This window comes from Coccinella septempunctata, chromosome 8, assembly GCF_907165205.1.
Source record: "Coccinella septempunctata chromosome 8, icCocSept1.1, whole genome shotgun sequence".
Lineage (NCBI taxonomy): Eukaryota > Metazoa > Arthropoda > Insecta > Coleoptera > Coccinellidae > Coccinella > Coccinella septempunctata.
In genome coordinates, this window is record NC_058196.1 from 13409415 (window position 1) to 13553593 (window position 144179).

The 144179-nt window shown below is 36.4% G+C and overlaps 2 protein-coding genes across 2 annotated transcripts; one reads left to right on the top strand and one right to left on the bottom strand.

Annotated features, from left to right (window-relative positions):
• Nucleotides 1-17775: 17775 nt before the first annotated feature.
• LOC123319214 lies at nt 17776-104588 on the bottom strand. The gene is made up of 4 exons (XM_044906079.1): nt 104358-104588; nt 21766-23300; nt 18227-18441; nt 17776-18088 (listed from the first exon to the last, which is right to left on the bottom strand). The coding sequence occupies exons 1-4, from the start codon at nt 104437-104439 to the stop codon at nt 17950-17952; spliced, it is 1971 nt and encodes a 656-aa protein (XP_044762014.1). The 5' UTR covers nt 104440-104588; the 3' UTR covers nt 17776-17949.
• A 36286-nt stretch (nt 104589-140874) lies between these two features.
• On the top strand, nt 140875-141549 carry LOC123318327 (craniofacial development protein 2-like). Its single transcript, XM_044904938.1, has one exon. The coding sequence runs from the start codon at nt 140875-140877 to the stop codon at nt 141547-141549; it is 675 nt and encodes a 224-aa protein (XP_044760873.1).
• The last annotated feature ends 2630 nt before the right edge of the window (nt 141550-144179 follow it).

Consider the following 144179-nt stretch of genomic DNA (forward strand, 5'->3'; position numbering starts at 1 on the left):
ACGTCGTAGTTAGAGGCCATTACACTGGTTTTGAAATCATGTAATTTGGTCCGGAGACCTCTGACATTCTTGTAGTATACTGAGAGAGCCATCTAATGAGAAAAAAACCAGTCGATGGAAAACAGGAACACAGATGTGGGCGAGAAACTTATAACTTCTTGAGGTCATCCTGGCTATTGATTTGTATTATTTTGGACGTATCATCTTTACAAACCAGAATATTAGCATTCTGAATCCACACAAATTTATATTGCTTTTCTTTGGCACGAATGCGGACTTCCTTATAGAGTAACTTCTTTGTAAATGTGAGATGTTCACACACGTTCAATCGCGGCGATACCCCATCAACGCTCAAACCAGGCTTTGTCTCCTTATTCTTATATGCCGCCAGAAAGTCATTTCTGCCAGCTTTCGACACAAATCTAACAACGATGTTTCTAGGTTTATCAGTTCGAGCAGTGGGAACTCTAGTAACATAATCCAGAGCAGTCCCACCTACATCCCAACGGAAACCCCAATCCTGGATATAACCTCTAGCAGATTCTCACTTTGTTTCTCAGGAACATTCTGTATTTCGATATTATTGTTCCTTGCAAACTGCTCCATGTTCTCGATCCTGGAATTCAGCACCCAAACCTCCTTCCGTAGAGCTGCATTCTCGGTCTCAAGCCTGGCAACTTTCGCCACAATCTCGCTAAACTTCTTCAGCTTGTTATCAAAATCGGTAACCATATCGCAGCAAAAGTTTACGGATCCACGCAATGCCTTTATCTCCTTAGTTAGTGCGGCCAAAGGTGAGGGCCCATCATTCAATTTTGAAACTCCTGCCAAACCGCTCTCCAAGTCATCCTCAGAGTCTTCATGCTCACCACTAGCTGCATTTAGCGGGCTGATCCTATCCAAAGACTGGCGTACAGAGAAAGAGCGGTCAGGGTTCCGATCATTGACGGATGAAATAGCTGTCAGACCTGGAGACCGAGAACGACAATTCGTGCACCTCCAGCCCGTCCCTGGTAGGCTCTTGATAACAGCGAGCTGTGATTCAGATATTTCGCAACATTTTGCGTTAGCGTGATAATAATCACCACAAAAACTACATATGAGACCGGGTGATTTCCTTGTGATTCTATTGTTGCACCTCTTGCACTGGGACATTTTCAAAGATAGTATTTGTAGCACTTTTCACTAGTAATGAGAGAGCGATCGACAAACACGTCAGTCGTTCAAGACGATCGCACAAGTTATTTCGTATTGTATTGTGTGGGTTCGCTAATGATAATCTCTATCATGTCTTGATCTACACTGTCCTTTATTAGTTCATTTCATTCTACATATGACATCCCCACTTATCATGAGGATGTGCAATGACACAAGTATATTACAGAAAGTACCACAGACAAAGACAAAATTTATTTCTGTAACCTGTGAAAGTAATTAATTTACAAAAACATTATAACAATATATGTATAATAAGAGAATAGTGTGCCAATGTTCAACTACAGTCTTCAGCACAGAACACAAATAATAGAACACAACAACTAACAACAGAACAAAAATAATAAGAAGTATTAACTCCCTACTATCCATTGACAACAGAATTGGCCGCCATTATAGGTGTCTGAGAAGTGGGAGAAGGCGGGAAAATTCAAATCTGATTTAAATCTGTCTTGCTTATATAGATTTGAATAAGAGGTCGCGCACAAGGGCAATTTCTCAGTTTTGATGTTTTTGAACATTAACCACTTTTTCGAAATCTGGCAACTGATTGATCACCTGTGTGTGGGTTCTCATAATAAGTAAAGTGTTCTATTATTTGTGTTTTAAAAAGTGGAAAATCATAAAAACCAGAATGTTGATAATTCATTTATTGAATAAATGATATCATTATAAATACACATAAATTATTGTGAAAATACTTGAAAGATACAATTATGTATCTAATATTACTAATATAAATTAGTGAAATTATGTTCAAATGGCGGACTTTTTGAAATCCTTCATAATTTGTCTCACATGTAAGTGAACTTTATGTTAGCTTCCTGGTGTATTTTCCTTTCGAATTTTAAAACTGCGAACTATTTAATGAATCGAATAAATTATTATCAATCTGATGACAGAACTCAGCGGTATGTAACGCGTTTGTCTCCAAACAGAAAGTTTCAATAGCTGATGCTACAGTGTGACTCAGTTGTGGGGCTCCACATTCACCTTCATCTTCATATAGGAATCTGAAAAATTTAAATTATTTTCAGTTAATTTACTGCAGCCTCTATATGTTCTTCAAGAATTATCAAAATGGAAAGCTCCCTTTATATGGTCTATACAAGCAAACTTCCCTGTCTCAAATTCTATTCCTTCGATATTCATCGATTGGTGAGTTGGATAAAGAATTTTCAATGGAAGATACATCGAATATGAATGAAATATTAGTATTTGAATAATCAGATGTGAAAATTTGATGATATAAGGTGGGGTTTAGGAATTGACAGATATTTGAGGTACTTCGGTTCCCTAGGATTATTGAAGTTAGAAAATCTGAAACGATCCTGACATATTCGGAAATAAGAAAGATTGATTTTTGAATCTGAAATACAAGTTTTCATCCAAGTTTCTCTTCTTGAGGGATCTTGGGGAAATAAAAGAAATTTTGATGTTTTTCACCAGGCAAATTTCTTCTGAAGACTCTACTGCAGGAAGGATATTTACAAGAGTAAATAATCTTACAAGAAGGCTTTATTATAGTACCAGACATATTCAAAGAATTAGTAACATAAAAGGAAAATATTAAAACAGTTGTGAAAATATAATATAAAATTAACAACGATACATTAACCAAGAACATTAAACTACTTCTTACTACTTACCTGCATAAATCGACCATCAAGATAAAGGCTAACTCCATTCAAACATTCTTTCAATCACTATTCGAATTGGATGATTCAAGAGGTCTGAAATACATGAATTGGAATTTTTTTTAAACCTGTATCATGTACGTGATCAGAAAATACTTATGTCGTACTATCACGTCAAGGTTATTGAACAATAATGTTTATGCACTTATATAAAAACCTTTGTAAACGATCACAACACGCACACTAGCTCAAAGATGGATGATAATTGAGCGAAACGGAAACGTCAAAATACGGTACCAGCCACCGGCCGGCACTTCGAAGTTTTGCGCATGCTTGGCGGCAATTGAAGGTGGAATCCAATCAGAAGCTGCTTCTCAATTTCTTACTTCAGTTTCATACCGCTAATGAATTATACAACAAAACAATCAAAACATCATGTCTTTGGGGATACTCGATGCTGGATGTATTCAATTGAATGACAAAAATGAGGACTGCCACATGCACACATTCTCATCTGGTTAGTAGAGAGAATTCGACCAGTTTTTTCTGCCGAGATTCCTGATCATATGAATGATCCTGAAATGCATCATATTGTAGTTACCAACATTATTCATGGACCATGTGGCATCATCAATTCCCAATCACCATGCATGGTTAATGCAAAATGTTCAAAGCGTTATCCACGAGATTCCACTCTGGACTCTATCACTGGCAACAGTGGTTATCCACTGTATCGCCGTCGATCACCTGAAGATAACGGCAGAACCACCATGAGGTTGTGTGAGAGTTAATGGGAATTATGTTATAGTCGATAATATTTGGATTATTCCTTATTCTCCACTTCTTTTCAAAACATTCAAGACCCATTGCAATGCGGAGTACTGCAATTCAGTAGAGTCAATCAAATATATCTGTAAATATATGTTTAAAAACGTAGTGATATGGTGGTTTTTGGCGTACAAAATACCAATACCAATGGTGAGATCACGAAGTGTCAAATTGGTCGATATGTCAGCTGCAATGAGGCAATTTGGTGGATAGTTTCATTTCCGAACGTTATCCATCCGACTATTGTACACCTGGCAGTTCATCTGGAAAATGGACAAAGAGTGTGTTTCAATTCTACAAATATGGCTTAATGAGCTGAAACATCTCCAGCGACAACAGTTTTTTTTCCATATGCCAAAGTGATCCATTTGCACGAACTTTACTTTACTCTGAGATGCCACGCTATTATACTTGGAATGTTTTTTCAAAGAAATTTCAACGTCGACGACAAGGTAATGTGGTGCTCAACCATCCAGATGTGCGTTCAACTCATGCTCTTGGTCGCATTTACACAGTTCATCCGAAAAATGACGAATGTTTCTACTTGCGATTATTGCTGGTGGGTCGACATCTTTCGAGTCTCTTCTAACTGTCGATGGTGTTGTGTATCCAACATTTCGTGCTGTATGTCAAGAGCTCAACCTGCTTGAAAGCGATACTCACTGGGATATAACAATCGCTGAAGCAATTGTTTATGGCATCTGGAAGCCAGATTCGCACATTATTTGCCATCTTTATTTCGGCATGCTTTCCAACGAATCTATGTGAACTGTGGAATAAGTACAAAGATGACCTGTCAGAAGACATATTATATCGTATTCGTGTCACATCAGGCAATCCTAATCTAGAGGTGAATGCGGAGATCCATAACCAGGCTTTGATTTTGATCGAAGACCTGTGTGTTATCTCATGTCTGGCAGTTTGTTGGTTAAGTTAGAAATTCCATCGCCCCATTATGGAACTAATGACGTTTTCAATAGAGAATTGGAACGCGAACAAGAGTATGATCGAGATGCCTCAAACCACTTAGTACAAACAAGTGCACCACTATTGAATTCACAACAAAAAGGAGTTTATGATAGGTTAATGAAGACAATTGAAGAAGGGAATAGGGGCTTATTTTTCCTTGATGCCGCCGGTGGAACTGGTAAAACTTTACTAATCTCAATAGTTTTAGCTACTATTCGTGCAAAATCAGAAATTGCAGTAGCAGTCGCTTCTACTGGGATAGCAGCCACGTTGCTAGAGGGATGCAGAACAGCTCATTTTGCGTTTAATTTACCGTTTAACCTGCAGACAGTTGAGTACTCAACATGCAATATTGCAAAGCGCTCAGTAGTGGTAAAGGTTCTGACTACAAGTTAAATAATTATCTAGGGTGAATGCACAATGGCCCACAAACGAGCTTTGGAAGCACTCGATCGGACTTGCGTTATGAGTCAAGATCAAGTTTTGGGGGCACATTGATTCTATTGTCTGGTGACTTCCGACAGACATTAACGGTCATTCCAAAATCGATGGCTGCCGATGAAATGAATGCTTGCCTAAACTCATCAACTTTGTGGCGCTATGTGCAAAAACTATGATTAACTACAAACATGCGAGTTGCATTGTTGAGTGATCCATATCCAAGAATATTCTCTGAACAATTGCTGAATATAGGTAATGGCTGTGTTCCGGTCGATCAATCAACAGATTTTATTTCATTTCCTCCAAATTTCTGCACTTTTGTATCAATAAAGGATGAGCAAATAAGCAAAGTATTTCGAAATATAATTGCCAACCAAAAACCTGAATTGATTGAGTGAACGAGCCATTCTTGCGGCAAAGAACAAAGATGTTGATTAGTTAAATTTGATCATTCAAAGTGAAATTATTGGTCCACTGCTTTGTTATAAATCTATAGATCTATAGATAGTGCAACAAACGAGAATGAAACTATAAATTATTCTACTGAGTTTTTGAACTCTTTGTATTTACCATGTTTCCCACCACACAATTTACAACTTAAGGTTGTCATTATGTTGAGAAATCTTAACAAGCCAAAATTATGCAACGGAACACGTTTGGTGGTGGAACACCTTAAACTTAAAAGTAACGTGATTCATTGCACAATACTCAAAGGAAAGTATAAACTATAAAAGTGAGGAACTTCTTATTCCTAGAATTTCGATGATCCCAACAGATATGCCATTTGAGTTTAAGAGAATTCAATTTCCCATTCGTCTTGATGCATTTGCTATGATAATTAACAAATCGCAAGGCCAGTCCTTGGGTGTGTGTGGCTCAAATCAAGAAAATAGTCGTTTTTCTCATGACCAGTTGTATGTTGCGTTTTCACGAGTCGGCAAACCTTCTGCCCTATTTATTCTCGCACCCGGGAAAAAAAACTAAAAATGTCCTTCATCACAAGGTACCTACTACAATGAAGGAATTGTAAAATATTGAAAAAAAATTATAATATGTACAACAATTCGATACCTACCTCTTAAATAAAGAGAATTTTTCTAAAGTAAATAACAATGTACATACCTACTTCAATGTAATTGAATTTTTTGTATATTTTCTACTTTGATTTCACCTAATATATCTTCTGCTTGAAAAAATACCAATGGTTAGTACAACTTTATGTATCTCTAAGGCGAAACAAAGTTCGCCGGGTCAGCTAGTTGGTACATAAAACATCAATTTTATTTTTTCTGACACAACACAACACAAAATCATGACGCAGGCCGGCTGCGTCATGATTTTCAATTAATCGCCCAATGTCACTTGAATTTTTTATTTACGTGAAACGTCTAGACCTCTAGAAATAAGAAAACGCGAACATAAGAATAACTTTAAAAGTAGAGAAATTAATAGATAACATATTTCAAATCATATTTATGTGTTCTAATACAGGAGACCACATGATTGATTGGAATAATTACTATACTTCATTCAATTTTATTTTAGCAGTCGGTTGGCCATGGAAATTTGACACATTTCACTCTGTATAGTACGAAAATGTGGGGTTATGAAACTTATCAAAACATTTTTGGGTTTTAAATCAACGCTATGTTGCCCGTTCTACGTAAAAGTTTCTGTTATTAAGTATTTTATCACAATGTCGAATCTCTTCGGAAAATATGTGACGAACATAATTGAAGTTTATAGAAACTGTTTGAAGGCATACCAAATCCAGTTATTTGCATGGAAAATACACAAGATCAGTATAATATCATAATATGCACTAGCTTGAGGAGAGTTAATGTTCGTTATCTTCTTTGGCATACATCATTTGTAGATTTCAAAAATATTAACCCGAAGATGAAATGCATATGATGCAGTGGTTGGGAATGGGTATCTCCCGAAGGAATTCACAGATAATTACAAGAATGTTAAATTCTTCAACAAAAATCATCTTGCATCAATATAAGTAAAAAGAATTTAAGGAAGTTTCAAGTTAAGATGCAACTTCACCGTTGAACAAAAATTTCACATGAATAAACAAGTAACTGGGCAACTTGCGCGAATTTGTGGCTATTCATCTTAATACATTGATGTAATAACAATAATTAGGTATTTATTAGTACATTTACATTGTATAGGACAAGTCAAATGAAAAATAGAAAAATCCATTTTAGGGAACTTATCCTCCGATGACATTTATCGAAAATCCTGTAGTAAACTTTTCGCATTAATTCGATCAAATATAAAATTCTCAAATGCCGCCACTTTTTTGGTTCTTCCAATAAAAGGAAATTCTTTGTCATCATTCACAATCTTTCTGATTGTGGAAATATTCAGCTGAAATATAAGTCGTTTAGATTCAGATGAAACATTATATAAATTCTCTTACATTTTGAATATATTCGCTACCGTCTGACGTATTGCGGATTTTAGAATATCAGGGTATAACTATTTGAATGAGCGGACCTGAATTCTAGCACTTTCTGAAACCCTGTCTCTTTTTTCAATCACTTTCGGCATTTTCGTAATATTAATTGATATAAGTTGTGGCAACGGCGTTATGACATTAACGACATTTCATGAGTGCCAACCTAACTTAATAATAATAATAATAATAATAATAATAAAGGTCTTTATTTCCAACAAATAGAAATCCCAAGGGGAAGTTCACCCAGAGGTGTTCTACCACTTATCCCTTGTTACAGTTGAGCAATTTGGGCATAAACCATTTATAAAGATATAATAAAAAACAAAAATGAAAAATACATTTCTGAGCATACTCGATAGTTCTACACTTATCCTCGGAGACTAATTTTTTAAAAACAATTCAGAGACGGCCAAGGAAGTAATTTTTTATGTCAATCCGGAATCGATTTGTGGTGAGCTGTTTCAGGTGTTCAGGTATATTGTTGTACAGTCTATAAATATTATATCTGAAACTTCTTTGAAAGGTAGATGTTCTGTGCTGGGGACATGACAGTAAATTCCTATATCTTATATTGACATTATGAACATCAGCTCTATACCTTAACTTACTAAAGAGATAGGGTGGACATCTCTTGACTACTATTTTGTGATAAGTACAGACAGCATAACATTCGAAACGAAACTTCATTGGCAGCCAACCCAATTCCTTCAGCTTGTGAGATACGTGATCAAACTTTCTGATACCAAAGATGAACCTCACGCAACTGTTCTGAACACGTTGAATCCTGCTGAGAGTCTCCTGGTCCAGGCAAAAAGCATAGACAGTAGAGCAGTAGTTAAACTTTGACAGAACCAAAGACTCACAAAGCAGTTTTTTTGTGTCGACCGGTAAGTAGGATCTATGAGGGAACATCATTCTTAGAGCCCCATAAGCACCACAAATTACCTTCTCAATATGTTCCCGGAACCGCAGTGACTCGTCCAAAATCAAACCTAAGTCCCGCGCACTTTCAACGAAGTCGATAACACAACCAGAAATAGAGGGCTTGAGCTTATTCTTGACAAGCTGTTTATCGTTTCTGGAGCCAAAAGCAAGTGCATATGATTTCCGCGCATTCAAAATCAGACCATGCTTCCTCGCCACGTCACACAAACTACCCAAATCCTCATTAAGCATAATTTCCGCAGCTGTCAACTCATCAATGTAGAAATCCAAGAAGAGTTGGAAGTCATCGGCATACATGTGAACCTTGCAGTGATGAATAAACTTTATGAATCGGCATGTGTAAACTATGAACAGTAAAGGCCCAAGAATTGAACCTTGCGGGACTCCACTGGTTACGAGCCTGGACCCAGACAGTCTACCACCCAGCTTCACAAATTGTGAGCGCCCACCGAGATAAGACTCGAAAAGAGCTAGAGCCGGCCCAACCACTCCACAAGACTTCAACAAGGCCAGGAGAATGTCATGCCTCACAGTATGAAAAGCTCTACTGAAATCGAGCAAAATTAAAGCTGCACACTTGGAGTCATCGAGAGCCTGCAGGATGTCATCGGTAACATCAAGAAGAGGGCCAGTTGTGCTATAGCCTGGTCGAAAACCAGACTGAACATCGGGAATTATATTATTACTTTCAAGATAATCCTGAAACTGATCCGACATTATCTTCTCCATTAATTTGGACAATCCTGGCAGAATACTTATAGGCCTAAGATCAGACAATACCATAGGTTTTTTATTCTTTGGAATAGGTGTAACAAGAGCACACTTCCAAGCGGTGGGGAATTTGGAATTCAACAGGATGCTGTTGAAAATGTTGACAATGTATGGGAGGATATATGGGCAACAAATCTTAATAAAAGAGATAGAAATGTTATCACAACCTGGCGCACCATTTTTAGATCTTTTTAGATAGTTAAATACTGTTTCTTCATCCACCAGCCGAAAGTTGAACCACCCTGTACATATAGGATTATTTTTATAATCATCAATAACCGAAGGGTCACTAATGCCAGCTGAGAAATTCAGGAAGTGATCATTTACTACATCTGGATCAGGAAACTTGCCTTCAATACCAACATGCGAGTTATCCGATATCCCCAAAGACCTAAGTTCCCTCCACTGATTTTTACTCGAAGTATTCATTGCAACATGCCGAAAATATTCACGCTTCTTTTGCGTTATTGTTCTGTTCACCGCATTCCTCAAACGTTTATACTCGTTCCACGACTCTTCCGTCCTGACTCTCCTATACGTGCCCCACGCCCTATCCCTACTCCTCATCATCCCTCCAATCTCGTCAGTCAACCACGGCGCGCGCCTCTTCGAAATTCGAATCGTTCTCAAAGGAAAATGTTTATGAAACAATTCTGACAAAGTCTTCGAAAAAAGATCAACCTTCGCATCTACATCGTCAGTATAAAGTATTCTCCATAGATCAGAATTAATCAAATCATCGAACAATAATTGTTCGTTAAAATATCGAACATCCCTTATCTGGAAAGTACGCGGCTCAACTCGAGGCTTCACAACCCCCAACCTACAACCGATGCACAAATGAAAAGAAAAATCTGAAGGACAAGTAAAAGTGGAATCAATGGCAGCCCCATCACTGCACAGAATGACGTCAATAAGAGTTTTAGAGGAAGCTGTTATATGAGTGGGTTCCCGAATTAGTTGTTTGATACCTATGGAAGAAAGCATAGTGCTGAAATACTTCACAGAAGGTGAATTTTTCTCAAGGAAATTAATGTTCATATCACCAACACAGATAACAATTGGACAAAGTAATAAACAGTAATTTAAACTAATCTCAAGGGCATCAACAAAAGACCTGTATGGTATTTGTGGCGGATTGTATACAACACCGACAATAAAATATTTACCCTTATGCCTAATTTTTATGAATAGTTGTTCAACATTAGAAGTATTGGGCACATCAATAATTTCGAACTGAAGTTTACTATTTATATACATCAAAACCCCACCACCCCTAGCCCCTGTATTTCTGTCTCGTCTAACTACATCATAATTGGATAACCTTAAATTACAAGAATCTACAGAACTATTCAACCATGTCTCCGAAAGGCCTAAAACATCAAATTTATTCTGCTCGTTGAAAAGTTTTAATTCGCCCAATTTAGGCAGTAAAGACTGCACATTCACATGACCCAAAGTAAACATAATCCCACAAATTCGCTAAAAAGCAATAGGTGCTCTAAGATACGGCCCGAGAAACAAACTAAAAAAATAAAATACAGAAACAAATCAAACACCAGGAATAAGTTTTTCAATATTCGATCCAGACCTGATGAAAACTGCGCCACTGGAGGTCCACACATTGTTGAAACCATATCTTTCCGAAGATTCCCGGACTAATTTCGATCTTAAATGGGTCAGGTCCTCTTTCATTACAATTCGTGTTCCCTTCAAAAACTTCTTTCTTCCATAAACGACATTTTTGAAATTAACGTCCCTGAAAGTAACGACGATATGTCGAGATTTTTCTTTATCCTTTCTTCCAATTCGGTAAGCACTGGTAATCTCATCAACAGTCGAAATATTTAATTTATCAGTGAAAATATTCTTGACCTGGGTCAACACATCCTCATGTTGTGTTTCCTTAACACCGATAAGACGTATGTTGTTATTTTTCAACTTCTGTTCGAGAACGTCGACTTTTTTTTCCATTTCCTCTCGGAATGTATCATCACAAATATTATTCGCCTTTCCAGCACTGGTTTTCAGTAGTTCGATTTCAGCCTCCAAAGTTATTATTTTGGTCTCGAAAGCATTGAATTTCTCTGCGAAACATCTTGATATCGAGTTAATTATGGCATTAGATATCTCCTTTACTACATTGTCAGACTTCAGAGCCTCAAGCAGCGATTTCTCGAATTCGGTTTTTTGCCTGGTCGACATCACGTGAAATTATTTGAACTATTTATGATTATTATTCGACACTATAAAATATTTATTATTACGGTGCTATCACAGAAGAATTGATGTTCCAAGACGTATCAGTCAGAGCACATTCAAGCGCGTCTTAACACACCAGCGATCATGTGTTTCTTCGTTCTAGTTACAAAAACTTGGGAAAATTATTTCATGGCCAACCGACTGCTAAAATAAATCTGAATGAAGTATAGATATTCCTATAAACTTATCACTCATACAGTGAAACGGATATCGATCTCTAATAAATTGTTGAAGCCTAGCATAATGAGCTTATTCAGCTTCTTCTCAGTTTTTTACTACCCTTACGAAAAGTAAACTAAACTTATTTGGGCTTGTGGCGCTTATACATATTACCAATTTCATGTTTTAGGTTACGGAATTCGTATGTGAATTTATAATTCACATGCACTTTACCGTGACGAATCTATTTATACTCCATTCACATTTATTTTAGCAGTCGGTTGGCCATGGAAACTAGACACATTTCACACTGTATAGTACGAAAATATGGAATTATGAAGCTTGTCAAAACATTGTTGGGTTTTAAATCAACACTATGTTGCCCGTTCTACGTGGAAGTTTCTATTATAACGTATTTTATCACAATGTCGAATCTCTGCGGAAAATATGTGACGAACATAATTGAAGTTTATACAAACTGATTGAAGGCATACCAAATCCAGTTATTTGCATGGAAAATACAAGAGTTCAGTATAATATCATAATATGCACTAGCTTGAGGAGAGTTAATATTCGTTATCTTCTTTGGCTAAAGTTTGAATACGGTACATCAGTTGTAGATTTTGAAAATATTAACCCGAAGATGAAATGCATATGATGCAGTGGTTGGGAATGGGTATCTCCCGAAGGAATTAACAGATAATTGCAAGAATGTTAAATTCTCCAACAAAAATCATCATGCCTCAATACAGGGTCTTTCACGAGGAACCTCACCCATATTTATACGGGAAACTACTGAACGTGTTTTCATGAAATTCAGCACTTATAAGTATTTCACGATGCTGATGAAATCTAAAATATTTTCAAGGCATGAGCACCTCCGGTTTTTCCGGAAATGACGTCAACTTCCGTTTTTCAAATTAGAACACAATTTTTTTATTGCAGAAATAGATTCCTTAGAAAATTTCGAGTTATTTTGATGTAACATTTTTCAGTTTTGGTTAGATAATTCTCTCTGAGCGGGAAAATTCGAAAAAAAAATCGAAATTAGAGCTCCGCTGAAACAAGAATAACTTCGAGGTTTTTGGATGGAAAATTTTCATTTTTGGGATTTTTCAAGGTGTAAGATTGATGTATCCACTTTAAAAATCGAAATCGCGATTCATGATACAGGGGGTGAAAAAATCGCTTTCAAAGTTAGGGATGACAAAATCGTGAAAAATCAATTTTTTCAAATTAGAACCCCATTTTTTTATGGCAGATATTAAATGTACGTTAAAAAATAATGTGAGTGTATGCATCACACCCTTGCCCTAAAATGGATATTTTCTGAGTTATTCACAAAAAACTGTTTTTCGTCTTGAATTTTCAGCTATTTCTTTTCCCTTCACGCCAAAAAGATGAAATTTTCAGGAACTGTTATTTGAACCATGCTGTAGATTTTTCACCCCTTCTTGAAACCGACTTCAAGTTACTATTAGGAGAACCATGGCAAACTCTCGCAGTTATAACTAGAGAAGATGCTCAAAGTTTTGACCGTTAATTTCTAGACATTTATTTATACGTCTCAGGAATGCTTCGTGCGTTGCTCTTCTTATTTCATCGGGAGGAAGAGATCTGCAAAAGTGTTTAAAAACCAAATTGAGTTTCAAAACTATGAATCTAAAAATCTAAACAAACCTGAACGCATTTCTGACTCATTCTATGCAGTCCTCTTTATCAGTCAGGGGAGTTGAGTAGACAATATTTTTTATCCTACTCCAAACATTATAGTCTAAAGGAGTTAAATCGGGAGAACGTGGTGGCCAAAGATGTGGACCATTGTTCGCAACCATCGATCTTCAAATAGCCTGTAGAGGATATTTGACACATTGAGTGAATTGTGTGGAGGCGCGCCATCTTGTTGATACCATAAGTCATTATGGTTCTGTACTAGCGGCTCAATTATTTGAGTCAATATGTCAGAATATCTATCTCCTAAGGAAGAACATTCTTTAAATAATGCAAACATGTGTAGTGTTCTATCTTACCAGTTAAAGTCCCATCATAAATGTGAACATCGAGAATTCCATTATTTTTGATGGCGCAAAAAACATTGAAACTCCAGGTCTCTTGAAAGTTCCATTGTCTGAAGTGGTGGTTGTTCTCTTCATCCCAATAATGACTGTTATGCCTATTGAAAGAACCATTCTTTGTGAATTTAGATTCATCTGTCCAAATTATACAGTCCAAAAAGTTTTCATTCTCTTGAAATCGAATCATCATAGCTTCGCAAAACTCTGTTCTCCTGACGAAATCAGTTTCCTTCAAATGCTGTACCCTATTGAATTTATATGGGTGCATTTTATGTTTTTTTAATATTCTCCAAACACTCGATTGAGATAATCCCAGATCAATCTCGGCATCTTTGAGAGAATTTTGAAGATTCACACGAAAATATGCAAGAACTGTAATTTCGTTGTTCTCATCTTCTACTACACTTTTTTCTCTGTGTATAGTTTTCTTAACGAAAGATCCGACATTTCTCAAGTTTGTCATGGTTCTGTTAATGGTATCTCTCGTTGGTCTGGGTCGGTCAGGAAACCTCTCATTGAACAGTCGAATCATTCTATCTACAACTTTATTACATTCTCCATGAAGTAGAATGAGATTTAAATAATCTTCATTGTAAAATTAGGCATAGTGATCGATTTAATAACTTAATACGAATTATCACCAAATTTATAGTAAACACAAAATGCTACTGAATAAAGAGGAATTTGGCAGATGTAATTAATGATATCTATCATTAAAAAAAAAGAATGTAAAACATGATAAGTTTCTGCATATGGTTCATAAGGAATTATTTATTTATCACTGGAGAGAAAACCGATGGCCGATTAGTTGAAATAAAGAGGTTTCCGATACAAATTCGAACCAAAATTCGCCATCTATTTAGGAACAACCTGTAACTTTTTTCTCTTGCATATTAGGGTAGTAAAATCTAAAACATGGTTTAAGTAACAGTTCCTGAAAATTTCATCTTTTTGGCGTGAAGGGAAAAGAAATAGCTGAAAATTCAAGACGAAAAACAGTTTTTTAAGAATAACTCAGAAAATATCCACTTTAGGGCAAGGGTGTGATGCATACACTAACATTATTTTCTAACGTAGATTCAATATCTGCCCAAAAAAAATGGGGTTCTAATTTGAAAAAATTGATTTTTCACGATTTTGTCATCCCTAACTTTGAAAGCGATTTTTTCACCCCCTGTATCATGAATCGCGATTTCGATTTTTAAAGTGGATACATCAATCTTACATCTTGAAAAATCCCAAAAATGAAAATTTTCCATCCAAAAACCTCGAAGTTATTCTTGTTTCAGCGGAGCTCTATTTTCGATTTTTTTTTCGAATTTTCCCGCTCAGAGAGAATTTTCCAACCAAAACTGAAAAATGTTACATCAAAATAACTTGAAATTTTCTAAGGAATCTATTTCATCAGCATCGTGAAATACTTATAAGTGCTGAATTTCATGAAAATACGTTCAGTAGTTTCCCGTATAAATGAAGTATAGAAAAATCAATTTTCGGGAACTTATTCTACGATGACATTCATCGAAAATCCTGTAGTAAACTTTTTGCATTAATTCACTCAAACATAAAATTCTCAAATGCCACCACTTTTTTGGGTCTTCCAATAGAAGGAAATTCTTTGTCATCCTCTTCATTCGCAATCTTTTTGATTGTGGAAATATTCAGCTGAAATATAAATCGTTTAGATTAAGATGAAACCTGATATAAATTCTCTTACATTTAATATGTTCGCTACCGTCTGACGTATTGTGGATTTTAGAATATCAGGGTATAACTATTTGAATGAGCGGATCTGAATTCTAAATAGTACTTCCTGAAACCATGTCTTTTTTTTCAATCACTTCCGGCATTTTTTTAATAACAATTGATATTAGTTGTGGCAACGGCGTTATGACATTAACGTCATTTCATGAGTGCCAACCTTACTACGTTCTAGTTACAAAAACTTGAGAAAATTATTTCATGGCCAACCGTCTGCTAAAATAAATCTGAATGGAGTATACATAAAAATTTGTGAAAATGAAAATATTCTTCTGTAAGTGTTCAAAAATATGACTTTTTGCCATGTGAAAATCACGTCACTTTCAAATAGGAATCATTTCACACATTCCCAAAAATCGACCGCCAGATGTGGGTGAATGCTTATTGCTTATCTATCCCAAGGGGCCTGTTCCGATATTGCTGGTTTTACTGGCCCGCAATCGAATAACAATAGAACTCGAACGACTCGGCCAATAGGCATCGTCTCTGAAATACTGACAGTACTGTTCAGGAATATCGGAACAGACGGAAGAACATATCGAGAGGTTTGAAAGTAGTTCGTCTGGTTTGCCTCTCTTCAATAATGGTTTTATCAATGCTTTTTTAAGATCAGGAAATTACCATATTTTAAGGGCATATTTAGTTAGGGGTTACACTACCTGTTCTGCTGAGTCTGAGATGAATTCTTCAGAATAGTAGTTTGTCTATTTACATTTGTCTCCGTGTGGTGACAAACTACAATTCTGAAGATTTTTAAGAATTCGTCTGATGAAGGAGTCTGATATAGTTTCACCAAAAAGTTTCAATTTTTCCTTCATTGTCAGGCAACAAGTTTTTTCATCTGATTTGCTCCTGACAAATTAGTGCAAGAATTTACGCAGGAGTTAATCGATTTCTTATTCCAATTTATTTAATTGATTTAGTTTCAGAGACTGGGAGTGAATACCCTAAAGAATTTCGGAAGATTATTTTCATGATTTCTTTTTCAGATATTTGGTGTAGGTCGAAGGTATAGCTGTCATTCCTCTTATATTCTAGATGCTAGGTATTTACTTTTTCTTTACTGATGAGTGATGAGTAATGGATGCATGGTTATTGAAGCCTCTTTTTTGGATTTCCTGGTATTTCAGCGTTTCGATCTGTATTTGGCCAACACCTGATTTCTTTACGTCAATTCAACGCGATTTTCTTATTATGTGCAAGCTCTGTGAAGCTCTCACTGCCAACGCAAATTTTGTGTCCAAAACTTTAGGGCCTTTCAAGGGATATGGAAAAAGAAGTCTTTCCCATGCATTTTCTTAGCAGCACCTTCAATTTGCTAAAACATTTTGTTGATGGTATAGATCGTTTGTTCAACGTACGTTTGTACCTACACACTTGTTCACCCATTTATTCCATTTGTTCGCCAACAGAACTAAAGTAAATCATTCCTGAAAAATGTTAGAAACTATGAAGTTGGCACTCCCAAATGCGAATTTCGAAACCAAAAATTCAGCGTTTGTCAACCCTTGTGTTTTCATTTGTTTAGGTGTGATCTGAGATATATGGAAAGGGAGATTTTCTCGTGCATTTTCTGAGCAGAAAACTGTTTTTGAGCTGAAGATTTATTCATCATCTATACTGAAAATTTATGTTATATAAAAGTGCCTACTTCTTAATTGGACTTCCGTTCAACTGCCTAAATATCCGTAACTCATATTTGTCACTGAATAATATCTAGACTTCTCAAGGGTAGGTACCATGTTTCATAGCATAGGCCCTTACTACGTATTACGTCTAAATCCGGTAACGGGTTGCAGCAATGAATGAATGAATGAATACCAGTATATCATCACCCCAAGAAAATAATCAGACTAATCAATGCTAAATTTTAGTTTTCCTTAACGTGTGAAGAAGTCAATTAAATAACCTATCTCCCAGTTTCCTTATTATTTCTTTTCTGTTCGGTACAGAAATTGGTTTTTATTTATAAAAGTAACGTTACAGCATCCATTTTTGTTTGGATGTTCGAATAGCGATATATTGATGATATTTTTTTTTGATACAGTTTAGAACCTTACTTTCAATACATCGTTTGTGCAACAATTTTTTGATGTGACGACTGTGGTGTTTTGTTAATAAACTGTGATGATGATGAATTCAGAAGCACATTACAGATAATTCAATATTTTTCCACAAAAGGATTTTGACATAGTGTTGAATTTATTGGGACAGAGGATACATACGGGTTAATGAAAACCAATTTTTATCAACATAATATATGTACACATTAGACTCACTATCACATTCGAAACTATACATTTCCACATCATTGAAAAATTCAAAATATAAATAAATAGTAACAAAAATATACTGTACGGGTAGTTCAACTCGATCACAATGCAAGTTTCTTCATTTATTCACTTGAGAGACTGTTTCAAACTGCTTTTTCTGTAGTTGCTGTCACTGTTTCGTTCGTCGTTTCCTCCGAAGAAGAATCTTCTTCGTTTTTATCTTTTCCTTTGCGTTCTTTTTTCATTTTCTCCTCCATTTCCATGAATTTGATTGCCAAGTATCTGATAAAATGATTGAGTAATGAAATTTATAGTTCGCATATGAATTGTAATATGTAGAAGTGAGAAATATAGAGGACGAAAAGAGAATGGATGTGGTTGTGGTAAAAATGAGGTTTAGGTATAATTTGTGTTACTCACTTATCAACCAATGGGCCACTATAGTCCTCCGGGAATTTGGGGACGAAAGGAAGGATGTATTTATACAGTCTTTCATTTAGAACATACAGTTGCGGTGTTGAGGAACATTTGACGTTGTACCACCAATCGCAAGTAAGCGCTACTTGACTGAAAATGGTTCCATTTGGACACAAGAAAGATGCTTGACCACCATTTAAGTCACAGTAATGCCAAACCTAAAAAATATTACACGGTTTTGTTGAATTATTAATTTTCATCATTTAACGTTTATGTGTTTGAGGAAGTGACTGAAGAGGAAAAACCTACTCCTTAAAAGGCGTTTGGACCGTTAGTGCCCCTTTAGCCGCAAAAAATTTGGTAGCGGCCAATGAAATGTATTTTTCGTTTTTTTTTTGGATAAGCTCAATTGTCCGATATCGCCAGCGTGTATCTTTCGTGTTCATCCCATGTTTTCTATAGGGCGTTGTCCCACCAAAGCTACACAACAGCGACGCTACAGCGACCCAATTTGAACGCGTTGAAATCGTGTCGCTGTTGCGTAGCTTTGGTGGGACAACACCCTTAGGCTTTGTATTTTATTTCACCTTAAAGAAAGAGGACTCCACTAAGGTCTACAAGAAATTGCAAACTTGCAAGGAGGACCTGACCTATTTTATGTTCTACGAGAAACCACATTGCAAACACCGTTGAAAATGTTTTCTTTTAGGTACCCACATAAAAGAGTCGAGTTGTGTGTAACGTTATACTCAACTGAATTTTGAATATTACGTGGTTCGTATATTATATATTTATTCAATGAAAACGGGTAGCAGAATTTATAAAGAGTAGAAGTAAGCATCTCCGTGATAAAAGACGGAAATAATGGGAATTCACTGGCATGTTAACATTTTCAAGTAAATGAAGATAGAATATAAAATAGTTTTAAACCATTTGCACAAACCTGGATTTGAAAAGAAGTTCGATAGTTTGGGTGCCACACCAATTTACCCAAAACTTACAACGGGTCGAATTTCAATCTGCGACGCCTTGGTCAAACGGAATGAATTCGATCTCTTTCTTGGACAAATGGTAACTTGGGGATGCGAAATAGGTGATATACGACAATACTGTCCGAAAATATCGCAGTCAAAGTGAGGTGAAGCAGCTCAAACGATGGCCAAAGCAGGACTTACGACCAGGAAAGTTCTACTCTCCAAAGTGGTAGTAGAAAAAAAAATTCTTATCAGTTGCTACCATATGGCCATATTCAATACTGAAATCAGACCACTAGTGTCAATGATTTGAACGTTTGAAGCTATCGATTGACCAGAAACGGTCCAAACTGGACAGCAAGAGATTTGTTTTTTTCTCTCAAGACTACGTCAGAGCACATTTTCCAGAAACTCCTGGTGCTTGGATAAGATGATTGATGTATCCACCATACAGTCCAGATACACAAAGCGATAAGAATGTTTTTCTTGCCTTGTGGAACTTCCTCAATGATAAGAAACTATCATCAAGAAAAGATTGTGAATATTTTTTACAAGATTTTTTCGCCAATAGGGACAAAGACAACCTCTTTTTTCTCGAATTTGGCAGCAGATACCACAAAACTACAAGAAACCATAAAATTTAATATAACGACAAAGCCTCTTTTTACATTTTTTCAAACTAACAGTGGCTACTCGTGCACGTCAGATAAGAATATGTAGAATTTGGCGATGATTGTTAATCAAGCTCACGTTTATTTGAGTGGTAGTTAGGGAGCCGACGATTCTTAATCGGGATTTACTCGAGCGTCGTGAAGACTTAGTGGATTTTGAAGATTATATGGTGGAAAGAAGAACAGGTTCTATGATGTATGCGCTTTCAGCAGTGGGGAAAGCGTCTGCAGGTTCGCAAAGATTTAAAAAAAATCGTCAGGTGTACATACTCGAGCGTGTCACATTAAGATACTGGTTATGCCCTACGGGTATATAATAAATTAATGTTAATCTGACAGTTTGTGTGGTGGGGCTTACCCTACGGAAGAGTTGAAAATAGCAAAAAAAATATTTTTAAAGCGTGTCAAATTTTTAGAAAATATGTTGATTGGACCCAAAGGAAGCTACTTTTCAAGAGATTGACAATTCCGACGTGACGCAAGGTCACCGTGATCCTTTGAAAATGTAAAAAAATCGTTACTTGTATACAAGTAACGATTATGTATACATACTCGAGCGTATCAGATTTTCATACAGATGGTTAATCTCGATGTTACAGACGTGTTAACCCATTAATCTGACAATAATCACGGGGGGTTTTCTTAATCTGACATTTTGAAGATGATGACAAGGCATTTTTTTTTTAATATCTGCCTTCCTGTACCTCTGATCCTTTCTGTATTCATGATGAAAGTTGTATGTAATAAAATGGTATACAACTTTTGTCTGAATCAATTTTACATACTCTTAACCGTTTTCGAGTTAGAGGGCGATAAGGGCGAGGAGCTTAACCACACATGCGAAAAGCCAAGGTCATCGTAGAAACCCAGTCTAATGTACATTTATCGCCATATATCTCAAAGACGTTCAGATGTAGAAAAAATTGTTTCAGGCAAAATTTGTAGAAAATGCTATGCTCTACAACTTTTATACTGAATGCGAAAAAAATTTGAAGCCCAGGATATTAGATAATTAAAAAAAAAACTGTTTTTTGTGATTTTTATGGCCAATTTTTATTGTTTCGGAATGCTGAAACTGTCATATGATATGTTTCCGTTATTTTTGAATCATTAGCTTCAAAATAAAAAAAGCTATCGCACTCGAGAATGTACATATGACTTTTCTTGCAAATTTGGCGCCCTCCCACACATTTTCGTGACGCATAAATTGTCAGATTAAGAGAAAATATACTTTTGAACATGTAATCAAACACATAAGATATTATACCTTAATCTGACACGCTCGAGTATGTACAATGATCGTTTTTTTACTATTCTGACAGGCTGTCCTAGACAATTCCCCCTATATACAGGTCTAATTTTTGGTAGAGGTACTCTACAGGGTCCAAGGTATCTCCTCTTATATTGATCTGACATGCTCGAATAAATCCAGAATTTCCTTCTTGGGCTCCCCAACTATATCAAACAAATCAAGAAAGGAGATAATTTATGTAACCTCAAAGAGTAGATGGCATAAGGAAGTACTGACAGATACAGGTCGAGTCAGCCCTGCCAGTTTTCATTGTGAATGTATTATTACATTTCGATTTAGACCATCATTGTTTCTTTTTTCACTTTTTATTTATTAATTAACATCTATTTCAGATTATTTTCCATAAATCAATTTTAAAATTATGCAGCCATTTTTTTGTTTTGCGAATCATTTGGCGCCCCTTTGTGAGTAGCGCCCAGCACATGATGCCTTCCCTTACCCCCTCCCTCGCTACGCCACTGCTCGCCAAGCAACACAACTCCCACCTGGATAGAAAATGTCTCGGAATTGATGGACTCAAATCGACAATATGGAAGGAAATAACTTTTCTGCAAATGGGCCAAAGTCTAGAAGAATAAATAATACCTGACAATTCGTATCTGGATCTCCGAAGAAACCTTTGTATCTTTGCGTTTTGCAATTGAAACTTGTCGGTGGAATCGATGAAAGAGCGGGATAGTCCTTCCCTGCAGTGCCTGGAGTACCACCTTCTTCTGTATCGGGATGTGAAATGACTTCCGGATCGAGGGGTGGTTGTATCACCTCGACTACATGTGGAGACTCAGGGGTGATCTCTTCACTACTGCTCGAATACTCTTCGTTTTCCTCTGCCACAACAATTGGTTTGAATGATGTCCGGTGTTTCTTTAAGGAATTCAGGATTTTCACCAGAGTTTTGATGCTGTTATCGATGTTATCAACTGTGAAAGTATGTGGTAAGGCATTTGCATCCTGCAATTTTTTCAATAAAACACTCAGAGATCTTGGATCTTCATGGGATAAGTGATTTTGCTCGATATAAATTCCTCCAGTAGATGTTGGAAGTGGAGTAGACGTTATCGGCCGAATCGGGTACTCGGGTTCATACTGGTAGTAATCAGGTTGAAATATTTGCGGTTTGGGAGGAGCTACAGTGGTGACCTCTTCGTATTTTGGGTAATTGAGGTACTTCTGAGCTACGTAGTTTTCTTCAACAACTGGTGCAGAATATGGTTTGAAGTTCTGCCGAGGTCTTGCTTGTACGTAAATGACAGGTTTAGAGTGGGGTTTATCCTTATTTTCGTCATAGTAAATTGGAGGTTTCTGGATAACTATTATTGGTTTTCGGTAGATGTTCTGTTTTTGCTTGGGTCTTTGGATGTATGTATTTTGCGGGATATCTATCACCACTTGCTTGGGAAAGTAAGGTTTTTGTATGTGTTTCAATTCGTTTCTATATGTAGAGACGGAAATTTCTGGATTCGGATGGTTCGTATATTCTTCACTACTTGAAGGTTGTGGAATATCAATGTTCGTAGGTGTATAGGTCTGCACCACAGTATTGCTATTGTGATACTTATAACTGGTAGGTTGTGGCAGTGGTCGCGACTTATATTTCAGAGGATTTTCGTAGTTTTCCACTTGAACTGGCTGACGAAGTTGTTGCTTGCTCTTCAGCTCGTATAATTTCCCGTAAATAGAGCTGAAATCTATTGGTGGTTTTTGGGTTTGTGGCGGGGATTGCAACCTTATATAATGAATTTTGATATTCTTCTGAGGGTTTCTTGGTACCATTGGAACGAAAGGTCCTGGTAAAGCATTTGTTTCCAAGAATGGCGTATAAATGTTCTTATCTTCCGGAAAGTAGTCATTTTGTGCGTCACTTCCAGGACTATTCTGAACGTAAACATGATATCTTCGGGGTTTACCAGCGTTAGGACTATAGTAAGTTTTATTTTGGGCTACATAGTAGTTGAGATATGGTAACAGCCTTTTATGTCTTTCGGGTTGGGATAGCGTATCACTTTCGGATGAATTGCTAAGCTTCGAAACAGGAGTTGTTTCTTCTTTAGAGGCAATAGTAACAGTTTCCTTGGGCTCACTGTTGATGGTTATAGAGATGCCGTACGCTGATGATATGACTGAAACAAAGTTTGTAAGTTAGTTTTATTGATCATTGATGAGATGATGATTAGTATTTTCGGTAGGATTAAATCGTGCAGTTCACATTTCTATCTTTTTCACTAGACATTTTTTTCGAGAATTCTGAATAAAATACACTGTTGAAAAATTCAAGTGAGAAGACAATTTGCACTAAAATAAAAAATTTTATATTGCTGGACATACCATGCTCAAAGTCATATGTTTGAGTATTAAGCATATATATTGCAGCAAAATATTTTCCTCATGACACTCAAGAGCTCAATAAATAAAATTACAAAAACTGGTTTCTTCTGGGTCTATGACTTTTTTGTGGACCGTAGATATATGCCTTATTGGGCTATTACGGCACATGTCCTATGCTATTGTGTAGTATCAATTGTGGATTAATTTCCACGAGTTCAACATGCATTTGGAAGCTTTCGAACTTGAACAATTTGTTTATTGGTTAAAGAAAGGTGTCATTCAACAGGAAGTTGCTAACCGTATTCGAGTTTCACCATCTATAGTAAGTAGAGAGCGGAATCGCTTTCGTTCTAGTGGAAGTGTTGCATATACTTATAGCTACACCCGTCGCATAACCCCTTCTTCACCGCATCCCGACTTCAATATAGAATATGAGGCGTAATTTGAGGTTAATTTAATCCGCCAGTACTCTGCGCGAAGGGAGAACTGGAAAACGCATAGATGGAGATCCTGGTTGTTCATGGATGAGTCCGATGTGCAAATGTTTGTGTGGCGAGAAGTGGGTCAACGATATAAAAGGAACATTACTTGACGAAAACAATTCTTTTCGGTTGTGGCTCAGTGTGCGTTTGGGGAAGCATTTGTTTAAGTGGGCGCATAGCTACATTTTTGTGCTAGAAATGGATAGATTTTTTGACGAGAACATGCTTTATTTGTTGGGCAGTATTTGATGAGAGATGAAAGAACGTATTTATTTTTGAATATGATTGATATTTCAGATAATTCATTATCTACTACCCTACGATTAGTGCACTTTAAAAACATCATTACTCCTGAGATCCATGTCAATGATATCAAAATACATAAAGGAATATAAAGTGAATTCAATAAGTGGAAACAATTCACCTTCCTAACCAATATTGAGTTGATAAAAATTACCATCAAATATCAATTCATTCTCGGCAACATTTATTGAAATACCGAAAATATGCATTTTATATGGGTTAGGTACTTACTACTCACTCTGTGTAAAATTTCTTTTATTCAAGATTTTTCAACTTTTCTCTACTCAACTGAACTGTGTAAGATCTATGAGAAGTGTTTCAAATGATTGAGAGCTCTCAGAATATTATAATTCCGAATGATTTTTTCGACATTCTTTCGAAAACGTGTCTTCAGCACCCATCAACTTGAAATCCAAGAACACCAAATTACAGGGTAAAAAACTGGTATAAAACTGGTACAAAACTTTGGCATAAAGAGGTAGATGTGCAGAGTTCTCCAAATAAAAACCGTATCATAATAATTGGGTCTACAAAACTTTGGATCGACGGTAGGTACAAAATTAGTCCAACACTGTCGTGAAGGAACTTTGTGTATTCCCTATATTGAACAAAATACCTTTGAAACCTTGATTCTGTTGTTGGGAGAAACGCAGATCATTTGGGTACAATACTATACTGCATTCACATTTATTTTAGCAGTCGGTTGGCCATGAATTAATTTTCTCAAGTTTTTGTAACTAGAACGAAGTAAGGTTGGCACTCATGAAATGTCGTTAACGTCATAACGCCGTTGCCACAACTAATATCAATTTTTATTACGAAAATGCCGAAAGTGATTGAAAAAGAGACAGGGTTTCAGGAAGTGCTTTTTAGAATTCAGGTCCGCTCATTCAAATAGTTATACCCCGATATTCTAAAATCCACAATACGTCAGACGGTAGCGAACATATTCATTGTAAGAGAATAGAGAATTTATATTATGTTTCATCTAAATCTAAGAGACTTATATTTCAGCTGAATATTTCCACAATCAGAAAGATTGTGAATGAAGAGGATGACAAAGAATTTCCTATTATTGGGAGACCCAAAAAAGTGGTGGCATTTGAGAATTTTATGTTTGAGTGAATTAATGCGAAGAGTTTACTACAGGATTTTCGATGAATATCGTCGTAGAATAAGTTACCGAAAATTGATTTTTCTATTTTTCATTTGACTTGTCCTATACATTGTAAATGTCTTAAGGTACCAATAAAAACCTAATTCATCAATTATTATCAATGCATTAAGATGAACAGCAACAAATACGCGCCAGTTGTCCTGCTTATTGTTTTATTCATGTGAAATTTTTGTTCAAAGGTGAAGTTCATCTTGATTGAAACATCCTTTAATTCTTTTTACTTATATTGATGCAAGATGATTTTTCTTGAAGAACTTAACATTCTTGTAATTATCTGTTCATTTTTTCGGGAGATACCCATTCCCAACCACTGCAACATATATATGCATTTCATTTTCGGTTTAATATTTTTGAAATCTACAACTGATGTAACGTATTCAAACTTTAGCCAAAGAAGATAACGAACATTAACTCTCCTCAAGCTAGTGCGTATTATGATATTATACTGATCTATTGCATTTTCCATGCAAATAACTGGATTAGTTTGTATAAACTTCAATTATATTCGTAACATATTGTCCGTAAAGATTCGACATTGTGATAAAATACGTAATAACAGAAACTTTTACGTAGAACGGGAAATATAGCGTTTATCTTGCCCACTTCGGGAATTGAAATCTCATTATTTCGAAGTCGTAGGGCCTGAAGCTGTTCTTATTTGAAACCTTGTTGAGACTACCTAACTTCATGGTACAACTTCTATTTGACGCTTATGTTTTGGTACAAATCTAGCACACAACCTTGACATGAACAAATGGCAGAATTCTACAACCCCCAAACAGAAGAACATCTTCTCGTTATTTTAATTAGCAGTGCAAAATTTTATCAACGGTACAATTTCGACTCAAAAGTAGGTAGTATAAAACTTCAAAAAAGTTGAAATCAAATTTGTGGGAGCTATGATTTGGACAAAGTTCACTCTTATGATATTTACTGCTATTCATTGAGGGAATGACATCACAGATTGTCGACTAGAATCTCAATAGTGACATATATTCCACCAGTCACGAAGGGTAGAGTAAAACGAGAAATGTTTTTTTTCCAACTGATAGATTTAAGTATTCAATGAGTTCGTGATTCGAGTTCTCACGACTACCAGTTAACTACTTTATCTTGAGAAATAATCTCACAGCATTAACCTTGCTATATAAATATACAATATAAGAGCTTTTTATTACAGTCCAAGTTTATATCGGGACTAACTTTGTTAACTTAATTTGAAAGGAACCGGCATTGCATCTGATATGAATTTCAACATACTTTATGTTATTTTGCGCCATCAGATTTGCTATCTCGAGAGTTTAGTTCGACAACAATATGTGACGAGAATATTTGGTTCGAATTGAGCCGAAACTTTTTAGGTAAATTATATCATATTCTGTCGTATCGACCATTATATTTTTTTAAGTACTGAAAGTATAGATAAGAATTTATCCAGCAGCTTTTAAGAAATTGATGTCTTACTTAGTTGAATTGACCAATGGTAGTTGCATCTGTACCGGAAGTAGCGAACTGCAGTAATTCAACGCATGCCGCATGCTTTTGAAAAGTATGTGTGATTTAGAGATTTGGATCGAATTCAACAACCACTTAAATAAATTTGAGGATCATAGGCTCTTAAGTCAAAAGTATTATTTTAACGATATTAATTTTTTCTCATCCTTTTCCAGTTACATGTCATGAAAAATCAATGGTAGAGAAGCTTTCAATATCTTATTATTGAAAGCAAAGATTATTCGCGAATCCAATTACCGATGAGGGCGCTGCTAACTTTGACGTTTGTCAGTACTGTTTTCGAGATTTGTACGGCATAACAGAATTTTTCTTGTAAATCAAGATATTTATCGGACTTATCGGAAGTGAATTTATTGATTTAGTTTCGTAAAGAAATATCAACATTCTTTGGAAATACTTCATTTGAAGGGGATGAATTGTGGAATAAAATCGAGCGATGATATTGGTGATCCACTGTACCTAGACACAAATTCCTATTATTTCAAAGATTCTTTCTTGAAGTAAACCTAGTTAATAATGTTGAGGTAGAATATGCTGAGTTTGTGAAGGAGGTAGAAACTAAACATCTTGATAAGTAAAGCGTTTATGTGGAAGTTTTAAAGTTTCTATGGAAAATATTTCCATATTCCTCATACTGAAATCTCAAGAGACATAAATATGATTCAGCTCACGGAACAACTACAGATCAGAAAAGGCATTCATTTGGAAGTATGAAAATTATGAAATTGTATTTCTAAATCGTCAATTGAATTTAGCAGAAAACTCTCGCAAAGAAAAATCGTTTAACCTAACTCCTGCCAGTTGAAAGCACTGGTATAAATACCTTTTCCAATATCTTTTCGGAATCAATATTTCTATTCAGAAACCCAGACAATAATCCCAATATAACTTCTTCAAATAATAATTGTAATACTTTGTTGGACAACGTGAGATGAGAGAAAACATAAGAAACAAAACTTGTTTTGACTTTGCAGTACTGACAAAGTAGTTTCGTAATTCACTCGGCAGAGGGCGTCTAGATTTTTGGATTCGCCAATAGAGTAGAAAGATAGGAAACGCACTCATATCGCTAGTCCTACAAACCGACTACATTTTGGCCAGTGAAAACACATTTGACAATGAGATGGCGCTGAAAACGTATTGTCAATACAGTAAAACTGTTTAATTACAGTTTTCTGTTTTATAATTGAGAGGCGCGAAATTCGAATTCTATTCCTTGTATTGAATTCCAATATTGACCTTGTTGAGACCAGAAAACAAACATCCTGAGCGACAAAACAAAAGGATGGTTTTGTTTTGTGACCAGGATGTTAGTTTTCATCTGAACATTGTTTGGAATCAAAAGTGGTATCAATGAAATACGCTGTTGGATGTGATAAATTTTTATTTGCAATCTATAAAAAATTTACAAAAATTTGAAATTATGAACAACGAATAGAGCTTTGACTAGGACACAAGAGTATCAGAAATTTATATAAACTAATATTCAATTTACCGTCATAGGATACACATTTCCGTTACTTACATATTATTTACAAAATTTTCAGAACCACAATTGAAAAAAACCTTACAGAGATATACAAGACCTGTATTCAAGCCCGTCAGTATAATTTCTTCATGCTTTCTTATGATTTTTTCATGGTATTGGCGAATCCAAAAATCTAGACGCCCTCTGCCGACTAAATTACGAAACTACTTTTTCAGTACTGCAAAGTCAAAACAAGTTTAGTTCCTTATGTTTTTTTCTTATCTCACGTTGTCCAACAAAGTATTATAATAATTATTTGGAGAAGTTATATTGGGATTATTGTCTGAGTTTCTGAATAGAAATATTGATTCCGAAAAAATATTGGAAAAGGTATTTATACCAGTGCTTTCAACTGGCAGGAGTTAGGTTAAACGATTTTACTTTGCGAGAGTTTTCTGCTAAATTCAATTCACGATTTAGGCGGATCGGCCACCGAATGCGAAGTTGAGCGAAGCTGAGAGTTTTCAATGCTAAATGATGAGTTAAGTCACTCGATTCGTAGCTTGTCGATTATATTAGTACTGAAAATGCTCAGCTTCGCGCAACTTCGCATTCGGTGGCCGATCCGCCTTAGAAATTTCATAATTTTCATTCTTCCAAATGAAAGCTTTTTCTCATCTGTAGAACTTGTTCCATGAGCTGAATCATATTTATGTCTCTTGAGATTTCAGTATGAGGAATACCTATATCATAACATGGAATTGAAATACTTCAAATAGAAACTTCACAACTCAGTATATGCTGCCTCAACATTATTAGCTAGGTTTAATTCAAGAAAGAATCTGTGAAATAATAGGATTTTGTGTCTAGGTACATTGGATCACTCGATTTTATTCCACAATTCATCCTTTTCAAATGAAATATTTCCAAAGAATGTTGATCTTTCTTTACGAAACTAAATCAATCATTTCACTTCCGATAAATATCTCGAAAAGAGTACTGACAAACGTAAAAGTTTGTTTTCATTTCGCAGCGCCCTCGACGGTAATTGGATTCGCGAATGGTCTCTTTATGACACAATATACAAATTGATTAATGAATGAACAAAACACTCACAGAAGGTTTCATAAAACTTTGACTTTCCAAACAACAAATTGACAGTCACCCGATTCCCAAATCAAAATCCATAATACTTTTGCATTTCTGAATATATTGAAGGCAATTGAGAATCTTTGAAAGGACGTATAAAAGTCATAATTTCCCCTAAATGGGCCCTTCATGCAAGGTATGCTTCCTGCATAGAAGAATTTACGTTGATGAAAAGTTCTCAATCGACTTGCAGTAAAATGCTCATTGCACATGGTGTAGTCAGTAGTGTTTGCAGGCCTTTACGCTCTGAAAATTTTATCCACTTCGTAGCACTGAAAATAAAAATCAATGAATGACCGAGTCACATATTACCAGTTTTAATACTTACATTCCCATTTTGCTTAGTAAAATTCGTCTTATTTGATTCACAGTTCTTCACCATGCAATAATTTTCGAACGATATTTTGAGGTTTTCGCCAAGAAATTAGACAAAATTTCAATAATCAGCAACTAGGAACGAGCTTGATAAACAAAAGGCGATACGAGAATCAAAACATTCAAAACCTCTTTGATCAAAATGGCCATCTGCCATCTCAAAATATTTGATATGTCCCTCGAATTAATATTTTAACCGGTCTTAGGGCCTTAAAAATACATTTGATACACAGATGGCGCTCATATCATTTTAGTTGCTTCGTTTCCTATCTTTCTACTCTACTCTACAGGCTGGTCCAGATCGTAACCAAGAAAGTTCAACCACGTATTCTACATCAAAAATAAGCCCTAGTTTGACATATAAACATATGTCGAGAAATGTTTCCTCTCCGGGATAGGGGGTGTTAAAATTATAGAAAAAAAAAATTGTTTTTTATCAATAACTTTCACACTGCTTGAAATATTTTTCTGAGCACTTTTTGCTGAATATTTTCACATGAAAAAATGATACGCCACTGGTTTTTGCGACAGTAAAAATTACTATTTAAATCTTTATTTAATTTGGAGCGAATTCGTTTTCTTGACTTTTTGCTGTACGAGACACCGTTTCCGGTTAAAAAAATAAAACACATTCTCATGAATGAAGAAATCGCCACAATTGCAAAGAATTTATGGTGCATGAGTTCACGAGTAAATTCTCTAGAGAATTTTCGGCTGTTGCAAAAGGGCTTTATATCTAATTTGAATTTATTGACAGATTGAAAATACTGCAATGATTGCACTAATTTCTGGTATGTCTGGGGAATGCGAAAATCGACAACTTGGATGTTATTGAATATTTAGCATAATCGTATTTAGACGAAAAAGTTGAATATTTAGTATGGACAATAATTAGCATCTAAATACATGGATATTTATTTATATTTTATTATAAAAGGTATAGTACTTTGCATAGACATAAAAAATACCGAATTACTCGATATTTACTAATAGACAGCGCATGTTTTCAGTGAAAACTTTGTTGGTGAAATTACAAAAAAATTTGAAACTGCCTTATCCTAAGTTATAAACTGGGCATTCATATCGTCGTTCATCGGCAGAGCCTCTTGAGATAGCGGATTTCCCTTAGGGTTATCCTAATAAAAAAAATTATAATTCTAAAATTCCCAAAAGGTTTCACAAGAATAATAATAATATGTATTATTAGGTATGCATGTTAAGAAACAACCTGAACAGCAAACATTCAGTTGTATTCCATTCAAGAATTATTGACATCTCGGGTGGCTGTGAAATATCGCTTTTATGGGTAATTGGTAATAGCCCATAAGGTGCGATTTTAAGTATCAAAATTCAGGTTGGTATTGAGAGTAAGCACGCACCTATTAAAACAATTACATATAAGTCTATGCACTGAAAAGGATATTTTCATTTTTTTTACAGATTGAGAAAATAATTGTATCAATTTTGAATGCTTATCGGTCTGCTGAATTTGAATATTTCTTACTTTCCTAAGTTATATTTATATATTTCAGTTCTGTGATTGAAACTATATAAATTATTAGAGATCATGTATGACGAGATATAAAGCTGCGTTTGTACGTTCACGGCCTACTGGGATTTTAATAGTTCTTGAATCGCTATCAATGCGCTTGACCAGCTACTTGTTTGGCTCATTACTTGTACCGACTTAGCTGTTCTACGACGAAAAATAGGAACAACATTAACAAAGGTTCACAAAAATTGGCCAAAATGCTCCATAGAACAAACAGAGCTCCCACGACACCTAGGGGGAAGAGTTGTTTCAGGAAATGAGGGGACGAAAATATTTCCTCACTTAGGCCATTTCGTCCCCTGAATCGATCTCTTTGCTTAATATTCCAAAAGTTCCACCCTGTATTGGGTGATACCCCTGATGAATTCAGTAACCACATTCTTAGTGGAATTGAATTCGGAGTTAGCGATGTGGAATTGAGACTTAATTTGTTAATGACATGACCCAAGGTTACTCTGGCATTACGTACAGTCGTACAAGACCCCAAATAGTATTTCAACGGATTGTCAAAGGGTGTGCGATCATTTCTCTGATTTATTTTTCAGATGCACGACAGATTTTCATGAGACACCCTTATATGTATATAGAAAATTGTACCATAGATCGCAACGAGATTAGATAGAAGATCATTTCAAAGGCTATTATGGGTTCTGCTCCTCATGAAATCCTCCTATTTTTTTAAAAAATTGCAGAGATCAGAGTTCGCCCTTGAGGAGGAGTGTGAGTGTGAGATCGCCCTTAAACTCGTTGAGCGCCACAGCGGTCCATAGGGACCGCTGATAGTCTTACTTGTAGGGCCACGGCGGTCCGTAGGGACCGCTGTTTTGGAATTTACGACTACTTTTTAGTAGTATTTTTTTTCGAATTTTCATTCGAAAAAAATTGAACAGGTGTTGTTATGGTTATAATAAGGAGATTGGACTCGACAAAGGACCCCGCACACTTACTTAGGAAAAGCGGGTCCAGTGAATTTTCCCCATTTTTACATATTATATTTATATCAACCTTAAGAACAATATATCAGATTTTCACGAAGGTCTTACATCCGGTTTGTTCTATAGGGCGTTCCAAAATTGCAGCTACGGAAAAATGAATCTTTAAATTTTGATGATAATTCTTTTAATTTTCAGAATTTCATCATGATGCCTTGGGTTCTGAATAACAAGATATCACAGATATCCAAACACTGCCCACCACGTTGAGTTTCGTTATACAGGCTGTTCCATGAAGCTGTATAAGTAACTGGATGTAACTTTGTTAGTGACTTTGGGACCACCCTGCGTTTTTCAAAATATGATACCATGATGTATGTCCACCTCTGTAGGAAGTTTCATCAATGTACAAAGAACAGTTGCAAAATTATTCAGGTTTAAATTCGGATTTCATACAATTTTTCTTTAAAACTTATCTGTAGTTGAGATTACTGTCAATTATTTGATTTTTTATGAATTCTGTAGGCTACTCAAACGGTTGGTTGGCTTTCCTTCTGTTAAGTAGTTTTCAGTTAGTGACATAAATGATGATTCTACAGTACCAGTCAAAATAAATACTTTGCGTCAAACTCCAAGGCATGCGCCGTGCTTCATTTGCAATGAAGACGGTGGTGATCTTTGCAGGTTAACACTGAAGTGCAGATTGAAAATTTTCATAGCACATGGTATATATATTAGTGAGAATGCTAGAATTTACAGACACCACGTGAATGAGGATCTTTTTATACCTCGTCCTCTCCTTGTTGGTTTATACGATACACCAAGAAAAACATTAGAATGAACGGATTTCAAATCTCTACATTTTTACAAAAAAATGCGCAAATGCCATGGAGAAGCCCTTAAATGGAGATATCATGTCCAGAAGGATTTTACTGATGAGGAACTCGAAGCCCTTTGTCCAATTACAAAAGACGAATTTCTTGATTTGTTTAGACAGTGTTTGCCAGTTCCCGAAGATGAAACTAAATCAAGGCACATTTCTAAGAAAGATCTTCTCACTTTTCTATGCAAAATAAAACAAGGATTGTCAGATGATTTATGTAGGTAAATTGTTATTTAAAGTAATGAACTAAAACCTCCCAGGTGACCAGTAACATATCTGTTATGTTTTCTTGGGAGATCGAATGGGGAACTTTGTTATGTGTTATTTTTCTGTTTACATTACGTGTCTGATGCGATATTTGGGATGTACCTGTGCTGTATCGAAATTATATCCAAATTTTGTAAATTTCATGTTCCCGCTCCCTGATATCCACGTTACATATTTGTAACAGTGTTCTTTATTTGCCATGTATCATTTCGAGATCATGAACAGAGCATGACACCATAAGCGTTTTAACTACCGTCGAGGGCGCTGTAAAACGTAAACAAATATGGAGGATTGTGAGAAATGCTATTGATACTACTGCATAGACATAATAATATTATATTATTATATTTATTAAGTCTATGTACTACTGTCGTTTCGATATGTATTTATTATCATTTAGACGTTTTGTCAGTTGAATAGTGGATTACTGAAGGTGAATAAGTGCAGATATTGAACGTTTGATAAGTTATTTGTGTGTCATAGTGATTTTCCAGTGAAATGGTGAACTACTGAAAAGAATTAAAGTGCTATGGATATCGAACTGTAGGTCAATAAATCATTTCTCGTATTTTCATAGCAGTCCTATAACACATAATAGGCTATGTTTTTATTATATCCAGCATATAAAAATTATATTTGAATAAATAATGTCCTGTTTGGTGTATATTTCGATATAGGTTATTTCCTAACGTGTTGCATGTACCTCATATGTAGAAATAAATGAATACATCATATACTTATATTAAAAATTTTCTTCAGAAAGATATGAAATATGCATATAGTATTCTTTTCATTCTAACAACATGGACACAATTCTTCTAAAAACTTTTTGACCTAAGCCAAAAGATTAATGAACTGTTGATTATTCTCTTTATGGAATGCAGGAAAGTGCAAAGACCAAAAAAGACGCCCTAATTTTTCTTGGAGAACAATAATCAATTTTATTTTCAAAAATGATTGATAAACACACACTATTCGAAAAATCTAAATACGAGTTCAATATTGCAAAAGTTTATATTAATTTCCATAATTTTTCATCCTTTTTTTGAAAGCGTTTTCAATAACAAATGAAACATAATAAACATAGCATATGAACGTAATATATATAGATCTCCCATGAAACAAATATTTGCATGATCCATGTTTGAACTATTTATGCTCCTTTCAGAAAGGAGATGTGTTCCTTGTTTGAGGCGGACATAGGAGCATAGCTGCTACATAAGCGCTCTGTATTTGTACTCTTAGTGTGATATATCTGTTATAAAACAAGGAGCGTGGAATACATTTCTGCTTCATAACTGTTATGAGATATGGTCACCTGGGCTGAATGATTTGGCAACAATATATTAATTATATATACACAAGTGAAATTTTTCACATACTTCCATAGTAAAATATTTAAAAAAATATGCATCCTCAGAGTGCTCAAAGATACAACAACCTGGAATGATAATAGTGTTCTTTTATATAAACAGATTTTGAGATAGCGAAATGAGGAGATTAGTGACACTGAATGATGTCCATCCTGTACCATTCCTGAATAGAAACACCTTTCGACCGACAATACCTATCATAATAATTATAATGAATGAAAACCTATATTCCTTGACATCAATCTCAACTACAGATAAGTTTTAAAGAAAAATTGTATGAAATCCGAATTTAAACCTGAATAATTTTGCAACTGTTATTTGTACATTAATGAAACTTCCTACAGAGGTGGACATACATCATGGTATCATATTTTGAAAAACGCAGGGTGGTCCCAAAGTCACTAACAAAGTTACATTTAGTTACTTATACAGCTTCATGGAACAGCCTGTATAACGAAACTCAACGTGGTGGGCAGTGTTTGGATATCTGTGATATCTTGTTATTCAGAACCCAAGGCATCATGATGAAATTCTGAAAATTAGAACAATTATCATCAAAATTTAAAGATTCATTTTTCCGTAGCTGCAATTTTGGAACGCCCTATAGAACAAACCGGATGTAAGACCTTCGTGAAAATCTGATATATTGTTCTCAATGTTGATATAAATATAATATGTAAAAATGGGGAAAATTTACTGGACCCGCTTTTCCTAAGTAAGTGTGCGGGGTCCTTTCACCTGTACCGCATCTGCTGTGCGTTTCTATTTTTCTGGAGACCAGAGCGGTCCCGTGGGACCGCTCATCAATATTCTTGATATCAGGCGATATTGCGCTTTTAGGGAAAATCTGATCAAAGGGATTATCTATATGATATAAGAGCAAAACAAAATATCGACACAAAAAATTTGGCCCCACAAGAAAATATATCGATATTTTGATGGCGCTCAACGTGTTAAGTAGCTGTCGCCGTTTCAAAGAACATACACACAGAACACACCCACACACACCCACACTTGACTTACTTTATGAATATACACACTGAGTTGAGTGCGAATTCAACCGCCCTGAACTCAAGGGAAGGCGGAAGCGCTCTTGGAATGAGTGTACGATCTCATTATGACACACTTTTTTCTGTCGTTTCGGAATTTTTTGGTTATGTTGATATGTTGATTATCTTTACATAACATAATCATAACGTTTGGAGGTTTATTGTGTGAAATGGAAGAATTTGATCAAGCTTTTGAATCTGACTCCGGCATTGGAAATGGGAATGTCGTCGTGAATCGTATTCGAAAGAGACACATCCGAGATATGGAAAACCCTCTGGAAATTCAGATTCTGAATTCAAACGGAGATACAGATTAACCAAAAACTGTGTATCAAATGTTTTATATTTTTTAGTACAGAAAAATAACACAAAGACTGTAATCGGGGTTTACCAATATGAAAAACGGATGTGACCAATCAGAAACACGACCAGAAGATACCGATTTTGTAACTTCCCGTGAATGGCAGTCATGCGCATCGATGACCATGTTTATCGACGTTGCCAAACCTATTTTTAAACTCATTCACGTAAGGGAGATCGGCCACCGAATGCGAAGTTGAGCGAAGCTGAGAGTTTTCAATGCTAATATAATCGACAAGATACGAATCGAGTGACGTAGCTCATCATTTAGCATTGAAAACGCTGAGCTTCGCTCAACTTCGCATTCGGTGGCCGATCTCCCTAAGGCGGATCGGCCACCGAATGCGAAGTTGCGCGAAGCTGAGCATTTTCAGTACTAATATAATCGACAAGCTACGAATCGAGTGACGTAGCTCATCATTTAGCATTGAATACTCTCAGCTTCGCTCAACTTCACATTCGGTGGCCGATCTCCCTGAGGAAGCTTTGAGTTTGCTCTATGACATGGCCGTCAAGGATGAATGCTGACTAGCCCTTACCGAAGTAACACTCGGAACCTCATCTTGAGGGATGACTATGAATACGGCCCTAAGTTTGTGTGATTGGTGAGCTTTTCGAGGGGATTGTGACTTCTCGTTTTTTGATGTCAAGAACATCTTGAATATTGAACAGCAACGTTCAGTTGATACCAACCTGTTCACATTTGTTTAATATGTACTGGGGAGCATGGCTTTCGGATATGAGGTTGATTCTGTGAACAGGGACTCCAATAAGGCCTTCGATAAAATTGACCACTCAATTATGGTTTCCAAGTTGGCTGGGGTTGGTGTGCACGAAAGTCTAATGAGATGGTTTGAGTCCTATCTTAGGAACTGGTTTCATAGAGTGGTGTTGGGTCAATTTTGGTCTAAAAATATTTTCGTGACATCGGGTGTACCACAGGATTCACATCTTGGCCCGTTACTGTTTCTTCTTGTTGCTTTCAGTTCTGTAAATTTCTGACATATGCTGATGATCTGAAAATTTTTTACTCTATCTTTATAAAGGGTTTTTCAACAAGAACTTTGTTTTTCACTTTGGTCCCACCGGAACTACATGAGAGTTTTGACTCTTGGTTTTTGGCATATCTATGGTAGAAGTTTGGGCAATTGTTACGATGAATTCCATTTCACTCGAAAATCGTTTCAAAGATTGGTCAACATAATCGTCCTTCTGCTAACGCTTTTAAGAATTTGGTCAATAAAAATTTATTGCCTGTGCCTGTCGACACAAATGTGTCGACAGGCTCGGTTCATGTGCCAACACCAATGCGCGACCGACCGGTCGTTCAAGTGAAAACATCGCACCCTTGAGCCACAGTGTTGAAGAAGATCCGAATTTATCAATTTTTCGGAGTTCTCAACAATTAAGGTTATCCACATCAACCACAAGGCGAATTCTGCGTAAGGATTTGACTTTGAAGCCTTACAAGGTGCAACTGGTGCAACAATAGAAGACGGCCGATCATTTACATCGGAAGAAGACCATTTTCATTTGTTAGGATACGTCAACAAGCAGAATAGTGGAATTTGGGCTTCTGAAAATCCAAGACAGATTCTTGGGAAGCCTTTACATGCTGAACGTGTCATAATATGGTGCGCTATGTGGTCTGGAGGCGTGATTGGGCCGTTTTTCTTCGTAAATTTCTGCTAAAAATCCGGTAATGCTCAATGGGTTACGCTATCTAGAGGTGTTAACAACTAAATTTTGGCCTATCATTGAAGATATTGGTTTCAACAAGACGGTGCAACAAGTCACAGACCTACCGAAAAAATTGATTTATTGCAAACCAAACTTCCTGATCGCATAATTTCACGAAATTCAGCCGTGAAATGGCCAGCTCGATCATGTTATTTAAAACCGCTAGATTATTTTTTATGTTGTTATGTTAAAGACAGAGTCTATATGGAGCCAATCGAATCGATTGCAGCCTTAAAACTTAAAATTCGAAGTGACGAAATAGACCCACCATTTTTCAAAGAGTGATTGAAAACTTTGACATCTGTAACCGTGCTCATGTTGGACATTAGATATCATTTTGCATTCATAATTACCAAATTTTTTCTCTCGTTAAGGCCTGTAAGATTAATGGTAGTTCAAACCAAGAATGAGGGTATAAACATTGGATAACGATTATTTCTTAAGATCAAACATCGTTAATCCATCAAGGAAGGTTTAAGCTATCGATTAGTTTAAACCTTCGGAACGATAGATTTAAACCATCCAAAAGGGATTAAACCCTATATATTCTATGAAACTATTTTCTAGCTGCTTCTATGAATTTTTTTGATCTTTCTTGTTTGTTTTGATTCAAGAAATTGTGTTTAGGTTTGCGTTGCCGGTTAGAGGATTATTGAGTTAAATGTCTGAAAATGAACATGGAATTGGAACATGATAGTGATTCGGATTCAGATATTGAAATCTTGCACGAGTTGAATGATTTCAATAGGTATCATGATAGACCATATTATCGGTGATCGAGAAAATCATTGGAATAAATGGGATGATATCGAATTTATTCGATCTCCAAAACTTCTGCAAGAGCAATTTTGAGTGAGATTGAGAAAAAAAAAGCCACCCTACCTCAAGGTGAAATATCAACATTCAATTTCATATTTTGTCTCACTGCAATCCATCTTAGAATTGTTCAAAAGCAATTCTTATTTCCACTTCGAAACTTGGTATGTAAAGCTATGTATCAACTAAAGGTTTTGCCTCACACCTCAATAATATAACATTAATAATGCTGATACAAAGATCACAACAGAACACAATAAATAAATAAACTGATCGCTGCAGTCTGACAGAAGCACTAATCCAAAGATTAACGCAGAAAACCAAGAAATAACAACCAATCAGTCACAATTAGATCAAATAGCCAACTATTTTGGCAACTGCACAGGATAAGTTAATCTCTTCTCATTTTGTACTTGATCTTAACACGACGGTTTAAACCATAGATTAACTCTAATTGGAGATTTCTTAATCGGCAGTTTAAACTACGATTAATCTTACGGGCCTCAGGCGATTTGCACTGTCCAGCAAGATCGCCCGATTCAACCGTTCCAGACATGTTTTATGAGGTTTTTTCGAAGTCCCGTGTTTACGTGAACAAGCCCGAGACCCTGGAAGCCCTTAAGGACAACATTCCAAGCGAGTGCGAGAATCTGTCGCCCGAAGTTCTCGCCGAAGTGATGAAAAATGCCATAATTTGGCCGATATCATATTCTCAATTTGACCAATAAAATTCTAAAGGTTCAAATAAACATAATCGAAAAACAAAATCGAAGCTTTTCATTAAAAAATGAGAGCCAAACAACATCGAATGACTTCTTTTGGCCCACCTAGTATTTTGCAGCGACCTAAGGGGTACCTCAGGGGTCTCATCTATGTCTACTCTTAATATTTTATATATTGTTTTGGTCCGTTGATGCTGTCTCTTCTTTATTAATTAAAATTTTCAATTAACATCAACAGAATCACAACTTCATAAACCATTCAATTATTTCTCGTCTATATTATATTTTTGGGTTCGATTCATTCATATAAAATATGACTTTTCTCCAAATTCATTCTATCTCCTTAGCAAATATTTCAACGATACATTTAGCACTCATAGATTTTATTTACAATTTAAATTTTAAAGGAACTGGACCATATGTTTTTTTTTTTTTTTAATCACCGCGACCTACGCGGGCAGAAACGTCGTGCACACCGGGCTCAAAGCCAAGATGTGCATTGCCGCTAAGGACCTTGGAGAAATTTCCTGACAATTCTCGCCGTGCTCAAGATGATCTGCTTCTGCGAGTTAGATATCACACGCTGGTCCAGGCAAAGTCTCCGAGTGTTTTCAGGTAAGTGCCTTTCTATCAACCCATTCCCCGAGATAATCAGCGGTAGCACACTTACAGATTTCAGCCGACCAAAAAATATTTCAATATTGGTAAAATACTCATCTTGCCGAAGACCAAAAAGTTCATTTCGGAATCAACCATAATGATTGTGTAACGTTTCATGAAGAACTCTGAAAGGAATTTTGTGAAAAAAGTGGTCTCATCCTGAACCTGAGTAAGTTAGGTGTATTATAATATTATTGGTGGAGGAATTATTAATTTTATTTTTTTCTTAAGAGACTTTTGTGTTTCTTCTGATAACCACTAAAAAAAAGAAAAATTATGGGATTCCATTTTGCGTGAGCTGTCCAACGAACTCACACATAGTACATACCTATATGTTTCAGGGGTTGAAGAAAAACACTCAATTTTATTTCCAGAAAATGAGGATTGAAAAACAATTGACGGGTTTCACCGTTTTCGTTTCGAGTGATTGATTGAAGAAATATTAATATTATTTCAGACTTATGCCAACCCTGTAGTAAATTTTTTCACTGATAGCATCTCCTTAGGATAATTTTTCAATAGATTGCTTAGAGCGTGATCACCATCATTGAAAGAATTTTTGTGTTTCAAATGTTACCGAAGTGTTATTTCTTGAATATCTCGAAAATGATTGATTTTAGTCGTATGGTTGATGGAACATTTTTTATTGATACTCGGGAGTAAAAGCATATTTCAATAAGAAATATGGATTCTTCCTTGAAAAAAGGGAAGTTTTTGATAAAGACTTGAATCCAGAGTCTGCATATTTTGATTCTTTCATCAAAATCAAAATAAAAACGTAAAACATCATCTTAAGTAATAGTTCCTGGAAATTTTATCCCTCGAAATTCAAAGGGTATCTCGCTTTGACCATCTTTGTGATGATCCTGGATAGATTATATTTGTCCAATAGCTCAAATATCCCCGGAAAGCTCCGGGATAACAGTAGCGTCATGATTGGAATTATGTAAAAATTCGAGAAAATCTAAAAATGTGATGATTATTGCGTATGTCATTCAAAAAAAACTTCAGATAGGAGTTAACGGAAAATGACAGAAACTTCGTAATGGGATCCAAGATAACACTGAACATATTCTTTATATGAAATATTGGCTTTTTAATTCGAAGCAGATACCGACTTCGGACAAGGATGTTTAAATTATTTCACTGATAAATTTTCCGAAGAAATTTGAGATAATATTATGCAAATGCATCGATATTGATTAGTTTGTTTATCTAATACATGTATCGTGACCATTTGCCCTTTCATTTCCGACGAAAAAACCCAGGAAACTCACGAATTCAATTTCCACCCAGACTGCGAGACTGTGTTACGGTTTACAGCATTCTTACACAAACCTAATCAGAAAAACAAATAATGAATCAATTAGGAATACTCGCGGGCAGCTGTCCTCGCCACGCACCAGCGGCGGCGCGAGCCGGGGTTATGTAATATCCAATCAGGCCAACGTTTAATATGTGCAGTTTGAAAGTTTTTCCTACTTAAACTTAATACTGCAGAACAGTTCTTCATGTCTCATCAGGCAAATGCTGCGAATGCGTGTGTCGGTATAGAGTTTCGCAATCGGTCATCGATTTCGTTTTCAATCAACGGAAATGCACCGGCTTCTTGCCAACTGGGCTGTCTCATTTTAGAGCCGATCTAATCGGAGTAAGCGCCTAAGGACGCAGAGTTGGGAAATTTGCATGATGGGATTGCATGGTCCGGAAGAACGAGGTTTGAAATGAACGTTTCTAATTAAATCTATTTATCATCCTGAATTAAGGATGACAAACATTTTAATAATTCGAACGCTATTTAATTGATAGATATACTTAAGGGAGTAGCTCAGATGTTGTTAGATACTCTTCATCATTTATAAATATCAATCAACTTCTCAACAACATACATAACACGAGATTGTGCTTGATACCTCTTTTCTGAATATTTAAAATATTTCAGTAAGGGCCGTTTGCACTGACTTATTTAAGGCGAGATTAACGTTAATACTGGATTATTCCTCTGATTTCTATAGCAGTTACCACAGCAATCACCGAATTAACGTTAATCTTGTCTCAAATACCTTTAAAGAACCTTCATGGTTATGTTGGGAAAACAAAAATTTGAGGATATAACATTTTTTCAATGATTTCCATAGATCCATTTTTATTAGTTCTGCGGTAAAATGTGTTTGGGTGCGCATATTATAGATTCAATTAAGTTTTCTTGGATTCTAGATAATTTATGAGATTGAATGTTTTCTTGTCTATTTTACTGGCCAACTGGCCACTGCTGCATAGTGAGTTTCATCTAAGCATTAAGTTATTATTTTCGTATTTCGCGTTCTTTTGTACAACTCGCAACTGTTTGCGCAGAAATACGCTCAGTAGGAAAAACAATACTTTTCCCACTTGATTTCCTGTTTTGAAGCAACAAGGATCAAGATTCAATGAAAATTGATTTTTTGTTGCTTCGAAACAAAGAAGTCCGAAATTTTGATCCGAAATGAACAAAGCAGGAGAGTATTCATGAAAATTGCAAAGAATTTGTTATGATATACATGGCTGTATAGGGCGGTCGGAGAACTTTCGAAAGATGTAGGTAATTCTGAATAGGGTGATTTTTTTGAAGAAAAAATATCTGCAGCGGATGTCAAAATGGGTTCTGAGAACATCACAATTTTATCGGTTTACACTATTCCAGGTCAAACAAAGGAATTCATCAAGAAGTTTGAAGAAATTCTTCAGGTGATTTGCTGGACCAATAAAACTGTAATCATTGCAGGCGACTTGAATATTAACCTTTTGGATAGATCTCACAAGTACACGATCTGTTTTGTAGAATTAGTGAACTCCTATGGAATGAAAGCCAGCATAAATGAACCAACAACATTGCTTACCAAAACATGCATAGACAACATACTGATAAACCAGCCAAATTTTACATCACAAATAATAAAAACACATTTCTCAGACCATGATACAGCACAACTATTGACTCTTCAGGGGGAAATAGATCAAATAAAGGAATACCAATATAAAAAAAAATACTACCAATAATATACAAGATTTAATGAAAAGACTAAAACTTTTAAATTGGAATGCTGTTTACGAAACTCCAGAGAACGAAGTCGATCAACAATGGAGATCATTGACACATATGTTGTGTCAATTGGATTATGCTTGCCCAATAAGAAGGCATAAAACTACCGCTAGAAAACAGCAAAAGCCAATCAATGAAAATATATTTTAATGCAAGAGCAAACTTGATATACTACACACTTGTGAAACGTTTAATCCAGTTTTTATGGGGACATATAAGGAGGCAAAAAAGAATATGACAAAATGCTTAGAGATGCGGAGAAAGAAAGATACAAGCAACAAATCCTTCAGTCTGATAACAAAATGAAGACACTCTGGCAAACTGTAGAAAAAATTAAAAACTGTACCAAAATCACCAAAGAGATTCCTGGCAATCCTTTGGAAATAGCAAATAAGTGCAATCGTCACTTTGCAACAGCAGCTGAGGAAAAAATTAAACAGAACCACAACATCCCATTTCAGAATAATATTACAAGAAATATCAACAGCTTCAAATTCCGCCCAGTAAATGAAGAAGAAACACTCAAGATGATAGACAAATTAAAAAACAAAAGTAGTTCTGCAATCGATGACATTCCAATGAGCACAGTGAAAACCTGTAAAGAACTTATAGTTACTCCAATAACATGCGTTGCAAATAACTCTATGAAAAATGGTGTATTTCCAGAATTGCTCAAACAAGCACTCATAAAACCTATCTACAAAAAAGGTAAAGAGGACGAACCTGAAAGCTACAGGCCAATTAGCTTATTGACAGCATTTTCAAAAATAGAGCTGGCAATATATAACTTGTGGAATTTCTTATATGCTGGACTTATCTGAAGCCTTCGATACCTTGTTCCACAAATTGATACTGGATAAATTAGACAGCTATGGAATAAGAGGAACAGAGAAAAAGTGGTTTGGATCTTATCTATCAAATCGCACACAATGAGTAATTATTAATGGAGATGGCACAAGAACTTTATCCGAGGAGGCGTTGATTCGATTTGGAGTGCCTCAAGGAAGTATCTTGGGGCCAATTCTTTTCATCATCTTTATCAATGATCTGATAAGTATAACATAAACATGGCGCCACGAAGTAACAACTCATCAGACGTATCCTGTAGAAAATGTTCGAAGGAGGTGAAATTGTTTATTGTTTGTGGGAAATGTGATGATCATAATGCACAGATTCTTCACGTGGGCGCCTCCAGTGGGTATGATGGGAATAAATATGTATACAAGACCATTAGACCTCTTTCTAAGTTGGGTTTCAATATTATGCTTGAATAACTGCAGAGTAGCAATTGGTCTTTTGTGGATGATGAAAGGTTGAACTGTTGCGAGCGCTTCGATTTATTCCACCAGTATATAGTGGACGCGTTCGCAGCATCTTTTCCAACAAAAATGGTGAGAGTGAAAGATAGGCAACTTGGTTCTCACCTGAACATAGAAAGATGAGAGAGCGTTTGCTTCTAGTACGCGATTTGTACAAAAAATATCATACTGAGACTTTACGAACTTTGAAAAATAAGATATCTCATGACTATCGCAGAACTTTGAAACAGGCAAAGAAGGATTATTTCGATGATATTATCATGGAGTCATCAAATAAATCTTAAACTGCTTGGGGGTTGGTGAGAGACCACACACGGGCGGGTAACGGTGCCTGCTCGGCTATCGACGTTTCTCCCGATGAATTTAATTTGTATTATTCCACCATCGCAGAGAGAATCATATCTGAGATTCCTAAGATGAAAACTACCTCAGCTGATACGTTCAGGAAAACGTTGTCGCAAAAAAACTCAGTAACAGTAGGGCGACTGATAATTATGGTCTTTCCACACAAGAGATTAAGACTCGGATTAAGACGAATATAAGTTCTATAATCTCCCCTCTCACCAAGCTCATAAATCAATGTTTGGTGACGGGCCATTATCCGAAGTCCTTGAAGGTGTCTAAGGTAGTTCCAGTTTTCAAAAAAGGAGATCGAAAGGACAAAGCGAATTATAGGCCAATTTCTTTGGTACCTGTCTTTTCCAAAATCATTGAAACCATAATGACGGAGCAGATTAGAACATTTTTCGAAGCGAATGCTCTCTTTTCACCATCTCAATTCGGCTACCGAAGGGGCAAAAATACAACTGAGGCCGTTCATAATTTCAGCAACGTCATCTAAGACAGATAATGCACATCAGATGGTTCCACAAAGTTTCGAATGCAGAAGTCTTGCAGCGCGCGAGTTGTACAACAATTGAGACTCAAGTAACGAGGGCCCGACTCAGATGGAGCGGCCATATCCTGAGGATGCAAGACACAAGACTCCCCAAAATAGCTCTATACGGCGAACTCACTGAGGGAGCCCGGAAAACAGGAGGCCAGTATAAGCGTTTTAAGGATACACTACATCAATTCCTAAAATCAGTTAATGCTAATCATAACTGGGAACAACTAGCGTTAGACAGGTCACAGTGGAGGTCTTTGGTCCACAGTTATAATGGATAATCGAGAAGGATACAGCGGCGGCCAGATCTGGTTGGAGACTATCCATGCCCTGAGTGTGGAAGGATCTGCAGGTCACGGTTGGGTCTCTTTAGTCACAGGAGGGCACACAGTCGCAACTATAATAGCACTAAGAAGTTACAAGTCTGTTTTTTTTTTCTTCTTCTTTTTGTAGATTTATTCCCGGTAACGGGATACAGCAATGAATGAATGAATGAATGAAATTTAGTGATGAGTAGTTTCGAACGTGGAAGGCACTGTTATGCTTCTTTTGTTGATCTGTCTAGGGCCTTCTTTTGTGTCTCTCGGGACGAGCTCATTTTTACGTTGAAAAAATATGGGTTCGACGAATCGGCGCTGAACTTGGTCAGTTATTTTGTAAATAATCGATTCCAAACGGTCTTTGTGAATGGTGCGTGTTCCGGGATTAGGCGGATGAATGTTCGAGTGGCGCAGGGATCAAACTTGGGGCCTATACTGTTTCTCATTTTTGTCAAAGATCTACCAGATTACTTGCCAGTAAGTAAACACAAAACATGATATTCTGAGATATGGAGTATTAATCTGGGGCAACTGTGCTCAGAGGGAAACGGTATTCAGATTGCAGAGGGGTGGAGTAAGGATCTTGGGGAGTCTTGGCTACAGAGATTGCTGTAAGCAAACATTTTGTGAGCTCAAACTTTTAACATTTTCTAGCATATTCATTTTAGAAAATCTAATATATGTACACAAAAATAAAAACTTATTTCCGCTACAATCTGATGTACATTATTACGACACACGAAATAAATCTCAGATTAGAAAGGATTTTCTTAGACTAAGTAGATCCCAACGCTCTCCTGCCTTCTGTGCAACATCTATGTAGTATGTTTTACCTAGCTCTTACAAAAATTTACCAATTAAACATTTCAAAAATAATGTGAAAGAGGAATTAATTAGAAATGTGTTCTATTCAGAGAACGATTTCTCTGTCTGTGAGTTAATTTGAGGTTTTCTGAACACTACTTGTTTATTTTAAATTATTTTATTTCAAGTATACATGTCTTCATTATTATTTATTATTTAATTTTAGTGACTTTTAACTGTTCTATGTTCTCTATATATTTTATATCTATCTTATTCATATTTATTTCAACTTCTTTTTTTAAGACTTGTGAAAGCAACAACTTGTTTTGCAATATCACCAATAAAGCTAATCTAATCTAATCTAATCTAACACATTCTTAACCAAACACATCAGTGCTCAATTATGCAGATGATAAAAGTTATATATTGAAGGCAGACATCTTGCCCCAGATTGCAAGCTTGGTTCAGAAAGTTCTCCGGCGGGCTAATCAGTGGTTTCAGTCCTACAAATTATGCTTGAATGTAGACAAAACATGTGCAAATATCATCAAAACCTCGCATGCCAACTTTCAAACACCTTCTCATATTCAGCTTAATGACAGTGAACTTGATCTTCACCCCTCGGGATGATTTCTTGGATTGACTATAGATGAGAACTTGAATTGGAGTGAACATATTACAAACCTCTGTACGAAACTGGGATCCATTTGTTACTCATTTGGTGTTTTACGAAACTATCTCGACTCATCATCTATGAAAGTTATTTTGAAGCTAAGACCTCCACAGAATACGATACAAGAACAAACCAACTAAAATATCCAAAACACAAGCTTTCACTTACAGAAAAAGGACCGAAGTATAGGTGTATAAAATACTATAATAAGTTTTCAAAACAAATGAGGGAAGCAACCAATCTCAAACTATTCAAGAAGGAAGTCCACAAATTACTATTTCAGACTGAACCGCATATAGTGGAAGAATGTTTGACTGCATAATATGAGATAGAAAAGACACTCGAATCTTATTTGACACTATTTCATTTCAGGCAGAAATGATGTATTGTACATGTATCTACTTTACTTGAAATTAAGCTTATTATTAGGACTTTAGCCTTACGGCTTCCAAACTCCTCTCCAGAGGAAAATTCACTTATCCCAGATATCTCAGATATCACAAGGATTAAGCTCTGTTAGAGCCCTTTCCAGGTTTTCGGGCTCGTGGTGATGGTCGGGTCCGGGTCGCTCCTCGGCTCCCTACTGTAGGTTGGATTCCTGCGCCACCCGCACTTCCTGTCGGAGCAGACGGTGTTCCTCTGAATTTCCCATGTACTTGCGTACAGTTCTTGCCGTTCCCAGCAGTACCGCCTTTTATATGACTCTATAGATATTTTCGTCCAACTGAAGTTTCCTCAAGTTCTCTAGTAGTTTCTTCGGAATCAGGCCTCTAGATGAAAGGACAATAGGGATGGTCTTGATATCTTTCAGCTTCCACTGTCTCCTGTTTTGTTCCTCGAGATCTCTGTACTTTGAAATTATTTCAGTGTGCCTAATATTGTTATTATTTGGAATCGCCACATCGATGAATAGTGCTCTGTCCTCATCCTTATTGAGAAATATGAGGTCTGGTCTATTGTGGGTTATTTTCCGATCTGTGAGAACCGTGCGATCCCAGTAGAGCTTGTGATGTTCATTTTCCAATACAGCATCCGGATGGTAATTGTAATAAGGAACCTTTTTCGAACTTAGAAGTTGATGTTTTAGTGCCAATTCTTGATGAAGAATCATGGCAACGGCATCATATCTATATTTGAGGGGTTCAGAGCTGAAGTGAACCAAGTCCATTCAGCCTAGTTTCGAGATGAATGGCTTAGAAGTTGTTTATCACCCTTTAATTCAAAAGTGACTTCTTTAGATTTTAAAAGGTTAAAATGTAAGCATATGCTCACATAAGAATAATAATAAATAGAATAGTCACTTTTGAATTAGTTGGTGATAAACAACTTCTGAACCATTTATCTCAAAATTAGGCTAAATGGACTTGGTTCACTTCAGCTCTGAACCCCTCATTTGTACTCCGTGCCCGCGAACTTCTGACATCCCCCGGTGATGTGCTGAATAGTTTCATGTGTCGCACAGCCATAACGACAGCTATCATCCGCCACTGAGGCATCCTTGGCGATATATTTCATGTAGTTCTTTGTTGGAATCACCTTATCCTGGATGGCGAGCATGAAGCACTCTGTCTCAGGAAACAACCTTCCGGAAGTCAACCAGTAGTTCGAAGAAGATACGTCGACGTAATCATGGTTGAAATCGTTCTGGTGCCTTCCATGCAAAGGTTTGCCAATCAGTTTCTGCATTTTACTTTCTGCAGAGTGTTCGACCGTTTCCAAGTGGTCCTCCTGTAGCTTTAACGGTGTAGAACTATCAGCAACTCAAACTACTTGATGGAGTTCTGATGAAGCAGCCTTGCCCAGGAAATATTTTCGAAGTCCTTCAATTTCCTGGGACATACAGTTGGACAAATCAACAATTCCTCTACCCCCAAGATGTCGTGGCAGCTCGCTCCGTTCTATTGAGCTTTCGGGGTGATGTTTATTGTGTTTAGTCAGCATCGTCCTTATTTTTCTCTGTAAGGCTGCTAAATCGGTTATGGTCATCCAGAGATGATACCGAATGTGTAGCTCAGCGCCGAGCAAGCAAGCGTAGGTATTAATAGCTTTTATCAGATTCTTGCTGTTAAGACCAGTTCTCATTATCCTTCTCAATCTTCGGGTGAACTCCTCAGTTAGTTCTTTCTTCATCTGGCTCTGATTGATTTTTCTTGTCTCCTTCCTTTAATGCTTCAATTTCTGCACCTTCCTTTAGTTTGAAGGTACCATTTTCTATTTTCCCTCTCGTTATGTTCAGCAGTCGACATTTTTCTAGTCCAAACTTCATTTTGATGTCTTCCGAGAATCCTTCCACCATTTTCAGCATCTGTTGCATTTGTTTTTTGGTAAATGCGAAGAGTTTCAAATCGTCCATGTAAAGGAAATGATTCAGTTTCATCATTGTTCTACTGCCGTTCTTGATGGAAAATCCGTAGTCCGTAGAATTAAATCTGAGACAAGGGATTCAGGGCCATGCAGAACCACAGAGGGCTCAGCGAATCTCCTTGGAAAATTCCGCGTCTTATTGGAATAGGTCCTGTTGTGATGGAGCCATCTACTGCTTTCATTTGAAGACTAGTACGTCAGATTGACATGGCGTTTTTCAGGAACTTAACAATATTAGGATCCACCTTGTAAATGTTCAAGATAGTCAAGAGCCATTCGTTAGGTATGGAATCGAATGCTTTCTTGTAGTCTATGTACGCAGCGTAAAGATTTCTTCGCTCCGAGAACGCTTGATTGCAGATAACTGAATCAATTTATCAGCTGTTCTTTGCACCCTCGGCTGTCTTTGGTGCATCCTTTCTGTTGCATGGCGATGTTATTCCTTTCGCAATGGTTGTGAATTTGGATTGAAATGCACAATGTGATTAATTGGTACATCGTTGGAAGACATGTGATTGGTCGGTATTTGGATGGGTCTTCTGTATTCCTTTGGTCTTTAGGTAACAGGTATGTTGTGCCATGTGTAAGGAATATTGGTATTCTTCCAGGATTTTCAATGACATCATTTATTGCGGAGGTAAATTTGTCATGCATAATCCAAAGTTTCTTGATCCAGAAGTTCTGTATTATTATTATTTTGATAAACCGAAAATGGTATTTTTTCGTTTCTCCGATACCAAATGAAGAAAAACGATGAAGTTTCTAGTACTTATTGCTTCATTGTTCAAAATGAACTTCTTACGCATTCGTAACAAATCTCAACCGAACGGGTTTATCGATTGAAATGAGAGAACAGCAACTGGTTAGAAGCGTTAATTAGACCTACATGCTGGTAATGAGCTTTCATAATATTGAACTCGTTTTCGACATTCCCTGAGACAAAAACATTCCACAGAACCGTTCTGCACGACTTCACGGATGTCACAACGGTTTTTTAGCGTAGATGCAATTGAATATTCCAGACTCAATCTTTTGTGAATTTGTGAGAATAGTCCCATTATATTTTTGGATATTTTCACGTCTTTTGCACCTACTAATGGATGAATGTGAAAGCGACGCTGTTGCAATGTTTTGAATTCGGCTGGAAGCATTGAGAAGAAGCTTTTTTTATATAGGTACTAGAGAAGGCAATTGTAGTGATTTGGAGTTATAATTTTAATTCAATCGTTGGCGTCGGCGTCTTACGCTAGTAGGAGGCCTAATTTTGCTTCAGTTTTATTTAGCCGAATGGCTAAATCAGTGTTTCAAAGCAGCACACATAACTTATATATACATTCGAAACTTTAGATACCTGCTGGTTATTCTGTAAACCTTATGTTAATTTTCAACGGATAATAGTTTTCATGCATATCAACATATCAGGTTTTTCTGTAAAAATAAAAGCAGTTAGCCGAAATAATAACGCACCCCTATTTATTGAACACATCTTTAATTTTCTTATCTAATGGCAGATTCTAACATGCTGAAGTCAATATAATATAATAATATAAAATTGTATAAAACAAAATTATTGTAATTAAGTAAATTAAAATTATCACTTACATATTCTCAGAATGTAATTTACGAGGTAATTTATTATCTTCTGAATTTCAAACATTTAGTTTATTGAATTATATATTTCCTTCCAAAGTGCACAAAAAATTTGTATACGGCCTCTGTCTTATTCTGCATGGAAAGGCACTTCTTCAGTAAATGTACCTACTTAGTTTCCATAATGATTCCTTCCACCGTTTCTATAATTGATGAAAATCCATAAGTATATAATGAAACTGAATTGCATGATTTTCATTAGAATTAATTTGAGGGTTCAGTTTGAGTTTCTCTATAATTAAAGTAGTTACTGTAAATGTTCTCCCGTTTGCTCCAAATACATCTCACATCTTTTTCTGACATATTCAAAATGGTTAGTTGAAATGAAAGAATCATCGTTTATTTTATGAATTTTTTCAATGATTCTAGTCTCTTGTTGGTCCACATCAGAAATAGGTATTTAAAAAATATTATAAGTCAGCAAAAAAAAAAGTTACACAATAATAATCATAACTCCAATTACATTTAAATTATAACTGAAAATAATCAGCTACGCTATAAAAACATTGCTCAAGAAGCTTATTCTTAACTACCTTTTTAAATTCTTTCAGCTCTAGAGACTTAACGCGTTTTGAAAAGTTTGATGCACTGATATGTGGGTGCATATTCAAACCTGGTGGTATTATGCTTCGGAACATGGAACAATTCACCATTTCTGGTGTTGTAGCTATAAAAGCTTGAAAGTCTTGTAAAACCGCTCTCATTTTCCTTCACATAAACCAGACATCTGAAAATGTATATGCAAGCCACTGTGAGAATACCATTCTCTCTGAATATAGGACGACAAGAGGATCTCGGAGGAACATTGAAGATCATCCGTAAAATCCTCTTCTGAATTATAAATGGTCTTCCAGCATCAGTTGAGTTACCCCAGAGCATGATGTTGTAAGATAAGTGACTGTAGACCAGGCTGTAGTATATATATTATTATTAGGGGGAAGGGGGGGCGAGAAGCTTACCCCATCGAATGATTAGGTTAGATAAATTTTTTTAATTGGGATTGAGATTCAAAGGATAATTTTGCGCCTAGTCTCCGTGTTAATAATATTAATTTAGGAGGGGGCCCCCACCAGTATACACTTCTGCACTCAGTTATCAGGAGATGGGAGAATTTCCGATCCTACATTATTGTAACGTTTTCTTCTCTGATTAAAACGTCCAACTCATTAAAATTATTTATTTACACTTAATACACTTATAACTCACAAACTCACTATAACACTACCATTTATTTCCACTCTTGTTTATTTCCACTAGTCACTTGCACTGTAACTGTACTTTTACTTGTACTTGTACTTGTACTTCCCTACCTGCTCCTCCGCTGGGCTTATATAGGCGCCGGAAACATTCAGGTAGATTCCCGGTTATTCTGGAATCTTTCGCGACCGCTCTGGTTCTCGAAAGGTCCGACCGCAAGGGCCGGACTGGTTACACTGTCCCCTCCTTAAGCCTGTTCTGTCCCAGAACAGATTTAGTGAATTTCTCCGAGGACCGTGGCGAAACTTGCACCCATCACCATTCCTACAGTAGCCATTCTGATGGAAGTAGCACTCCACAGTTTTTCCAGACTCCCTGGCCTGCTTTGGGTTGAAACTGCACACCAGGATCCGTATACCAGTCCCCTGAAATACCACCTCCAGCATGCTTCGCACAACTCGCCAATTCAGCTGGTCCAATCCACAACCTAGCTTGGGAACAGCTAATTTCCTAACTCCGAAGCGTTGAAGGTCTTCTTTCAAGCTATGCAGTGCCGTCCATAGATTCTGATAGGTTGGCTTCTGGTAGGAATGTTGCTTGGTGACTAGGTAATAAATGAACCGACCTTCAGCCTTCAATTTCAAAACTTTTCCGATTTTTGGCTGCTGTCGCGATAGTTGTTCCTGACGTCCAAATTTATTTCTGAATACTCTTGCTATTCCTTTGCTCATACGAAGGTCCTCCGCTACGCAATGAGCGAGAGAGTATTCCTCAGACACGGTAAAGAGATCTTGATGTACTTCCTGTGTAACGCCGAACCGTGCAACGCGTGTCTCACCATAACAATCCATAAACTTCTGGTAATCGCTGCTACCTTGCATCGGGGCTTCCACAAGACGTACTTCTTCTTTGTCCTGCGCGTACGGGGCTAATCGGTTGAAATGGACAACCTTTGGTTTTCCTCTGGGGAGCTTCCTTATCCGGTAAACTACATCATTTATCCTCTTGATTACTTCATACGGTCCCTCCCACTGCCTCTGCAGCTTTGGTGAAAATCCTTTCCTCCTTTGTGGATTATGTAGCCACACCAGATCTCCAGCGGTGAATCCACCTTCAATAGCCTTGATGTCGTAGCGCATTTTCATTCGGTCACTTGCTTGCTGCATTTGATTGCGCACCTTGCCATGAATGTAATCCAGCTTGTTCCTTAATTTACTAACGTAGTCCTCCCCAGCTACGTCTTCTCCAGGCTTACATCCAAACTCTAAGTCGCAAGGCAGTCTTATTTCTCGGCCGAACATTATACTGGATGGAGTTTCCTTGGTAGATTCTTGAACCGAAGATCTATATGCCATGGTGAATAGATGTAAATATTCATCCCAATCCCGCTGATGATCAGAAACTACTTTGGCTAAATGTTTTCCCATGGTCCGATTCATTCGTTCGACCATGCCGTCTGATTGTGGATGAAGAGGTGTAGTCCTTGTTTTGTGAATTCCCAATTTGCTGCATACTTCTTGGAATAACTTCGATTCAAAATTTCGGCCTTGATCACAATGCAGCTCCAGAGGTATTCCAAATCTGCAGAAGAATTCTCTGACCAATTTATCAGCTACCGTACTTGCCTCTTGATTAGGAATACCGTAGGCTTCCACCCATTTCGTGAAATAGTCCATCGCTACCAAAATGTACTTGTTTCCATGGTCTGTTTCGGGAAAGGGGCCAGCGATGTCGATAGCTACTCGTTCCATGGGGGATCCGACGTTATATTGCCTCATTGGTGCTTTTCCTTTACCATAAGGTCCGTTAGCAGCAGCACAAACCTTGAATCTCCTACACCAATCTTTAACGTCCCTCTTACAATTTAGCCAATAAAATCGCTGCCTTACTTTTTCCAACGTCTTGGTTATCCCAAAATGTCCACCTGAAGTTCCATTATGTAGTCTGGTCAGAATGTCTGTCACACGGCTCTTTGGCACAATCAACTGAAGTCTCTGCTCAGTTCCATCTTCATTTTCCCAACAACGTTTCAGAAGACCTCCATCAATCTTCAATGTTTCCCATTGTGTCCAATACGACTTTACATTCTGGCTCAGTCTGGATACTTCTTCCCAAGTAGGTCGTCTACCGCTCTTCTTCCAACTCAGGATTACTTTCAAGTCGTTATCTTCCTCTTGTGCTCTTTGAATTTCTTCAGGTAGCCAGTCGTCTTCGATTACGGTGGTTCGTCTTAAATCGATCTTTTCTTCCAGGCGCGAACAATGGCTGGAATTCTGGGGACACTCAATGGTTTTGGTCGAACCATTGTCTACCACAGCGACTCCTTTTATTTTCCCGGCTGTAGCCCTTTCAAATTCTGGAAGATTTTGCTTGAAATGCCTTCTCTTGTTGCAGTTCCAGCACACAGCATCCTTTTTCCTAGCAAGCAATATTCTGCGGACTTTTTCTCTGACAATCTCCTCAACAGATCGATCTGTTTCTTGCTCTTGTCTTACACGAAGGTGTCCCCTATGCGACGCTTGCTTCGCTGCTTCGATTTCCAAAGCCTGGGCTAAGGCATCATCTACGGTTCTAGGGCGTGCTAGTCTCAGGGCTTGTTGTATTTCACAATCCTTTATCCCATCCACGAATGTCTGGATTGATAGCTGTTCCAGGAAGCTATCTGGAGCAGATGGATAAGCCAGCCTGACTAATCTCGCCACATCAGCTTCAAACTCCTGGAGATTTTCCCCTGTTTTCTGCACTCGGTTCTTTATTTGTGCATGGTATACTTGTTGCAGATGAGCATCGCCATATCTCATCTGAAGTTTCGATGTAAGAACTTCGTAACAGGCTTGTTGACTCTCCGGGATCGTCTGGAGAATGTTGAGTGCCTCTCCTCGTAGAGCTATAATTAATGCCGTGGCTTTTTCGTTGTCGTTCCAATTGTTTACCAGGGCAGCAGCTTCAAACTGTTTTTGATATGTCGACCAGGGTATTTTTCCATCAAAAGTTGGAGGCTTGATCTTCATTCTACTACCTTCGCCGTCATTTTCCGCTTTCGCAGTGCTGTAGGGTGTTGAAGCCAGAATATCTGTTCTGTTTGACATTCTTTTCAAGGAATCTATCAATTTGGAATGATGTTCAATTATTCCTGCCATTTCCTCCAATTTTCCATTAACGTCGTCATAAACTTTGTCAAACTTTTCGTCAACTCTTTCATAAACTTTGTCAAACTTTTCATGAACACTTTCATAAACTTCGTAAAATTTCTCGTTCACTATATCAAACTTCTCGTCTACTTTTTCGAATTTTCCATTTATGGTTTCTAGTTTCTTATCCAATTTATCTGTAAGTTGACTCACCACATCGTTACAATTTTCCCTAATCTGGTCCATTTTCTCATTCAATTTCTCGTCAATTTTCTCATTTAATTTTCGAGAATTTTCTTCCATTTGGACCATTTGTTCATTCAACTTACAAGAATTCTCGTCCATTTTCTCATTCAACTTGCAAGAGTTCTCGTCCATTTTCTCATTCAATTTTCGAGAATTTTCTTCCATTTGGACCATTTGTTCATTTAATTTTCGAGAATTTTCTTCCATTCTTTCGTTCATCTTACTCAAAAAGTCCATTACCGCTTGAGTCTCCATTGCGTTCTGTAATCTTGTGGTCACTGGCATGAACAAATAACCGAAAATATTTATTTAATTCGAGCGATGTTGAACCGCACACTTGACACCAATGTAACGTTTTCTTCTCTGATTAAAACGTCCAACTCATTAAAATTATTTATTTACACTTAATACACTTATAACTCACAAACTCACTATAACACTACCATTTATTTCCACTCTTGTTTATTTCCACTAGTCACTTGCACTGTAACTGTACTTTTACTTGTACTTGTACTTGTACTTCCCTACCTGCTCCTCCGCTGGGCTCATATAGGCGCCGGAAACATTCAGGTAGATTCCCGGTTATTCTGGAATCTTTCGCGACCGCTCTGGTTCTCGAAAGGTCCGACCGCAAGGGCCGGACTGGTTACATTATATTTCAAAACTTTGTTATGATTTCGAAGAATAGCTGCGGAATTATCATCATTTTTAAATGAGGAAATAAAAAAAGGCTCCAAAGGTTTTTGATCTGTATGATCATTTGATAAAATTCAGTAACTAAGTATCCAGTTTTTCGCAGGTCATATCATCAGCATGATTTCCTTTCTTGACCAACCTGGTAATAACGACAACAACTGAAGTAATCTTTTCGAACTTAAAATTGATCTGAAATTATTTCAGGGCCTCTATGAGATAAAAACGCTCAGCATACTTGTTTTTTTACTGCTTACTTATAGGAAGGTACCATGAAAAAATTAAATCGGTTTCAGCAATTCATAATTAATTCGAATAGTTTATTATTCGTAAATAATTGTTGAGAGCAGTTTATACCACGGGACATTCTCGACATCCGTATATGGGGGAATAACTACCAGAATGTGGGGTGTTGCTAGAACATTTGAAGGACAAGTAGAAGTTACGAATATTACAATTATTTCCAGTTTCGTTGAAAAGATAGCAGCATTTAACGAATTTCACCAGGATTTGAATTGTAGCCAATGGCGAGACTTTTCGAGAAATTTTTTCATATGGAAATTCATAGAAGAGATAATTTCACCTCGGAAAGTCAATGACATAAATAAATATTTTTTTCTACAAGCGTGCGCGTTCAACCTTTTTCCCGCACGCATTTCAAGTTGCAAAGAGTCACTTTTCCAAAACGTGCGGGAAAAACGCCTGCTATTTCCGCATTTGCGTGCGGGAATGGATTAGCAGGGGTTTTTCCCGCACGCAAATCTTATAGAATAAATTAAATTCTATCATGTCTCTATGCACCGAACGTCAACGATGAGTAACCCATGGTAACGACATGCAGAATTACGTCTGTCATTTTATATGAATTAATCAAATGAGATATGATCTGTATCGTGCAATTAATATATTTATATATTTCAAGCGCTTGTAGAAAAAATATTGTTCCTAACTCTTGCGTAAAGTGTCTTGCCCGCACTCAACAGCTTACCCGAACTCTGCTTCGCATCGTTCGGGCAACGGCAGTTTCGTGCGGGCAAGTATCACTTTCCGCACTTGATAGGAAAATAACTATTTTTCTTTTTTTCCGTTTGACGAAAAAAAACTTCTGACTTGCCGAGATGATGAACTGATTGAATTAAATTATAATGAAAACCCCATATGACGTAAGATATTCATTTTCTCTTTTTGGAGTTACCACTAGAACGAAGTAGATCCCTTTTAATAATTAGTTGAAGAATTTAAAATTTCTTTGCGGATAAGGGCGATATTTATCTATTTGCCTTTGTGAAATATAACTATATTTTCAATAAGATTTTAATTCCTCTGTTGAATAAATGGACCGTAATTATTGTCCGGAAAAAAGTTTACCCTTCATTTGCTTTTGGCTACATAATAAGGTCGAACACTGATACGAGGCCCCAATAGAGCAAGCTACGCAACATATCAATCAGTTGGTACCTACTTTCTGTTCCGTGAACTTATGGTTTTATAATACTCAGATAATTGTAAGTAATTTACCGATTCAACAAATTTTCCATTTGTTAGTCAACAAATATAAGGCAGGTGGGAGAATGGTCCAGTACGTGGAGATCAAAAAGAGGTGTTTGAATGTAAAAGGTGAGGTAGTAGCGATTTTTTGGTATATTGTTAGGCTGGGGACCCTAATGAAAAATCCAAGTTCTCGACCTCGAGTCATATGAGCTCGAGCCGCCATCTTGGATTTTAGATACAAAAATTTGGTTTTTTGATAATAACTCAAAAAAGGTGGTTTTCACGACAAAATATAATCTATGCAAAGTTAAAGAAGACAAAATTGTCTACATTTATTGTAGAAAAATTATTTTTTGTAGCGCACATATGTTACAAGTTACAGCTCCGTGAAGTGTCACTATTTTAAAAAAAGAGTATTATATTTTGATATTTGGCTAAAAATAATAAGTTAAAAGAATGCTTATTATATTGAAATTAATTTGAAAAAGACTCTACTTTGATTTTATTTTAATAGGTTGCCCTAAACCTTAACGGATAGGCCGGTAACGAGAGCACAGCTGCTGTCTAGTAGGTTTTGAGAGAAGGACGAGAGGGTCATAGATGGACCAAAGATCATAGAATTAAGTAACTCTAAAATATTTGAAATGAACATAGAGTTAGGTAACTCTATAGTCTATAATCTTTGAAATGACCATTAGAGCATCAAGTGTGTATGTCTTCGACTCAAATCAATGCTGAACAACAAATTTGAGCTGGCTGCATTTACAGTTAAACAAGCTGAAAATGACGCCGATGTACTAATTGTCAACACTGCAATTTCATTATTCAGTGAATCAATATTTGATGCTGTATTTGTGGTCGAGGAAGACGTCGAACTTTTAGTACTTCTGACAGCCTTAGCACCACCCGAAAGTTTTATCGTCTTCCGTAAACCTGGTAAAAAGAAAACTGCTGAGGGGATATATTCAGCGAACAAGATGCCACGCCAGAGGAGATTGCCGAGGCCGGAGTACGCTTTCTTGTAGCTTTATATGGTGGCAACATGGATAAAGATAGTTTGGAAGAGATTCGTTTTCAACGCTTCGACAAATCTACGATGAAAAACTGATTCAATCTTGCCTCTTTGCCGCCTACAAAAGACGCGGCGCAATTTCCCTCCACCAAGTACAGAAATGGAGTGGCATGGAGAAAAACCCTGAAGACTGGGGTTGAAAGCATAGCGCTTACGGGCTCACTCCCATAACAATGGCGGAAAAACCAACTCCCGATTCTTCATTAAAATCGTAGCTGCAAAAAGGGCTGTGGTGGGGCATGAAGCTGCCGCAAGGCTGGACTCAAATGTTCCGTTGTATGTGGCTTCCGCAACAATGAATCTTGAAGAATTATGCCAGAAATCCGCATTGAAAGTGAGGACGAGGATGACGATATTTGTCAGGCTTCAGACCAAAATTGCGACCAGGATTCCGACAATAACCAACCCGGACCATCGAAACGTACCAAAAAGTAGTAGAAATCAAAAAAAATATTCAAGTGCCTTTTATTTGTTCTTATAATAATGTAAAAATGTAATGATATTTAATAAGGATAAGAAAATGAAACTCAATCAGAATAAAGTTTCCGCATTTTTTTTCAAATAGTGCTACTTCTCGGAGCTGTAACTCCTAACATATGTGTGCTACAAAAAAATTCTTCCAACAAAAATATAGGGAATTGTGTACTTTTCATCTTTGTATGGGACATCTTTTGTCGTTAAAGCTACCGTTTTTGAGTTATTATTAAAAAACCAAATTTTTGTACCTAAAACTCAAGATGGCGGCTCGAGCGCATGCGCCTCGAGGTCGAAAACTGGGATTCATTATTAGGACCGTGAGCTTAACAACATACTAAAAAATCGCTACTACCCCACCTTTTGCATTCAAAAAACCTCCACGTACTGGACTTATATGGAATCCCATTTAAAATTGTCATCAACATTAATTTGAGTCAGTTCTGAAATCTTGTTTGGGGGAGGGTGGTTTATAACCTTTTAGGGGCTCTATTCAGGGATCAATTCAATGTAGATTTGGCGTATCTTCTTCAGAGGTTAAACAAAAAATGGGCGGTTATTTTTTATATAACGTTCCAAATGAGAAGATTGATTGGCTGAGCTCGATTTCACACTAAGAAGACAAGATCACAGGATTTTTTACTTATTCACACCTAGGACCAACCTGCAACATTCAATCTTGTCTCTGAGGTTTGCATAGAACTCAATTTCTTTATTGCGTTCAATTAATAAATAAATAATAAATAATTAAATGGAGCTTTGTGATATTACTTTGATTCCTTGTCGTGTGTTGTCAATCATCTTTTGATGCAGTGTGGTCTCGTCAATGTGTGAAGTAGGTGTTTCTCCCATAATTCAAAGCCGTTTATTATCAGATATATCTATATTTTATCTTATTAATATAAATTTCTTGTAATTGGGCTTTTCTTGTAGTAAGTGAAATGGATTATTATTATAAGTTGTTTTTGGGCTGAAATGAAGAAATTTCGTTTTCTCCCATCTGTCATTTGCAAATTTTATGACTTCTATATTCTATATTTTGAATACAATTTTCGTTAATGATAATGAAATAAATTGGTATTGCCTAAAAAAATAATTCATCAAAGGATATTCATTCCTTAAACGTTTTTCTCTTAATAGAGATGAATGCGGCCATAAAAATATGCAGTGAAAATAAGATCGAACCTAGCTACCAAAAATAATGATAATAATAATAATGTCATTTCATCTACAGGCCTGATACCGAAGAAACTAACAGAGAATTTGAGGAAATTTCAGGTGGACGACTATAGAGTCATGAAGAAAGCGGTCTTGTTTCTTGCTGGGGACGGCGAGAATGGTACGCAACTGATTAGAAAATTAGAACACCATCTACTCCGACAAGAAGTGCGGGTAGATCAGGAATCCAATCGACAACAAGAAGCCGATCGACATCATGGAGCCAAGGAGCAGCCTGTATCCAACCACCACCATGATCCCGAAAAGGGCTCCAACAGAGCTTAATCCTTTTGATATCTGAGATCCTTGGTTGAATTGACCCTAAATTATTGAAGCTAAGCGAGGTCAAGCTTAGAATATCAACCTTCAAAATTCAGTAGCCTAATCGGTAACTGATTTTTTGAACCCTACAAATTTTTTCTTTACAAGAAGTTATTTTATGAGCGAAAGTAGTCGTAAACAGATTGTCCGCATACTTGACGAAAGCCTATTCTGAATCTTCATGAATATACCTAAACATATCATTAGTAAATTCAATAAAATTACCTAATGATTTTAGATAACATTCACGAAATTTTTTAAACTTATATTCATTTGAGACAAATATAGACTCACTTCTAGCCACCTAAGACAGTGTCCAACAGTGACGGCTCGTGCCCATAAGGTGTGGGTCGGCCAGACCCAGGATATACAGGGGAATATCCTGAAATTAAATTAATATTTATTTTTTCAACCAATAACTGAAAATGAAAACGCGGAATCCCACCATAATCTCTGTTTTTCTGAAATTAAATATTGATATTATATATTTTTTGTCGATTAAGTTTCTGAAGATAAGTTGGATAGGGTTGCGGCTAAGGGATGGAAAAAAATATTCAATTTTATTTCCCAAAAATAAATGCAATCAGAAATGACATGTTTTTCAGCATCTTGATGTTAAGTTATTGGTTGAGAAACTACTCATTGATAGAAGAAGAAGGTAATTGAAAAGCAATTGGTGGGTTTCAGTGTCTTCATTTTGAGTGGTTGATTGATATTGAAGAAATATTAATTTTATTCCAGACTTATGCCCCATCCTGTAGATATAGTCTGATTTATTTTTATACAACAGTGTATAAAAGTTTCGTTTTCAATGCGATATAAAGGCTTGTTTTTGGAGAAAGAATGTACTATACTTCTTTGTTTTTGCCCAGCTTTTGAATAATAGTTGTATTCTTCTTCGGTGTCTCTCTGTAAATACCGATAACAAATTTATTACAACACAAAACGTCAATACGAATCAAAATTTTAAGTTCACTGAAACACATCTACAATTTTGATTTTAAGTGAAAATGTACTAATTTTTCCTTTCTTCATTTCACCATTCTTCCTTCTACTGTCACATGATCTTGTGACAGGATGCAAAGTTTGTTTCGATTTGCTACTACTCCAATTATTCAACAATTAAAGAAATTTAGAATCCACTCAGATTGTAAAAATTTACGAAATGAATCGAAGAAAACTGATAAACACGTGCACCCCTTTCTCTTATTCTACGACACTGACCTAATTCAATTCATAATATGGGAACAGCGATGCGGATGCGATTCTTATATCCCCACTCCGAGGCTCGGCCGGCCGGCCTACGCGTATTCAAGAAGCTTCGAAATCACCGTGCCCTTATAAATTCACTAGGAATTACGAATTTTTATGGTCAAAAAATCACTAAACTACTCTTATACGGTCGGAATACCCTTTTTCAAAAATTAACTATTCATTTAATAATAAAAAAATCTAACTATAATTAGGGATATATTATATTTTCATTGACTAAAACTACTCTTAAAAGGTGCGAATACGCTCTTTTCTAAAATAGACATAATATTTAATGATTAACTATTCATTTGATAATATAATATCTTAGAATAGACAATGAGGAAATCTAGAAATATGACAACTAAACGACCAAACCATAGCAAGGTAGGCCCAACTCGTGCTGGCCGACCGTGTATGTATCTAGCAGCGACGTAATACGATGTTCAACTTGGTGATAACTGCGTGCGACGTAGGTGTGGTATAGTACAATAACTTGAAGGGTTTCGCTAGGCTACTGCCGGCTGGCCGACCTAGCGTGTAGCGTGTTTATCGTAAGGAAAGAGAACTTCGAAATAAACTAACTCAGGGCGACAGGGGCGTCACGTTGATCGAAATAAGTTGTCGTACGTATTACTAGAGAATTAATCGAGAATTTAATATCGAAATTAATCATTTGGAATAAGTTTTGAAGAATAAAATAATTATAATTATTTTCCATTTCTCGATTATTTTTGGGTCGGCCCGGCCGACCCTGCATACCCGGACGAGCCGTCATTGGTGTCCAATCACTCCAATCTCATGGGCAGATTCACGTTCACATGATCACCATCTGACAATAATATTATTCTTTTCTTAAGTACCTATTAGTTTTGAGTAAGGTTGTATTAATCCACAATTATTGAAGTGAGACAAAAGGCAAGCAAATGTAAAAAATTCTCAGACGCTTTCCAAAACTTTTGGTGGATTCGGCCTAGTAACGGCATAAACGATTTCAACCATCACATTCGATTGCTGAAAATATCTTGTGTATTTACGGATTTTGATAATGAAACTTTTCGGATCAAAATTCGAAGGATTTGAAAACGTTTGTGAAAAATGAAAACTTTCTCGTTCCTAGGAACAAGCGAGAAGAATTTCCCCCCACTTCGAACGTCTAAGACCGATTACTTCCAGTAGAAAATTTAATGAGTGTTTTTCTGCCGCCTGGATCGCCTACAGAGCATTAAGTCTCCACCTCCTAATTGGCAGTTAGGAAGCTACATTTCCTGCATTTAAAGTCCGAATGAAGAGACCCTGCTATGGAAAGTTTCAAGCTTATGAATTTCTAGCTACGAACTCCAACAGATACCTTTGTAGGTGGTAGATCGTTATCGGAATAATGATAATATGAAGTGTTTGTTATTAGGTGTCATTTTGGAAAGTTTTGGAGGAAAATTCGTCCTCCGGAAGCTGCAAGTTTAATTATGTATCAACTCGTATTGTCATTTTCTCCGCTTTCTTGGTGCGCTGAGGTAGGAAGTTCTATGTGCATCTCGGATGGGATTCTCATGTAGAGTGTCTGAAAGGAGAGGTGTGGTTTTCATTGTGCGTTCACAGCAGCATGAAATGTTGGCTGGTTCCAATTATAATCGAAAACTCTGCAAGTTACGCGTATTAAAAGAATAAAATTAGATTGAAGGGCAATTTCTGGAGTCTAGAGAATAGTTGAATTACGACATTGCGCTAAATAATGAAGCAATGTCAAAGTGTCGCTTCGCTACGATTCGGATTGCATTCGTCAATTTATCACCAATTCTTTATTCGAAAGATAGAAATTCTTGAGGAGCTTGTGAGGCACCGTTTAGGTCAATTTTAACAAATATTTTTTTTTTCCGCCAACCTCTTAATAATAGGTCTGTTTAACGAACTCGACATTTGCCCGTTAATGAGCCCTTTTATTGTTGTATTCCTTGTATTGGTGTATCATTAGTGCATATTTGTCATGAGCAATCGAACATAAAAGTATTCAGCAGCAATCCGAATGATGTCACAACTTCACTGGAATGAGTTTTATATTTTCAATTTGATCTCTGTAATTCCATAGAACAATGAATTCATACCTATTACGATTACGAAGAGAATTTCTCTTTGACACCCCCAGATGTGGCAAAAACTGCCAGTCGGAATTTGTACGAGAAAGGCAGAAGACAGTTTCGTATCTATTCTGAGTCGGTATTATTGGCATATTTTACAAGCATTGCAGAAGAGAGCTTTCTAGCAAGTGTATGGCCTCATATTCTATGATGAAACTGCTGAAAGCAATTTCGAATATCAAAAACAATAATTAGCGGATATCACAAACTTATAATTTTCACCAAATAACAAAAACTGGGAAACTCAAAGAAGAACATATAAAAGAGTTTTCAGCGAGAACTCCCGATAATATATTCCTGATGAAAAAGGTAAATATAAAATGGAATTGAATTTATTCGTTTAACCAATTTTCCCTATTACATAAAAATATTAATAAATATAAAACTATTATTATTTAATTTGTAGGTCGTATTGATTATCGGATAAGCGGGTGCATTGATAAAGACGAAATGTACAGATTGCAGAAAAATGATATCCAAGACAAGGGATCGAAATTTTTGGCGACAGTGAATTAATCCAAAACACACTCACACAGGATATTCACTGTGGTGGATAATGATGAGCAAACACTATTGAAATGAAAGTTTTTTAGCGGCATACATACTTTCATTTCATTATATTTTCAGACAAAAACTATCATCACAAACACTATTGAATTTAATCAAGAGATATTATATCCGCAAGACCATCCCACACACCACACCAAAGGTTTTTCATTTTTTATAGGAAATATTAATGTTCAGTACGGCCAGTAGGCATGAATACATTTTCTAAATTACCATCAATAATCGCAAAGATACTCAAATAAGAGCAACCTCATCATTATACTCGTAATTGCTTTCGACGTTATTTTGCGTCTATTCTATCCGATAATGGAGCAGATTTTCCAGCAATCAAACGACTTGGTTGGAAATTCACTTCTGTCGCTGAAGATTACATTGAAAACTCATTACAAAATAAAGTTAAAACTGCCGAAAATGATTTAGTGATAATCGTTCGAGAGTAACTACACCACTAGCTTCCAACAGCTCTACATAGTCCTCAAGAGAAGAGATATCGTGGGGAAGGATATCAATATAGAATACTATCAGAATATCACACGTCGAATAATCCCTATATGACTTTCTCGAATTGTTCAATCGGCACAATAATATCAACTACATTCAAAAATGATCACAGAAAATGTATAACATCTCAAATTTGTGAAGATATTATGGCAAATAATTTTTTATTCAATCAAGAATTACTCATTCGATTCAGAATAAGGTTAACGAAAAAATCTTGTATTCAACTCGTTTTTTAATTTAGCTATTAATGATCTCAAATAGTAACTTCTAATATCTAGATCAGTAGTTGTCAACTATTTCTTACTCTAAATATAAATAAAGAAAATGTGGATGATTTAATTATGGAAACCTAACGACAGTTAAATCGTTCATCGCGCCATGAAAATTCGGAAAAAACTTACTGTATGAACTCCTTCCCCCATTCCCGATCTAATGGGATAAACTAAAAGCCAGCCCAGTAGATTGTTTTTGTCAAATCTTCGAATAGGGTATTTTATTAACCTTATATGGAGGAATCTTGTTCATCTACGTATCATTCCGTGCCGGTATCGTTAAAATTTGTGGATTTCCGTTACCGTTGTTGCAGCAAGCAATAGTGCGTTAAATCCGATTCAAATAGACGGATTCTTTCTATCTTGATATTCCACACGACCATGTGAAAGGTAGTTTATATGCAAATCGAGCTCGATATGCATAATTCACAAAAACGAAGAAACATCAATCGGGCATTCTTTATCTCCATCACGATCTATCTTGCAAAATATTTCGAAAGTTTCCCATCATTCGAACCGGAATTTGAGTAGGACGTCGTTGTGTTGCGTCGCTTATTTTTCTTTAATTATCCGGTACCTTCACGGAATTGAAGCGGAGGAATTCCTTTGTTTTCGAAACGTCTAGGAATTTCGTTTTCGCTACAATTTCAAGGTAGTTTTATCAGTTTCGTGGGATAGTTCAAGGGTCATCTTACGTTTCGCAAGCTCTTTCGGATGTTTTTTGGATTAAATAGTTGGAAGGAGGATTTCAGAGTTATAATTATAATGAGTGTAAGTAGAAAGAATTCTTCCCAACCTATGGCAGTGGCCCATTTGTAGGTTAAAGCACGATTATGTACTGTTATGGTCTGTTTTGATCCTTTTTTTATATGAATCGACTAAACGAATCCACAACTAAAAATTCTTTGAATTGAAATTTTTATTTGAAATTTCCCGAAATCTCACAGAGGGTTCTCAGCTAACATATCCCTTTGTAATAAAGAAATTTCTATGATGTGAAATGAAATTTTAAATACTATAAACAATTTCTAATTCAATCAAAATCTTTATACAGAAAAGAAAACCTTAACTAATTATCTTAAAAAAATTTACTTTAACTATAGTCCTTCCACTCACTCTTTTATGTAATAATAATGGCTCTATTTTCTGTATACTTACTGACTATAATTCCATATTGCTTATTTTCTCTGTGTTCGAAACGAATGATGTCTTGTCTAACTATTTTTTGATTTCTGAATTCTTCCTACCTAACCAAATTCTGCGTTTTTTTTTACTTAAGATTTGTTCTATTTATCTATATATTCAATCCCTTTCTTCTTCTTACAACAACACTTCAAGCTTTATTTTATATTGTTATTATTGTTTCAATATCGTCTAATTATATCAAATACATATATGGTTAATTTTTCAATATTTCATCTCCTTCAGTTCAATTCTACATATCAATGAATCCTTTCTTTTGTAACTGTCAATACCAAAACCTTAGCAACTATCAAATTTTGATACATATACACACATTGATTTCCTTATATACAATGTTTTTTTTAACTAAACAAAACAATTCTTCCAGCTAAGAAACATTTTTGATCTGGTATGCCTAACTGAAATAATACATAATAATGAAATTCATACAAGAATATTGATTTGATTGGATGATTGAAAAAATTACTTTTATTGAATTTTAAAGGACCATGTTCTGATAGTCAACTTTCAATTATGTATTTTTATTCTTTTAAACCTGTCTTTCGGTTGTTTTTTCTACTTCTACAGGATTTATTTCAGTTGATAAAAGTAAGCACTAACGAATGTAATTGCACGATAAATAAATCTATGTATCTATCTGAAACTGCAGTTGACGCGGAAGGTGTGTGGGCGCCGAACAGATGAAGAGCTGACAACAGATTGGCGACAGGTACAGATGTGTCAGATCGTGATCTCAGATGCCTGCAGGCTCTGGACTAATCGTGTATGCTATCCCCAGGCACGGATCTGAAGTTGTCTATGTCCGCCTGCAGGCGGTTGACTGATAGTGTATATTGCTCTGCGATATTTATCCCCTTTTCCCATTTTGAGACGACGGTCTGAAAGAAATCGCCTAGTGTATGAGGCAAACACCCGCAGTCTGATAGTGGATTCAATGCTTCAGACTTCTCTAGAAAATTCTCCAAGTGCACCGCATAAAGCGCATACAGGGGAGTTCGAACCCCAAGATAGGTCACAATTACCCGCAGCTCCTGCAGCTCGAGGCAGTAATTTGTACCACGTGGCACTGGCAGTCCTTTCTCCTATTTTCGATCCTTATGCCTCGATTGCACCCGCGTCCTCTACCGAGAATTCGTAAGGGCTGCAACTTATTAATCAAACGTTCAGTTCGTTAATCGTCTAATTTTGGGCCTGTTGCATCGTACCGCACGCTGTGTTGTAAATCCATTAAACAAACTTAGGAATTAGACGACGCGGTTACCGAAGCGATCGATTTTGTGTCGGCCGGAGCGTCGTTTTGTTCAATTATCGAAACCGAGCTTTTCCGTCTGTTTGATTTGAATCATCGAGAGGTAGGGCGCTTTTCACAATGTACTTGAGCCGCTGGAGGTCGAAACAAGGATTGCCTGTTGGATATTGTGGCTTTGTTGTGGCTTCGTTTGGGATTTCGCAAGGGATTTGATTATTGATTTTTGCACTTAAGGCATTTCTTTTCGAATAGAAGAATAACATAAAGCGGTTGAAATACTTCAATCCTTCTAACCTTCAAAAAAAAATCATTTTATAATTTGTATATAACTCGTGATAGCAATGGTTCCGCATAACTTTTCATTAGCCTTTAAAGCGAGCAGCTTAAAAGTCAAATATAGCAACCTCCAGAAAATATCTAAAAAATTCGACACAATAGAGCAAGCAAGGCATAAGTAGGAATATATTACCCTGTGGTTTTAACACCGGCTTTCACGAAACTTATATTTGCCAATGTGACAGTTATTCGAGTTCTAATGGACTCACTGAAACTTTTTCATTCCTATACTGCAGAAGTAGCCATGGAACATCAAAAGTACTCATATACTGGTTCGCAAAATATTAATCTATTATCTGCTGAACATAGACTTCCAACGTATGAGAAAGAGAACGAACGCAAGAGACTGACAGAATTTTCCCTCTCAATTATCAAGTGAGGCAAGGACCGATTAAAATCGGCCAGCAGTTCAGCAAACAGAACACGTTCCTAAGTGGAATTACTTTATAGTTCAGCTCACAGCTGGCCAGGCTAGCCTGCTCGTCTGCCTGCTTTAGGCTAAGTTGAATTTCGCCAAAAGCAGCAAAGCGTGTATTGGGGGTAAGACCATAACGGTTAAAAATAAAATAATTTATTTTTCCGCTGACCTCTTAATAATAGCACTGTTTAACGTACACGAAATTAGCTGTTAATGAACCCTTTTATTCAGCAGCTTCCCAAATAATTATTTTATTTGTATGCATTGATTTTCGTAGTACCTATCGGGTGAATAGAGAAGAGATGAATTGTGGAAGTTGCAGAAAAATTATGATGGTTAGAGAGTAATCAATATATCTATGTACTACAACTCCAGCTTCCACCAGCTCCACACATCCTTTAACAGATATTATAGGGAACGATGTCAATGTGATTTACTCAAAATGTCACAACTCGAATATGCCCTACATGGACGAATTGTTCGATCGGCCTCGGCCGCATAAATATCAACATTCCGATATGAACATGGAAAATTCACATTAAATTCAACATGTGGTCGACGAAAAAATCTTGTAATCAACTCGTTTATTAATTGAGCGATTACTGATCTCATTAATAACCTAGTTGATTAAATAACTATTAATTTTAAAAATCAAATTTGCGGGTAACTGTTGGTGGATCAATTCAAATTATTGTGTTATTTCGGTGGTCACTCAATTCATGACACAATAAACTTCACAATCTACTATTTCTGGAATTAATCAAGATGTGGATTTAATGTCTGTGAATGATAATAAATTATAAGGAAAATCAAGGGCACGCAGACAAATTATTGAGTGCACTTGATATTTTGATGAAGGAGTTGCGGGTTTTAGAATAAATGCAAAATTTGATAAATGGGGATGTGTTTCATACACGTACACCTGTCGAAAATGCAAAAATATTAATGAATCACCAAAATCTAGGAATGAAAATTTTGTTAAATGAAAGATGATGGGTGTATTTCCGTTAAAGCAATGCTCATGTCGACAATTTGGTGACCAAGTTGACATAAAGGAAACAACTGTTCGGAATAGTTTACAAAGAGATAAAGTGCAAGGTTCGGAAATATTTTCAAGGGACAACATAAAAAAAATATAATTTTGTGCAACCATGTGATGGAGAAAAAAGAAGCAAATGGTTACTTTTTAAAACAATTGAACAAAAGAAGTTATAGCTATAGCCGCCACCCATCAAAATACTGAACTCACCCATCGCTGCTTGGCCCATAAAGAAAAATTATCGTATCGTTTTCTCGATACTTGCTTGAAAGCTATTATGAAGGTACATGTATATATGCCTCTCGAGCAAGGTTTGTGCCGATATGGGGTGCCATCTGGTGAATATAGTAGGTATCCAAGATTCAATATTTTTTGAGATTTTGTTAACTTTCTCGTTATACGATCCCCACGAAATTTTGTCCAGGTCTTCATAACGAGAACTGAGTTTCAATGCAAAGGACGAGTTGAAAAAAAAAAACTTGCCAACCTTGTAAATACTCAACAGAACGCTCACATTGTAAATGTATTTTTTTTTATTTTTGTGCCTTTCAGTGGCAAGAATTAACATTCCTTGGAGAAGCGCCGGTTAACAAATCGATGGTATATGAGAGAAATAGATGTTTTTTCGCATAGATTGCAGTTTCATTAATATAAGGTTTTTTGACATAATTTTTAATTCTCTTTCTGTGCTTTTTGAATAACATAAATGGTTTCATCACAGAGCGACTACTAAACCAAGGTGTCAAAGTTAGTTATTCAAAATATTTCATATAGAGTTCACATAGAGAATGGACTGAACAGTCTCTATTCGGCTCTACTGTAAAAATAACAAAAAAATGTGAGAGAGACTACCGAACATTCGGCCAGTTATTCTCTTTTTCTAGAATTTTTGATTGGTCCACAAACTCACGTCTATGTACATAGAAAAGAGAGGAAGGAAGTATTGGCTGCATCATAGCTCTTTCTACATAGCAGAGAGAGAGAGAGAGAGGAAATTAAGGAGTAAATGTTTTGAAGAATGGCTTCTGAAAAGAGACCAATTTTTCCACATCAATCTACTTAACTCCAGTCACTTTTTCTTTTATTACATTCGAGACAGAAGTAGGTGGCATTTCTTGATATTTGATAAAAAGAAGAAAGTCATAATACTAACCATGAATTTTCCATACAAACTTCATCTCCTTCTGTGCCCAATAATTTGGACAAGGTACTTCTTCAATTGAAATTACCGTAGGAAACCACCACGAAAGGTGTTGATTTTCGATTTCACGGTGTCACTTGTTGTCGGTTTTTCCACTTCCTTCAATTTAGCGGGACGTTACATGTAGGATTTTTCTTCGATGGGTCCATACATGTATAATCTTTCTACTTTGTATTCCTCAAATATGGGGAAGATCTATAATTTTCTATATACTCAGTAACAAATTCGCGGAAGATATTATTCAGGTCCTAAATAGTGCCTTTCAAGCCTAAACAGTCGTGCAGCGTGCAGCTGCTCGATTTGAAGGATTGGCTTGTAACGAGATCGAATGTTTTTTGTAGGAATGCACTCTTTTTAGAATAATCTTTTTGTCTCGTTTGAAATAATTTTATTTCGTGTTAATTTTTGAAGGGAATATTTTCAGTTTCCAATTCACGATTCCAACATTGTTCGGAACATTTCGGACCGTTTTTATTCCGTTTTCAGTTACGAAAAACGATGTCGAACCGTATAAAACATCCTGAATTGGAAGATAACCGAGTTTTTGTTCGCCAGTACCGATAAGCAGAAATTAAGATGTATTCATCGACGCCCCCACGGTGGGTATAAAAGTCCCCCCCGCAGGTGAATATTAGTTTCAGATTTTCGGTTTCCTCATTTAGCCTCGTGGCTATAATTATTTCTTCTACTTTTCCTAACGCCGACAGTAGACTTATTGGTGTGTAGTTTTGTGGGAACTTCTTCTCTTTGAATGGTTTATTGAACACTATGGGTAGTGTTCTCTCCTCATAATTCCATTCGCGATATTTGTTAGAGCGGCTATGCCTTTTCTAGGTAATTTCTTTAACATATCGCTTCCGGAAGCTTTTCTCTTCTTCAAACTTCTAATTATTTCCCTGATTCCATTTGACGATGTTGGTTTGTCTATTTCAGCAGCCGCTGGTAATTCATCCATTTCTTCATCATTTTCTTCAACCGGTTCTTCCAAATCTTCATAATCGTTGTCTATCCTGTAATTTATTCTCGATTCTCGTTCGATCGAGTCCGCCAATGCATCTGTCAGATTTTCCTCCTGCTACACTACACAAAAAAACGCAGGTGAATACAGTTCGGATTCAGAAGAGAGCATTCAACAGAGCAACAATTATTGAGGCTCACACGAAGGAATTCCAAAATAAACAAGCTACAGGTCTTGTTTTACTAGACGTCGCCAGAGAATTCGACAGAGTATGGCATGAAGTACTAATATATAAGATGAGATGCTGGATATTCGATCAAAATATGCAAGTTGATCAGGAATTATCTCAAAAATAGAAGATTTTACGTGAAAGTGGAAGGAGAATGCTCCACAACAAGAGATTTAGAGGGTGGAGTACCCCAAGGGTCAGTACTTGGGCCACTTCTGTACAACATATACATTCACGATATTCCGAAGAATCCAAGAACCATGCTAACGTTATATATATATTCTTTTGAATGTCAGCAATACATTTTAGTTATCAAACAATATAGCATATGTATGAGTTTCAGCAAAGGTTAGTGTAACGGGGTACCATACAATTTGGAGTATGATACAAGAGCTTAGGGAAAAACCTCAGTAAAAAAACCCTGGCTACCCGTGAGTAGTGTAGTGATGGCAAATATGTTTACAGAATAAGCTTTTAATACTGAAGGGCTTCCTTTCCATTGACATGAAAATTTCTTTATCCTCTTTCCATTTCAAAATAATATCTGAAACAAAGAAACAGAGCAGAAAACGAGAAAAAAATGAATAATAAAGCGTTCATCCAAACTCATTCTAAGACTTGATGATGACTGAAGAAAAAAATAAATAATCATAGGTACATAACCTGTTTTTCAATTGCACTGGGAGGAATACCATCTCTGCGTAAAAAATCTTCTGCTGATCTTGGTGGAGGATCACTCTCGTCGTTAGGAATGCCTTCAGTACTCAAATTAATAATAGCCAAATCTTGCTTTTGACTGGGAGGGTCTTTCGACCAGGTCCAGTCTTCCAAGTGATGATTCTTCTATTCTTCAGTTATTCGAGGAACGCTACAGGCCCCTTATATTGGGGGATCATCTCCCATAGATATACCAGTGGTTATTCAGTAGAAAATTGAAAAAACGGGGAAGAAATTCAAAAAACTTCTGACACCTTATTGACAATTTGTCATAGCAATTCGACGCCGCAACCCAAAGTAATAGAACGAGTTTTACAAGAAACGATTGACGAAACGAATGACTGGTGCATAAAGTGGAAAATCAAGCTCAATGGACAAAAGAGCCAAGCAATATTACTCCAGAAGAGAAGACTGCGACCCACAGCGAATCTAGACGTTGACGGCGAAGGAATCGATTGAAAAAATGAAGACAAATATTTTGGAATAACGCTTGATAAAGGACTAACTTGGAAAAGTCATATCAAACAAGCAATCGACAAAACGAAAGCAGCGATGAATAGACTCTACCCTCATCTGATAGGAAGGAAAAGCCACCTGTCGAAAGGCACAAAATTGAGGATTATTGAAGCCGTTGCTAGGCCTCGACTGACTTATGGATCAGTTGCCTGGGGTTTCGCGGTAAAGAGCTATATCAAATGACTTCAGGCCGCTGAAAACAAGCTGCTACGATGTGCAATAGATACACCTTGGTTTTTCAGGAATAGATAGATTTACAGGGACTTAAAATTGAAAACCATAACGGAATTCATGAACAGAAAAGCAGAGAAATTATTCGAAACAGCGAAAAATCATCCGAATCAAGAAATCAGGAGACTAATGGACTACGACCCAGAGGAAGACAAAAGGACAATGCAAATTTACCGATGAAAACCAAGAGATCAATTAAAAAGAGATTAAAATAAAATCGGAAACTTTTTAAATAATCCAATAAAGTGTTATCCAATAGAAGATCTTCTTCTTCTTCTTCCACTTTTGAATAGGACTATGTCCTGTGTTTTCTGCTTTCTGCCTGTTATTGTGTTTCCTGGGATAACGAGTTCCAGCTCTCTTTCCAACGCTTTGGAGGGCGCCCTAATGGTCTGCGTGTGCTGGGTTTTTGTGTTTCCGCCCATTTGGCTAGTCTCTCATCCGGCATCCTCTCCACGTGGTCTCTCCAGAACCTCCTGCGTGCTCTCACCCATCTGACGACATCCTGCACCTCCAGTTCTTCCCTTATGTCTGAACTCCTCACATGGTCTTTGAGTGTTATCCCTTTGATTGATCTTAGTATCCTCATTTCGGTTGTTCTCGCCATTCTCTTCGTTGTCGACAATAGAAGATAAACACATAAATCCTAGCACGATAGTGTGCGAGAAGACAACCGACTAAGAGATAAACGTTTCATAGGCAAATGCCCGGAACCAATATTCAAGAAGCAGTTGAGGGTTTTTAGTGGGTCTCGAGCTCAGGAGAGTGAGAATCCCCACACTTGTTCCCTCTCAGGAGAGAGTGGTTCGTCTGACTTGCAGATTTTCCTCCTGCTACACCAAAAAAAAGCAGGTTAATGAATTCGATGAATGCTTTTAGTGCTGACTCCGTGAGTTCGAGATCTTTGATAACCGTTAAAGCCTTTCAGTTGAACTTTTCTCATTTTTGTTGTTGAAGGGTTATTCTGTTTTTCTTTTGGGTTTTTTTTTCCTTTCTATTTTTCGCCGAAGTAGTATACCTTGTTGGTGTGGAAACCCGGGGGAAGCAGAGCGCACTTTGGGGTGGCTGCCTTTCCTTCATTTTTCCTCACTTGCCAGTGTCCACGCCTACTGTAAGTACGAATCTCTGCTGATGTGAAAACTCAGGGTAACAGAAAGCACCTAGGGGTGAATCGTCATAGGTCTGTGCCGTCTTACTCAAACCCTAAACTTGCTGAGTTCGACACCATTGTCCGTTAAGTGTGAGTCTTGGGTTTGAGATCGGATTCTCCTTTGTCATTCCGTCCGCCTCACTCCTCGAATTCACCACTTTATATTGTTAATTGTATATCAGCCGAATAAAACTTTTTCAAGTGTGTAAACTAGACTGTTAACCCATTGTATTGCGCTGTTTTTGGCGGATTTTGTAATAGTGCCTTTTGTGTTTCTTTTTACGAGTCGACAAATAAAATTTGTGTATATCTCAGACCGCGGAACCTTGTCTTCGACTCGAAGGGTGGCCTTGCTATTTTCCCTTTAAAGAATTGCCGGCCCACGAATACCCGAGGAAAAAGCCGTTACAGGCTGTATGAATATTGCCTACCTGTACGTGTATGAAATCGGCCACACACGGACACTCATCGTACGCGCATCATGCCATTTTTCAGGATGGAACGGAAGAGATGCCCACACACGAGCGTTGATGGTTGTCATGCATTGTAATTGCATGAGGAACGCCGTCTTCTCCCTGTGTCTGTGTCAGGCTTTCGAAATAATTAACAGCCATAACGTTTACATGTATGTAATTTTTTTTTTAAACTTGTATAAAATTGTCACTTTTATTTTTTCAACACGAACAGACGAGCACGAAAGGTCTGAGAGGTTAAAAGCCAACTGTGAAACGTAAAAATCTGCCCTTCGGAATGGTTAATGCGGTTCAATCGGTTAACCGCAGTTTTCAGGAATTTGGTGCCGACCGGAATTCACGGACCCTAAGTTCCACATGAATCCAAGTTTTTTGCAAACTGCAAAACCTTATTCACGTTTCTAATATTATGCGTTAGTTGCAAACATTTTCATTTTTAATTCAAAAATTTTTTACTAGCTCCTTGAACTTCTAGAAATCGTGATTTCGCTGTAAGTGGGTTCCGAGTTCCTGACTTCAGAATTTCAAGGATGAATGTCATCTCAATTATTATGGCTTTGGCTATATCAAGTGCAGTCAAATCAGAATAGTTTTACCGATCTTCCCAACAAGGTAAGAGATCTACATACCTTTTCGAGATCTCTGAATGAGGATTGCAATCACCTCTCACTGTATCATGACTACCACATTTTACTTCTCATTTGACGGCAAATAAGTTTGACCGAGTCGAAGAGGTAACGTAACACTTTACGGGAATTGTAGCAGAACGAAGGACGAACGGCGCAGTGAAAGTGTATCGCCTCCTTAAAAGAACGGATCATGTCGCACCTCTCGAGCGTGCTCCGTATGGTATTGTTTCCTTATTTTATGAATCACGGGTGTAATTGGCTTTGTTCTTGTTTCTCAATGCGAAAAAGCACACATTGATCATGTCTAGGGAAAAAATGGTCGTGCTGGTGTTATGGTAGCTAGCGATAAAAGCCTCAAGATGACGAAGAGAAAGTGAGAGCTGCCCGAAAGCGAAATATATAGGGTTGAAATAGTATACTTCATTACCAGTCCAGAAAGTAAGCTTTTTCCGTGCGCGCGCGATGAGTGATGAGAAGTAGCGCAAGCCTTTCTGAACGTGGACGTTCATTCAGTTCATTGAAATTGCTTCAATGATAATTAATTCACAAATTATAAATATAAATAGTCATGATTGTACCTATATGAAAAGGCAGTTGATTATTAAGTTTTATGATCGGCGTTACACTAGCAGGGCAACACAAAGGATTTATACGATTTTGTGCCCCCGTTTTGCTGTTGTCTTGCTCCGTATTTTGCTCACCTATGGATATTGAGCTAAAGACAAGTGAAAGTGCCCTCCTGATGTAATATTACACAAGCAGGGCATCTCAACGGATCTTCCCACTAGTGGTTTCATTCGAAAGCTCTCATTTTACTCATAAGTCCGTTCATAATGCTCATTTATATGGTTACAAACAAACAAATGGTCTACTCCACTATATATTTAAATTATGCACTATGCATTTCGGCAAGGTAACTTGCCATCATCAGGTGCTCTAAAATCAAACAATTTGTCAAACAGATGAAAAGATCTTAAATTGAACAAATTATAACCTACCGATGCAGTTGTTAAGACGTCAACGATATAATATGAGCAAAATGGAATGAAAATAAACAAAATCATCAAGAAAACACACTAATAACGACATCTATGTTTAACAATTAAAATCAAATCAAACATATCCACAATCACATGTTCAACAAAAAGGGGGAACATGCGAAAACACACGCATTAAAGGAAGAAAACCCAGATGTCGTCCCGTTCTTCAATATTGTCTAAAATTACAAAAATGAACAGTCCACGAACAAACAAAAACAATAAAATAATAAAACTCAGCAAAAATCAGGCACCTCGTATAGAATTGAAAAAAGTTGAACAGTCAAAGTTAATCTGCTCATTGACGCAGTTATATTCTTGAGACCTCAACGCTCTGTTGATTTCCAAGATCTCCAGAAGATCCAATTGAAGACTCTAAGATGTGGTTGGCGAACTGTGATGGGGTGTTGACGATATCTTTATCTCTGTTTTTCTCTATATGTTTCAGATGTTCACCAACCCTTGTTTCTATTCTCCTCCCACTTTGACCTACGTAAGTGACATTGCATTGGGGTTGGGAGCAAAAAAGTTGGTAAACTCCAGACCTTTGTGTGATGGGTATTTTATCTTTAGTGTTGATTAGATGTTTAGCCAGGGTATTAACCGTCTTTATTTATATTTTACGCGTTTTCGAAGAAAATTAGTTCATTATAAGTATCGAGACGGGTAAGGACATTTTATCGATCGAAGACAAAAGTTATTGTTAACAAAAGTTATTATTGTCTGAGATCGGTAGTCCTTAAGGTTCGAGATGCTTATAGCGTTTTCGTACTAGCGTTTCGAAAGTATTACTTTCCACACGCATTGACGTTTGGAAAGTAGTACTTTTCCAAAATCGTGCGGAAAAACCCTGCTAGTCAATTTTCGCTAGCATAATTTCTTGTAACGCCAGTTCAAGACGATAAGTCTAACGCGGAAGTCTTTCATTATAAAAATCAACGAAAATGGATTCAGATAAATCATCAGAAGAATTACCAAAGTCTATTATAGATGCCTCGAAAGAGGCTACTTTAGATTTATTGCCGCAAAAATCTTGTTTGAGATATGATTTCTCGAAATGGTGCTTACAAAAGTTAATTGAGTTGAGTGTTCGCGTTGATTGTACTCATTATATTTTGTGAATAATTTTTGTTGTGAAATAAATTGTTATTACAAATCGGTGTGTTCGTATTATAGTTTGTCATCACCTTGTTCCACAGTTCCTTTCAAATCTGCTATTAGTTCTTCTCTACGACCGTTATCGAAATATAGATAATTCAAAGTGCCCTGCTGGTGTTATAATAGACAACGGATCTTTCAGATATTGGTGTCATTCGAAAACTGTCATTCACCAGTCCTTTCGTTCTGTTCACCTTTACTTTTTTCGAGTTTTTGAAGAGAAACTCGATTGTTTTGTCTCAGCCTTACAAGTGTAAGGGTGAGTTTCTGTTTTTCTATTATAGGAGTTTCTGTTACCGATTTATATGCAATTGAATTTAAATGGATTTTATCGTTATAATTGTCACTTCAAATCTATCATTTTGGTCATTAGTGTTCACATTTTAAGAGTGTAACTGTCATTTCTTCCCTTATTCCTTATGCAATTGCAAAGGTCTCGAAAAAAGCACTACCTAAACGAAAAAATTTCATTAATTCATTAATTTCGTTTTTTTAGTACTTGTTCTACTCATAAACTCAAGTGAATATCACTTGTGCATATCACTGACTTTTCTTTTCTACGATAACACGTGAAGTATAAATGACTAAGACGAACGGACTGATGAGAAAACGAGAGCTTTCTATTGCAACCAGTATCGGAAAGATACGTTAGGGGGTCCTGCTAGTGTAATATTACACCAGCAGGACTTTGAACTGTTTTTAGCTCGATATCAGAGGAACATTGTATAAAACATGACAAAATATCATCAAACTTCGAATCGATGAGGCCGATACTTGATGAAAATCCGAAAATCTATAAGTATAAAATATTAAACTATTATAAATATTGATTTGAAATGATGTGAGGATCAAGTGTCTAATTTTATATCAAAATGCGAGTTATGCAATTTGCTACAGACCGTCAATTAGTCTATTTCTTAGACTTGAGGAAAGGGTCATTCATGAAGAGTGGTAATAATGGAGGCCAAGGACGTATTCCTGTGGCACTCCTCATTTCAATATACTCCAATGAGCATTCGTTGCTAGAATATTTTATATCTTGACATTAACTTCTCCTTTCTGGATTCATCGTGAAGGGAACAGCCCTAGTAATAATAATGCAGTAGAAATTCATGACCGGGGCAATATTGAATTGTCGTTGGGAATTACCCTTTTCCACCTTTTTATCGAACAAACAACGAAATTCGAAGACTTCCTCGGTGTTGTATTTGACATCTTCCTAACTCCATTTTCGATTAGTTCAACACGGAGATTGCGGTCAGTTTCAGGTTTAATTACAGCTAAATTCCTTTCCGGCCATGGAAACCTGCGATATCCAATGAACCAAATTATCGACACGTAATTATTGTTATTGAAATCCCCAAATCATGATTTGCGGCACATTCAAATTGTTTATTATTTGCGAATGATGCGGAATCGCGTTTTGGAGGACAATAGGAATACGTGTTCCCGATTATTGAGCGGGACTTGAACCTCGAACTTCTGCATGTTGGGAGTGGGCTATTGGATAACTCTGCTTTACATACAGGGACGATCTGCACTACCGAACGGAATTAACAAAATAAAATATAAGTTTCGGAAATCAAATTCGGGATTCAGAACTTGATTCAAAAGAATCTTGAGGGTCTAACTACCTTAAGTAGTCAATTTTAATAGGTAAATCACACTTCAACATGCAACATGCAATAATTGGAGCAGCGTATGAAGGATCAATCTTGCGCCTGTTCTATAGCTATTAATACGGTCACTACTCTGTTCAGCTGTTGCACTAGGCCTGCACATTCCTTTGCTGTTTAATTAACAACTTCATGAACTTCTGCTCACTAGAAGTCTTGCCAGGTTGAATCAGAAAATTGCCATTATTCTTAGTTCTCATGATGTTTTTCTTTATATCTCCTCACCTTTGTTACCTGGTCTCCCGACCAGGTCCGGTTATCCAAGTGATGATTTCTCCGTTCTTCAAGTGTTGAAGGAACGCTACAGAACACTTATTTCTGGAAATGATCTCCCATGGATATAACCGTTGTTTTTCATTAAGAAGTGGGAAAATGGGGAAAGAAATTTAAGAAACTTCTGGTACTTTATTGGCGTAACAGAGTTGTCTGAAACAAACAAAATTGCTGCAACGAAGAGCTGAGCATTTCCGATAGTCACCTACAGTAGTAGGGGTTCTGGATCACCGCATGACATAACCTCACATTCTGAATTTTAACTTGGCGCTCGGTTATGTGGTTCTGGATCGTTGCGTTGACCATGGCGCCCCCAGAATATCGCCCCCAGATGTTTGTAGAGAAGTTGTCTTTGGGGGTTCATTAGGATTATTAGATTTGGGGACGACATGCTGAGGGCCCCATGAAGAACACCGAAATAGGTAAACACATAACTGAACGCAAATTCATTATTGCAACTATTTCATTTTGCTCCCCAAATCTAATAATCCTAATGAACCCCCAAAGACAACTTCTCTACAAACATCTGGGGGCCCCATGGTCAACGCAACGATCGAGAACCACATGACCGAGCGCGAAGTCAAAATTCAAAATGTGAGGTTATGTCACGCGGTGAGCCAGAACCCCCATTGCTATACTACTACCTACTTTTTCGTGGTGATTAACTGGGTGCTGAATGAATTTATCCAGCTCGACAGATCAACAAGAAAAGTGATGAACAGGAATCGGAGCCTGCTTCGATACAAAGTATATACCTAGGTACTTTCCACGAATATCGGGAGGCGGGGTTTTGCGCAGATGGGAATACCAAAACCATCAATAAAGGTTGAAAATGGCAATAAGGATATTGAGAAGTGAAGGATCAGCAGGAAACTGTTATGCACTTTGGCTGCCTGTAGAGTCCATGCTTCATCAGGATATGCATGGGAGGCGTATTGCCTTGTCTCGTACTACTAGTTCGTAAGAACCGAGTGGGAGAGGTAAGAGGGAAAAATCAGCTGATTTAGAGGTTGGGAATTTTCTGTTTCTTCGAAAACTGCCGCACGTCCGTGTCCGCGAAAAATGCAGAACGAAAGACGAATAACCGGACCATAGGCGCGTACTACTCTCGACTCGGAAAACAGATAGCAATTACGAGAAAAAAGCTTCAGAAATTCGAGATTTTTTAACACGAATGTTCACTCATCCAGCTTCACCCGGAGCTGTTGCCGTTTCTCATAGTTTCGGAGGAGTTTTATTATTCCTGAGAACCTACCTACTTTCCTACACGAAACCATCCATATCCCGTAGTACAATCCGTGACCCGAATTTGGACGCAAAATATCTAGATGAATTGTGAATTTTTGAAAATTCCAGATCCCTTCGTTCTATTCACTCAAGTCGATTAGGTCCTTTTTGGCGAAACAGCCAAGGGAGATCAGCTGCTGTCATTGACGTAACCTATCTATGTATCTAACTTCAGTCATCAGCTGACCAAGATTTGTACTTATTTATTTCAGTTAGACCTTAAACTGCAATAGAATCAACTTCGAATCTTCATTATTTTCAGTGCCCGACATGCAAGTTATATACAGTACGTTCAAAATGAGGATCTTTCAAAAATTACTACATTGAGAGGTTATGTTCAATTGCGCAAACAATTGAATTGACTTAGTTTATGAGGGAAGATATAGAAATGAAACATATTGAATAATTGAATAATAATATGATATATTCTTTATCCTGAAATCTAAAATGAACTGATCTTGAAAATCACAGTTCGTGGAACATTTAAAATGAAATGTTCTAAACATTCCAAATTAATTCATGATTAAGACTATTGTCCTGATGGAACCATATTTGTTTATACAACGTATGATTCTCCTCGAATTAATATTATTCCCTCAAGTCATATAATCGTGTTTTTGCTCCCGGCCGATCTCTAATAACAATGCTGCAGTCGGTTAATTTATTTGCCCTTATTCATAAAAGTATGGCGAAGCGAATAATTAGCTATATGTAAGGAGGGATGGACTTATTTGATACCAAGTATTATAGATCATGCTTTATTATCCCTGATTTCATTATTGATTTTCATATTTCGATGACGCGCATATTCCTCCTGTTAGAGGGATGTATCAGAATATACTCAAAAAATTTTATTTCATCCTGACAGCCCTAGAACCCCACCTTTAACGATCAAAATGAACCGATATTCTTTTTTTTTCCTATTCAGAATGTTCTAAGGATTCCTCCTCTAGAAATAAGTCAGTTCAAAATGATCGGCCGAGGAAATTGGTCGCTAAAGTTCATAGAGGAATGACTAAAATATCCTGACATAATTTTTTGTTCATACTATCGCTCCGAGGATAAAAATGAACTATTCAGTCTACGATGAAGCCCATATTCCTCATTTTTTAAATTCAGAATGGCCATTCAAGAAAATTTATGGATAGAGAAATGTATCAGAATGTACTCAGAAAAAAAATTCTTTTCATTCTGACAGCCCTAGAACGCCACCTCCAAGGATCAAATGAACCGATTTTTTTCTATTCAGAATGTTTTAAGGATTCCTTCTCCAGAAGATAAATCAGTTCAAAACATTCAAGTCAAGGAAATTGATGGCTAAAGTACATAGAGGGATGACTAAAATATCATTAACATAATTTTTTTTCATACTACAGCTCCGACGATCAAGATGAACTATTCAGTTCGTGATGAAGACTCTATTCCTCATTTTTCAAGTTCGGAATGGCTGGCCAAGAAAATTGGTTGGTAGAGGAATGTATCAGAATGTTTTCAGAAGAAAATTCTATTTCATTCTGACAGTCCTAGAACGCCAATTCCAACGACCAAATGAACCGATTCTTTTTCTATTCAGAATGTTTCAAGGATTTCTTCTCCAGAAGATAAATCTGTTCAAAACATCCGGCCAAGGAAATTGATGGCTAAAGTACATAGAGGGATGACTAAAATATCCCAACATAATTTTTTGTTCATACTACAGCTCCAAGGATTGGAATGAACTATTCAGTCTACGATGGAGCGCATATTCCTCATTTTCCAAGTTCAAAATGATCGGCCAAATAAATTGGTGGATAAAGAAATTAATCAGTATGTACTCAGAAAAATCACCTCCAACGATGAAAATAAACCGAAATTCTTTTTACGATGTTCTTCCTTTTTTTGCAAAATTCAAAATCGCCATCCAAGAAAATTTATGGAAGGGGTGCATGGGGAAATAAATTTCCTAGACCATTTTAAATTTTCAAAACAAAAAAGAGGAACATATTCTCGATCGTAGTGTGAATGAATGAGTTAGAGCTCTAGAGCTGTCAGAAAGAAATAGAAATTTTTCTGAGTAAAACTGCTACATTTCTCTATCAATTTTATTGGCCAGTCGTTTTACACATTCGAAAAAATATGAGGAACATGCTCTCCATCGTCTAAAGAATAGTGGTGGTTCATTTTAATCCTTGATGTTGGAACTCTAGGGCTATCAGTGTGAAAAAACAATTATGTCATGATATTTTATTCCTCCTTCTATTTACTCTATCCATCAATTTCGTTGACCGTCTATTTCGAACAGATATTTCTTCTGGAGTAGAAATCCATAAAATATTCTGAATAGCAAAAAAAAAGGTATAAATTATTAAAATCCTTGGTGAGAAGTCACTCCATCCTTCCATGCATATAGCCAATTATTCGCTTCGGCATTCTATTCTAGATAAGGGAAAAAATTAACAGACTGCCGAATTGATATCAGACATACGGTATCGACCGTGGTGGAATTGTCTTTCTTGAAGCTGGACTAAAACGGATTGATTTAATTGATTCATTTTATTTTCGCTTATGACTTTTGTTGATTTGGTGGTAAAAGATGGATCCGTCGATGAATTAGATCGCTGGGCTTACTAGTATTATTAACTAAGATAAGGATTTGAATAGAGTTTGAATAGACCTAGGCTAAAAAAACGAGGTAGCTTTGAAGGCCGATAAGGCCCGGCTTAGACGGGGAATAAAATGTATCGCAATTGTTCAGTATATGGCATAAAAAAAGGAAGGGTCCTCAAAGCAAATGAAATAAACTAGGATCGTCTTAAATCAAAAATTATGTGTGACATCTTTCGAACGACCGACATCGGTTTAAAGAGTTGATTCTTAATCAATAATGAATGTGGGATTTGAAGCATTTTGATAGTTTGGAGACTTTTGGAAGCAGGTCAACTGAGCAATAAGAAGAAACTATACTATTACCGACAATCGACATTAATGAAATTATTCAATTTAATGTTCCAAAGATTGAACAGCACCGCTGGGAACTTCGAGTTGAGTCGACATTAAAATCTGCCAGTTCTGAAGAGAAACGTTTATCTTGCGGTTTTCTAAGATAAACGCTGATAATGACCACCTGGGAAGATCAGAAATCCATAATCGCGTTAGAAAACCAAATAAGAACGAACTTTCACGAAAATGCACCGCATTGAAAGTGATATTGAATTTCTCTGATCTTCGTTTATGGTATTGGGAACCTTGAACTTGATCTTGTCCGATTTCAGAAGCGCTGAGTGGCCAGATCCATTAAGTCGATTGCATTGTTGATAATGGGACTACTCTAGCAAGACCAATAGAAATCTTTCTGATTCTTCCTTATTCGAACATTCGTGATGGTATCTACAGTACCTGCGTACTTCGCATTAAAATTAAAATTAAAAGTTTACAAAACTTCTGTTTTGAGATCTATTCACGGAAAAAGAAATTATAATTATTCAACACACATACGAGCAGACATATTTCAATTATTAATCGTTTTATCTGGCTGAATACAAAACATCCTACATATAATTTTTTTAGGTGAGTTTATACAGCGAATGAAATACATAGGGATTCTGTGTATTATTTGCGGTATAAGCACATTCAAGAGTAAGAGTTTAGAAACGGAATATTTCAAATACATATTCTTTCAAGAAATGTCGATATGAAAAAAAAAATAAGGGTTTCCTGATTCCCATTTGAATTTTCTTTTTTTTTATTTGTCGTCATTGACTACTTTTCAATGAATCTGTACAAAAAAAAACACCTGAGTTATAACAGGTTTTCAATTTGTCAATTTTGGCAAATTAATTTTTCCGAAGATCTGCTTTTGGCTTTTGGTCATTCTAAGAAAACCTCAATGGAAGTTTCCTTTCACAAAAATCAATATTAACGGAAAAAGTTTCAAAATATGTACTATGATATCGGATAGGATATATGCGAAAGTGAATAACGAAAGTTAATAATTGCAAAAGAGTCAAGAAACCATTTCAGGAAGGCTGAAATTTCGATATTTTATTATTCAGATATTCAAGAGTAAAAAAAGCATGAAATTGGCAGACATTATTTCGGTTGCTAAAAGAAGGCAGACGAACTCAAACTTTCAAAATACTAGGATATTGGCCAGGGACACTTTTGAAGTGAATGATCGCAAAAGTATCAAGAAACCATTTCAGGTTTTCAGGAAGGCTGAAATTTCGATATTATATTATTTAGACATTTCACTATTTTCTTCATAAAAAGTGGCGTCTTCCAGCAATGGCACAAATACAAAAGTAAATTCATGGAGTATCAGAATTAAGCGAAATTTTCAAGAAGTTTATTTTGTGATGACATAGCTACGCATAATAATTTCTAGTTGTCGCGAAGGCGAACAAAAGACTGCTGAAATACACAAATATTCACAATAACATCGTATCGTCGTTCTTCTTACGAATGTGTGAGTCCACGAATGCTTAAAAATATTCTCTCAAAAATATGATAATAAAACTTTTCGAACTTGACATGAATTTATAAACCACATCAACGCCATGAATTTTATGTAATAAAATTATTAAACAGTGTTCAAGTACTTTTTTGATCACCGAGGAAAGCAATTCCTCTAATCAGGAAATAATCAACTCAAACTAAGCTATAAATATAAATGAGAGCTGAGAGAAACATAGGAAACGGTCGGTAAAATATTTAATGAATTATGAAAAATTGCGCTTTTCGCAACTCCCGTAAGAACGTTCGAAAACGGGGGCATGCATACGGTGAGCATTGAATAACCGGCCTGTAATCATAATGCAATTTGTCTTCAGGACTCCTCAGTGGTCAGATAGTAATACCGTATCTTTTTCATCTCAGACTGGATTTAAAGACCCGTGAGTTGAATAGAGAATGTTCGTGAACAGTCACTATTAACATACTCATTAACGGTTGAAACTCGTGCAATTACTGCAATAAGTTATCTGGCAATGAATCAAGAAAGTCTCGGTCACATCAAAATGAGTCGAGACACAAAAAATTCGTGATTGAGTATCCGTGAATCATGGAGATGAGCATATAGGTAGCTCGAATTACAGTTCTTATAACATCGTGATGTCTGCTATAATTGAAATGACAAGAGACATAACAGAGGTTGTACTTAGCTTTATTTGCATATTTCCCTTTTTTATTCAGCATAAAATTCAATTGTACCCTGGATCTTAATATACGATTCAATCTTGGGAATACATTCATGCCTTATGCCTTATTATACCTTGGCAAAAATGTGCTCAGTCTGATGTGGTTATTTATGATAAGTTATAAAAATTTTCATTTTGGTTTTTCAAGAGCGAACCAGAAAATTAAAAAGCCGAAATGGATTTGCGTCCGAATCAGGAAAAAGGTAAATGAAATGTCTTGAAACCACTCGCTTACGGCACGACCGGCGGTGATATATAATATTTGATATGTTCTATTTTGATTATATTTCAGGAACTAAAAGATGAATGTACCTAATACCTCCCAATAAATATCTTCTGAGAATAAGTGGATCATTGGATTTTAGACTGAACCTTTCATAATTGTGAAAAGGTAGAACTATTTTTTTTTGGCAGGGAGATATAAATAGTAAGTAGTTACATTTGATCAATTTTGTAATTTTTGCCACTAAGTTCCGAAATACTGGAAAGGGAAAAAAGATAAGTAAGCAAAGATCAATTTAAAGTTTGACGTCAGATGTCGAATTGGTTTTTTTAAATTTTAATGGGACTAGTGGCTTTCAACATAAAGTCTTCTTCTTCATTTGTTCTATATTGTTGATTGAGTTATGCGGTACTGCTTAACTCAAATAGCAGTGTCTATTCTTAATCTCCTTTGATGGAGAAACATTATCTATAGTTCACTTTGAAATCAAACTTCTGACAGTTCAATTCCTTTTCTTTACATCATCATTTATTTAATGTCGTATGAGCGTTCACCCTAATTTATTGAGTATAATGTCTCGGCATCACTGAAAACTCAGGCACTTAAAAAATTGATAATTGTGAAAAACTGAAAATATTTATTGTAACTGAATGATTTTCAATTTTTCGTCGTTCTCTTGATTTATTCAATATTTTCATCAATCAGTTCAATTGTTCCTTTTTTGTAGGAAACCACTTACTAATGCTGTCAAATATTCAATTAAAATGTACCTAAATGTCAGTTGATTTGTTTATTTACAGTGTCATGAGTCAACAAAGTGTAGTCAAGTACCTCAATCGTTTTGCAGGACGGCGTGTAGTGTAGTGTATTAATTTGACGCCCAATGTCAAAACTAACAGAACAGAGGTTTCCAAATAAAACGCAAGCACACCCACGGTGTTCTCTGTGTGAAATATTGAATTTCTCCGTCGTTTTCCAAATAACTACGTTACCTTCATGAATTTCGATATACAGGGTGTGTCATGAATGTTTCCGTCTGATGATATTTTCGGAACCGAGCTGTAGTGCTAATCGATAGTGATGGGCTGGGATATGTTCATATGGCAGAGATTTAAGCTCTGACGTCTAGGATGTCAACTTCTATGCTTACACTGCACAATATTTCGTTAACTGGTCTGTACTTACGATTAATGATTACGACTATTCTTGGATAACCCATATAGATATCATAACAAATTTGATTCAGCTTACCATAATTCTTGGTATTCATTGTTTCTACCTATATATGATAATCACAAAACCTAATTATTCGCTTTCAATATGGTGGTTCCCAGAATATTGTGTCCCTTCATTATTTTGGTAGTATTTTCACTGTCATTATTATTTGCCATCAAAAATAGAATTTGCATGATAATAGCCAGTTACCCTCATTCACATATCTCTATCACCCTGACCGAGCTCTAACAACAACAGAAAATCCCACATATCTCAAGTTTCAACACAAGACATTTGACAAATGATCACACGATTTAAAGTGCGTTAATAGAGTGCTTAAACTATTCATCATCCATACATTTTTTCCATCAAGCAGTCGAACAATGAAGATCCGCGTTATTTCTCAAGCGATCCAGCGACTTGAACGTTGCCTGTGAAACAATAAAATTGTAGGTAGGTACAACGTTTCATACAAGTCCTCATTAGGCACGCATTTTGCAATTTCTACGTAAATTCAGTTTGAATGTTTAGTTTCGTAAAATTGAATGAAAAATCTTTGAAAAAAACTGGTTTTCCTCATGTAGGTACAATAGTGATAATATGTGTATTTTATGCGTTGTTTTGATTCAACGAGTTTCTAAATCGTTCTGGATCATGTTATTGCGTTCGGAATGTCAATGAATAGCTAAACTAAACTTAAATCTTCATGATGATAATATATAATCCTATGTAATTTATAAAACAGGTTATGTGACGAAACCATCGGAGGTTCTCAAATCAACGTCAAACTATTTGTCGCAAAGATATGTCAGAAATGCTAATAATCCATACTTGAAAAAGGGTCGACATCGAATGTTGTAGATGTACCGATTTCAGAAACCACAGTACGATATTTCTAAAGTCAATAATCTCCAGTGCCAATACGAGAAATAGCCTAAAATCGTTAAAATTGAAAAAAGTGTCTTATTTTTATTGTTTGGAATTTTCACCGGTACAAAGTGGAGTTTTATTTTAAGAGAATGTCACAAGTTGACGCATATTTCTGCATTTTTTTGACGAACTATGAATGGAATAAAAAAAATAAAAATTACTTATTCGAAATTTCACAAGAAGAAACCATATATTTTCATGGGGTTCAGTTAATTTCACGTTCTATTGTATAATTAACACCGACGATAACCTATTTATTGTCTAGACTTTCGGAAGGACGTGAAGATAACTCGAACAGCTCAAAAATGAGTGTAACCTTCGACGAGGCATTTATAATGAAAATTTGTGTTTTTTTCTCTAACGGATTTAATGAAAAAAACGAAACATGAAGATTGCATAATGGCCATAGACCTACGGCATAATATAATGGCGATTTTTCTTGATGGGTTTGCGTCATTTGTTTCCTTTGTCGGCTAAACTATATTTATGTGCTATTTCAATCAGATTAGTTGCATTTGCCGAAAAAATGGGATATACCAATAAAAAATAACTACCGATATGGAAGTTGATCTGTCGGCTATTTATAGTAATAGTAACCATTCATTAATCCTTTCAGAGGTTAAGGATCAATAAATTTTATATTATTATTATTATGTAGGAGTATTCGAATTATGATAATGAAAAGAAAAAACTAAATTAAAGAAACCTATATAATAAAATATGCGAAATATTTACTTTACTATTCAATACTTGCATCTACTATTAAACCATTATTCAATCAGCATTGATTTTACTTTCCTCTTAAATTATTTTTCATTATTTTTCTTGTAATGTCTGGCCTAGTGATTATATAATTTCATTAATGTGGAGGTAAATAATTACTTCCTTTGGCACCAGATAATTTAACTTTTGCTGAGCGATTCACCAATAAAACGTCGGGTAATGAGGTAAACAGATAGAAGTAATTTAACGGACCTAACCCTCTGAGAAATATTACCCGTAGACGTGTTTCGGGCTTTTGGCGCTCATCAGTACGGTGAAAAAGTGCACAGACGAACAACACTTGGTGGAACACAATATAAAAACCAACGGAGTCAACAAGCAGAAGCCAGCCGCACATTTGCAGTTTCGGCTTACAGAACCTGCATTCCAAGTCAACAGCAAATGTGCGGCTGGCTTCTATTTTTTGACTCCGTTGGTTTTTATATGATGTTCCACCAAGTGTTGTTCATCTGTGCACTTTATTACAGTACTGATGGGGACCAAAAGCCCGAAACACGTGTCTACAGTTAATATTTCTCAGAGGGTTAGGTGATTCAAATCTGATTCACCAATCTTCTTCAGGTCTTTTAAACCAGATTTTATTGCTAATATTTTGAGTTTCATCTACAAAATTCGCAACTACATATTTCTGTTCAAACAGCTTTTGTAGTTTATACCAAGAAGGTGAGACTTTTTCTGTACCTATAGTAAAAGTTGATGGAGGTTATGATAATATTGAACATTGATTCAAAATTGTCATATTGATTTCATAGAATTAAAGAAGAATGGATTAAATAAATAATAACATTCCTGCTTGATCCAGTCAAATGAACAAAAAAAATAGACACTTCCTATAATATAGCCAATTAATAGTTTTGAAAATACCGAAAATGAAAATTCGTTCTCCAAATATTGGTGATACCTAGTTCAAAAAGCGAATAAACCAATTTTATCTAAACCAAGTGACTATACCGGGGTATATGATAGGTTGTTTATCGATTATTTCAGCACTTGTTAGAACAGATTTCCGTATGTTCAATCTTTATTCATAAGATACCAGGATAAAATGCTTGGGTATTTCCGTATTTATTTATTCTTTCCATAATAGGATGAGAAATTGAAATTTTGTATGGGTGTTAAAATGGGAAACCATTCCTGGTCGTATGGAAAAATTTAGTTTTCGTAATGATTGATACTGAGGAAATGCTCACAGCTTTACTGCTCTCCCATGAATTTAGAAACTCATTCATTCATTCATTGCTGTATCCCGTTACCGGAAATAAATCTACAAAAAGAAGAAAAAAAAAATAAAGATTCGAACAGACTTGTAATTTCTCAGTGCTAGTTGCGACTGTGTGCCCTCCTGTGACTAAAGAGACCCAACCGTGACCTGCAGATCCTTCCACACTCAGGGCATGGATAGTCACCAACCAGATCTGGCCGCCGCGTATCCTTCTGGATTCTCCATTATAACTGTGTACCAAAGACCTCCACTGTGACCTGTCTGACGCGAGTTGTTCCCAGTTATGATTGGCATTAACTGATTTTAGGGATTGATGTAGTGCATCCTTAAACCGCTTATACTGGCCTCCAGGTTTCCGGGCACCCTCAGTGAATTCGCCATATAGAGCCATTTTGGGGAGTCTTGTGTCTTGCATCCTCAGAATGTGGCCGCTCCATCTGAGTCGGGCCCTCGTTACTTGAGTCTCAATTGTTGTACAACTCGCGCGTTGCAAGACTTCTGCATTCGAAACTTTGTGGAACCATCTGATGTGCATTATCTGTCTCAGATGACGTTGTTGCGTTTGTTCAAGCTGTTTAATATGTCGCCTGTAGGGCGTCCAGCTTTCGCTTCCGTAAAGAAGCGTTGGGAGGACCACTGCTCTGTAAACAGCTGTCTTGGTCTTCAGATTGAGGTCGTGATTTTGAAACACTCTGTCCTTCAGCTTCCAGAATGCCCGTGATGCCGAATTGATACGGTTGTGTATTTCCGTGTCAAGGTTAGCCCTAGTATTTATGAAGCTTCCCAAGTACTTGAACTGCTCGACCTGTTCTAGAGTTTCATTGTCCAGGCTGATATCTGTTTGAAGGCTTTCTGGCGGACTTACCAGGATTTTGGTCTTGTCAATATTGAGTCTAAGGCCTAAAGCTTCGTATATATGTTTATAGGTGTCCATCATTATCTGTAGATCCTCTGAGCTGCTAGCGATGAGTGAACAGTCGTCTGCATATTGAAGTTCCGTGATAAACTTGGTACGGGTTTTTGCTCTGAGGCGCTTCAGGTTAAACAGACCTCCGTCAAATCTGAATCTTATCCCAACACCTCGTACGGGCATGCTCATGTCAGCAATTATCGATACAGCTATGGCGAGAATATTGAACAGTAAAGGCGCCAATACGCAGCCTTGTTTTAATCCAGAGTTGGTTGAGAAATGGTCGGTTGTAGGGCCATTATGCTGTATTCTAGCGGTGTTGTTGCTATGAAGGCTTTTACACACTGCTAGGAATTTTTCGGGTACTCCAAGACGTGCCATGATTTTCCATAGCGCTCTCCGATTCACCGAGTCGAATGCCTTACTTAATATTTAGATACAGAACTTTGAGCGCCTACGATGCCACAGCCGTGTATAGAGAATACTGTGTATAGAGAAGGCTGTGGTGCTACCGTGAGTACCGAGTGCCGGAACCGGAATATGGAGCCCCTATTTTTTCGGTCGCTTGGGCGTTCACTCTGACTGCCTACCCTAAAGGCCGCTAGTGGTTTGAGCCCCGCATCGATAGATCGAATCACCCACAAATTGGGCGATTTGGGTTCAAGAACATCTCGAATAGAAAATGATTTTTTGCGGGTTCGAATTCAAAATGAAATAAAGAACCAAAATTCAAGTCTCTGCTGATACATCCGCGGTTCGTGATTATTTTTTTATCTCCGAAATTCTCCAGATCATTGAGTAGAAGGGTGGGCCTTAATCACGCAAGATATCTCACATTTCTTACTACAAATCAATATCTAGACGTAATCGGAGGCGTTTCACAATGTCACTAGCCATCTGGTGTCTGTAAAAACCATATAAGTATCATTGAAGTCTCATTAGTGAAAGCACTACAAATACGCAAAGATCCCGACAAGGTACTAGGCAGATGTCGTATACTTCAGTGACACCAATTCATCCCATTACAATTTATCACTTTTTGGACTTCACTTTCTCTGATAGATAAAAAGATTCGTCCGATGCGAAGGATACTCAATTAAATACTCAACGTGATTTATTGTGTTTAAATCGAGAGAGGACAGCCTACCTGTAAAATATATGAGAAGCCTGTTCATAGTCGACTAGAAATATGTTTGTGAACGCATTTGGAAAGCCTAATAATTTCTTCGTCTAGATTTCGTTTCTTCGCATCAAATATACCTATTGAGAATATTCGTGTTGTAAGATATCGAATTATTTCGTTGACTTATGAATGACTTCAGATCATCAGGTGTTATTTGGAGCGAAGAAATTAATTATATAGATGGAATATGATGAGAAAATGTCTTCTTCCTCTGATTGCGGAGTCTGCGTTAAGTAATATGAAGAATTGTACCGGTACTGTGATGCTTATTCATCACGTATACATTCTCCTCTACGGAAGGATTGACTGGTCCAGTCTTTAGAACATAGATACATGGAACGGACATTCAGTGCTACGAATGAATTGTTTGTAGTACACACATTCGATGTTCCTCTAGACTAGCGCGACACTAAGGCAGTGACGTTCTATTGAAAAATTTACATACTTTACATACATACCTATTTATTCGTACTGAAAATTGATTCGACAATGATGTCCGAGTCAACCGTCTCAATTGTGATTGGCGACACTAAGCAACTATCTCACTCCAGTCTTTGGAATGTTTATTTTCCATTCCATGTATCTATATGTTCTAGGGTCCAGTCCGTCCAGTAGGGAACGTCATGAGATAGGCACACTATGAGACTAATACAATTTTGAACTTGATGAGACTCAAATGGAACAACACAGGTGATAAAAAATTGAAAACTAATCACTGTACATATTTTCAAACAATTTGGGTCACTGGATTTGGGATTTATTTATTGCACAAGCATGTGCATCACATATCAAAGTGATAGTATTTTACAAGGGCTATCCGAATGTGATATCGAAAAAATGATCCAATATTTGAATCGAAAGATATTACGGAGAAGCCATTTTTCTGGAAAAGAAAATTTTTGCTAATTTCACTGGTTTTCGGGATTAAATGGTATCTGATCATTTTTTACCACCTTTTTTGTAACTTCTGGTTTTCCCGAAAACAGTCCAAATTTTTTTGCACAATATATTCAGAAAAATGTGTTTCATAATTCGAATATACATATAAATAAAAAGGTAACTTATCATTTATTGAAATCCATTCCATTCGATTAGCTGCTGGAGTTAGCAATTGATTGAAAATTCAAAAAATAAAAAAAAATCCTAATTATATTGTGCAAGAAAAACTTTGCCGTCTTGGGTAAAATTGGAAGTTGAAATGAAAAAATTTATAGTTAGAAATCGTCCCAATACTATTAATTCCATGCCTATGTTCAATAGTTTATCTGATAGAAAGAACATTTTAATTCCCTTCAAAAATACTATCCTACTGATGGTTCAAGTGAACCATTAAGAATTATTGAACACATGCAACAAACTTTGCAACAAAAAATAGGGGATATGCACTTTTGTTTAAATTCATAGGTTATTATCTATGAAGGAATAACCCCTTCATTCATATAATATCTTGACCTATAAAGGTTGATTACCAGAAGAATAATGTTTTTTTTTTCAGAATTTTCAGTTAGTAGTATACAGATTCTGAGTCTGAGTTTATTTTTTATATAAGTGAAGGTTTAAGTATTTTTGGAAGACAAAGTAATAATAAAAAAAATTGGGAAACCTGTGGTACCCACTAGTACTTAGAATAGTTCCTTAACTATACTTATATTTAATATAAATAATATAAATATTGTGACTTGGAGTACTTTATTTTGGGATGCCAGTTATGTGAGTATCCACAAAATATGTTTCGACATGTCTATCTCATACTCACATCATTTTTTCATCCTCCGGGCAAAACGAAATGAAAAAGTGTTTTGAAAAAATCCATCTTGTCCGAGATATTGAAGTCTTTGAAAAATATCATCAATATTAGCAGCAGGATACTTGAAACAATAAATCAGTTCGCATTTATCATTCTACATTGTCTCATTCGAGTTAGAAATATGGCACATGCCGGACGTATGAATCGGGCTATCGCGGAAAGTGAAATTCAGTGCAAGAGATGTAAAACTAAAGTGGATACTTTCGTAAAGTGCTTAGTCTGTGAAAATTGTTTTCATACGAGTTGTTTTCATACGAGCATCTAAAACTGGAAACAATCGATAAGCAGTTTGTAAACTGTTGCGGAAAAGACTCTGAAAAGCCGATTGCTTTCGAGGATGAGTTGGATGGTGCATTTTTCGACGCGATTGGAAGTCTCGTTTCGCAGGCGGACAACAAAGTTGACATAAATATATTCAAATATGTCATCAAGCAGAAGGATATTATTATTTCTGAACTAAATAAGAAAATTATATTGCTGAATGAACAGCTGGAACTCGCACGTAATGATAAGAATTATTCATTGATAAGAGATCCCGTATTGAATACTGCGAGAGTTGTGAATACATCAGGAAAACTTGTCAACACCGACATCAAGAAAGGAAATAAAAACAACAAGGTCGTTCACCAGACCCAGATGACGGATCGTAGTGATGAATTGTCCATTGATACCGAACCGAATTCTGACGACAATCATTTTGATAAGGGGAGATCTCGTACACGGGGTGACCCTAGATTCTCGTGGAAAACTGTTTCCCATACTAGACCCAAGAAAACGAATCGTCCTGTTATTGTTGGCGATTATGCAGGGGAATCTACTGTATGTGGCGTTGAAAGACATGTAGCATTTCATGTCACTAATCTTCACCCGAAAACTACCGTTGATGAGCTTTCCAAGTTTTTATCTCGTAGTTTTACGTCAGTCGACTGTGAGGCACTGCAGTCCCGCTATCCTGATCACTATTCTTCCTTTAAAGTAACGATACCTAAATCTGACTACGAAAAAGCAATGTTGTCTTCCAGTTGGCCTAATAAAGCTTGCGTAAGGGATTTTTATCGGGGGAGACATCCACCAAACAGAGAACCTTAGGTGAGACTTTTACTGACTCTCTGTGTACTGATGGCATTGATGATCCTGATGATTTTGTCAACGATTTTACTATATTGCATTTGAATGTACAGTCACTTCCAAACAAACTCATTAATCTTGAGGTATTACTGGACGAACGGAAGCCTGATGTATTGAGTGTCGTGGAGCACTCCCAGCGAGCACAAAAACATCTCAGAGATGTTAAAAGTAAGAGATTTCGAGACATTGAACATCCACTGCGATGTTCTGTTTATACATGAATAGAACTTTTATAGAACAGCCAATGTCCGCCGCAGGCGGCTATTATATGGATGTTCCTGGGATGTCACAAAAAGAACTACTCAGAAGTTTTTTTGATAGCCTTTTCATGTACACAATAGAACATTTCTAAAGCGCTTTGCGCACACGAAATCGCTGTTTATAAGACTTCATGTGAAATTCTTTTGTGAGGCCTTTTTTCTTTCATTTGAATGTTTGAGGATACTACATTCTATTTTAAATGAACTACAAAGTTTTTAAATGAAATACAGAATACTATAAGAATAAAAATATTTTAATGATACTCCAACAGGTACAAAAGGAAAAGAAATCACATTTCACATAAAAAATTGAACAACAAAAAACAATTGATAAATATTATACTACAGAAAGGGAGAATAAACAAAAAAATATATCACATTCAATAAAACAAACATAAATAACCCAAAAGAAATATCACATTTAACATAAAAAAAACAGAAATAATAGAAAACAAACTGATTATATGTACCGAAAGGGAAAATGAAAAAAAATTTATGAAAAATTTATTTTCCCTTCATTTTATCGTCCCTCCTCCTCTGCCTAATATGCCTAAACCAATCTTTGGCATAGAGTTCGGATACTTTCCTAGTGATTTGGAATTTTTTATGGATCAAATCTACAAAATAAAAACAATTCAAACAATTAATTCACAAAATATATGAAGGTTAAGATGATTTTTTCCAATTAAAATAACAGAGAAAATAGCTGCATGAAAGGATCTGGAAGATTTGAGTTGTATATAGCTCCTGAACAGGTTGATTTGCGAAACGATTTTATTTATTTAATTATTTGTACTGGTATTTAAAGATGGAACAATTTGAAGGAGTTTTCAAAAACAAGAACTTTTCTGGGACAATTTGAATTATTTTGTGATTCACAAGTGACGGATGATTATTATCATCGTCGGAAGAGTAATCTTACAAAATATTCTGGGAATTATCAACGGCAGAGATAGATTATCGAAATATGTTGAAATTCTCGATGATATGGCTTTAAATTTTATAAAGTTATTTCTTGAATAATTATAATAACCTTCCATATACCATTCGATTATTCCAACCAAAATACAATGATCTCTTATACCTAATCCCAAATACACAAATAATATTAACCACGCAGCGTGGATTCTTTTGAGGTTATATGTATGTTTCTGGACATTATACTATACATTCAATTCATGTAATACTTACTCATTAATTGTATTTGGTTACTATGAAGAGATCGATCCTAAATTCACAATCAAAACCAACACAGAAGTAGTTAATATTATACAAATCACCAATCAACTTTCAACTCCGAACAGTCCACAGTCCAAACTACGAAGAAACTGGAAATGGCGGCAAAATGAAATAGGTGAATCGTATATTGTTTATTTGGAATAAACCTCCCAAGGCAAACTATGCGACGTCAAGAGAAGATATCCACACGTTTACATTATTTTCAACTCGACAGTACCTCTCAGTAGGTAGACGAAGAAATGCCACAGATGGCACAGATCAGAACAAATAAAGATTTCCAATAGCCTTTGGAGACCTCTTTGGGAAGTGCATATTACGTTTCAAAGAAACATCCACATGCCAACATTTTCGAAACATCCCAAAACATCCCAGGGATGTTTGTGCTAGCTGGGCTGGTGTGATAGGGACCTCGTTCAGATGATGACTATCCCTGGTTATTGCCTAGCAGCTTACTACTGTCGAGTGGAGCATATCCATGGTGGCTCCGCCCTGTATGTGAAGAGTGAACTGATGAGAAGTGCTAAACTGTTGGATGTGAAACACCTCAATGTAGAGATGAACTTTGAATGCTGTGCAGTGGAACTCTTATATCCTCATGGTAAATTTTTGTGTGTGCAGTGTTTATCGTCCCCCCAGGGGAGACTATCAGGTATTTCTTGATCTTTTGTTTGACCTTTTGAAGTTTGCCTGTGGGCACGGAACTGAAATCTTCTTATGCGGTGATTTGAATGTGAATTATTTGGACAAGGATTGCAATCTCAAACGTATGTTGGATGATGTATTGTTGAATTTCAGTCTTGCTGTCACTTCACTATGTCCAACAAGGGTGTTCACTAACTTGTCGGGAACCACAACATCAACTAAGGTTGATTATATTTTAGCTAACAGTTTCAACCTTGATTATTGTACAGCTTGCATTTTTGAACCACATCTCAGTGATCATAGAGCGCTTTCGTTGAAATACAAACTTCCCGCTAAATCTGCTTTGGATAAAAATAAGGGTGAATTTGTTATCTACCGTGATATGTCCGGCAAAAATCTCAGTAAATATGCTTCTAGACTAAGGATGATAAATTTCCGTGAACTTGATGAAGACTCTAATATAGATGTTGTATTTGATGACTTTGTTTTTGTATTGTTAAGCGAACTTGATGATTGTTGCCCTATTGTTCGTCCCCATCATAGTGGCAGGCCCAAACGCTGGATAACTCCTCAGATAAAGGTTGCTAGCCAAAAACTTAATGATTTATTTTGGCTGGTTAAAGTAACTGATGATGATGGAATCCGTCAAATTTACAAAAATGCGAAAAAGCAGTATAAAAAGTTGTTAAATTCGAGCAAGCTAATGTATCATCGGGATTTAATTGGTAAATCTACAAATAAGGCCAAGTCAGTTTGGAATTTGGTGAACGCCCATACGGGTCGAAAAAAGGCTACTTTTGAGAATGTATCCCTGAAAATTAACAACGTTATGTATACAGAAGCGGACTGTGTGGCGGAAATTTTCTGTGATTATTTTGCCGGTGTTGCTGATGAGATTGTACGTGTGAACTTTGGCACCTCTAAATCCTTGAATTGTACTGTGTCTAATATAATGCCATCTACATTTTTCTTCAAGCCTGTGACGAAACAGGATGTTCTGCTTGTAATAGATCAACTCAAGAATGGGAAAAGCGCTGGGATTGATGGCATCTCTACTAAGGTTATTAAATATATTGCTGAGGATATATCTGAATATCTGGCTGACTTATTCGATCTGTCGGTTCTACAGGGTAAATTCCCTAGTATTTTGAAGACAGGAATATCATACCTGTCTATAAGAAAGGCGATCCTCTCAGTATTGTAAATTATAGGCCGATTGCTCTGCTGAGCATCTTCTCCAAAATTTTTGAAAAATTGGCACATGGCAGGATGGATGAATTTTTGGGGACATTCAATTTAATCTCCGACTCTCAATACGGCTTTCGTAAAGGCCGTTCAACTCAGTCTGCTGCATGTAATCTTCTTGGTGATGTTTATAGTCTTCTGGACGAAGGGTTGTTAGTGGTGGTCATATTTTTTGATTTATCACATGCATTTGACATTCTTGATCTAAAATACATGAAGACCAAATTGTATAATATTGGATTCAGGGGTGTGTTCTTGGAGTGGCTGATGGATTTCCTGCTTGATAGGAGTATATGCGTGAGGATCCGTGATGTATTGTCGCGATGCCTGGGCGTGAACATGGGTGTTCCTCAGGGTTCCGTGCTGGGCCCATTGCTGTTTTTGTTGTTTATAAACGATTTGGCGGATTGTTTTGATTCCGGTATTTTGACTTTGTTTGCAGATGATGCATCACTACTAGTTTTTGCGCAATCACTTGAGGAGCTTAGATTGAAAGTGCAATATTTTATGGAAAAATTTAAATCATGGTGTCAATCCAATGGCCTAGTAGTTAATCTTGACAAAACTGATTTCGTGCACTTCAACTTACGAAATGAACATGTCCAGCGTATTAATTCTGATAATAATGAATGCAAGAGCTCTGCAAGCACTGTCAAGTTTTTGGGCGTGTTTTTGGAACACAACCTGAAGTGGGATGCACGTGAGCAAAAAAATCAATTGTGCTAACTATGCTATCTCTCGAGTAAAACATATTTTGCCTCTTGATGTAGTTCTGAGTGTTTACTACAGTATGGTCTATACCCATCTCTCTTACAACGTGATACTCTGGGGTAATGCGGTGCAAAGCAGGAGAATTCTGATTGCACAGAAGCGTGTATTACGCAACATATTTGGGTTACATCGTTTGGACTCCTGTAAACCCATCTTTATAAAACACAAAATTTTAACTTTTCCGTGTATTTATATTTTGAATGTTCTTTTGTTTATCAAGAATAATTTTGCAAGTATGAATAAAAACTCATCCTATCATAATTATGCAACCAGGTCTTCCAACCTGTTGAGTATTCCAAAGCATAGAACGAATAAATTTGAAATGTATGTAAAATACCAGGGCATCCAATTTTTTAATCATCTTCCTAGAGTTGTGCAGGACTTAAACTTTAAATCATTTATGAAGTATCTAAAGGAGCTATTGGTTTTAAAGGCTTATTATACCATAGATGAATTTATGACTGACACCAATTTGAGCTACTCTCATTGAATCTATGTAATGTCATTTGTATTTAACCTGTCTTTTTTATATGTACTAATGTATGTATTCGTTTATTTATTTATTTTTCTTTCATAGAACTTTTATGTTCTTTCGTATATTCATTATTGTTCTATTTATGTATATGCATATATGACTTGTCCTATACACATCAATATTTGTGTCTTTTGGATCAATAAATGCTATTGCTATTGCTATTGCTATTGCTATTTCCAAGAGGAAATCACACACCATTCAAATTTTAAATGCCATTTTTCTTCCGCTACAATTCTCCTATTGATGGATATATAGTTTTCAAGTATATCTCAAGAAAAATGTAGTTCATTAGGCAAAGCCCAATATTCTTCATATTTCTTCGGATAAAAAATTTGATTGCTCATCCATTTGAAGCATGATTCACAACAAATAATCAAAGAAAAATGTACAGTAAGACCAACAGAGCGAATCTTCCAGATAGAAATTCTCTATTCTCTTTTTGTGCATTGTGTGTAGTATTTACATATATACCTCTTGATTATTTCTTCAATTATTTTTCATCCTGATATTAGGTCCTTTCGTTCGCATAAAAAGTGTAGCACTTTTCTACACTCGGTTGCTGATTGAATTTACACCAGTGTAGAGGAGGTGTAGTTTATCTACTTCTCCTTCAGACTATGACTATGTGAAGACTACACTTCCTCTACACTGGTATGAATCAAATCGAGTGTAGAAAAGTACTACACTTTTTATGCAAACGAAAGGACCTATTGTGTAAAGGTAAAGGGAATCGGAAAAGAACTCTTTGTAGAAGATGAGGTCTTCTACCGTATATGAAAAGTCACGTGGTATAATTCTCTCTTAGTAGGTAGGTAAATGAAGTATGAAAATTTTCTAATGATGATTATCCACCTTCAAAACCTTCGATGTTAGATTTTCGGCCAAAAAAAATAGGTGAAATACTTCGCCTCAATTACATATAGTTATCTGTCACACTTGGCCTGTATACATATAAAGATCAGGGATAGTGCAAACATCGGCAGAGCAATGTCGTTATATCTAAGTAGTCAAAATTCTATTGGCTGTCCGTATGTTCTTCTTAATGTGAATAATCGTTATTACTTTCACCCACAAGTGATAGTGAAGCAGGCGAAACGAGTAGTTCTTATTTCCCGCATCACGCTTCACTGAGGTCAGTATATGAAGAAGTTTTACAATCGTTCGAAAATATTTTCCCCGGGTCATCCTCTAGAGGAAAAACCAGTCACTTAATACAATTCGGTTCAATTGCAAATCGAAACATTACAAGTATTATCTGTTTTAGTTTCCTGAGGAAGGTTTGTAGTAGAAAGGTCTATTTTAATGCTATCAGTAACTTATCTATTAATCCATTCTAAAAATATCCCAAAGAAAGAAGAAAGGAATTGAAGGAATACGATAGCCCCTGATCAGTTTTTTTTTCAGTTGGTACAACAACTTATCTATTAATCCATTCTTAAAATATCCGAAAGAAGGAAGAAAGGAATTGAAGGAATTCCATAGCCACTCATCAGTTTTATTGATGTTTTACCAAAAGATAAATCTCAATGAACTTCTTCTTGAGGGATGGAATGGTCACCGATATAAAAGGTCTGCCTACAAATGAAAATTTTGAAGTGCGTTGTAAATTTTACAGTTATTAATGAAAAATACCATAAATGAACTAGATTTTGCGACTTTGTTGCGATGCATTTGACATAGGACGATGAATCTATTGAGACATCATTTAATGTGGATCCAATATGCGTTCAACCAACTTTAAATAATTATCGGATATTAATTCCATTTCTTAATGGAAGTTATATTTTCAATTGCAAGGTTAATTGAAAAAAAGTACTACTTAATCCTATATCACTGCACTAGTATGAGCACAAGGTTCAATTTCGAAACATTCTAAGAGAATAGGAAACATCAACCTTTTCGATAAAATATGGTTTTGTAATGGTTAACTCCTAAACAGTTTTTATAGTTCCGGCTAAAGTTTTAACCAAACTGAAACGTAATTCACTATTTTGTAATGACAATTTATAGAATAACAATGATTAGAGATATGCTTTCGTATAAAAGAAGAAAGTGAATTGACGTGAATATATCTAGATATTTTTCTAGTGATGACAGAAGCAGAATAATTCAACAATCAATAACTGAGTTGCAACAAGATACAGGGTGATTCATTGGGAAATGCGCATACAATCAGGGTAGATGGAGGACACCGATGTGCTTCTGAAAAACCTATATTTTATGATTCTAACGATCTTTGTAACCAAAATACACAGTGATTCACTAATCTTCTTCATTTTTTCAATGAATCATAACTCATGAGATATGAACCATCCTATACCTTCATGTTTGTAAAATTTGAATCGTATGTTTTTTGTCCGGAGTGCTGTCGATTAACATAAAAAAAGTCGTTTTTCGGTTCATCCCCTAAAAAATTTATATTAAGATTCAATGTTTAAATAATTAAAACCCTGTATATCAATATTCTGAAATTTCATTAGCAAATATGAAAACAGCAGGAAAAATAAGTAAGACTTCAAGTATTTGGTGTTTCCGCATACTACATTTTGTTAGTTTGCGTCAAATCTAGATGTTTCTAAAAAGAGGTGACTAATTTCAAAAAAATAAGTTGTTTTCCCAAATGGTACTTCTCTAGTTTAATTTGTCAAATATTTTTCATTATACTGATTTATTGATCCCAATTATAGCATTGCGCCATAGAACAAAGGAAAATACAAAGAAAAAATATAAAAATGAGAAAAACATCTCATTTTGGAGGAAGCATAGTTTTCTCTTAAACAAAAAAAAATTGGAACACATTTCAAATTTTAAGAGTTAAAGATCTGAACGTGTTTTAGCTAGAACAGCACTATTCTGTTGAATTTTCGATAAAAATAATAAAATGAAGCAGCCTTACGTATTGTTAAACTCAGTAAATAATAATCTTCAAGTTCGATATTCCAAATTGTTCTGATTATTAACCGAAAAGTGTATTGATTATAGTCTACATCAATAATTTGAATTATTGATGTAGAGGGTGTTGTTACGACTCGAAAAATACTCATCAACTTTTTTAAGGACGAACCTGGAAAAAGAAATTTTTATTTGAATTTAACACTCAATTTTATCAAAATGTTCTGTGATTTTTTTTTATTTAGTTGTTATCCTATCTTGAACATAGGGAAAAATAAATTTTTGTCGCAATTTCATCTTTTCCAATCAATTTCATATAAGATAAGCTTGCTAACTACAAACTAGACTCTTAGAATGTTAATAAAAAATTATTCATTGGTATTGTGGAACTGACGACTATTTTGAAGAGAAAAGCAAGCTTACCGGTTAAGACCATCAAAAATCGAGAAAAACTCCACAAATTTGCTTCGAAATCTGCCATCTCAGTCGTAACGAAATCCAACATACAATTTAACTAACTTTCACGTAAACAAACTTAACGCATTTCCGTGTTGAACGCTTTGGTATCGTACGTGTTCATATCACTTTCATGTGGCCGCATGAAAAACCGATTTGTTGCTATTTCCTCAAGAGTCATGGTAGTCTATACGGCGTACGTTCCGAGAAACCCCTCCAAGAACAACCACTGCCCCCCCAGCAGTCTTCCAATGTCAATGATTGTACTTTTCATTCTCGTTCAGTTTTGAGTGCTATAATTTGCTAATTCTCCTTGTGAAGGACGCCGGTAGTGGAGCGATGAGGAAATTAGACATTTCGGACGTTCATCCATGTATGAAGAGCGAAGAACCGAAATGTTGATAGAAAAGAATAAAAAATGTTCCTTGAGGGGTTCCATATTTGATGTACTAACAGAATAAACAGGCCAGAGACTCGGTAGTGAAAGCACTGCGTCCCCTACAAATAAAGGGTTGATGATGAATAAGCTAAAACAGGTGACAAATACCCTCATCATATGAAAATAATATTGATTTTACTTTTCTCCAAACCCTTGGCCGCAACCTCATCCAACCTTCGTTTTGCAAATGGAAATACATAACATACGTGAGCACGTTGAAAACATCACGGAAAATGAAATCCCACCATAATCTTCGTTTCTTTTGTAATTTTGCGATTATCAGTAAAAACACAAATATTTTCTATTTTTGAGTATTGGGGTGAATGAACTTTTCTTTATAGATAAAACACTGTGATACAATTTGGTCGTCACCTTTGATGATCACCCTTTATGTACGTATATTTGGGTTGAAACCTGCAACTTGAATTTTACAGCAGTTATCCTCAATCGATTGAAATGAAATTCTGCATACACGTTCGAATTGGAAGAAAATGGGTGGTTCTGAGAGTGGAGAACTGTCTGTTTTTATATAATGGATGAACTATAAAAGTGATGAACCGATTTGAATAATTCTTTTACCATTAGAAATCAACTTCAATCCGAAATGACAAAGGAAATACTTCATCGCAGAAAGATATTCAAACAGGGCAAGCACCAAATGAGCTCCTGCTCTTCATATCTTCCAGGAAAAAATACTTGATATCGAAATAAGTTCAGATATCGGGTTTTCCAATAAGGACTTGACAAATTTTTTCCAAAATAAAATGCAAACTATTTTAGATGTTTCAAAAACTTTATTTATCGGGTTGAAGTACAATCAAAACATTCATAAATGGAATTGGACTCCGTTCATATAGCCACCGCGGGCATGTTTGCAGCGGTCGATTCATTTGACGTAATTTTCGATGACTCGGCCACACATTTCGGCCGAAAAGGCTGCTATCTCGCGTTCAATATTATTTTTTATGGATGAAGTGGTGTGTCTTGTACATATGGATTTTCACCCGATCAATAACGCATAATTTGCTTATTGACGAACTCATTGAGCCAAAAATAAGCTTCGTCACTGAAGATGATTTTGCGATGAAATTGATCATCTTGGCTCACCTTTTTCAGAGCCTAATCGGAGAACGTACGTCGCTTCCATCGGCTTCAATTCTTGAGTCAGCTTGATCTTGTATGGGTGTAAACCAAGATCCTTAAGCAAAATTCGCCATAAAGTGGTCTGGGCGATGCCCAACTCTTGAGAACGTGGAATTTACTGATTTGGTTCATTTGCTACGGACGTTTCAACGGCAGCAATATTTTCGACACTTCGACCAACCTGTTGTCTCACTGGCACGGCAACATCACACAACGAATATGTAGACTCAAATTTTTGCACTAAACTTGTTACTGCCTGTGTACTAGGGCGAGAATTACTACCGAAAATTGGAGTTAACGCGTTAAGTAGCGGTCACCGACTCCGAATTTCTGTAGTGAATTTTTATAGGTAATCTGGAGACGTTTTTCGTTCCTGTACTTTAACATGATGAAAATGTTGAACTGAATCCATTAACAGGGAAAGTTCGATGATTAGTGGAAGAGTGCGTTCACAAATTGAATTCAGAGTTGTCAAGTCCCTATTGGAAAACCTTGTATAAAACTTCAAAGGAACTATCAATGATGTCACATAGTCAAGCTGATATCAAAACATTGCAGAGCTCCTGTCATGGACTGGAAGCTGACTTAAGTGCCTAAGAAAACTCAACGTAATAGACGAGAACAACAATGTCTCTTCTTCAATCTGGCACAGAACCATTCTGTGGTAAATAGTTTTTGGAGAAGGGGAAAAAAGGAGTTAGAGGACATTGTTGTCGCCTCAGGAATTATTCAATCAGAAAATGAAGCGTCAGAAGTTTTTTAAATTTATTTCACGTTTTTTCATATTACAGAATTCATTCGGATTCAACCAACTCGAATAGTGCTAATACTTTTTAGTCGACCTGAAAAAAAAAACATTTTACGTATACATCTCCGGACGAAAAGTCGACATTTTTGAAGGCGAGTACTTTTCGTACTGATTTACTTGGCTTACTATGGCACTTGTCAAAACATTTTTGGGTTTTAAATCCCCAAATTAAAATGTTGTCAGTTCTACGTGAAAGTCTCAGTAATTATATATTTTATCACAATGTCGAATCACTTCGGAAAGTTCGAAGTCGAATATATATGACGAACATAGTTGACGTTTATACAAACTGATTGAAGACAAACCTCGTTTTATATTTCTATGAGACATCAAATCTAGTTATTTGCATGGAAAATACAAAACATAGTTTTTATATATATATATATATATATATATATATATATATATATATATATATTTTTTATGGAAGAGAATTGAATTATTGACACATAATATGCAGTGGCTTGAGGAGAGTTAATGTTAATGTAATCTTCTTTGGCTAGAGGTTGAATACGTTACATCAGTTGTAGATTTCAAAAAAATCAACCCGAAATGAAATGTATATATGATGCAGTGGTTGGGAATGGTATCTCTTGAAGGAATTAACGGAGAATTGAAAAAATAAAAATCATCTTGCATCAATGGAAGTTTCAAGGCAAGAGGAACTTCACCTTCAAGCAGAAATTTCGCATGAATTATCAATAAACAGGACAACTGGCTCTTATTTATTGCTGTTTATTTTTAATACTTTGATATAATGAAAATGACTCTATATTAATCATCCCATCAAACATTTTCAATGTATAGGACAAGACAAATGGAAAATAGAAAAATCAATTTTCTGGAACTTATTCCACGATGACATTCATCGAAAATCCTGTAGGTAGTAACTTTTCGCATTCGTTCACCCTAAAATAAAACTCTCAGATACCACCACTTTTTTAGGTCTCTCAATATAAGGAAATTCTTGGTCATCATCTTCATTCGCAATCTTTCTGATTGTGGAAACATTCAGATTCAGCTAAAATATAAATAAGTCGTTTAGATTCAAATGAAACATTATATAAATTCACTCACCTTGAATTTTTCGCTACCGTCTGATTGTAGATATTAAAATATCATGGTTACCCACTATTTGAATAAGCAGACCTGAATTCTAAACAGCACTTTCTGAAACCCTGTCTCTTTTTTCAATCACTTTCGGCATTTTCGTAATAAAAATTTATATTAGTTGTGGCAACGGCGTTATGACATAAATGACATTTCATGAGTGCCAACCTTACTCCGTTCTAGTTACAGAAACTTGAGAAAATTATTTCATGGCCAACCGAATGCTAAAATAAACGTGAATGGAGTAAATATATTAAATCCCAGAACGATTGAATCAATTTTGTTGATACAGAATTTGACGAAAACATAAGTGCCTGTGACAATAACTGTCTTTTGATGTTGTCAAATTAATTCTTTACGAAATCGGCTAGATTTTACCAGTGAATTAGGTAGGTGGTTTGAATGTTCGTATAATCAAGAATGGATAGTGATAGCGATATGGATAACACTTCACTAGAGCTCAGGGAATTGGCAATTATGGACTCCTAGATCAGGCCATAAAACGGGTTCTTACTTTCATAAAGGTATGTGAAATCGACGAAAAAATTTAATATGCATCACGTCGGGAAAAACTGTCTATATTGTCTCGCCTGCTTGCTATCCTCTGCTGCGCCTCGGCTATTAATTTGGAGGCTCGACTGCAATAGACGGTTTTTCGCCCAGGGTACATAAATAACTATTTTCGAATTTCAATAGGTATTTACACCGTGAAAGGAATACAATGTCAAGTGACATTCTAAGGCAATCCGTACAAGGGTTGTTTTCGTTTGACAATAGTGAGAGATGCATTTTTTGTACGCCGGGACGTTTCTGCCTATGCAAATGTGTGGGGATCCCATTGAACTCTAAAGCCGGCCACAGACACAGAGAGAAGACGGCGTGCAACATGCAACATGCAAAGAATGACAACCATCAACGCTCGTGTGTGGGCATGAATGTTGCATGTTGTCCGTCATTCATCTCTTCCGAACCATCCTGAAAAATTGCATGTTGCGCGTAGCATGAACGTCCGTGTGTGGCCGATTTTATGGACGAACGGACTTCTACACCAGTGCAGTAGGCAATAAACATACAACAAATCGAATCGAGCAGCTGCAGCTTCAGTCTTCAATACTGTTTCGGCTCGAAATGCACCAAGGACGATGTCGGACCTGAGAAATCTCTCCCGCGAATTCCTGGAGATGGAGTTCATAGAAATTTATAGGTCCCTCCCATCTTTGTGGAAAACAAAATCGAAAGAAATATGGACCGATCGAAGAAGAATTACCCATATAATGTTTTACTTGCTAAGTTGAAAGATGTTGAAAAATCCTCAACAGCTGAATCGGTAAAATCAAAAATTAACACCCTTCGTGGTGGTTTCCGACGGGAATTCAAAAAAGTATTGGAATCCAAACGATCAGGCGCAGGAGAGGATGAAGTTTCCTCTCTCGAAGCGACTTCAATTGATTCTTTTTCACCAAACAAGCGTACGCCACTGCCATCAGAAAATATTCCTCATCTCCCACTGATGACATTTTCGAACTGACGAATTCTCGCATTATTCCGCGTTCTTTTCTCTCATGTGTGTGGGCAATAAGTGCGAAAGTTGATGGTTGTCATTTTTTGCATGTTGCATGTTGCACGCCGAGAAATCTCTCCCGCGAATTCCTTACGAAGTTAATAGGTCCTTCCCATATTTGTGGAAAAATCGAAAGAATATATGGACCGAACGAAGAAGAATTACGCATATAATATCTCACATGCTAAGTTGAAAGATGTTGAGAATTCGCAACAATTGAATCGGTAAAATCAAAAACACCCTTCGTGGTGGTTTCCGACGGGAATTAAAAAAATTATTGAAATCCAAATGATCGGGCGCAGGAGAGGATGAAGTTTATGTGCCGAATTTATGATATTATGAGTTTCTTCTCTTTGTCAGTCTTCAACTTCCAAAGAAAGATGTAGAAGATTGATATGGGAAAATTGGTCTCTCTTCAAAAGCCATTCTTTAACCCATTTACTCCTTGGTTTCCTTTTTCGTAGCGCCTTCAATTGCTTCTTTTTCACCAAACAAGCGTACGCCAATGCCATCAGAAAATATTCCTCATCTACCACTGATGACATTTTCGAACTGACGAATTCTCGCAGTACTACTGTTATAAGTGTTCTTTGCGCATTATTCCGCGTTCTTTTCTCTCATGTCTGTGGGCAATAAGTGCGAAAGTTGATGGTTGTCATTCTTCGCATGTTGCATGTTGCACGTCGTCTTTTGAGTATGAGAATCGTAGGCGAGGCGTCGCGCGTTGGAGACTCGTTTCAAGCGTTGTGCAGGGCAGTTTCGACTATCGTTTTTATGTCCAGTCATCGGCAACTGGTCTCGAAGCTACCGAATTTTTGTTATTTCTACCGATTTGAATCTTGCTCTACCGATATACCCCAATGGAAAGATATTTCCGTGACTTTTGCGAAATCGCGGAAATCTTCAGAAATTTTACCTATATTGCACATTTCAAGTTGAAATTTCTTTGTCGCTGTGAATTGCATATTATTATATCCTTCGAGGAATATAAATTGCCACTTGCTATGGATTTCTGCATGATAGGTGATGTGTCATGAATATGACCATTATTATCATTGCCCTTGTCGAAAAAATTCAAAGTGAAGTACAATAAGTTCGATTCTTTATCTAACAACCGCTAGTAGGAATTTCTTTAATGCAGAGTCGATGCAATATTCATTCATTCATTCATTGCTGTATCCTGTTACCGGGAATAAATCTACAAAAAGAAGAGGAAAGAAAAAAAAATGCGAACAGACTTGTAATTTCTTAGGACTAGTTGCGACTGTGTGCCCTCCTGTGACTAAAGAGACCCAACCGTGACCTGCAGATCCTTCCACACTCAGGGCATGGATAGTCACCAACCAGATCTGGCCGCCGATATCCTTCTCGATTCTCCATTATAACTGTGTACCAAAGACCTCCACTGTGACCTGTCTAACGCTAGTTGTTCCCAGTTATGATTGGCATTAACTAATTTTAGGGATTGATGTAGTGTATCCTTAAACCGCTTATACTGGCCTCCTGGTTTCTGGGCTCCCTCAGTGAATTCGCCATATAGAGCTATTTTGGGGAGTCTTGTGTCTTGCATCCTCAGAATGTGGCCGCTCCATCTGAGTCGGGCCCTCGTTACTTGAGTCTCAATTGTTGTACAACTCGCGCGTTGCAAGACTTCTGCAAATTTTGTATGTTAGTGTTCTGATTGAGGATGAGAGGCTTTACCAGTTTCACCCATTATGAATATGATGCGTTTTTAATCATATAAAATGACGTTAAATTGATATCCGTCCTCCACAATTCTTTTCCTACGATGAATAGCTGGTGTTGTAGAGCGATGATTTTGTAGTAAGACCTAGTTGGAATTACTTGATCCTGTATTGCAAGGAACCTGTTTTCGGTTTCAGGAAAGAGGTAAGGCCATTTTTAGTTAATATTATTATTTTCAAAATTGTTAGGATATATGTAGAGCTTTAGCCGTTCATTCAACCTCCAGATCTTGCTGAGTGCGAACTGATGGGGTAGGGTTGTGCCGATCACGAACGTCGAAACGTTTGGATTCGATCATGACCCATGCGGAAGTGATCAATTCACCGATCTCGAAATGACCCAATCATTTCGATCATTCGATCATATTCCACCCTCCTTCTGCACACGAACATACCGAATTCGATTATGAAATGACTGAATTGTTTATCATTATTTCAATAGATTTCTCACATTTCTATGGATGTTTTATTAGACTAAAGACGACAACTTTCAGTTTTTGGGATTGGTTGTATCTTTGGTTGTCTAATGATGTCTATTAAAGAATAGGTACCGTAGCCTAATCAAGATCGAATGAGAAGAGATGGGATAAAAGAGATCGAACGATTGAATCCTGAATGTCCCATAAGGATCGATCAATTGAATAAGTATACAAGGTGTTTTCTAATAGAATGTCAATATTTATGGGGGTGAGTTTTGGGCCCATATTAAGAAAAAAACTTTATATGAACATATGTCCTAAACGTCTTACCTTTTTGGATACAGGGTGGTAAAGTTCTGAAAAACAAATAAGACGCGAAGAACTGAATTTAAAGACTGATGAATTGTTACACGAAATAATGCCAACCGCCTTGACAACAGAAATATCAAATTTTTGGCCACAGGTCACTACCATAAGTAACAATTCTTTCCTACTTACATATATAATGTAATTTATTTCAATGCAGAGAAACGTTTTTTATTTTTATAAGTGCAATTCGTGCATCGAATTGAAGAAAATCAAGTGATCAACTTTGGTGAGAAATGATTGGGAATTTCAAAAATAATTTTTATTTCAGGAAAAATCTGTGGCGTACCATCAATGTCTGCCAAAATAGGTGGGTCAAATTACGTACGAACGCCACTGGTGGAAATTTAAAAAAAAAGTGATAAATTAAAAATTGCCTCTTGATTCATAGTACATGCATGACAAGTTTCATTGAAATATCTGAAGTGGTATTGTAGATATTAATAATAAATGATTTATTTTCGAAAACATTACCACCCTGTATCTCAAAAGATACAGATACAAGATATATGTTTAGGACATATCTTCATATAAAGTTTTTTTCTTAAAATGGACCCAAAAATCACCCCTTTAAATATTGACATTCTATTAGGAAACACCCTGTTTATGAAAATACTTATGAAAGCGGTTGAGTTTCAATATTATTAAGGAATTGTAGAGAAACATTTCTGATAACAGAAACCACCTGATTTAGGACGAAAAAATTTTTGGCCATAATCAGGCCGAAAATACAGGATCATTTTGATGATCGGAATTTTTTTTTTCGATCGATTCGGATACGTAGATCATATCAATGAACCGGTTGGATAAAATACTGACTGGACTGGAAAATAAAAAAAAATTTGAGCATTTTTCCGGAAAATGTCACGGTCAAAACTTATGAAGATTCTGTTTCGTATCACACCATGACGCTTCGATGGTTCATGATAAATTTTGAGTGAATCACATTGATATCGTTCTCTACAATACCTCTATGTTGAGGAATGTATACAATTAATTTGTCCTCAATTCGCCCGCTATTGCGACCTGCAATAAAATAATCATTCGGTTGGCTGCTTAATACTTCTTTCTATGTTTGGTTGGTTGAAAGGGGTCATTAATGGGTAATTTTGTGTACGTTAAACAGAGCTATTATTGAGAGGTTAGCGGAAAAAAAATTATAATAATAGTCTCGAAACTCAAATTGCAAACCAGAGTAAGTGGTACCACAAGCTCACGACAAGAGCCGACTCGAAACTACTACCCTTTTACCAACTTTTCCCTACCCTATCTCAAGTCGAATAAGTCGAAATTGGTAGCACAGATGAACGATATCTTCTCTTTGAACATTTTGTTGACACGAAAACTGTTGGATATAATTAGATTGCTCACAACGCCTTATTGTATCCGACATCGATAAGTAGAGTCTATGAAAACATGGCTTATTTATCATTTATTATTTTTGCCGTTAAAATCTTACACTGGACACTTACTGTGTCCACCTCAATTTTAAATTAAATTTCTTTCTCTTGGTATTGACAATAGTAGTTGATGATTGCTGCTGCTCTTTTCTCTTACTGCCGCTGTCGCAGCTAAGGTTCCAGATTCATCATTTGCATTCGTATTCGACGAAGTTGCATTAGCCTCACTGATCATTTCATATTTTCACTGAAACCGTAACGCGTACGTTTCTTTCAATTGTTTGTTGGTAAATATTCTGAGCCAGAATAGGTGCCAAATGACTCAGCAGAAACAATGTCGGAATTTAGTTAAATTCCGAGTTCAAAGTCAGAATTTAACAAAATTCCGAGTTTTATTGAGTTCCGAACTTCTACAGGGTGTTCTACGACGACGTAGATTTGTTCCTGAATTATTTGCTTTTCTACAAATATTTGAATTCATATAATACTAGGTGTTTCCACATTTATGATGAATGAATAATTATGTACACAGGGTGTACATTATTATTCGAGTTTTCTTCTATGAGAGGTCATAACAATGATATGACAACCTTCTACAGACATGACATGACATGACATGAAAATTTTTTTTTTAGACAGAACTACTCATCTGTACTCGTGAGGCTACCTCAATGGACAAGAAATCAGTACACCTCGAGGTACACCCGGTGTGCTTTGATAGTTCTTACATGAAGAGGTCATTACAACGGTGAGAAAACCTCATATAGGCTGCTCTGTGACGAATTGGTTCATTTCCAAATATGCTGAAATATTCATGAGAGGATTCACATTTCACAAAATAAACACGTTGTTCTTCAATAAATTTTGAACTTGATGTATTTTATTGGAGAAAATTGTCATTAGGTACATGTTTTTGAATAATTATGAAATTATAGTCGTAGACAGGCAGAGGTAAGGTTGGGCACCTCCCCCCCCAGTACTGAAATAGTAACCATAAAATAACATTGGGCTACCAGCCCCCTCCCCCCCCCCCCAAAAAAAAAAACGGCTACGCCAATATAAGGATTTTATGTATACCGAAAGTTTTGGATATCTTCTGCGTTTTTCTCATGAGGAGATTGAAACTACAGAGTGAGAATCACATAAAGCTTCATAAAACACATTGTATTACGAAAGCAAAACCTCCCATCAATCCCTCTGTATATATGGAGAAAAAATCTATGTCGTCGTAGAACACTCTGTGCATCTAGCCTGTATCGGTTCTGAAGTAAATAAAATTCCGGAATTTAACTAAATTCCTACTTCAAAGTCAGAATTTAAGGAAAAATATTTTTAAAATATTATGTGGCCCTTCTACGCCTTCGTACTTTTGTGCCAAAACGTTGTTTATATAATTAATGAGTCACTGGCTTAGTGCTTGAGAGGCTCTCAGGATTTAGTCGAGTCAGTGAATGAGCATTTTGTCAGTATATGTTCTTCAAGCGCCAAAGACAGATGTCTCATCTATTAGCTACTAACTTGATCCAAGGCGATCTTTCAGAGCAGGAAATCGACAAAGAGAAAGATACTAATGTAATGAGGAAAGCCATTAAAAAATTTTTTCCTTCCGTTAAAGTAACAATGGATATTATAATAATAGTTCATCAAGTTCTTCTAGCGGCTATCCGACTACTTCCATGGTAGAATCGTTGCTCTCTGAAATGTATTTTTATAATGCATCACTCCCAAGGAACAGTGAATAGATGTTTTGATACCTTGAGAATGTGAAAAACATCTAAATCATCATGCCAAGATCGAATAAAATCGATTAGGCTCTCATTATTTTTATTGAAACCACATGATACTGTGTACGGAAAACATTATAATAAGATTTTTCAATTGGTAGTTAAGAAAATGTTGGCGAATTTGAAATTCCAGATATATACGTCGGTTTTTCTAGCCTTCCGATTCCCTGCTTCCATCCTCTTCTATCTTCCCAGTCTCCTGGCTGTGAGTTCCGTTCAGACAATACTTTGGATACTCTGCCAATCCATGTTTTTTTTGGTCTTCCTCTTTTTCCTTTTTCGGTTGGCGTCCACTTTAGGACCATTTTGGTGATACGATCTTCCTGCATCCTTTCTACATGGCCGTACCATACTAATTGTCGCCTCTGCACTTCATCGATTATCGTGTTTCCACCCTCATAATCTCCCATATTTCCTTATTTCTCACCGTAGAGCACTATACTTTTAAATATGGCATTATACAGGGTGATTCATAACTATTGGGACATAGGCTAAGGGCTGATTGTTCGGACCAAAATATGGCGATAGGACCAAATATACCTCAATAAAATATTATTGTGGAAATAGATAGAGGGCGTTAAAGTTGAATTTTTTTTTCGTTTTTTGCCAATAATTTCACTGTATGTTTTTTCATCTGTTTTTAAGAGACAGTTCAGAGCATCGGAAGGGGATTTGAAATATCGATTTATTCATTTTATTTATTTATTTCGACGATAAAGCATGATTAAAAACAATGTAACATAAAAACTTAAATTAAATGTTCTACGTGGCCTCCTCCGACTTCTATGCCTTTTCTAATTCTTTTAATAAAGGACTTTCGAAGAAAATATTATTCTGCCCCCTTATAACAAATTCAACTTTAACGCTCTTTTTCCACATCAATATTTTATTGAGGTATATTTGGTCCTATCGCCATATTTTGGTCCAAACAATCTGCCCTCAACCTATGTCCCAATAGTTATGAATCACCCTGTATATTTCGTGCTTCCGCTCTCTAGATATTTGTTTAGCCTTTAAGAGAATTCAGACATCCGATGAGCTGCCTTCCCTTCATGATACGATTTCTTATCTTTTTTCGTTCGACCTCCTTTGTCTATTCTTGCTCCAAGGTAGGTGTATTATTTACATGAGCTGATACGAACGTGTTCATCTACTTGGAGATCTTCTACATTATTGCTACTGACATACACATACTGCTTCTTATTTCCTTTGTTTTGCTTATCATATCCTCAGTACTGATTGCTGATTGCTGGGTGTGTTGGACGGATAAACCCAAACCTGCCACTGCGACCAAGCGGTCTATTGTATCCTCAGTAGCATCTATGTGTTGGCCCTGTGTACTTTGTTGGAGAAGTGCTGGTATATTCTTGCCTATCTTGTGCTAGATCTTTGGGATAGTGTTGCTGCTGAGCACCCATCTGAATTGGCGATATCCGACTTTTATTGGATACGTTAGTTCTCAGGGCTTTTACTTCGAGGTACAGGCTTTTCTTCGACGTACACTCTGAATATCCCTTCTGTGTAAAAAATTTGCTTAAAGTCGATTCTTACAATTCTTGGTGGTACGATGCGCTGAATGTGTTGGTAAATTAATAATGCGCATGTTTTCAAGCAAGAAAAATAATTATTTTTACTTGGTATCTGGATACTCAAAAAGAAAAATATTTGTTCATTGCCTTCACAACTTTTGAACCGACATTTTTATTTCCCTGTCTCCCCACTATTATTATTTTATTGTCGTGTGTATCCTGTAAGTACCAAATCTGCTTTTTAGTATTTTTCCTAAAAATTATAGATGGACTTCTGTACGGATTAGTCTGTATCGTTCATTCGTATCGTCATAACTGCCCCCTTAACCATTTAAATATAGGTTAATCTGACTCACCTGTGAGCCCTCTATCTACGCTTAGCTTCCGCCCATTTACCTTCGACAAAGTACGAGAAACGTTTAAAAGATATCGGTACAGTGCCAGTGGTTTTGCGTATTGCACGAAACAGGGCTCCATTCCTATTAGGCTGTGACTCGTGTCCAGTCCCGACTGACGTCATTGAATTCGGGACTGATATTCGGTCCCGAATCCAACGATGCACTACACTGGTGCTTTGAAATTATCAGTGAAAGAAGTAGCGAAAAACTCAGTTTTCAGTTCAAATTATAAGCCTATACCCAGTCAAATAGAAACAATGATTCATATTTCAATTTTGTCGCAACTTTTCATAAATAATATTATACGTTTCGCGAACATAACCTCAAAACCCTTTTACGATGTCGGGACTGGACAAGGATCCCGAGAAAGACCAAGAGACTTGTTTGGTAAATGAGTCATTTGATTTCGTCAGTCGGGACTCTAGTCACAGCCTTTTTATTTTAGAGATTACGCAACTTTCCATCTATAATGAGTTATATAGAGTGTTCCATCTCAGACGAGCCACCCCGTATATTTCTTATCTCATAGGGATTGGAAAAATTTTCCGAAACACGTCGAATTATTTTGTTTTGGGGGACATCTTTTGACGTATATTTGAGGCTTGAACGAGCAACCCCTTAAGAAGGGGCGCTTCAACCCCTCAAAATTGAATGTGGAAGAGGGGTTGAGTGATACTTCATTTGAAAGGTCTTGGAAGCCTATTTGAAACGGTGTATGAAAACATAATTTTGATGAAGCGTTTTCGCCAAAAATCAATTTTTTAACTGGAATATTTTGTTTATTTTTTCAATGTAAAAGCCCATTTTTACTAAGCCCTTTCTACAACCTTTAGAAATCTCAAAAAATCACATTCTTGAAAAAATTGAACTATTTCATCATGCTCACAATAAAAAAAATTAATCTGCGTTTTTAAATCAAATGTTGAAATTGTCCTCCATTGAAAGAAGTATCGTGGATCAGAAACTCATTTTTGTGAAAATCATATAATCTGTTTTGAGTATCTGGGGTAGTATCAACCCCAAAAATAGGTCTATCCATTTCTGGTAAAAAGTTAAAAAAAATCAACTCGTTATACATGAAAAGTTGCGTTATTCCAAATAAAAATCAACCTATTAAAGTATCTTCCTGTCTGCTGTTATAAGCAGAATTTTAGTCAGACGTACAAAACTAACCATCGAGCTAACAACTGGGTAACTCTCTCCTTGAACGAAGATAAAAAAATTTATTTTTATGAAAAGCTCAAGCACAGAATCTTCCTAATATAAAATGCATATTTTTCCGACGGCCGCTGTATGACCGCGCGGGTGACCTCATCCTTGGCTAATTGAAAATTTGTATCAATCGCTTGTCGTGAATAGAGTTATTGCGTTGTTCATAGAATTATCTATGATCTATTACATTCACCTAAGAAATGCGTGAAGTGTTGTTGATTTTTCAGATTCACTGCTGGTCAGGAATTGTAGTTATACAACTTGACTTTCTTGGATTACGTTCACGATTTGTTTGGCTTGATTAATTATTCAAATAAGGAAATGGAACAAGAAATGTCGAAAATATAATTTTCCCATTTTTATGAAATAATTTTCAACATTATCATTCTGGATATCAGTTTCAACAAAATACAAGAATATTTTTGTCATACTTTGACTCGTACAAATATTTCAATAGTAGATTCTTAAGGTCGAAAGAAAAACTTTCTTCCTATACCATTTTGATATCTTGTGTTCGAAAAAGATTCATCAAATGAATGAAAAACTATATTCCGATATTCATTTTATTCGATAAAACCGTTTGTGAGATAGAACTAAAAATAACATTTTCTTGTGGTTTTTCAACAGAAAAAAGTGTTTCTCTCTACCTCAGGAATCTAGTGTTAAGATATTTGTATGTATACAGGGTGTAAATGGAGAGATTTCAAAAATTCAAGTGGTGATTCCTGAAAAAAAAAATTAGCAGTCCCTGCATATACAGCCTCCTAAAGCTGGCACCTGGAAAGAAATTCTTGTTCCCTGGAAAACTAACAAAAATGAAATTGACCAGAGCTTCCATGAAATCGAGAAGGCCATAATAGTATATTATTTCATAAGGAGTAGAAGTGGTACATTCTCCACAAAATTTTGGCAAGAAAACGGCAGAAATTATTTTGTACGCAACTGAACAGCGAATTCTATCAAAAGTACTTATTTAACTGCAGAGAATTCACATGAATTCACCGGAAAATTCTATAGAGAATTTTCGGCTGTTGCAAACGGGCTCTACAGTGAGTTGCTGCTAACTTGGGAATAAGTAAATATACAGGGTGTCTGTAAATAAATGCGAAGGACTTCACGACATGATTTTTCGATGAGAATTAGCAGGGGTAGATCATTTAATTTTTTTTAGAAATTTCCTTCGCATTTATTTACAGACATCCTGTAAAGGTCGTTTGAAATATTGCTTCTAATTCTAAAAAGTTGTTGTCACATTCAAAGATGTGCAGGCAAATAATAAGTGATAATCAATAATCTATTTATGTGAGATAATTGAAATTTTGAATCAAAGATTAATCGGAAATAAGGAATCCAGAAATAATCTCAATGATTCTCTGTAATTCCAAAATCTAATTATTGTCGAAAAATGAACTGGAACGGGTTAAAACGAATGACACCTCTCCCTTCTCGAGAAATTCCTGTTCGTAATCTACCAACACGAAGCAGGGAATAAGTAGAGTCACGTTGCGTTGGCACAAAATAAGGGTTGAGCATAGGATCGTTATTTTATCATTGCGAAGTTCATGGATGACTCAACATATTATAAATGTATATGGTAATTGCATTTTTTAAGGGTGACACATATTTTTTGTTGTTGAAAATTTTGAAATTTGGATTTTCTCAGCTGAAACTTCTCCAGATGGTCTGACTTTTTGATTTGGAGGTATGCCAATCTGTTTTATGCTTTATTATTATTCATAATTCTGACATATGTATTTACATTTAAAACTTCACCACAATGATGAAAGATTGAACAACTAATGAATTCGGGATGATACCATATAATTATAATTTCAACAATGAAAACTCCGTATTTAAAAACAAACTTCATTTTTGAAAATGTTTAAGGGTAACTAGGGGCTTTTCTGTACAATGAGAAAAGCTAACTAACTGAATGACCCGAATGAATGAATGAGTATTTTATAATATTATTAATATTGTATTATCTGGAAAAAGATAAGGATGCACCTGCACTATTGCGTGAAATTTGACAAAATGTATGGCTATACATATGTAGATTCACATAGGAAATAAACAGCAGTCCAATTCAACTTACCTATTAGTGAGGGTTAGGATTATGTAATTATAAAGATATATATATAAATAATTATCAATTACTGGTTTTTTGGATAATTTATAATAAGAGTTGGAGTTACCGAATGATGTATATATATATTATTATAATGTAGTGAAATAGTTATTTGCCGAAGAAAGTAAGGAGGAGTGGTTTGGGAACCAAGGCAACTTTTAGGAAAAGATCAACAATCCATCGTCTACTCATCTAAACTGCTCCACATGAGTTAGGGATATTGACTCAAATTGCAAAAAAATATAGTTAAAATAAGATTTTTGTGATGAAAATTCATATTAATATGCTTTCAAGTTGCAAATTAATTTCATCCTGTAGGTCTGCCGCGTATTCAGGGTGGTTAAGAAAAATCGAGTCAAATAACGAAATTTTATTCCCAGAGAATTCAAGCATTTTAAGACTATCAATACAATGTATGGCCTCTACGGGCATCAATAACAGCTTGACATCTTCTTTGCATACTACACACGAGGTTGTTGAACATTTCTTGAGGAATTTGGTTCCATAAACGGGGCAGAAGCTCTCAGATTATTTAAGAATTCTGGGGTAGGTTGATGATTATCTAATCTTCTTTGGAGCATATCTCATGCATGTTCTATGCACTTCAAATCTGGTGAGTGCGGAGGTATTGGTAAATGTGGAATACCAAGCTCCTCCTGCGCATTCTCAACTATAGCTGCGGTCTAGCGTTATCGTCTAGAAATTGAAAAGTTTCACCAATAGCAGCGTGAAAATTTGGCACAACATTGTCAATGACATGCTCCCTTTAGTGTGAGGCGGTCATATTCCCAGGACAAATGTGTACATCTGTGCGCCCGTTGAAACATATCCCGGCCCATAGCATAACACTACCCCCTCGGAATGGTCAACTGTTGTTGACATTTTTCCATGCTGGTTTTCAGATTATTCGCATTGAACCACGATTCAGCACTCTTCACAGAGGACTCTGACTTCATGTGTTCATTCAAACTGCGTGCTTTATTAAAAGAGGTGTCGTCGGCGAAAAGCAATGTTTCATCTGCTTCCACATTTTTCACCAGGTCATCCTGGTCATCTATATATACCAGAAAAAGAATAGGCCCCAATATGGAACTCTGCAGTACCCCATGCTCAACTTTCTTCTTCGAAGAGATCTTGCCATCGAATGCTGTCATTTGGTATCTATTTTGTAAATAGAATCTCAATAAATTCAACATTTGACCTCTAATATCAATAAACTGCCGGATGTTATTTTTCGTACTCGAAATTATCAAATGCTAAATCTTTACAAATGTACTAATATCAATAAAACCTTTTTTTGCAAAATTAACGAAGTTAATTCCTCTGCCGCACCCTGTACAACACCTAAATTTTTTAAGTCAGTGTTTTCATTGATATTATTTTCGTTTTCCTTTATGGAACACATTTCAAGGAAACTTCTTTTAGTGTGGTTGGAATTGGTACATAATATTTACACCTCATCAAACTCGAAATTATGATCTAATGAGGATGAACGGCTCGCCAATGCGTATCTGTCGGGTTGGGTCATACCACCCGACAGACCACATATATACGTACTCACCACAATCCTCACCTTCATTTTAGCTTTAAGCAATAAACAACAAGACCACGAAAAAAGAAATCTTTTCATCAAAAGATGGTCATTAAGTGTTGGAGATACATTTCTCCACTATCCTTCAATTTTCAGGCGCGAAAGTGTTTCGTGATCAAAACACTCAATTGAATCGACTGATGGCAGCTTTTCTTTACACATGATTAGTTGCGGCGTTTTGATGGTTCATATTTGCGGTACTTTCGAATTTGTCTATTTGAGCGAATTATTTGCAGGTTCTTCTCGAAATTGAAGAATCGAATGTTGAATAGAAATATTATTATTCATTTTAAAATGGGACAATTCAATATAGCTGCTCTATAAGAATAGAAAATAATTGAGATTCGTATCTCGTTGGCCGATTTGAATAAAAATTTATTGTATAGTTTCATTGAGTGTAGGAATTCAAAATTTTATGGAAATAAAAAAAAAGCTTTTCTTCGGTGGAGCGTACTCCATTTGGTGGCCCTGACGATGGCAAATAGGCTAGCTCATTCAGATCGTAACCCCTGTCGATATTCATATGTGGTATGCATCTGAATTAATTATTATTATTATTCTTTGATTACCTGTTAAGGCGTTATCACTTTCGTTATTCAAAATGTAAACTAAGTGTCAACTGAATTATCAAAATAAAGTCAATTACTATATTAATTGATATTTTCCGTCGGCCCACTTAATAAAAACATGAAAATAAATTTTTTCAAATGCTTGTAACTCCTAAACTAAAATGAATCGGACCTATGTTCATGGTAAAAAAATGTTCCAAAGAGGTACAGCTACCTTCTGTCAAAGTTTGTCATAAAGCTTGTTGAACACCCTGACCTAATTCTATAATCTTTCTTTCAATGATATCAAAAAGATAATAAACAATAAATGAGAGAAGGATACCTTTTCGACTAAAAACCTCGGAAATGATACCTCAAGAATCTTCATTGAAAAACATCCTTCACAGATTTTTAATTTACGCTTTAAATTTTTCAGGTAAAGACTTGATTTTTCTTCAAATTGAAGTTTAAAGTTCGTCTTGATGTCACCCCGCCTGTTTTTTTTTCAATGCAGTTGGTTTTTTGTGAAAAAAAGTTGAACTTCAGTGTCTATAAAACTTTTATTCACAATAACTTTTCCACAGTTTTTCAAAAATACTTCGATAGAAATAGCGGCGGGGGTGACATCGGCGATTCAATTCATTATATACTGCGAAAATTTCCATAGTGATATATGCCCTAAATATGCTGAAATTCAGGAATAACTCAAAATTTTTCAATATTCCTAATGTTACCTGTCGCGTAGTAATTTCTACTTTTCAACTGACTCAGTTCGTAATGCAATCATTGTTGAAAGATGGCAAATTTGGGGTAGCATCCGTAAAGCAACCAATGTCGAATAGATGCCCGAAGAAGGGAGGGATAACCATTATATCCAAAAAAAAGGATGTCCTGCACACTTTGCAGTCAAGGTTCGTGTTGCCTTGGACGCTATTCACCCAGATAAATGGATTGGTCGTTTAGGCCACATTTGTTGTCCTCCAAATTTCCCGTATCTGGATTTTTTACTGGGGTTGCCTAATATTCGGAGTATATTCCGTGCCGATCAGAGATCAAGAAAAATTGTGCAGCTGTGTGCAACAGGCTACAGGCTTCTTCAAAGATTTCCGATCATCGTCATGCGTAACTCAGTCGAATTCACACTTCCTCAACATCAAGGGGAAGTAATACCTCAACTTACCTCAAGAATCTCCATTCGAATACGGCATTTACGCTTTCAATATTGTACGTAAAGCCTTGATTTTTTTTTAAATTTTAGTTAAAGGACATCTTGATGTCACTCCGTTTCTTTTATTCCAATTTATATGGTTTTTTATGAGAAAAAAAGTTGAACTGTAGTGTCTATGAAACTCGTTTTCACAATCAGTTTTAGACGATTGTTCAACATATTTCGATAAAAATAGTTTCCCCTTAATAGCAATAACTAATACCACTAATTTCTGAGAATTACAATTATTGGGATTTTCAGTATTTCGGTTTTTCATAAATTTTATAATTTTTCAGATGTTGTTTTAGCGGTACTAACTGTACCGCTACATTTATTTGAAATCTTATTATCAAAGCCCCAAAAACTCCATATATACAGGGTGCCCCAGAATCAATGGTTCCGCAGTGGTAGCTCAGGAAAATTGTATATTGTCAAATGTTAATTGAGAAACTACAATTCAGTAGATTTTTTAAGAATTCGTCTGATGAAGACGTCTATTAGGGCTACTGTGCGCACTTTTGCCTTCGAAGCCATACCCTGTTTCGAATGTTGAAGCAAGGAAAATTAAAACATATTCACAATCTATAAAAAACATCAAAAAGCAAACAAACAAAAACGTTTTTTTTTCGCAGAAGAAATTTAATAGTAGGTATTGCGGGTAAGTGTGCGCACCCTCACGAGGTAAGTGAACGGAGTGCTATGTTGCAATATTAGAGAAAAGCTGTTTATTGTCAATACAGAAGCGCCTTTTTGCCCTTTTTACAAGCAGTGCATTATTGTTCGTGCCACCATTCCTGGTGAACAAACCAGATTTTCGAAAACTGATTGTTCGTCTGATGAAGGAGTCTGATATAGACTCCGAAACGTTACAACATAAAATTATAATTTCAACGTTCTTTATTTTCAGTTCATTGTCAGGCAACAATTTTTTCTAGTTGATTTGCTCCTGACAAATTAGTGCAAGAATTTACGCAGGAGCAAATCGTTTATTTCATTTTTAATTGATTTTGTTTCAGAGATTGGGAGTGAAAACCCTAAAAAGTTTATTAAGAAATATTGATCGAGTTTCAACCAAGAAAATCAACAATGTCCGTAATTTATTCCTCACTGAACTAATGCCCATATAATGAATCTATGCTTACACTTTCCCTGGTAAGCGAAAATATGAATTGACGTACTTATAGAGTTGAGCAGCTAAAATAAACTGAAAATTTTCATTATATATTTAGATTAATATGCGCATGATCGAATAAAATATTGTTTGATACTATCGGATTCGGAACTTGGACCTTGCAGAATTTGCAGAGATGCTAAAAATTAAGAAGAAAACTAGTGAGTTTGATTGATTGCAAATAAAAGGTTAACTAATTTAGCGATTCTGCGCCTTGGCTTCACCCAAATAAACCCCTCTTTCATACATTTCGTAGTAGAGATATAGATATACGCACTGCCCTCACTTACACTCTGCGGGGTGTTACCACGAATGACCCTATAGACTCCGAAACGTCACGAAGTTATCATTTTAGGCTCGGTTGTTCAATTCTGGTTTAAGCCGAGATTTAAGTTAATCCTGGATTTGAACGGAAATGTCAAAATTAATCCAGGATTAACTTTAATCACGAATTGAACAACCGGGCCTAAAAGTTCCGTTTTTCGTTCATTGTCAAGCAACCATTTTTTTTTACCTGATTTGCTCCTGACAACTTAGTGCAAGAATTTACGCAGGAGCAAATCAATTATTTCAATTTCATTAATTGATTTTTTCAGAGACTGGGATTGAAATCCCAGAGTTTCAGGAGAAATATTTCACTCCTGCTTCCGATTAAGGTTCTACTAGTATATGCTACTGGTATGTTAGGACATACCAGAATGTATGGCTTGAGAAAATATGGCCCCCACTGCCTATTATGCAGCGTGTGATGTTAAAAGAAGGGGGACTCTTGTCGAAATTCTTGTTCTCACTGTCATTAGTTTGAAAACATCACAGTTTTCCAAACACATTGCTACTTAAAGAGAATTTTTTTCTGTGAAACTCGACACAAGACGAGTCTTTTCTTCGTCTCGGACAAGAGAGAACAAGAGAAAAGTTGCTTTGGATTTTGAAACTTTGTATTTATGAATTATGCTGTAGTTAAATGCGAATCGACTTAGTATTTACTCTTTTAGATTTCAGTAGATCTATTGAAATACTTATCGTTAAACAACAAATTTTTAAGTAGCGAAATTGTCCTTGGTATTGACACTAAATACTCTTTCAAAAAAGCCTATTTTCGATACTGGCACACTTCGTATCATTATTTTATGTACCATTGAATATCGGTAATTTTCAATTCACAATAAACACAAACCTGAGATTACACAGATTTTGAGGATTTCTTTTCACATTACCTGGAAGAGTTTAAAAAAGTCTTTCAATTTCAGACGCAAGTTTGAAATTATAGTAACTCCCATTCTCGAATTATTTATCTTCGACGGTTCATTTTTTCTAATGATTTAAACAGATGGGTAGCTAAAATCAAAGGTTTTATTGAAAATAAAAAAAGAAACGTAAACTGCATATTAAAAAAACATATATCGAACATTGATATCTGAATGGACTGAAAAATCTACAATTTTTAGTAGAATATTTTCTCGTGTCTTAAACTCTTGAATGACATTATACACCGAGAGGAATGTACTTCCAACATGAAGGGGCCTACGGCAAATTTCACGAGTGAAATTGTAGTTCATTTGAATAGAGTTTATCGAAATTATTACTTCGGTAAATGGGGACCTCATGATTGACCTGCAAGATCCCCAAATCCCCATAAGATCTTACTTGCTTAAATTATTTCCTATGAGGACCCTTGGAAAATAAAGTTAAGTAAAGTGGAAAAAAAATGTGTATTGGGATAAACTAAGATATTCCTTAAAATTTGTATCTGAAAAATTCAATTCATTAAATATTTCAGTTATTCATACAACAAGTAAGTTGAATGACTGTTTATGAAGAAAGTTTAACCCACGAGCCCGAAGGACGTATGGGTTCATTTCTTCGAATAAATAAACATTTATAACTCATGTGTTGCATACAAAATTTTATTTCATTTTGATTAGGATTCAGATGATAACACTTTTTCAAGAATTATGTAATTTATGAAATGACATGAAAGGTATCACCATGTCAACTGGAGCAAGAAGACGTTTATCTGATCACATGTTATTTTATTCCACTTGTGAATAATTTTTTTTTTCATCGAATACATAAGCGTCAATTCACCCTTGTCGATATAGGTTGAATACTGTCATCTTTAAATATTTAAATGGAGTGAAATAAATTAAAGCATTATTCGGAGATTCACAGGTGGTTGTTTATTATAAACTTTAAAATTCTCGATGGTACATAAAATATTCAAATGAAAAGTGTGCCGGTGTTGCCAATAGGCTCATTTGAAAGCGTATTAAGTGTAGGTATATTCTGAGAAAAATTTCGCGACTTCAAAATTCGATCTACAGGATGTTACAGAGGGTATGGAATAAAAAATATAATTTTCTAAATCCGGACAGGCCCTATCAACTACTGAGTCTTTATGAGTCGCTATTAGTCACTGTCCTATTCTCTTTTTTTTTAATTTTCAGGAGAATCCATGTTCAATCATTCGTGAAACTCCCTGTACATGTAGATTTTAATTTTCCTGTTTTTTACTCCTTTCGAAGCGTAATCATCTGCACATAATAATTGAATTTTCAAAACCGCACACCAGTATTTTCCCACCGACTCTGAACAAAACCGGCTCCATATCGAATAATGTATTTGGACGAATTATTATGCATATTATAAATTTTTAGCGTGAAGTCCGATAAATAACGTATTTATCGAACAACCCGATGAAAATTGATATATCATGTAAATTCATATACCGATATACACCGAGTTACATTTCCCCGAAGGGTAGAATTCGAATCCTCAAATCAAGCTATAATTATGCAATAGTCGGTTTGGTTTTATTACGCACATATTCATTGCATTAATTATGTCAATCAGGTCGTTTGTACTGATGGACCTCGTGAGGAATTTGAGGATAGAAAATAACGGGTATCGTACTGCCACGTGTGGCAGATCATTTTTTGATTGGACATACTTTGAAAGTATATCTACTTGACCCAAGTTTCTCATATTTCGGGTTTGAAAGCAAATTTTTCAGAATATTCAAATTTCAAAAATTATCTAGGGTCGCATTAGGATATATTTCGCTGTGTTTCTTTGCAACGGCTAAAACATTCCATGAGGCTTATGAGGAGACTCTTCAAAGAAATTTTACTTTTTGCGTTCTTGAAATCTTGAGATTCCACCACAAAAGTCTTCAGTTATGATTTTCCCGAAATATTGATTCCTGATCCCTCCAAATACTTGGTTCGTTCAAATTATCGGTAGGTATTCACAGCAAACTAATTTTGAAATCACATATACAAAAGATCTTAAAAAAAAGCGATGGGTTAACGGTACAAAATGGGGATCTCATCCAGCTGTTTCTCTAACCTTTTCTAGAAGTTTCATTCGTTTTATTATAGACTTTGGTTCAATTTTCTATCGTAAAGCTTCCAAAATGAATTTGGTTAATTTGGACAGACTACCGTACAAAAGCATACAACGATGATTTGGTTCATTAGCATCCACAACTATATCATTCCTATTGTTTGAATCGGGTTCGTAAGAGGTGACGAGTGAAATTTTTGGTTATAAGTTCCTCATTCATATCAAAACTACAGGTCAATTTTTATTCGGAAGTATTTTGAGTACAATTCTAAACCAAAATCTCCTCAACCCTAGGGGTAGGGGCTAAATTCTCAATAGGAAATAGAGGGCGAGCTATACCTCAATTGGAAAGACAATCGGATCCTGATGAGATCAAGCGGTTCCACCGACAGCTGTTGAGTTCCGTCTTGACGTGAACCCTAAAGGCATTCAAACCCGGTCATTTTCAAGATCCCTAATTTTTTCCTTCATATCAGTTGTTGGACATGGCTTCGCTGGATTGTGTATCTTGTAGGGCTAAGCTAGGTCGAGGTGCTCATAAGGTGCAGCGTCGAGACTGTGAATTATGGTTCCTAAAAAATTAGTAGTAGACGATAAACTTCGCTACAAAATAACGCGCTTTTACAATTCTCAATTCGTTCAATTTTCCCGTCAATTCAAGCGCACTGGTCACGACAAACTCAACAGGAAATCATTGTTAAACTACCCGAAGGGGCGCTACACAATCTTATTTCTTCACTCATAAATGGTAAGAAACAAAGAAATCTGCAAGAGGTGTAATTTTCAAAAATTAAACAGGACCGTCCCAAGTCACCCAAATCTAACGTGAGTAAGTGCGAAAAAATATTCACAACTATCTTTATGGAATTTGCCGATAATATTTCAAAAGTAGTCTGAAAATTTTCAGAAACACCTCTGTGAAAATTCTCTAATATTCATTATAGCCTTAGATCCACGGCTACGAACGAAATATATAAAAATCAATTGGTACAATAATTTTATCATCCGGAAGTCTATCACAAACAATGAACGTTTTGTGAAAGGACGATAAATTAGAATGTATCCAATTTCGTTATCGAAAACCCGCCTGAAGATATTAGTAACGAAGTTGAGCAAGGACGAATGTCCACCATTAACGCTTTATGATTTGTCCAAATCATTTTTCAAATTGGTGAACGTACGTTCAGTTTCGCAAGTGGATCTGGATTCATTTAATCTTTCTCAAATTGGAAATAATCGCTCACTTACCGCTTGAAAGCCATAGATCAAATCTCCCATCAGGAAATTGGAAGATTGGTAGACACTTTTTCAATGTATTCATGTGTGTGAAACTACCTCCCACGATGGTACTTAACGTTACCTCCGATCGTATGAAGATTAAATCGTTATCTCGTTGCTTTCTTCTTTATTTCACTGTTGTCTGTGATAGTATTGAAGATATAATGTGTGATATAGAAATTGAAGAATGTGAAAATAACAAATGGAAGGAGTTGAAAAAATTGTTTTATCTGGAACTGTTATACTTCCACATATACATTATACATAGTATTTACATGTATACTTTTAAGTTTCGCTTGCAATCTTGTCGAGTATTCTACCTCATCGCAATTCCCTAGATCACTGTCTAGTTGACAGCAGTGCCGGTTTATCCACTGGGCGCTTGGGACGGACACCCAGGGGCCCGGTGCCCAGAGGAGCCCGAAAGTGCTTTGGCCTACCAAAAATTTGAAGGCATTACTTATGATAGCTGAAATTTGATTTGTGGTGGTACGATACCTTCCGATTGTTTTCGTGCTGAATTGATCTACGTTGATTTGTCTATGGTTCTCCAGATATTTCACAGAATGTTTAACATGGGCCAGACGGAAACTTTTGTAAAAGTGGTTTTTCACTGCCGATGTAGACTTTATATATACCTATGTACCATTTATAGCGTTGAAAATGATCAATAAGAAAAAATGTAGGTCCAGCACTTTTTTCTTTTTTCACAAAAAATTGTGTCGCACTAGTGCTATGTTTTGATCAAAATTGTCACGAAAATCCTGTTCATATTCCGAAAAATTAATACGCATATAAGTTCTCATCAATTTTGTTCTTCGAAGTTACCGCTCAGAAATTTGAAACAGGCACTTTTTTACGAAGGATCCACTGATAATTTCTGAATTTTTTTTCTTTTCTAGGTTTGAAATATTTGGAGTTTTGAGGCAAAGTTCTAATTTTAAATATGAACAATTGTTCATTTTAATTTTTCATCTTTAACTCGAAAAAATATTGCAGACTTGAAGAAAATATATGCAAGGTGTTCATTGGTAAATGAACAGGAGCTAAGGGCAGATAGAGGGTTGTTCCATTCTCAATCTAGTTTTCAATAGAGTGTAACTTTTTTGTTTTCACTTTGAATGTATTTTCGATTTTTGGTATTGGGAATTTGAAGGAATTATCAATATGACTCTCCAGACGAACATTCACTTATCCCAGATATCTCAGATATCAAAAGGATTAAGCTCTGTTGGAGCCCTTTCCAGGTTTTCGAGTTCGTGGTGGTGGCCTCTATAGATATTTTCGTCAAGTTCTCTCGTACTTTCTTCGGTATCACATGAAATGACAATAGGGATGGTTTTTATATCTTTCAGAATCCACTGTCTCCTAGAAGATTATTATTATTTGGAATTATCACGTCGATGAATGGTGCTCTGTCCTCATCCTTATTGAGCAATATGAGGTCTGGTCTAAAGTGAGTTATTTTCCGGTCTGTGAGAACCGTGCGATCCCAGTAGAGCTTGTGATGTTCATTTTTCAATACAGCATCCGGATGGTAATTGTAATAAGGAACCTTTTCGAAGTTGGTGTTCTAATGCCAATTCTTGGTGAAGAATTTTGGCAACAGCATCATGTCTACACTTGTACTCCGTGCCCGCGAACTTCTGACATCCCCCGGTGATGTGCTGGATGGTTTCATGTGTCGCATAGCCATAACGACAGCTGTCGTCCGCCACTGAGGCATACTTGGCGATATATTTCATGTAATCTTGTTAGAATCACCTGATCCTGGATGGCGAGCATAAAGCCTCAGGAAACAACCTTCCGGAAGTCAACCAATAGTTCGACGCAGATTTGTCGACGTAATCATGGTTGACCTCGTTCTGGTGCCTTCCATGTAAAGGTTTGCCAATCAGTTTCTGCATTTTGATTTCTGCAGATTGTTCGACAGTTTCCAAGTGGTCCTGTTGTAGCTTCAACGGAGTAGAACTACCAGCAACACAAATTACTCGATGGAGTTCTGACGAAGCAGCCTTGTTCAGGAAATATTTTCGAAGTCCTTCAATTTCCTGGGACATGCGGTTGGTCAAGTCAACAATTCCTCTACCCCCGAGGTGTCGTGGCAGCTCTGTCCGTTCCGTTAAGCTTTTGGGGTGATGTTTATTATGTTTTGTCAGCATCGTCCTCATTTTTCTCTGTAGGGCTGCTAAATCCGTAGTGGTCCAAGAGATGATACCGAATGAGTAGCTCAGCTCCGAGCAAGCGTAGGTATTAATCGCTTTGATCATATTCTTGCTGTTAAGACCAGTTCTCATTATCCTTCTCAATCTTCTGCTGAACTCCTCCGTTAATTCTTTCTTCATCTGGCTCTGATTGATTTTTCTTGCCTGATTTATGCCTAGATACTTGTATGTGTCTCCTTCCTTTAATGCTTCCATTTCTGCACCTTCCTTGAGCTTGAACGTACCATCTTCTATTTTCCCTCTCGTTATGTTCAGCAGTATACATTTTTCTAGTTCACATTTCATTTTGATGTCTTCCGAGAATCCTTCCACCATTTTCAGCATCTGTTGCATTTGTTTTTTGGTAGATGCGAAGAGTTTCAAATCTTCCATGTAAAGGAGATGATTCAGTTTCATCATAGTTCTACTGCTGCTCTTTATGGCAAATTCATAGTCCGTAGAATTCAATCTATGAGACAAGGAATTCAGGGCCATGCAGAACCACAGAGGGCTCAGCGAATTTCCTTGGAATATTCCGCGTCTTATTGAAATAGGTCCTGTTGTAATGGAGCCATCTGAAGCTATCATTTGAAGACGCCAAGTTGACATGGCATTTTTCAGGAACTTAACAATATTTGGATCCACCTTGTAAATCTTCAAGATCGTCAAGAGCTATTCGCTAGGTATGGAATCGAATGCTTTTTTGTAGTCTATGTACGCAGCGTAAAGATTCCTCCGCTTGGAGAACGCTCGATTGCAGATAACTGAATCTATTATTAGTTGTTCTTTGCAGCCTCGGCTGTCTTTGGTGCATCCTTTCTGTTGCATGGCGATGATGTTATTCCATTTGCAATGGTCGTGAATTTGGTTTGAAATGCACGATGTGATTAATTTTTACATCGTTGGAAAACATGTGATTGGTCGGTACTTGAATGGGTCTTCTGTATTCCTTTGGTCTTTAGCTAACAGGTATGTTGTGCCATGTGTGAGGAATACTGGCATTCTTTCAGGATTTTCATTGACATCATTTATTGCGGAGGTCAATTTGTCATGCACGATCCAAAGTTTCTTGATACAGAAGTTCTGCAATCCATCAAGCCCAGGTGTTTTCCAGTTGTGTAGTCCTCTGATAGCTGATTTCACTTCTTCAATTGTGATAATGTCATGCTGCATCAGCTCATATTTTATAGCTTCAGATTTTTCATCTTCAATCCATCCGGTATCTCCATAATGAGGTTTCGTTGATAATTGTTCAGTCCAGAATTGTTCAATTGCTTCCTTTGGTAGTAACTTTCCATTTTCTCCATCAGACCGGAGGAAAGTTTCTTCCGAATTTTCGAATGAATTATTGTCTCTTTTCCGGCTATAATTGCTCCTATATCTCCTCAGGCGTTCTGCACACAGACTTAACTTTTGCTTCAGAGTGTCGAGGCAATTGAGCTGCAGCATTCTCCGTGTCTAGTTCTGTGTATGTCCTGTTTCTATCTATGATTTCTTTGGCAGCTTTCACAACCTTTCTTCCGCGATTCCCGTTCAAGTACTCCGTCAGTTGTCCAATGTCTCTTCTCAGCCCTTCTATTTTGTGTTATTATTATTATTATAATTGTTTCTTTAGAACGAACGTACAACAAAATTTCAACCCATCGAATCTACAGGGGAGTCATATCATAAGAAATAACAATAATAAGATAAAATATCCTAAAATTTAAAACTAGAAAAACATCGAGCAAATATGCATATAATATGACAATAGACAATTTTACACTATGGACAAACATATCAATATATTATTGGATCTCCGAATTATTCTTCAATGCTGTAGTAGACCTTCTGAATCAGCTTTTTCTTGAGTGAATATCGTATTTTCTTGCTGCTCATAGATTTATAGTCATCTGGCAACGCATTATCAATTTTTATCGCAAGGTGATTCACACTCAGTTGTGTTGCTGAGAGTCTATGATACGGGATGATGAATCTGTTCGCATTTCTGGTATCATAAGAATGATTGAAGTTGTTCTTGACTAAATGATCCTTGTGGGTATGGACGAAAATGATGCAAGCAATAATGTAAAGGGAGGTCAGAGTAAGAATATGTTCTTGCCTGAACGATGGCTTGCAGCTTTCTCTGTTCTCTTAGCACCACATATTAATTTTCCTATTTTCCATATTTCGATTCATTCTTGATTCCTTATTTTCTCATGCCCTACACCAAAGATTATAAAGTAGAAAGATAGGAAGCGCCCTACATTTTGGCCAGTGAAAACACATTTGACTGAACTGAATCTGTGACTGAACATTAGAATGTACTACGAGCCACCCCGCTCGAGAATGTACACGTGACGTTTTTTTTTGCAACTTTGGCGCGCTCCCACACATTTTCGACACGCTTAAATTGTCAGATTAAGAGAATATATACTTTTCAACATGTAATTAACCACATATAATATATTAATCTGACACGCTCAAGTATGTAAAATGATCGTTTTTTTCTTACTATTCTGACAGGCTGTCCTAGACAATTTCCCCTATATACAGTTCTAATTTTTGGTAGAGGTACTCTACAGGGTCCAAGGTATGTTCCCTTATATTAATCTGACACGCTCGAGTAAATTTCCCCAATTTCCCTCTTTGGCTCCCCAACTATGATGGATTGGAATAACACAAAAATTTTAATGACGGAGCTAGACCATTATAAACGAAAGATTAAGAGTCTACGTGTATTCAATTGGATCAAGATAATAATTTGGCAAATTGTTCGGTAGGAATAGATCATATTTGGATCAATTTACTGAAGAAGGAACTGTCCTCCGATAATTTCAGAATTAAATGAATCAACGTTTCTATGCAGGCTCTGTTTCTATACTCCATTCACTTTCATTTTAGCAGGCGGTTGGCCATGGAAATTTGACACATTTCACTCAGTATAGTAAGAAAATGTGGGGTTATGACGCTTGTCAAAACATTTTTGGGTTTTAAATCAACGCTATGTTGCCCGTTCTACGTAAAAATTTCTCTTTTTACGTATTTTATCACAATGTCGAATCTCTTCGTAAAGTTTATACAAACTGATTGAAGGCATACCAAATCTAATATATAAAATTCTCGTGTCATAGTTTTCGTTACCATACTCCTCCGAAACGGCTTGACCGATTTTGATGAAATTTTTTGTGCTTATCCGGTATCTATGAGAATCGGCCAACATCTATTTTTCATCCCCCTAAATGTTAGGGGTAGTCCACCCCTAAATTTCTTTTTGTATTTTTTAGACAAAATTTTTAATTTCTATTTTTTTATGATACAACATACAAAAATACATACAATCCTCAATTTTCACCCTTCTACGATCAACCCTTATTTTTTAATAGCCATTTTAGTAATTTAATCATTAGGAAATTATTTATATGGCAAAACAACGTTTGCCGGGTCAGCTATCTATGAGAATCGGACAACATCTATTTTTCATCCGCCTAAATGTTAGGGGTAGTACACCCCTAAATTTTTTTTTGTATTTTTTAGACAAAATTTTTAATTTCTATTTTTTTATGATACAACATACAAAAATACATACAATCCTCAATTTTCACCCTTCTACGATCAACCCTTATTTTTTAATAGCCATTTTAGTAATTTAATCATTAGGAAATTATTTATATGGCAAAACAACGTTTGCCGGGTCAGCTATCTATGAGAATCGGCCAACATCTATTTTTCATCCCCCTAAATGTTAGGGGTAGTCCACCCCTAAATTTTTTTTTTATTTTTTAGACAAAATTTTTAATTTCTATTTTTTTATGATACAACATGGAAATTATTTATATGGCAATTAACGTTTGCCGGGTCAGCTAGTATTAATATCATAATATGCATATGCACTAGCTTGAGGAGAGTTAATGTTCGTTATCTTCTTTGGCTAAAGTTTGAATACGTTACATCAGTTGTAGATTTGAAAAATATTAACCCGAAGATGAAATGCATATGTTGCAGTGGTTGGGAATGCATGGGTATCTCCCGAAGGAATTAACAGATAATTACAAGAATGTTAAATTCTTTAACAAAAATCATCTTGCATCAATATAAGTAAAAGGAATTAAAGGAAGTTTCAATCAAGATGAACTTCACCTTCGAACAAAAATTTCACATGAATAAACAATAAGCAAGACAACTGGCGCGTATTTGTGCCTGTTCATCTTAATGCATCGATATAATAATAATAGGTATTTATTGGTACCTTGAGACATTCACAATATATAGGACAAGTCAAATGAAAAATTGAAAAATCAATTTTTCTACAAGCGTGCGCGTTCAACCTTTTTCCCGCACGCATTTCAAGTTGCAAAGAGTCACTTTTCCAAAACGTGCGGGAAAAACGCCTGCTATTTCTTTCCCGCACGCATTTGCGTGCGGGAATGGATTAGCAGGGGTTTTTCCCGCACGCAAATCTTATAGAATAAATTAAATTCTATCATGTCTCTATGCACCGAACGTCAACGATGAGTAACCCATGGTAACGACATGCAGAATTACGTCTGTCATTTTATATGAATTAATCAAATGAGAAATGATCTGTATCGTGCAATGAGGGCTATCGTTTTTTGGCTCACCAGTTGGCGCCTTTGTAGAGTGAGGTCCTGAACATAGAGTCTACGATGACGGGGACTTGTAATTTCACAGATCATAATATTGGAGAAATTGAATATAGAAATATACGGTTACTAATCAATATCTTGTTCGATATTTTTGTATTTTTAATTCGCGCATGTGTGTAATTCCCTTTCTGAGAATGATTTGGCTTCACTTCTTTCATATCATAAAACAGGTAATGTCAATAAAAGTATTATAGATATATGGAGACCATAAACTTATGATTAATCATATAGTTGAGTCTATGATGTGGACCTCACGCTACACTAGCGCATCTAGCGGCGAATTCACACGCGGTAGCCCTCATTGATATATTTATATATTTCAAGCGCTTGTAGAAAAAATATTGTTCCTAACTCTTGCGGAAAGTGTCTTGCCCGCACTCAACTGCTTACCCGAACTCTGCTTCGCATCGTTCGGGCAACGGCAGTTTCGTGCGGGCAAGTATCACTTTCCGCACTTGATAGGAAAATAACTATTTTGGGAACTTATTCTACGATGACATTCATCGAAAATCCTGTGGTAAACTTTTCGCATTAATTCACTCAAACATAAAATTCTTAAATGCCACCACTTTTTTGGGTCTCCCAATAGAAGGAAATTCTTTGTCATCCTCTTCATTCACAATCTTTCTGATTATGGAAATATTCAGCTGAAATATAAGTCGTTTAGATTCAGATGAAACATTATATAAATTCTCTTACATTGAATATGTTCGCTAACGTCTGACGTATTGTGGATTTTAGAATATCAGGGTATAACTATTTGAATGAGCGGACCTGAATTCTAAATAGCACTTCCTGAAACCCTGTCTCTTTTTTCAATCACTTTTGGCATTTTCGTAATATTAATTGATATAAGTTGTGGCAACGGCGTTATGACATTAACGACATTTCATGAGTGCCAACTTTACTCCGTTCTAGTTACAAATTATTTCATGGCCAACCGACTGCAAAAATAAATGTGAATGCAGTATATGTATTGACAATTAATGTCAAACAAAAGATACAATTCAGAAGATTTTCGAAAATTGATTTTTCGTCTGATGAAAGAGTCTGATATAGACTCCGAAACGTTACAACATAAAATTATAATTTCAACGTTCTTTATTTTCAGTTCATTGTCAGGCAACAATTTTTTCTAGTTGATTTGCTCCTGACAAATTAGTGCAAGAATTTACGCAGGAGCAAATCGTTTATTTCATTTTTAATTGATTTTGTTTCAGAGATTGGGAGTGAGAACCCTAAAAAGTTCATTAAGAAAACCTTTATATTTACATGATATTTGATACGTTTATTCTATGCATCAATTAGTAAGTGATATTTCTTCAGCTCCAGCCTGGGAAAAACACCCTGTTTATTAAAGTTTCCTATATTTGATATGATATTCGAGAAAAAGGAAAAACTAAAAGAAACAATGTATTCCTCGTACTCAGATGTCGGACCTCTACTTTCGTAGTGTTTCACTTTTTTTTGGCCCAAATATTCAATTAAATTGGTAAAATCAATAAAAACTGATTGAAATTTAATTGTTTTGAAATTTTGGTAACTGTGTTGTTTACATATTCAGATTTGACTAGATTAATTGACTATCAAAATCGCATGCAGAAGTACGAGAAATATCTTGTTCCTGTTTTTTCGGCTTTTTTCGAATATCCTCTCAAATTTGAAGAATTTTGATACGCGCAGGGTAGGTATCGTTTTTGGGTTGAATCTTAATTATTCATTTTTTCACGGCAGACCTGAAAAAAATCACTTACTATGTCACTATGAACAAATTGTTGTGACGAATAAAGATACCAAATATCATCAAAATACATGGGGTGGTTCGTTATGGGTTATGGGTAATTGAATAAATGGAGAAAATAAATAAAACACTAAAGTTTTGATGAATAATGGATTTAAGTATAAACAGGAAGCAGTCAATCAATTATATTTTTTCAATATAATAAAAAGTGATATTTTTTCTGAAATTGATGTTCTTTGAAAATAGAATCTAGAATAAATAGTTGAGAGTTATTTTTGCAGGAGAAGCACCGGTTTCATTTGCGTAGACGATTACGGCAGCTAAAATCCAGTACTGTCGACGAATGAACGAATGAGGAACTGAAAGACACAGGCGTGCAGAAGACGATGAAGAGCATCATCGATAATCAGATGAGTGAGAAAAATAGGATGTTTGTGTCTATATGATAATAAGGAGGCTGCAAGGTGACCTCCAACCCATATAAGTCAATGCTCGTCGCGGAAAAGGTGCAGTTTCATGAGGAGTCTCTATGACGAGAAGGAGGTTTCTGTAGCTCAGCTGGTTCATCAGCACTAGCCTTCCAGGAGGAAATTTGGGTCTGTCATCCGAAGCCAGCTGCCAAGTTCTAACTAAGGAGCAGAAGAAACTCCATAGGTGACGGTGTTCAGGCGATAATATTGGACCGGTTCCTGTTTGGCGAAATGCCAGACTATGCCGTGATAATCCTTTTGCTCAAGACGCATCAGGATTTGTCACTACATCTGCTGGATATCGGCAGTGAAGACAAGTCGATGTAGACGAAAACGAAGCTGAAGGGTAAAAATATCCTTTCGCAGCTTCGGGCTGGTAAGGAAAATATCGTTGGGGGATTTTCCATTAGCGGATGAGCAAGAGGTGTTTGAGACTACTCGAATTTTAGTAGGAGGATCATCCGGACGATGTACAGGATGATGATATAATATTCACGGAGGTGCCCAGACAATGAGATGTCAAGGGCAAACCAACAGTGTATCTACCAGTGAAGTTACGAGTAACATCAGCATGATATAGGGCCTTACATTTTTTTTCGGCAGGCGTCAAAGGGTGCATGTCAGTTCCCGAAAGCGCCAAACGATATTGACAATTTCTGGTTTGAGTGCTGCGAGGAGCCCAGAGGAACAGTTTGAAGCTCAGTGAGTCAGATTTCAGGACATGCACCAGAAGATTTGGTCTGGTCAGAAGACGAATGGCAGGTTGTCACTGATAAAGGGGCATCAGGCTGAAAAGATGATGGAGAAGACACAACAGAAGATGATGGGGAAGTGTTTTGACGTGAGGACTGATTAGTACTCTGAGGACGTCGAGTGCGATCATTGACAGTGTCAGGTGAGAAGGAAATGTGTTTGGTCTTCTTGCGTTGCCGAGCATACGACCCATAGAGTACCCAACCTAGGATGGTAGATAATGCATCTGGTAGCTCAGATGATGACACAACGGAACAGGAAAAATAAATGAGGGAGCACATCCTAGCCAGTCAACATCCCTATGATAAGAGGAAGATAAAAGAGTGGGTAAGCTATGCTGACTTGCTGAAACTCAGGCCACCAGCCATTCAACGCTTTGAAAGGAAGGGGATCTTTGTGGCTGTTGACAAAGTAGGCTTTGATGATAAGATGGGAAGGATCTCCTTGGTGACAGAGGGTGTTGTATGCCTACCCCTGGATTCGAAACTGATCCGCGTTACTTAAGGTGCGAAGTTGAATAGAACAGAGGAAAACAGATGAGAAGACGAAGACAGATGTTTATTCGGCGAGGTTAGTCTACCGCAAGATGACCATACTAGCAGTCATTCGGAACCGCTCTCAGAAGAGGGGCAAAAATGTTGAGTCGGCGAAGCTCGGGAAGATGCAGCGCCTGCCAACTTAGGGGTCTTGCGCGACACCATCTCGAGCCCTGCCGATATACCACTAACTGAGCGGCCCTGAGAGGTGAACGCATGGGTTGGGGGCTCTGATGTTATAGAGGGCGAAGAAGGACATTGGTCCGTAGAACGGAATTCCTCCTCCGTATGGGAAACGGAAGGGGGATAGTGGCAGCAGATCTCAGGTGAAGAATCGTATGTCATATGTCGTCTTCCGACAGCGTTGATCCGAACCGTACTCGGTAGTAGCATGGAAAGACGACATGCAATTTCTGCTGATTTCAGCAGATGAACTGATGAAGGCGCAGACGATGAAGGAACAGACGCTGAGCCCGCTGGTGATTGAAGTTTAAACGTCTTCAGACGCAGAGTACGAGGTGACAACAGTGCTTTCCAACACTCGTAACTGTCAATTGACAATTCGAGCAATTGAGCGGGAGTGGAAAAGTCATCAGAGGATAACTGCCCATTGAACAACTGGCGAGATGATACGTCGAAGTTGCGCAAAGCCAGGGAGAATAAGTGTTTGCTCGCCAGATCTGCGGCAAGGGTAACATCTAATACAGAGACCATATTCTGTTTTACAGTGGAGTGGACAAGGACTGCAGAGCGCGAGCAGGTGTGGGCATACTGATGCATGAAAAGTTTGAAACGCTGGTGGATGATATTACCTATGTGAACCAAAACCTAATGTATATAACACTAAATATAGAAAAAAAAACACCATTTCATTAGTATATACGCATCGGATATAACAAAATCACGAGAAGAACGAGAACAATTTTTTGACCAACTACAAGAGACACTCAGAATGTTGCCTAACAATGACAAGATCTTCATAATGGGTGATTTCAATTCCCGAATTGGTAACCAGGTAATACCGGGGGTTATGCAAAGATATAATGAGGAAATATCAAATGAAAATGGAAATATGCTGCTTGACATCTGCGCGCACAATGAGCTTAGAATTAACAACACATTCTTCGATCATAAGGAACAACACAAATACACATTTCACAATACAAGAGGACAGAAATCTATGATCGACTTTGTGATAACAAATAGGCGCGTACACCCAAGTCAAATATTGGATGTGCGAACTCTAACTTCAGCTAATGTGGGGACACAACATGGACTGGTGCTCTGTGAGTACCGCTTAAAACAAACAAAAATTAGAAAGAAATCACCCATCTACATCACTAAGTTCAACACGCAGTCACTAAGAGAAGATAGCACGAGAGATTTGTACCAGCGCAGATTGAACGAGAAAATTTCTCAGAACATTATAACTTTGGAGGACAGTGTAGACATGGCCTGGAATAAAATCAAACAAAACATAATACACAGCGCGAAGGAAGCAATAGGGCAAAACTCTTCCAAAATATCATCAGAACCGGTGAAGTGCCTCGTGAATGGAAAACCAGCTTATCCGTACCAATATACAAGAAGGGCAAAAGAAAGGACCCTGATAATTATAGAAACATAACTCTGTTGAACTCCACACACAAACTGTTCACTAAGATATTGACTAATAAAATCTCCAGCCAAGTTAACATATCCGAGGAACAACAAGGATTCAGACGCAACAGGTCAACGGTGGACGCGATTTTTATTTTGCGGCAAATGATAGAGAAATCAATCGAGTTCAACAAACCAATGTTCACATGCTTTCTCGACTTAACAAAGGCTTTCGACAGAATTAGACTCCACGACGTTCTTGAAACCCTTCAAGCTAAGAATATCTCTGAAAAATACATCAGAATTATTAAACATCTTAATACCCACAACACCACCAGGATAAAAACACAATGTGGATTATCTGAGGAGATCAGCATATCCACTGGCATACGACAAGGGGACAGCCTGAGTCCACTACTTTTCAATCTTGTAATGGACCGAATTGTTGAAAGAGTGAAGACGATACGGGCAGGCTATAAGATGGGACGCCGCTCCTTGAATATCATGTGCTATGCTGACGACGTCTTTCTAACAGCTGAAGATGAAGATGACCTCCAGCGCCTTGCATACGAATTCACAAAAGCTGCAGAAGAGCTGAATATGATTATCTCATGCGAGAAATCCAAGACCATGGTTTTCGCCAAAGAGCCTATCCGATGCAAGATAGTAATTAACGGAAAAATCCTAGAGCAAGTGTCAAGATTTATCTACCTAGGAGTGACAGTATCCAGTGAACGACGCATCGTAGAAGAAGTCCGAACACAGGCGCACAAAGCAGCTAAGATCGGAGGCTGCCTCAGAGATATAGTCTGGAAAAACAAAACCATGAGTCATAAAGCGAAAACACGAATATACAAAGCGTGTGTGAGACCAGTGCTCACATACGCCGCCGAAACGAGGGCAGAAAAGTCGACAACCAAGAGAATGGCGAGAACAACCGAAATGAGGATACTTAGATCAATCAAAGGGATAACACTCAGAGACCATGTGAGGAGTTCAGACATAAGGGAAGAACTGGAGGTGCAGGATGTCGTCAGATGGGTGAGAGCACGCAGGAGGTTCTGGAGAGACCACGTGGAGAGGATGCCGGATGAGAGACTAGCCAAATGGGCGGAAACACAAAAACCCAGCACACGCAGACCATTAGGGCGCCCTCCAAAGCGTTGGAAAGAGAGCTGGAACTCGTTGTCCCAGGAAACACAATAACAGACAGAAAGCAGAAAACACAGGACATAGTCTTATTCAAAAGTGGAAGAAGAAGAAGAGATCTTATTTTCATTACTTTTCTCATATTAGTTTCTTAATCACTTCCAATCGTTTTTCTCATCATGGAAGAGAGTTTGACTTCATAATCCTGCCATATTCGGAACACTCTTCCATGATATTGAATTTTCTTCCTGATTACCCGAACATAGAAAAAAAGTTGAACTTGATATTTGAAGTGAACTAAAACTTGAAAATACTTCCTGAATATTCAACGGCGCTCTAATAACAATGCCTGGCAAGTGAAATCTCCGGAAAATTCCTCGTGACATGAATAAACATCGCAAGATCCATCGTCATTATATATTCATTCGATCCATCGCATCTACTCAATCCCGACCAAACCCTCAACGGCACACGAATACATTACAATTGATATTAAATCGCGTCCTCCAGACTCTATCTTCATACCTATTTGTGCGATTCGATGCGGGATTTTCTATAATTTCCCTAGAGCCGAAAAGTTTTGATGGCAATGGCTCATTTCGCTTCGAAATGTATGCATGCACCTATATGACGTACAGTGAAACGTGACGTAGCAATTATGTTTAATACAGGGTCATTCTTTCTTAAACCCTTAAACGCACCCAAATTTACACGGAGATCGGGAGATCCACTCAAGATATTTTCATGAAATTCATTTTCAGTGTGTTACGAGATCAGAGATTATATGGGATATTTTCATAAATAAATAAATGGTACCTACCCTTTCAACTTCAAATTGAGACTTATCAAAATCTAATTTTTATCAACCAAATTCAAATTCAGACTTAAAACTTTCAAATTGGCAATAATCACTTTCATATTGGTAAAATTTTGAGATGTGTGTAATTTATTACACACATCTCAAAATGTATATAAATATATATATTATACAGGGTGTCCGGGGAGTAACTGTACATACTCATACCAGAGATAGAGTTGGACTAGCTGATTACGGATTGACTATAAAAAATTAATTTCTGGATTTCCCTAGAAAGCTACAGGGTGATTTTACAACTTCATGGAAATACTTAGACCATCATAAAATCCAAACGTATTGACGGATATTTTTGAAACTTAGGAGGTTATTGACACATGCTAGGGTTGACTTAGAAAGATATCAATTATTCCATTATTCCAGGGCCGGACTCACTAATCTTCATTTAAAGTGATCAGGGTAAAAAAAAACACTTTGTATTTCGAATTCCAAATAATTGATTCGCTTTTTAGAAAGAAGCTAACTATACTTCAATTTTTGGTATCGCTCAAAGTTGTCACATCAACAATTATTTTTTTATGAATTTCTTACTTTGGATGAAGTTCGAAAATTGCAATTAATTCACCTGAACAGGACTTAGTTATCTTGTGCAGGTCGAAAATAAATAATGAATTTTCTTAAAAAAGTCACTGAAG

What these genes read in the sequence shown, in the direction of transcription:
- LOC123319214 (XM_044906079.1), bottom strand. Translation starts at nt 104,439, where the DNA reads ATGTTGGATTTCGTTACGACTGAGATGGCAGATTTCGAAGCAAATTTG. An exon ending in ATTTTTGATGGTCTTAACCG is followed by an intron (nt 23,301 to 104,357) that starts GTAAGCTTGCTT and finishes ACTTTGTTTCAG; the next exon opens with TCATATCATCAGCGTACGGC. An exon ending in AGTGGCCCATTGGTTGATAA is followed by an intron (nt 18,089 to 18,226) that starts GTGAGTAACACA and finishes TCATTTTATCAG; the next exon opens with ATACTTGGCAATCAAATTCA.
- LOC123318327 (XM_044904938.1), top strand. Translation starts at nt 140,875, where the DNA reads ATGTTGCCTAACAATGACAAGATCTTCATAATGGGTGATTTCAATTCC.